Raw genomic sequence first — 144179 nt, 5'->3', positions numbered from 1 at the left:
CCCTGAAATCAGGGATGTGAGAGAATGAGAGAGGGTGGTGGGGAAATGAAAGGTGGAAAAGTTGCACAAGGGGGAGAGAGGGGAAGAGGCGAGAAAGGGAGGAGAGGGGGAGAGGCAAGAGAGGAAGGAAAGGGAGGAAAGGGGGAGGAGAGGGAGAGAGGCCAGAGAGGGAGGAGAGTGGGGAGAGGCAAGAGAGGGAGGAATGGGGAGAGGCAAGAGGGAGGAATGAGGAGAGGCAAGAGAGGATGGAGAGAGGGGAGGATGCATGTTTGGGAGAGAGAGGAGGGAAATGTTTGGGAGAGGGAGGGGAGAAAGGTGGAGAATGGAAGACAGAGGGGATGAAGGAGAGAAACCCAGGTACAGCTGGGAACCCCATCTATTAAAGTTTTATAACATCAGAAAGGGATGAGGGCAGGAAACGGCAATATATTGGAAGCCCAACCACTGGACCATAGATGATCAAATTCTGACTCTGCAAGAAGTGAGACCACTGATGTACCAACAGGTCTGTGGATGGTCAAACTGTTAATCAAATTACAGTGTAGTGATATTTACCTAATCATAGCCTGAGACATTTCTTCAAGCTGAGCCGGCATGGGTCTTCCCACTGGTGCGGGATCCGAGTCAAAGATGACCTGAGCGCATGGATATTTCCAGATATCAAAGTCTGGGTATATTGGTAGTTCTTCAACTGCAGTCACTCCAGGCTTGCTGTAGTGATTCTCAAGAGTAACTTTAACATCTTGGAAGGTTTTTTCAATGGCCTCAAGTTGGCTATCACGATCAGTGTAAACATCCTCCTCCTGGAATAGAGTTGGAACTATTAGTTATAACTACACAAAGTATTGCCTTTGAAAATGTAAAATGCTTTAAAGGACTAGACTTTGGATCATTAACGTTTAAGAAATATGTATATTAGAGTTTCTTAATTACTGTATTTAAACATGTACAATTACTGAAATACTGTTTGCATGTGTTAATGGCAGTTTACTTTAACACGTAAAATACTTATTCATTTAGCTTGGAAATAAAAAATCCAGCATTGAATGTAACAAACCCAGGAATGACATGGTAGTTACCCACTTACCCACCCTGACCTGGGCTGGTAAGTGGGAAGCTTTTTAGTTTAAAAAAGCTGAGCAGTTTTAAATAATTTTTCTCTAATACACTCCAATTTATCTATTTCTATTTCAATTTAAGTTTGAATGTTGTTTATCAATTAATCAAGTAGATAAAACTCAATCCACACACTACACACAGAGATCACACTAACGTGATGCATCAAATGAACAAATCCACAAGGGCCGTGACGAGGATTCGAACCTGCTTCCGGGAGCATCCCAGACACTGCCTTAATCGACTGAGCTACGACAGGGTAGTTGAAACCGAAGTTCTACTGAACTTACTGGATCCCGTAGCCTCTTCGAGGCACAAACCAGGATTTTACACAAAAATTTTTTGTACACAACATACAGGATTTTACATTTTGCACAGGGGGGAGTTGTGTAAAATCCTGGTTTGTGCCTCGGAGAGGCTACGGGATCCAGTAAGTTCAGTAGAACTTTGGTTTCAACTCTTTTACCTTGTCATAGCTCAGTCGATTAAGGCAGTGTCTGGGATACTCCCAGACACAGGTTCGAAACCTCATCACGGCCCTTGTGGATTTGTTCAATCCACACACACACACCGCATACCAAAATACTCACCGAAGCATTTTTCCTACGTGTGGCAAAGCCAACAGTGGCCTCAATTTTCTCATTAGTCTGAGGCTGGAAGCGTGTGGGCTCAGTTGAAATGTATTCAGTTCGACGTAGCCACGAAACATTGACATGATGATGCCTGGAACGTTTTGCATCCTGTAAAATCAAACATTCGTTAAACCTTTTATAGACTCGTCCTATTACTGCATCCTTACTTAATAATGCATTTATATAATATAAATGCATTATTTTTAATACCATTTACAAATAAAATAGGAATACTATGACTTTATGTGATGATCTGATAATCTGGATTTTCACATCAATCCCAAGTGGCATACAAATATTGTTGTTTAAAATACAAATTTCAAAGTGGAAATCTGGTGGGTGGGTATGATTTATTATTTAGAAGTCCATTATATAGAAGTCCAGATTTTCAATGATGCAACATTTGTAAATGTTACATAAGTAATATTTACTACATCATAGTGCAAGATGACCAAACCACACACTAGAAAATGAAGAGACAACGACGTTTCGGTCCATCCTGGACCATAATCAAATTTGCAATCGACTTAATAATGGACACAAACGGACCGAAATGGCGTCACCTCTTCATCTTCTGGTGTGTGGTTTGGTGACCATATCTTCAGCCACGTTATTGTGACTCATCATCTGAATACAACATAGTACAACATAATTATGTTGTACTATTTACTTAACAAACTAACTACATGAATTATCGTATTGTGCCAAACCTGTGGAGTGAGAATGTCATCTTCAAGCAATCTTTCATCTGTTGGATGCAGTTGTGCGCCTGGTACAGGTGTGTACGCCTCGGGATTAATAAGGTCAATGGTTACGCCCAAATCATGTTCTGTCAAAACCTCATATCGGTAGTTTTTCTCAAGAGAAGTCTGTTTGTAACGTACATACCTGAAAGTCAAACTGGCCTTAGTATACAAAAGTACAATATTGTATGAGAAAATAGCAAGGTTATATGATGGGATTACACCTGCGTTCCTCGACTTTCCAGGCCCGCCTGCACACGCACGCACACACACTCGCGCGCACACACACGCGCACACACACGCGCACGCACACACACACACACACACACACACACACACACACACACACACACACACACACACACACACACACACACACACACACACACACACACACAATAAATACTTGAAAGAATAATTAGGCTAAGACTTGTTGAGCACCTGGAGAGCATTGGGTTTGTAAACAAGCACCAACATGGGTTCTGGACAGGGAAATCATGCCTAACAAACCTTTTAGAATTCTATGATAAAGTAACAAGGATAAGGCAGGACAGAGAAGGCTGGGCAGACTGCATATTTCTTGACTGCCAAAAGGCCTTTGATACAGTACCGCACATGAGACTGCTATACAAACTTGAGAGGCAGGCAGGAGTTAGCGGAAAGGCCCTAGTATGGGTGAAGAACTACCTAACAGGAAGGAGCCAGAGGGTAATGGTAAGGGGCGAGAAGTCGGACTGGCGAACAGTAACAAGTGGAGTACCTCAAGGATCGGTGCTGGGACCAATCCTCTTTCTAATTTACGTAAATTATATGTTTACAGGAGTGGAATCATACATGTCAATGTTTGCGGATGACGCAAAATTAATGAGAAGAGTTGTGACAGACGAGGATTGTAGGATCCTCCAAGAGGACTTAAAACAGGTTGCAGAGATGGTCAGGGAAATGGCTACTGGAGTTTAACACCAGTAAATGTAAGGTCATGGAAATGGGATCAGGTGATAGGAGACCAAAGGGACAGTACACAATGAAGGGGAACAGCCTACCTGTAACGATTCGAGAATGAGACCTGGGAGTGGATGTGACACCTAATCTAACTCCTGAGGCACATATAAATAGGATAACGACAGCAGTGTACTCTACACTGGCGAAAATTAGAACTTCATTCAGAAACCTAAATGAGGAGGCTTTTAGGGCGCTTTACACTGCCTACGTGAGACCCGTCTTAGAGTATGCTGCGCCATCATGGCGCCCCCACCTGAAGAAACACAAAGAAACTGGAGAAGGTTCAGAGGTTTGCGACGAGGCTTGTCCCAGAGTTACGAGGGATGGGATATGAAGAGCGTCTACAGGAACTGAACCTTATGACACTAGAGAAAAGAAGGGAGAGAGGAGATATGATAGGGACATATAAAATACTCAGGGGAATTGACAAAGTGGAAATAGATGAAATGTTCACACGTAATAATAACAGAACGAGGGGACATGGGTGGAAACTGGAAACTCAGATGAGTCACAGAGATGTTAGGAAGTTTTCTTTTAGCGTGAGAGTAGTGGAAAAATGGAATGCACTTGGGGAACAAGTTGTGGAAGCAAATACTATTCATACTTTTAAAACTAGGTATGATAGGGAAATGGGACAGGAGTCATTGCTGTAAACAACCGATAGCTGGAAAGGCGGGATCCAAGAGTCAATGCTCGATCCTGCAAGCACAAATAGGTGAGTACAAATAGGTGAGTACACACACACACACACCAGGCACACAACTGCATCCAACAGATGAAAGATTGCTTGTAAGACATTCTTACAAGGCCAGTGGCTGTGTGGACAGCACGATTGACACAGTCAAGTGGACCGGGATTCGATTCCCGGGGACGGCAGAAACAAATGGGCAGCATTTCTTTCACCCTGATGTCCCTGTTACCTTGCAGTAAATGGGTACCTGGGAGTTAGACAGCTATTACGGGCTGCTTCCAGGGGTGTGTAGGAAAAAACAAAAACAAAAACATAGTTAGTAACAGTTGTTTGATTGACAGTTGAGAGGCTGGCCGAAAAAGCAGGACTCAACCCCCGCAAGCACAACTAGGTGAATACACACACACTACCTACTGGACCATGATGAGCTCATTAAGGTTCTGGTGGTAGTATGAGCCTGGAGTGTCCAGGCTCATACTACCTGGGTGATACTACCCAGGTATGAGCCTGGAGTGTCCAGGCTCATACTACCTGGGTGATACTACCCAGGTATGAGCCTAGAGTATCCAGGCTCATACTACCTGGGTGATACTACCCAGGTATGAGCCTGGAGTGTCCAGGCTCATACTACCTGGGTGATACTACCCAGGTATGAGCCTGGAGTGTCCAGGCTCATACTACCTGGGTGATACTACCCAGGTATGAGCCTGGGTGTGATACCATTGTTGAACAGAGTACATTATCTAATCAAAAGCTACAAACAAAAGTTTGTAAATTAAAACTTTTACAAGATTAATATAAACTTATACACAATGAAATCACAACAATGGAATGTGATATACTAGTATATCCATGAGAATCTTTGACTTTCAAGTGAAAAAAGCAAGCACTTACCTATTGGCATCAAAGGGATAGTTAATGAACTTGGGATCAAATGGAATATCTGGCAGCGTGTTGCAATACTTCACTCGGCTCACTAGGTCAGACCTATCATGCAAAAAAAAAATCAACGTTAACGTATATAAACATAAATACATAACACGTATTTTACGAAGAATCCCGTCATACCTTAAGGACAGTAGGCATTTACATTTAGAACATGGTAATACATGCACGGTACTGTAATACCTGATATTTTTATCAGTTCATATGGGAAAATAGGTTCTTCCCTATTTCCATGAATGCATTTTGGACATAAGAGTGATGCCAGTACCATGTCACAAATATCATAAAACCAATAAATCTAAATTCAAGGGAGAATGAAACAATACACAGTACCAGTACTGTGACTACTGATAGCCAGTTGAAAATAATTTAAACATCTACCAGAGATTATTGTTTACAGTTTGGCTTTGACATATACACAAGGCCAGTTTTATTTTACTTGGCCAATAAAAATAAGTTTGAGTAAGAAATGTGATAAGCTCCTTTGCTGTGTAATTCACTCAGTTGTTTCCCAAGGCAAGATCTGCTTTGCATGTAGGACAGAAAACCATTCAATGCCTGAGCCACCTCACATACTCCTTCATGCAAACCCTCAGCACAGAGAAACCTAAGGAACAAAGGATGGAGCAAAAGCAAATACCTGTACACTGATCTACTTAGATGCTTTTAATTTCCACCTAAATTTCCAAGCAGCCCTACATAAAGTACAAGATTTTCTTATCAACAATGTCATATCAGAAGTGTGGCAATGGGGCTTCTGAACAAGATTCACACTTGATAAAACACACTTCACTCATTCCGCAACCCGTTCTCACACTTGCTTATAGTCAATATTGGCTTATTTAATAAGTGTATATGTGACATACTAATTGATTGTGAATATTTTAGTTTACCTTGAAAAGCTTCATAGAAAACACCAACCTGCTTCATAGAAAACACCAACCTCACCTAACCTTCTTAGTATGTTAAGATAAGCATCTTATTGCTTCTTAATTACAATTATTACTTAACCTATACCATTGATAGGTTAAGTAATAATTGTAAATAAGAAGCAATAAGATGCTTATCTTAACATACAAAGAAGGTTAGGCGAGGTTGATGTTTTCTATGAAGCTTTTCAAGGTAAACTAAAATATTCACAATCAATTAGTATGTCACATATGCACTTATTAAATAGGCCAATATTGACCGTAAGCAAGTGCGAGAACGGGTTGCAACCCCTTGCTTGGGCCTTCAATGTGGAGCCTCGGCAACCTGTATCCACCGTGCTTCTTCCATGGTGGGTTACGCTATGGCTGTTTCCTCCAAAGTGGCCCGAGCCAGTGGCCATAACTTCTCCTTGTATCATTCTTCAATGACCACTGTAACACAGAGGAGTCTTTCCTAGTTTCTTTCATTTACCAGAATTTACCTGAATTTTACAGAGGTTAGGCCTTTTTTTCTATTTGAATGATTCCAGCTAATGAAGCTGGTACTGTACATTCCAAACAATGAACCATTTAAAAGCTGTACCATAGGCTCAGCTTGTGATAATTACATGAATTACTGCCAACATACATAACAGTTTCATTATTTTGTAATGCAAAACTAAAGCTCTCAGTCATGGCTTGAATTAGCAGTATCTGATGAAACAAATTTGCCCAAAGCATAAAATGTTAAGAATATTAGTACAGTAAATACTTGCCTTCGTATATGTATTTGTTCCTGAAGTGGAAGACTTGTAATAAAAAAAATAAAAAAGATTATCATTAATCAATAATCTTTCACTGATTTAGAGTGAAACTAAATCTGTGCAAACCCTCCATGCGAATAAAAGGACCCAGTCCATGGAACTCACTCCCTAATGAATTAAAAATTTGTCCAACCTATGCCAACCAATTCAAAAATAAACCCAAAAAGTACCTAATTTCATCCTCATAGTATCATACCATGCGCTTCAATCTCACACGGTATCTTGTGCTACCCACTTCCCCAGCATTAGTTCTTACGACATACATCTTCACTAGTGTAATCACCTCTGTCAATATATATTATGGTTATATGTTGATATAAAATTTTGCTACAATGTACCTTTTGATCTTACCTGATCTCTTAGATTAATTTCAGGGAGCAGGTGGCTGAGCGGACAGAACACTGGACGCATGATCCTGTGGTCCCGGGTTCGATCCCGGGCGCTGGTGAGAAACAATGGGCAGTTTCTTTCACCCTGATGCCCCTGTTACCTAGCAGTAAATAGGTACCTGGGAGTTAGTCAGCTGTCACGGGCTGCTTCCTGGAGGTGGAGGCCTGGTCGAGAACCGGGCCGCGGGGACACTAAGCCCAGAAATCATCTCAAGATGACCTCAAGATTAAGAACCTGCCTGAAATGCTATGCATGTTATTCGCTTTGCAAGAATGTAAAGATACCAATATTATTAAATCTCACAAACCACTGGACCTTCTAGTAAGTAAATAACTAAATAAATAAATAAATAAAAATAAATAAATAAATTGAACTAAAGACCCATCCTGCAACAAAACTAATCATTATTATTATTAGAGTGGTGCCAACCTCAACAAATTATATAACTGCTAAAATTTAATCTCTAATAATTGTCACAATTTGAATCAAATAACCATAAAAGAAGACAATATAATATTATAATAATAATATTGTAATAATAATTCATTTTGTCAGGAGACAGACAGCCACTGTATATACTGTATACATGTTATATACATACATGGTACATGTATGTACATGTTATATACATACATGGTACAGATAACACTCTCTAAGGATGGCCTTACACTGTCATCTGACTTAGAAATGGCGAATGAATTTAATAGCTTCTTTTCATCGGTTGGTGCTAACCTTGCAAGTAAAATCCCACAGACTCAGACACATATCAACACATATCTCTCAGGCAGCTATCCAAACTCTCTTCTCCTCTCACCAGTCAGCCCGTCAGATGTTGTGTCCATCATACACTCACTAAAAACCAAAGCTGGGAACATCAGTGAAATCCCATCCATTGTATACAAGAGCGCCTCCCATGCCCTTGCACCACCTATAGCTCTGCTGTTCAACAAATCCCTTGAGTGTCATACCTTCCCTGATATCCTTAAAAAAGCAAGAGTAACGCCAGTTCATAAAGGAGGTAATCCGTCAGACATAAACAACTATAGACCAATATCGAACCTACCCATACTATCAAAATTATTTGAAAAAATTATCTACACACAGCTCTACTCCTATCTCGTAAAATTCGACATTCTTAGCCCCTGTCGTTTGGATTCCGCTCTCAAAAGAGTACCAACGATGCAATTATAAGTCTCCTTGATATAATTTACTCAGCTCTTGACAAAAATGAGTTTCCAATTGGACTCTTCATTGACCTGAGAAAGGCCTTTGATACTGTTAATCACGATTACCTCTTAAGTAAACTCCATCATTATGGAATCCGAGGCCATGCACTGGACTATATCCAATCCTATCTTAGTGATAGACACCAATGTGTAGCCATCAATAATATAATCTCTCCCATTCAACCAATAACTGTTGGAGTGCCACAGGGCAGCATCTTGGGACCTCTTCTTTTTCTTATATACATTAATGATCTGCCTAATGTCTCTAACATTCTGAAACCTATTTTGTTTGCTGATGATACTACCCTCATCTACTCCAACCCCAACCCACATACACTAAATGGTGTTGTTAATAATGAACTAAAAAAAGTCCACTTATGGATGTCAACTAACAAGCTAACACTTAACATAGAAAAGACCTACTACATCCTATTCGGAAGCAAATCTACAAATGCAATTCAGCTTCAGATTGACAATGTAAACATTAGCAATAAAAATGATGGAAAGTTTCTTGGCATATTCCTAGACAAGAGACTCAACTTCAGTACCCACATACAACACATAACTAAGAAAGTCTCTTAAACAGTTGGTATACTCTCCAAAATCAGATATTATGTTCCTAACTCTGCTCTCATCTCTCTATATTATGCACTAATCTATCCCTATCTCAACTATGGTATCTGTGCATGGGGTTCAACCACTGCAAACCACCTCAAGTTCATCATCACCCAGCAAAAATCTGCTATCAGAATAATATCAAATTCTGCTTTCAGACAACACACAGCCCCCTTGTTTAACTCCCTAAACATGCTAAACATAATCTCACTCCACAAATTCTCTTGTGTCAACTACATTTACAAAACCCTGTTCTTAAATGCAAATCCTTGTCTGAAACTCTTCTTGGACAGATGTAATAGGACCCATTATCACCACACCAGAAATAAATATCTCTTTGATATCCCCAGAGTTAAACTTAATCTGTGTAAACACTCTATGCAAATAAAGGGACCCAGTTTATGGAACTCACTCCCTACTGAATTGAAAAGCTGTCCAACTTTTACATCATTCAAAACCAATACTAAAAAGTACCTAATTTCATCTTCATAGTTTTCACTTTTTGCCTTAAAATTGCACTGTATCAATTGCTACCCAATCTCCCAACCTTTATGTTCCCAATTTGAACATCTTTACCATTGTGATCATTGCTGTTTTCTTATATGTGCTGCCAATCTTTTTTTGTATGGTGTTTATAAATCTTGTTTATCAGTATCTTTTGCTACCCAGTCTCCCAATCTTATGTACCCAATCTGAACATCTTTACCATTGTGATCATTGGTGTCTTATATGTGCTGTCAATCTGCTGTATGGTGTCTATTAACCTTGTTTAAATTACTAATCAAGCTGTCAATGTAATCAGAGCTTTAATATAACAATGTGCTTTAATATACCTACTTATCTCTCTCATCTCATTTTTTCTCTTGTAATGTATCTTTATCATTTATCAATTCTGATTGAAATTACCTACTTAAAATTAGCTGCTAGACTAAGGACCTGCCCGAAACGCTGTGCGTACTAGTGGCTTTACAAGAATGTAATTACTGTACTATCCAATGTATTCTCACAAACCCAATGTACCTTCTTGTATATAAATAAATAAATAAATAAATAAATAAATGTTAGGCTTGTACTGAGGTCCCCGCAAGATCGAACTACTGACCCTACCCAAGATGCAACCGCACAGCAAGCCAAGTAACTCCTGTGTACCTATTTACTGCTGGGTGAACAGAGACATTAGTTAGCAGGAAGTGGGCCCAACCACTTCTGTCTCGCCTGGGATTCGAAATCAGAATACCTATACAGTATATAAAACACCAATGTGAGATATACTTCATTAGGAAAGGTTAAGACACTCTAGACCAGGATAGGTTACAATAGGAGAGGTTTGTTTCAAGATGATGTAGCATGAACACTCCTAGACCCATATTTAGAACCCTAATCAAGAAAATCAGAAATAGAACGTGTGGTTGAGCTAGGATTGTTTACAGGGTGCAGATGATATACCACGACTATTCTTGGGGCCGTGTTTTGAGCAGTGATGATGACCAATACAAGTACTGTACCAACAACAGAAGATACTGACCTCCTCTCACCGGTACGAGGCCGCTTGTCTCGGTCTACAGTGTGGGGCTGGTTCACGGTGGGCGGCATCTTGCCCGCTCCTTACTGCCTCCTACACCTCCTTCCTCGCCTCTTGTACACCTTCCACACAGTGTTTAGTGGGTTTTGATATTTATTTAGTAGTTTTGGTTACAGCAGTCGTAGACATTGAGATGGAGCTTGGAGCAGAGCAGAGAGCCGAGTGCGGCCGGAGTCGCGGAGCTTGATGCTGGCGGCTCGATGGGGAATGGTGAATGTCTAAACTCGATGAGGCTGAGAGCATTGGAGCTCGATGGGGAAAGAGAGCGTCAGAGCTCGATGCGGTTGGAGTCTACTGTCTGCTCTGTGTCAAAGCAGTAGCGTCTTGGGGTTGGTTCTGTACACGCCGAGAGCTACATTCACATTCTTGAGGTTGAAGAGATGTAGTAACTTCCAAGCATCTGTACTGAAGTTAACTGAATCACTGTGGAAATTATACTGGCAGTTACTTGCTAATAGATTACTTATATGATTGGAATACACCTCATCATCCTCCAATAGGTTGGAAGGATGGAAGGAATCTTAACTGTACTTAGGGAAAAGATTTGAGTTCAATAGTGCTAATGAGAAATTGGAGCGAGTATATTGTTTACTCGCTAAACCTTCTTCCTGGGCTCTTGTACACCTTCTTCCTGGGCTCTTGTACACCTTCTTCCTGGGCTCTTGTACACCTTCTTCCTGGGCTCTTGTACACCTTCTTCCTGGGCTCTTGTACACCTTCTTCCTGGGCTCTTGTACACCTTCTTCCTGGGCTCTTGTACACCTTCTTCCTGGGCTCTTGTACACCTTCTTCCTGGCCTCGTGTACACCTTCTTCCTGGCCTCGTGTACACTACCTTCCTGGCCTCGTGTACACTACCTTCCTGGCCTCGTGTACACTACCTTCCTGGCCTCGTGTACACTACCTTCCTGGCCTCGTGTACACTACCTTCCTGGCCTCGTGTACACTACCTTCCTGGCCTCGTGTACACCACTTTCCTGGCCTCGTGCACACCACTTTCCTGGCCTCGTGTACACCTCATACAGTCCGGGCCTCACCGCCTCCTACACTACACCTGGCCCACTACACTCGTCAACAATAACAAATGTTGTGTTGATTTAGGGGCGACGACGATCGTGGGATCGGGTGCGCCCCGGCTGCCCGATACCGGGAAATAGCGGAGGGATGGGGTCTCTATAGTCTCTTCAGGCCGTAGACCCTACAATCTCCTCAGGCCACGAATTTTAGTCTCTTCAGGCCACGAAGTTTACAGTCTCTTCAGGCCACGGACATGACGGATGAAGCGGAAGGTATGGCGAAGGATGTCATGACGGACGTCTTCGTCTCTCGCACCTGCCCCGTCAAGGAGAACGGGAACTGTGAGGCGGGGAATATTCAGCCTACGAACGGCACTCTGTAGTCTGACGCGAGCGCTATGAAATCGAGGGCAGTGAAGTAGAAGGTGCTCCACTGTATCCTCCTGGGTCGGACACCACTGGCAGTATGGGGAATCTACCAGCCGTAGACGATGGAGATGTGCGGCCAGGCAAGTGTGCCCAATTCGGAGACGAGTGATGGCAGTGTCGAGGAGTCGAGACTGATGACGAGTCCATGGACGCGGGGTGGAATCCTCCCGTAGACCCGCCAAAGAGGAGGACCTGAGTGCTGGCTCCATCATTGCCTCCCAACTCGCGAGGCAAGCCGCCCGGAGTTGCGGGAGAATTTCGGAAAGGTCTAGAGGCACATTTGTAGAGTCATGGAGAGCATGCGCCATCCCTGCTGCTGCGTCGGCCGCCTCATTGCCTTTAATACCGACATGTGACGGAACCCATTGGAGATAGATGGACCAACCTGGAGTACCAGAGTATGACAGCAGTTCTCCACGGATCTGTGACACAGTATGACGATGGACTCGTGGACGCCGAGATGATATCAGATGTAGGGCTGTAACTGAGTTCACGTAGAAAACCACTGCAGAGGGCCCTGAAACTTGTCGAAGGAGTCGTAAGGCTAGTAAGATTGCAAACAGTTCCCCGCCCATGCACGAATGAGCAGGGGAGAGTTTCCACGTCTGACAGAAAGAAAAAGGAGCAAAGTATGCTGCCGCAGATGTAGATGGTGGCTGATCTTTGCGGGACCCATCCATGTAAACCTCTAAGTATCCAGAGTATACGGAGGCTCGTAGGTCTGCAAAAATTAAAGGGGCCAAACCCTCTAAATCTCTCTTCCGACGAGGAGGCTTGGAAAAGTCGACAGAAACCCGAATGACCTCTTCTGCCCACGGAAGCACCGGTGAGATACAATACAATACAATTTTATTTAGGTAAGGTACATACATACAATAAATATTTACAAGGATTGTTTGACTTATAGGTATAGCTAGTACATACAATGCCTAAAGCCACTATTACGCAAAAGCGTTTCGGGCATGATAAACTTAAATGACAAGCTTAATACTAATTGAGCATAATGAGTAGAATGAAAACATAGATGAAAAAGCAGCACAAATACAATTATGTCGACAAACAGCGCTCTTTAAAGAAAAAAAACAGACATTGGTTGACAATAGAAGGGTAAGGTAGGTTACAGGGAATTTATTAGGTATAGCTTCGCTTTTAACTTAAACTGGTTGAGAGAGGTACAGTCTTTAACATGGTTGGGAAGGTCATTCCACATTTGCTCTGTACCTAGTGTTACCCAATCTCCTAATTTTTATGTAATTTCAAACAACCTTATCATTGTGTTCATTGCTGTCTTCTTTTATGTGCTAGCCATATGCTGTATTGTGACTACCAATTTTTGTCAACTACCATTCAAGCTGTCATTGCAACCAATCTTATATTGTTTCTGCTGTATTATGCCTACCAATTTTTTTGTCAACTACCATTCAAGCTGTCATTGCAATCAATCTTAGCTACCTATGTGCTTTAATATACTGTACCTACAATTTTCTCTCATCTTTTTTTTCATTTCATGTAATCTGTTATCATTTTTTGTCTATAATTTTGCAAGTATTTACCTCCTTAAAATTTTCTTAGATTAAGGACCTGCCCGAAACGCTGCGCATGCTAGTGGCTTTACAAGACTGTAATTACCATATTTGTATCCTCACATTCCTTATGTACATTCTTGTATATGCATAAATAAAATAAAAATAAATAATAAAATAAAATTCTGGGCCCCTTGATTTGTAGAGCATTTCTAGTTTGATTAAGTCGTACTCTAGGAATATCAAAACTGTATTTATTTCTGGTGTGATGCTCATGGGTTCTGATACAACCTTCTATGAAGCTTTTGAGATCAGGATTGGCATTATAGTTTAGCGTTTTACATATGTATAATACACATGAGAGAATGTGCAGTGACTTAATGTCTAACATATTCAGAGATTTAAGTAGGGGTACCGAGTGATGTCTGGGGCCAGAATTGGATATTGTCCTAATAGCAGCTTTGTGTTGAGTAATTAGAGGATGTAAGTGATTTTGGGTAGTAGAGCCCCAAGCACAAATACCATAGTTGAGATATGGATAGATAAGGGAGTAATAGAGAGTCACCAGGGCAGGGCGTGGTACATAATATCTGATCTTAGAAAGAATGCCCACAATTTTTGAAACTTTTTTTTATATGTTTAGAATGTGTCCCTGGAAATTAAGCTTGTGGTCAATGAGAATGCCAAGGAATTTGCCTTCTAATTTGTTACAAATTTGGGTATTTATTTTGAGATTTATTTGATTAGAGGATTTATTGCCAAACAGAATATAAAAGGTTTTGTCAATGTTAAGGGTGAGTTTGTTGGCAGTTAGCCACAGATGGACTTTATTTAGCTCAGTATTTACTGTGGCATTTAGAGCAAGGGGATCAGGACTGGAGTAAATGAAGGTTGTGTCGTCAGCAAATAGAATTGGTTTGAGATGTTGGGAGGCATTTGGAAGGTCATTAATGTAGATGAGAAAGAGGAGAGGGCCAAGTATGCTGCCCTGGGGAACACCAATGTTGATGGGTAGGGTGGGAGAAATTGTATTATTCACAGAAACATATTGGAGCCTGTCAGTAAGGTAGGATTTGAGGTATTGTAGGGAGTGTCCTCTGACTCCATAATGATGTAATTTAAGAAGAAGGTTTTGGTGGTTGACAGTGTCAAAAGCTTTACGCAGGTCCACAAACAACCCAACAGAGAACTCATTTTTATCAAGAGCTGTATGAATCGAGTTAAGCATACTAATAAGTGCATCGTTAGTGCTTTTTTTGGGTCTGAAGCCATATTGGCAAGGGCTAAGTATATTGAGTTTGGCTAGATATGAGTAAAGCTGCTTATAGATTAGTTTTTCAAAAATTTTTGACAAGTTTGGCAGGATAGATATAGGTCTGTAGTTGTTAACATCTGTGAGATTACCACATTTGTGGACAGGCGTTACTCTCGCTTTTTTTAGAATATCTGGGAAGGTTTGGAGTTCAAGTGACTTGTTGAAGAGCAAAGCAATAGCAGGGGCTAAAGATCTGGAGGCTTTTTTGTAAATTAAAGTAGGTATCTCCTCAAGGGCACCAGACTTGGTTTTAAGGGAAAGGATTATCTCATTGACGTCAGTGGAATTAATAGGCTTTAGGTACAGAGACTGTGGATCGGGTCAGGGGTGAGTACAAGGACGGGAAGGGAAAACTGTGAATATGCATCCAAGGCCCGGACGACGAAAGGCAACTGACGGCGTCTGGAATGTCCAGCCGGCACATTCCACCAGTTAGCCTCGAGCTGGAGGCGAGTAAGTGGATGGGTAGCAGGGAGACGCACTATCCGTTGAAGTTGGCGGCAGTGGGCGAGAAGACGTTGAAAGCTCAGGGGCCATAGCCCCGACTCGGCATGGAGAGAAAAAACTGGCGAGGAGGGCATAGCTCCTAACGCTGAGCGAAGGACACCATTTTGAATGGGATCCAGCCTTGCCAAGACAGATGCTGCTGCTGAGCCATAGACTTCACTCGCATACATGATCTTGCTACGAATGAAGGCCTTGTAGAGAGCTAGGAGCGACTCCCGTGAAGCCCCCCATGCCGCACCAGAGACCCGTTTCATGATGTTCACGCGACGAAGGCATGAGGCCCGAAGGTAGTCGACATGATGCCTCCACGTCAGCCGAGGGCTATCTAGAACGACCCCCAGCCACCTGTGTTCGGTAGCGATCGGGAGACGACAGCCCCCGAGGGTCACCACTGGCTGGTCTGGTAAGCGGGTCCAGGTGAAGCTCATGACGCAACTTTTCACAGGGTTAATGGAGAGCCCCTTCCCCAGCACAATTGCTGAGAACACAGTCACGGCATTTTGCAGGGAGCCGTGTGCCTCTAGGAGAGTGGCAGCATCCTCCACGAGGGTTACATCATCGGGGCTAAAACCTGGACCCCCCGGAATACAGGGAGATCAGACAGAAGAATAGAGAATAGTAGTGGGCTCAGAATCGCTCCCTGAGGGACACCACGCGAGACAGGGCGGGACGTAGAGACGACTCCACCAACCGCCACTTTGAATGAGCGGCCCTGTAGATAGTTTTGGAACCACCTTAACGCCGGACCCGAGAGACCTAGTCGAGCCAGACTCTGAAGGACAGCAGAATGAGAAGCACAGTCAAATGCACTCTTGATGTCGAAGAATGCTGCAAGGAGCACTCTTCTCCGGCGATAAGTGTCCATTATTCGATGTTCCAAGGAGAGGAGGCAGTCCATCGTGCTTCTTCCCGGCCGAAATCCACTGATACCCTCAGGTAGGAGACCTGAGGTTTCCACCACCCATTGTAGCCGGGTGTGAACAAGACGTTCCATCAGTTTCCCGAGACATGGAAGCAAACTTATGGGCCGATATGAACTCGGGACAGACGGATCCTTCCCTGACTTGGCCAATGGTAGAAGAATGGCGTGTTTCCACGGGGCAGGGAAGACACCAGAGGACCAGCAGGCGTTGTAGAAATAAAGGAGGTGGGACTGAAGGTTCTTGGGTGCCCTCCGAACAAATTCATATGGGACGTTGTCTATCCCTGGCATAGTGCCCGACCTAGAGAGTGACAGAGCGTCCTTCAGCTCAACAGATGTAAATGGGCGATCTAGGTCCTGAGCTAGTCCTATATCCTGTCGGGAGCCCCAACCTATGGAACTCACAGAGAGGAGCGGAGAACGGTAAACATCTTCAAAGTGGTCAGCCAAGAGTTCGGCTATTTGTACTTCCCCCAGGCCCCCATTACCACTGGGGTCTGAGTGGGATGGTAGGCCGGGAGTACCTACCTGTCATCTTACGAACAAAGGCCCAGGCTCCAGCAGAGGAGTCGAATCGGAGAGAGGCACAGTAATCAGCCCAGGCCTTGCGTTTGGCAAGGAGGACTGTTCGTCTACACCTGGCGTCCGCCCTGCGGAAGGTCTGCCGCTGCAGTGGAGTAGGGTGGCGCCGCCACGAATTCCACGTACGTCGCCGGTCCAGTACTGCCTGCCGACATTCAGGAGTCCACCACGGTGCCCCACGGCGGGAAGGATTGGTTGTCTGGCCACTAGTCCTCCTGAAATGCCGAGAGCCTACACTGAAGAGGGACTCGGAGAGAGCATCTGCTGACCCATGGAGATCTGCAGTAACTGGGGGAAGGGTCAACCAGTCATCCGCCTCATAGCCATGCCACCCCTCTTCCGAGAAGATCCATTTGGATCTACGGGAGGTCAGAGTAGGACGAACAGTGCCCCCGAAGGAGATGACGATGGGCAGGTGATCACTACCCAGGTACGGCCCGGTCCATATCTGCAGCATTTATGGTGCTACGTAATTTCCCCATCATGCTTTCTTTTGATATTCATAAGAAACATAAGAACATAAGAACAAAGGTAACTGCAGAAGGCCTATTGGCCCATACGAGGCAGCTCCTATTCTATAACCACCCAATCCCACTCATATACTTGTCCAACCCGTGCTTGAAACAATCGAGGGACCCCACCTCCACAATGTTACGCGGCAATTGGTTCCACAAATCAACAACCCTGTTACTGAACCAGTATTTACCCAAGTCTTTCCTAAATCTAAACTTATCCAATTTATATCCATTGTTTCGTGTTCTGTCCTGTGTTGATACTTTTAATACCCTATTAATATCCCCCCGGTTATGTCCATTCATCCACTTGTAAACCTCTATCATGTCACCCCTAACTCTTCGCCTTTCCAGTGAATGCAACTTAAGCTTTGTTAATCTTTCTTCATATGAAAGATTTCTAATTTGGGGAATTAACTTAGTCATCCTACGTTGGACACGTTCAAGTGAATTTATATCCATTCTATAATATGGCGACCAAAACTGAACTGCATAATCTAAATGGGGCCTAACTAGAGCAAGATATAGCTTGAGAACCACACCAGGTGTCTTGTTACTAACGCTGCGATTAATAAATCCAAGTGTCCGATTTGCCTTATTACGAACATTTATGCATTGATCCTTTTGTTTTAAATTCTTACTAATCATAACTCCCAGATCCCTTTCGCAATCACAACACCATCTAGCTCGTATCTTGTAACTCTATCATCATTACCTAACCTCAGAACTTTACATTTATCAGCATTAAACTGCATCTGCCAATCCTTTGACCATTTCAAAACCCTATCTAGATCAACTTGAAGTGATAGTGAGTCCTCCTCCGAATTAATTTCCCTACCGATTTTCGTATCATCGGCAAATTTGCAAATGTTGCTACTCAAACCTGAATCTAAATCATTTATATATATTATAAACAACAGAGGTCCCAGGACAGAGCCTTGAGGCACTCCACTTACAACATTTTCCCACTCTGACTTGATTCCATTTATACTAACTCTCTGTTTCCTTTGGTATAGCCATGCCCTAATCCAGCTTAATATAGCACCCCCAATACCATGAGACTCTATTTTTTTAATCAGTCTTTCATGTGGCACTGTATCAAAAGCTTTGCTAAAGTCAAGGTATACAACATCGCAATCCTTACCACTATCAACTGCCTCAACAATGCTAGAATAAAAAGATAACAAATTTGTTAAACATGAACGGCCATTTATAAAACCATGTTGCGACTCAATTATCAATTTATGTTTTTCAAGATGAAGACGAATTTTATTTGCTATTATAGATTCGAGTAACTTTCCCACAATAGACGTTAGGCTAATTGGTCGATAGTTAGACGCAAGTGATCTATCTCCTTTCTTAAAAACTGGTATCACATTAGCAACTTTCCAAAACTCTGGCACTCTGCCTGACTCTATTGATTTATTAAATATGGTTGACAGTGGGTCACAAAGCTCCTCTTTGCATTCTTTAAGCACCCTAGCAAACACTTCATCCGGCCCTGGGGATTTGTTTGGTTTGAGTTTTACTATTTGTTTAAGAACATCCTCCCTGGTAACTGCTAAACTCGTCAACCTGTCCTCGTCCCCACCCACATAGACTTGTTCGGCTGAAGGCATATTGTTAAGTTCCTCTTTAGTAAATACAGATACAAAATATTTATTAAAAATACTACTCATCTCTTCATCTCTATCTGTTATTTGACCTGTCTCAGTTTTTAATGGACCTATCCTTTCCCTAGTCTTAGTACGATATAACTGAAAAAACCCTTTAGGATTTGTCTTTGCTTGCCCTGCTATGCGAACTTCATAGTTTCTTTTTGCTTTCCTTATCTCTTTTTTAACATTTCTAACCAGTTGTACGAATTCCTGTTCTAAAGTGACCTCCCCATTTTTAATCCTTTTGTACCAAGCTCTCTTTTTACCTATAAGGTTCTTCAAATTCTTTGTTATCCACTTTGGGTCATTAGTATACGATCTATTCAATTTGTATGGTATACTACGTTCCTGTGCTTTGTTTAGAATATTCTTAAATAAGTTATATATTGAATCCACATCGAAATCCCCATTTAAGTCACCTATCGCTGGGTTCATGTCTCGCTCCAAGACCGGCCCACACCCCATACCCAAGCCTTTCCAATCAATTTGACCCAAAAAATTTCTTAGGCTATTAAAATCAGCTTTTCGAAAATCTGGCACTTTAACAGAATTTTCTCCTACTGGTCTATTCCATTCTATGCTAAATCTGATTTCTTTGTGATCACTGCTCCCTAGCTCACTCCCTATTTCGATGTCATTAATTTGCGTTTCCCTGTTAGTTAACACTAAATCTAAAATATTATTTTCCCGTGTTGGTTCCTTAATGTGTTGCGTAAGAAAGCAATCGTCAATTAATTCTAGAAAATCTTCTGCTTCACTATTCCCTGTTTTGTTCAACCAGTTTATTCCGCTAAAATTAAAGTCACCCATGACATAAATACTGTTAGATCTAGATGCTCTAGATATTTCATCCCATAGATGCTTTGCTTCCATTCTGTCTAAATTTGGTGGCCTATATATTACTCCTATTATAATATTATTAGCTTCTTGACTTTCTCCATTGCCTTTCTTTTTTACTTTTACTAATCTCTATTTTTTGTCTAATTTATATATCTTTGAAGAAACTTTTAATGTATAAATTGGTGAAGGCAGCACCAACACACCGGCTGATGCAAACACCTCTTCAACATGGGGGGTGAAGCTCAGGGTCCCCAATACATCAAACTCCATCCTTGCAACTCTCAACCAGGCCTTGTTGAGGCATGACAGTTCTCATTACGGTATTCAATAACACTCAGTTTTACATAAATATTTTAATGTATATTCTATCTACAATGCAATTCTTGGCCAATGTTTATTGTACATACAAACACTAAATCAAATGTTAAAATAAGTACAGTACCAATAGTTACCAAAAGTGACTTGTTAAACTTGATTTAAACAAAAGCTACTTTCCAAAAATTTATGGGTACTAATGTATTTTGAAACAATTTACTTTTATAATTCTTTAAGTAAAAGAAAGCTTTGATGAAGGTTCGATTGTAATCCGTATTATCAGTAGAGAAGAGTATAGTTTCATCTTAAAAACCATACAAATCATTAAGTATGGAAGTACAATACTGTTGACAAACATGTACAGTATTCTCAAAATATATTTATATACTATACTCTGTTCATACATTATAGTATTCAGTACTCAAAAAGCTAATCCGAGTCAGAGCCTGAACCTGAGTCCGAAGAATCCGAGTCAGATTCTGAGTCAGATCCAGAAGCATTGCCCGAATCTTTGCTATGTGCGGGGGATCCAGAGTGGCCCACGGAGCCATTGACAGCTGGAGAGCCCCTCCTGCTCCTGCGACTTGATTGTGCCGATCTGCTAGACGCTCCCGATTTAGCGGATCTATTAACAGAAAGTTACAGGTCATCATTATATATCAAAAAGACAGTATATAACATTAACTTGCCTCCTACAGTAAGTACAGCAGAGTGGTATTACAATTAGGGACCGATTTAATTGCTCACATAGCCAAGTTATATATATATGTTACTATAGTCAAACAAGAATGTACGAGATATATAAACAATGTCCTGTTACAGTTTAATGATTCCATGTAGAAGCTAAATTGGGGATTGAAAACTCACGAAGGAATAATATATAAAATAACATGGAAGGTAAAAATACCTCAACCCATACATGTGAAAGTGGCTATTGGTGGTGGTGATTGTGGGGTGAATGGTGGTACCTGGAGATTTACCCGAGAAGGCTCTGGGAAGTCTACTGGCCAAGCTTGGCTAGGGTCAGACCTGGGGTGATGTGTACTTGTCTATCAGTGATTAAAGGGAAGCAATGCCTAGTAATTTATGCCTCGCCCACTGGACTCAAATTGTTTACGTAATCTGGTCTTAAAGTTATGATAGTGACTTCCACAACTTCTTTCTGTGCATCCTACTTACTGACAATGCTGGGTGACGTAAATGTTGAACTATTTCTTGCCTACTTAATATGAAAAGCTGTATCTGGCCCCACCTCATAATTACTGCATTAATAATAATAATAATAATAATAATAATAATAATAAAAAATTCCTGTTGTCAGGGACAGAAAGCCTGTGTTGGCCACATGTATTTATTCTTGTATCGATTCCCCCCATAAGTGGAACTACCGACCCTCCTCAAGAAGCAACCCTACAACAGTTCCCTAACTCCCGACTACCTATTTACTGCTTGGTGAAAAAGGCATCAGATGAAAGGAAATGTGGTCAACCTCAGCTCAGGAACTACATACCTCCGGTACTGAGAGGGTAAGGATTAACTGGCTCTATGCATTCATTATGCCTTTATGCCCAGCTTCCTAGCCATTTATAGCAGGCATGGAGTGGTGGTGGTGATGATGATAGGCAAGTGGATAGATGTAAGTGGAAGGTAACTATTGTGGGAGGTGCTGGTTGTACTTATCTATCAGTACTCAAACATCCTCTTTATAAATACAAAATTATAATGCCAGCAAAACAACATTTTTCAAGATGAAGTGATTACATACCTTGACTTGCCGCGGGACCTACTATGAGACCTGCTCCGTGAGCCATTGTGAGAACGACTCCTTGAGCGAGAGCCTGATGGGCGGCGTGAACGAGAACCCGACCTGCTGCGGGCAGGTTCCTTACTTCCTGATCTTGAGCGAGATCTCTCACTGCCTTCACTATCGGATCCTTTGGCACTGTCTAAAAAAATAATAAAATTTTACCAAACAGGGATCAATAAACATAAGAATTAAAAAAGATATGCATTGACGATTGCAGTTTCTTATTTGAGAAACTTGTAACGAGGGGTCTTGATTGGTTGACTGCATGGGGCCAGTATGACAGTGGGGGACTGTCTCTATGCACCCTGACCTTGTAAGTGTATGGACGCCATCTATACATACATGGTACCATGTATGACGACCAAATCACACATCAGAAAGTAAAGAAACCACGACTTGATAATGGTCCGGACTGAAACTTTGTCGTTTCTTCATTTTCTGATGTGGGGTTTGGTCATCATATCTTCAAGCTTCATCATATCTGTTAATGTGTTAACATGTTTACACATGTTTATATCAATTGATGTTTCTCTCATTTCCTTTCCAGAGTACATTTTAAGAGCTGTAAGACAATCCCAATAATTTAGATGCTTTATGCTTTAGATGCTTTAGATGCTTTTAGATGTACGTCTGCGTGCCGTACACGCAGACGTACGGCACGCAGTACGTCTAAATATTCCTACTGTGGCTACTTTATATATTGATGAACAGTACCTTTTTCATTCTCCATCTCCTCTTCACCCGGAGGCTCAAGCATTTTTTCTCGGAAGCGTTGACTTTTGTGCTCCTGTGCAATAAGGGGCCGGTGACGGACAACCAGTCGAGAGTTATTAGGCTGCTGACCTTGTTTGAGACGAGGCTTGCTTAAACACACTCTGTTCAAAAAATGGAGTTCATGAATAAGTATTTGAAGCTATAATAACTAAGTCCCTCAACACCTCAGGCACAATATTCATTACGTTCATTGTACAGTGTATTTAATGTCACCTTGGTACAATACATGATAAGAATATTAGAGAAAGATGCAAACCTAGGGTATGGGTCTAATATCAATAGGAATATGATACATTTGATATCAAGTATGCGGACCGCCTTGTAGTGGTGGTCGTGATAACAATATTGTTATCACGACTACCACTAACATAATGATGTTATGATAACAATATATATAATCTTATAATATTTTTAAGGGAAAAAATACCTTTGAATATAAGATACTGCACCATTTTAAAAAGTAGAAATTACCAAGGTAATCTTAACCTTTATTAAAACTTTAGCATTACAATGCCAAAGTAAATGCTGATGATGCTCTTGGTGCCATTGGGATTTCAAGATGGATAATGCTAAAAGCAACATCCAACTTGAAATTCTCAAAAATCACTTTACTTTTAGTTTGTTTCGTTTTTTAGCATAATGTGAGAATAGCCCATCAGGGGACCATCCGGAGATCACCTCAACCAAACACCCATCGGATAAGTTTAGATTTAGGAAAGACTTGGGTAAATACTGGTTCAGTAACAGGGTTGTTGATTTGTGGAACTGGTAATTTACTATTTGTGTCTGCCGAACTGAGCTATTAGCTCTTAGACCCCACCTTTCTAACCTATCTATTTTCCTATTATATCTACTATATATATAGTTCTCTCTAACACAGATCCTCAGGAAGCAGCCCGTAGCAGCTGTCTAGCTCCCAGGTATCTATTTACTGCTAGGTGAACGAGTACATCAGGGATAAAAGAAACTTTGCCCATTTGTTTCTGCCTTTCCCGGGAACCGAACCGGGCCATTGGGAAAACTAAGACCACCAAGAGTAAGCGGAGTGGTTAGACAGTTTAAAACATTAAAGTGTTTCATATAATAGTTTCCATATTAAAATATGTAAATACTAATATTCCATATTAAATACTTGCAGTATTTACTTTCAAAAATTCGTATTTTAACAAATTTGAAAGACACTCACCTCGTCTCTAACTCATTATAGAAAACGCCATCATTACGTATAACCACAAAGTAGTTCTCTTCATAGCCTTTGGAGGCTTTATTCTTCACATTCCAGTTGTACTCGCGAGCCATTACATAATCGTACTCATCACCATCCATGTACTCGACTCCTTCGCCAACGTCGCGCTTCCTCTTCTTAAGTGTGTCGTCCGTGGGCAAGAAGTAGGCCGCAAACTGTTCCCCAGATTTATCCGCCACACCCCTAGAAAGACACAAGTTGTTTGTATTAAATGTATAACGATAAGCAATGTGGATACGGGCTCACCATAGCCCGTGCTACATGGACACTTCGTTCTGAGTAGCTAAATCTAGAACAACAACAACAGCAATGTGGAAATTTATCTCTACTTTAACTAAACTTACTAACTTACTTTAACTAAGTTACTGTACATCTCTTGTCTGTTTGTTTGACTTGCTGTTTGATTTTCCAAGATGAAACACGGGATATGTGAGTGCCATAATGCAGGCAGGGTCGGCTATAGTGCCACCCTTTAAGAAAGATTGGACTCTATGGTGACCTCCTGAAATCTGGGATGTGAGAGATGGAGAAAGGGAGGTGGGGAAACGAAAGGTGGGAGAGAGGAAGGAGAGGGGGAGAGGCAAGAGAGGGAGGAATGGGGAGAGGCAAGAGAGGGTGGAGAGAGGGGAGAATGCATGTTTGGGAGAGGGAGGGAAGAAAGGTGGAGAATGGAAGACAGAGGGTAGAGAAACCCAGATACAACTGGGAACTGGGATCCCCCATCTAATATAGTTTTATAACATTAGAAAGGGATGAGGGCAGGAAACGACGACATACTGGATGCCCAACCACTGAACCATAGGGGATCAAATACTGACCCTGCAAGAACTGAGACACCAGCGGTATCACTTCTTGTACCAACTGGTCTAAGTGGACGGCCAAATAGTTAATCAAATTACAGTTCGGTGATATTTACCTAATCATAGCCTGAGACATTTCTTCAAGCTGAGCCGGCATGGGTCTTCCCACTGGTGCGGGATCCGAGTCAAAGATGACCTGAGCGCATGGATACTTCCAAAGATCAAAGTCTGGGTATATTGGTAGTTCTTCAACTGCAGTCACTCCAGGCTTGATGTAGTGATTCTTAAGAGTAACCTTAACATCTTGGAAGGTTTTTTCAATGGCCTCAAGTTGGCTATCACGATCAGTGTAAACATTCTCCTCCTGGAATAGAGTTGGAACTATTAGTTATAACTACACAAAGTATTGCCTTTGAAAATGTAAAATGCTTTAAAGGATTAGACTTTGGATCGATCATTAACGTTTAAGAAATATGTATATTAGAGTTTCTTAATTACTGTATTTAAACATGTACAATTACTGAAATACTGTTTGTATTTGTAAACATATTAATGGCAGTTTACTTTAACACGTAAACTACTTATTCATTTAGCTTGGAAATAAAAATCCAGCATTGAATGTAACGAACCCAGGAATGACATGGTAGTTACCTACCCTGACCTGGGCTGGTAAGTGGGTAGCTTTTTAGTTTAAAAAAACTGAGCAGTTTTTCATACCTTTTCTCTCATACAGGCCAATTTAGTTACAATATTTCTATATAAATTTAAGTATGAATGCTGTTTATCAGTTAATCAACTAGATAAAATTCAACCCACGTAATTACGTACGTAGGTACGAACACACATACCAAAATACTCACCAAAGCCTTTTTCCTACGTGTGGCAAAGCCAATAGTGGCCTCCATTTTATTATTATTCTGAGGCTGGAAGCGTGTGGGCTCATTTGAAATGTATTCAGTTCGACGTAGCCACGAAGCATTGATATGTTGATGCCTGGAACGTTTGGCATCCTGGAAAATAAAACATTCGTTAAACCTTTTATAGACTCGTCCCATTACAGCATTCTTACTTAATGATACATTTATGTGATATAAGACGTTTATGTAATATAAATGCCTAATTATTAATAACTTTTACAAATAAAATAGAATAGTATGACTTTATGTGATGATCTGATAATCTGGATTTTTACATCAATTGCAAGTGACATATAAATATTGCTTTTTAAAAATCCAAATTTCAGAGTAGTGGGTAAGTACGATTTATTATTCAGATAATAATAATGATACATTATTATTTATATACAATGTCCAGATTTTCATGGATTTCATCTTGCATGATTTTAAACATGTAAGATGACCAAAACCACACACTGAATCGCACCTAAGCATCTTCTTAGGGCGCACTTAGGAACCTTCGTAGCAAACCCACTTACGAAGAAATACACAGAGCTTCCTGAATCTAGGTCCAGAAGATGGAGAGACGACGACGTCTCGGTCCATCCTGGACCATTATTAAATTGACAATAGACTTGATAATGGACACAGACGGACCGAAATGTCGTCACCTCTTCATCTTGTGGTGTGAGGTTTGGTCACCATATCTTCAGCCACGTTAATGTGACTTGTTAAATCAAAGGGTTTGTTAATGTTATGAACTACACATAATTCATTAATGTGTTATGAACTTATAACCATAAGTTCATAACTTATTACTTATGAACTATGTTCATAAGTTCTTATAAGTAATAAGTATCTTATTCTTATAAGTAATAAGTTCTGTGTGTAATGTTCATAACCTAAGACCACTTAGTAACGTTCTGATGTTCTCACGCTAACTACATGAATTATCGTAATGTGCCAAACCTGTAGAGTGAGAATGTCATCTTCAAGCAATCTTTCATCTGTTGGATGCAGCTGTGCGCCTGGGACAGGTGTGTACGCCTCTGGATTAATAAGATCAATGGTTACGCCTAAATCATGTTCTGTCAAAACCTCATATCGGTAATTTTTCTCAAGAGAAGTCTGCTTATAACGTACATACCTGAAAGTCAAACTGGCCTTAGTATACAGAAGTACAATATTGTATGAGAAAATAACGAGGTTATGCGATGGGATCACACATGCGTTCCTTGACTTTCCAGGCCCGCGCACACACACTACCTACTGGACCATGATGAGTGCAGGTGGTAGTGTGTGACTGGAGTCCAGGGATAAGGGTGTGATACCATTGTTGAACAGAGTACAGTATTTAATCAAAAATTTAAACTTAAAACTTTTTCAAGATATATATAAATTTATTTAATTTAATATAAATTTATACACAATGATACCACAACAATGGAATGTGATATACTAGTATATCCATGAGAATCTTTGACTTTCAAGTGAAAAAAGCAAGGACTTACCTCTTGGCATCAAAAGGATAGTTAATGAACTTAGGATCAAATGGAATATCTGGCAGCGTGTTGCAATATTTCACTCGGCTCACCAGGCCAGACCTATCATGCAAAAAAAAAAATCAATATTAATATATAAAAACGTAAATACATAACTTGTATTTTACGCACAATCCCGTCATACCTTAAGTAAATGAGTAAGCATTTACATATAGATCATGGTAATACATACACGGTACTGTAATAGCCGAGTTTCATCAGTTCATATGGGAAAACAAGTTCTTCCCTTTTTCTATGAATGTATTTTGGACATAAGAGTGATGCCAGTACCATGGCGCAAATATAATAAAACCAATAAATCTAAATTATAAGTTGATTGTATGGCTTAATTTTCAGACAATATATATGAAAGATGTAATTAATGATTTGGTGTACGAGCCATAGTTTGACGAGACACTTTACTAACATCATGAACTAACTCAGCAATTCTTTCCTTTGTTGACCAGACCACACACTAGAAGTTGAAGGGACGACGACGTTTCGTCCTTTCTTTCTTTCATTTCAATTCTTTCCTTTATTTTTTTCAGAAGCTTAAGAGGATATGCTATAATAATGGTGACGCTGACGGTGTAATAATGATGTAAGTAGGGTAACGGTGAGAGGTGTAGGGCAGGGTAACTAAAATATTATGTTATATTTTAACGTCTAAAATAAGACGTTAAGAACATTAGAATGAAGGTAACTGCAGAAGGCCTATTGGCCTTCTCGAGGCAGCTCCTATATATATCCATATATATAGGAGCTATATCCATATATATAAGAGGCAGCTCCTATATATATCCACCTAAACTCATTCCTACACATGTCTAACCAACGCTTGAAGTAATCAAGGTATCCAACTTCTATTGTTACTCGTTAAAGGGTTCCACAAATCAACAACTATTATTTAACCAGTATTTACCCTAGGTCTTTCCTATATCTAAACTTGTCCAAATTATACCCATTGTTTGTGTTGATCCTTTTATTACCCCTATTAATATCCTATTTTTTATGTCCATTCATTCACTTGTAAACCTCTATCCTGTAACTTCTAATTCTTTGCCTTTCTAGAGATTGTAAATTAAGCTTTGTCAATCTTTCTTCATATGAAAGGTTTCTAATTTGCAGGATTAACTATCTACAGGATTGCTATCCTACACTAGACGCGTTCTAGTGAATTTATATCCATTCCATAGTGTGGCGACCAAAACTTAACTGCATAATCTAAATGGGGCCTAACAAGAGCAAGATAAAAGAAATATCAGGTGAAGTGGGAAGTAGACCCGGTGATCACCAGTGACCACTATGCTACTGTCGCAACACTAAACATAGAACGACCTCCTACACCACCTAGCTGGAATTTAAGATAGACCAATTGGAATATATACCAAGAGGAACTTGAAAAATGGTATGCAACATACACACCACCTGAGGATTTGAACACAGACCAATCTGCAGGAAGCCATTGCAGCTGCTGCAAACAAAGCTATTCCAATCATTATCACAGGAAACACAAAACGAAAGAACTATTGGTTTTATAGTAATGAGGTTAAAGAACAGAACCACAGAGTCAACATCTTCAGAAAACATCTAAAGAGAAACCCCACACCAGAAGGAAGAACTCTGCTACGAGTGGTGATATCTGAAGCAAGACGAGTTTCTAGAGAAGTAAAGGAGGCAAGATGGTTTGAGTGGTGTCAAACTCTAAATGAACATAGTAGTCTTGGAAAGATATGGGGTCAGATTAAAACTATATCAGGTCGACCAGCCCGGCCACAGGCATGTATTCAACCATTGCAGGAGGCTGAGAGACTTGCTCTCCAATTTGCATAAAAAAACAGCTTCATATCAGCTTCCTGCAAAGGTCCGAAGGAAGCCCGAAACGCTTTGCGTAATAGTGACTTTAGGCATTGTATGTACTAGCTATACCTATAAGTTAAACAATCCTTGTAAATATTTATTGTATGTATGTACCTTACCTAAATAAATAAAAAATTGTAAGCAAGAACAATCGAAACAAGAAAGGTTGAAAGTCATTTATGAGAGCATAGCTACAAATGACGAATGTGACTATCCCTATCCCACATTTTATGTCCATTCAAACAAGAACTAATCAGAGCCCAAAAAAAGGTGTTAAGGACACTGCACCAGGTGCTGATAACATTACATACTCAATGATCGCACATGCAGGTCCTGCTGGAGAACAAGGAATATTGGACGTCATCAATGCATCTTGGCAGCAAGGCAAACTGCCGACCTCTTGGAAGAAAGCAGACATCATACCGATTCCTAAACCGAAAGAACCTGGCAATTATAGACCCATTTCATTAACATCATGCATTAGTAAAACTGCAGAACGGATGGTCTTAAATAGCCAACTGTGGAAGACTGGAGACCTTCATAAACACATATTTGGCTTCTTATTAGAGGAGTAGGTACTGCCAACTGCATAGCAACATTACTAGGAACAGTTAACTCAGGTCCAGCTATAGTGATCGTCCTTGATCTAGAAAAAGCATTCGAACTTGCAAGCCCGCAAGCAATTTTACACCTTAGTTAAAAAGGTGTAAAGGGAAATATGCTAGTAAGGATTCAAGATTACCTAAGTCACAGGTATGCCGGAGTAAAGTTGCAAGGACAAGTGTCGGACTACCACCTGCATGAGAATGGGACTCCACAAGGAGGAGTCCTCAGTCCTAGTCTTTTTTAACATCCTTATGGAAAACCTCGTTACCATGGCATTTGCAGAAGGGGTTACATTGCAAAGGTATGCTGATGATATAGCATTAGTAATTACAGGTCCTTCACTTCTAAATAAAGCACAAGGTGCATTAGATAAAGTAACATCTGAATGCAGCGTTTTAAGGCTAAAAATATCTGCACAGAAGTCTAAGGCAATGAGACTAGGCGGCAACACTCCAAACAGGCACCTACACATTCAAGACATTAACCTTCAGTGGGTTACACAATATCAATATCTCGGAATGTGGATAAATTCTAAAAATTGCATTCAACAAGCAAATTCAATATCTGAAGGAGAAAGCAAAATCACGACTAAATATAATGAGAGCAATCACAGGGCCCCGTCTAGGAGCGGGACACAAAGTGTTAAGAATGTTTTACATACACGCCGTTCGTTCCCTAGTTGATTATGCAGCGCCTGCCTTACTCACTCCTTCTCCTGGTCAGTGGGCAAACGTTGAGGTTATTCAAAACGATGCATTGCGAATCATAACAGGAGCTCCCAGGTGGACTAAACTAAAATACTGAACCTAAGGCTAGAAACTAAGGTAACGTCGATTGTGCATGCTGACCAAGATATTGACTTGGTCAGTTCACTTAAAGATATAATCACTGGAGCACTAACTCTGGACAGAAGAGCCTCCAATAGCAACAGGTGGACCCATTGTGCGATAAACACCATCAATACATTCGATATAACAAACACAGTCACTGACAAGGGTGTCGACGCAGACTTACAGAATACATGCAGACTTCGTTATGCAAGCCCCTTGGGAATCTCCGCCAGCAGACTTTATGATTATGGTTATTGAAGGAAAAAAAAAGAGACAAATCCTCATCTGCTACGTAATATTGCACAGATGCATATAGAAGCAAACATGGCATCCGACAGCTTCACATACTTCACAGATGGATCAGTAAACCAACAAGGACAAGAAACCGAAGCTGCAGTTAAAGCAGGAAACTGTAAATAGTTGGAGTCAAATGGGTGTTCGACTTTACAAACAGAGATGCTAGCGAGATTCAAAAGGCTTTGGAACATGCTCTTGCTCAACACATACATACAGATTCGAGAACCGCCATTGAAACATTGCAACAAGAACACATATGTGATATAAAATACATCTGATCACAAATGTCATATCATTAATGCAAACACTCAAACGACAAGGCCGACGGATACTTATCAACTGGGTGCCAAGTCATGTGGGAATAATAGGAAGTGACATTGCAGACGAAGCTGCAAAACTTGCAACTAAGAGAAATGTAGACATTTACATACCACAGAGTCTATCACAGATTAAGAAAGTCATTAGAAATAGAGCAATGCAAAAGATGTACAGTGACCACAACACAGCAGTTGCAACATCAGGATCTGCGGGTTGGTACAAGAATTCAACCAACTACGAACCACTTGGTTTGATGAAAGGGAAGAGTAGAGTAACAGAAGTACAGGCTTGGATACCCATGTGCATGGGAAATAGGCTTACAGGTTCCGGAAGATGAGAGGAATTGTCAGCACTGTGGAGAAATGCCCGACAGACCACTGGAACATTATCTAACACAGTGCAGAGTCACAGCCAAAACCGATCACTGGAACATCTAACACAGTGTACAGTTACAAACCCAATAAGATTTCAACTTCAAACACGTGGGACAAAATCTTACTGAAGCGACCATACGAGTCATAAATACTCCGCAAAGGTAAAACAGAAACAAGCAACAATTAGTGGGCCAGCCAGAGGCTTAGGGCCCGCATAGGAATATCGCTGCAAAAAAAATATAAGAACACAAGAATAAAGATAACTGCATAAGAACATGAAAATGAACGTAATTGCAGAAGGCTTATTAGCACAACTCCTATTTATATCAACCTAAATGTAAAAAATCATTGTTAAAACCTTCACTTTCTGACCTACTCAGGTCAGAAATGGACCATGGACCTCTGACGCTGGTTCGAGTCAGTATATGCTGTACTGACTTTCATGACACGATGCTACATGCAAGTCTGTATCAGTAATGAAGCACCACCTTCTTCACTATTAGTAATGAAACACCATCCTCGTCATACGCTCTGAATACACAGTTACCCAACATGACCACCAAGAGGTGACATCACACAAACCTGTCCCAGAATGAAGCCGCGTTCAACCCTACTGGTAGAGCCAGTAATGACCATATGCAGGCGATGAGTCACAATAACGTGGCTAAAGTAAGTTGACCAGACCACACACAATCGACTTGAGAATGGTCCAGGACGGACCGAAACGTCGTCGTCCCTTCATCTTCTAATGTGTGGTCTGGTCAACAGTTGATCACCTTAGGCTGGGGTGGGTCTAACTCAGGGAAAGCTTCGATCATCTCCACAATTACCAAATCATCCAAGTTCTGCGAAATAAATATGCCGTGTACTGAGTTTTCTAAGCCTCTTTGTCGAGTTACACACGTTGGAGTCAATAGAAAAATTAGCTCGGGGACGGGATCAAACGGGACACAAATGGGTTGAGGTGTTAACTAACCTATTGGGCTGCGAAAAAGAAGGTCTCCAAACAGGCTTTGGGATGTCCTTGATGACGTCAGTCTGTATACTGGTTGGGGGGTTGACCACATCTTGTTCACTCTCTACTCTGCTCCTGAACGCCTTCATAAGAGACGTCTTCATCCAATTATATTGTGGAACAGCTTCAGCTTTTTTCAACATTTTTGTTCAACAATGGTAATAGTTACTGATTGCTTGTGTTCGCGTGAATGAAGTGGGAAGGTGGATCAGCCTGAGTCAAATATATATGCAGAGGTCAGGTGGAAGGAACGCCTCCCACCTGATGTGATTATTTACTAATGGAATTGGTAAGGTGGAAACTCAGAAACATGAAACAAGAAAACTGTAGAAGGACTTTTGGCCTATACGAGGCAACTCAGATTTATATCTACCAACTAGCGAGAAACATAATAGAAGCAGGATCTTTGTCAATATCTCTTCATATGAAAGATTTCTAATTTGCGGATTAACTGTCATCCTTTGCTGGGCGCGTTCTAGTAAATTTATGTCCATTCTACAGTGTGGCGACCAAAACTGAGCTGTAAAATCTAAATGGGGGCTAACAAGAGCAAGATATAGCTGAAGAATAACACCAGGTGTTTTATAACTAACGATTTGAAAAATAAATCCCGGTGTTCAATTTGCTTTATTACGAAAATTTATGCATAGATTTTTGGGTTTTAAATTCTTACTAATCATAACTCCCAAATCCCTTTCGCAATCTCATAAGAACATTAGAATGAAGGTTACTGCAGAAGGCCATACGAGGCAGTTCCTATTTATAACTACCCAATCCCACTCATACACATGTCCAACCCACGTTTGAAACAATCGAGGGACCCCACCTCCACCACGTTACGCGGCAATTGGTTCCACAAATCAACAACCCTGTTACCGAACCAGTATTTACCCAAGTCTTTCCTAAATCTAAACTTATCCAATTTATACCCATTGTATCGTGTTCTGTCTTGTGTTGATACTTTTAATACCCTATTAATATCCCCTTTGTTATGTCCATTCATCCACTTGTAAACCTTTATCATGTCACCCCTAACTCTTCGCCTTTCCAGTGAATGCAACTTAAGCTTTGTTAATCTTTCCTCATATGAAAGATTTCTAATTTGTTGAATTAACTTAGTCATCCTACGCTGGACACGTTCAAGTGAATTTATATCCATTCTATAATACGGCGACCAAAACTGAACTGCATAATCTAAATGGGGCCTAACCAGAGCAAGATATAGCTGAAGAGCAACACCAAGTGTCTTGTTACTAACGCTTCGATTAATAAATCACAGTGTCCTATTTCACTTATTACGAACATTCATACATTGATCTTTTGGTTTTAAATGGATTAGGGCATGGCTATACCAAAGGAAACAGAGAGTTAGTATAAATGGAGTCAAGTCAGAGTGGGAAAATGTTGTAAGTGGAGTGCCTCAAGGCTCTGTCCTGGGACCTCTGTTGTTTATAATATATATAAATGATTTAGATTCAGGTTTGAGTAGCAACATTTGCAAATTTGCCGATGATACGAAAATCGGTAGGGAAATTAATTCGGAGGAGGACTCACTATCACTTCAAGTTGATCTAGATAGGGTTTTGAAATGGTCAAAGGATTGGCAGATGCAGTTTAATGCTGATAAATGTAAAGTTCTGAGGTTAGGTAATGATGATAGAGTTACAAGATACGAGCTAGATGGTGTTGAGATTGCGAAAGGGATCTGGGAGTTATGATTAGTAAGAATTTAAAACAAAAGGATCAATGCATAAATGTTCGTAATAAGGCAAATCGGACACTTGGATTTATTAATCGCAGCGTTAGTAACAAGACACCTGGTGTGGTTCTCAAGCTATATCTTGCTCTAGTTAGGCCCCATTTAGATTATGCAGTTCAGTTTTGGTCGCCATATTATAGAAAGGGTATAAATTCACTTGAATGTGTCCAGCGTAGGATGACTAAGTTAATTCCCAAAATTAGAAATCTTTCATATGAAGAAAGATTAACAAAACTTAAATTGCATTCACTGGAAAGGCGAAAAGTTAGGGGTGACATGATAGAGATTTACAAGTGGGTGAATGGACATAACAAAGGGGATATTAATAGGGTATTAAAAGTATCAACACAAGACAGAACACGCAACAATGGGTATAAATTTGATAAGTTTAGATTTAGGAAAGACTTGGGTAAATACTGGTTCGGTAACAGTGTTGTTGATTTGTGGAACCAATTACAGCGTAACGTGGTGGAGGTGGGGTCCCTCGATTGCTTCACGCGCGGGTTGGACATGTATATGAGTGGGATTGGGTGGGTATAGATAGGAGCTACCTCGTATGGGCCAATAGGCCTTCTGCAGTTACCTTTGTTCTTATGTTCTTATAACAAAGGGGGATATTAATAGGGTATTAAAAGTATCAACACAAGACAGAACACGAAACAATGGGTATAAATTGGATAAGTTTAGATTTAGGAAAGACTTGGATACTGGTTCAGTAACAGGGTTGTTGATTTGTGGAACCAATTGCCGCGTAACATTGTGGAGGTGGGGTCCCTCGCTTGTTTCAAGCGCGGGTTGGACATGTATATGAGTGGGATTGGGTGGTTATAGATAGGAGCTGCCTCGTATGGGCCAATAGGCCTTCTGCAGTTGCCTTTGTTCTTATGTTCTTATGTAACTATAAGGTGTGAAGGATTTTATTTTATTTTATTTTATTTATTTTATTTATATATATACAAGAAGGTACATTGGGTTTGTGAGAATACATTGGATAGTACAGTAATTACATTCTTGTAAAGCCACTAGTACGCACAGCGTTTCGGGCAGGTCCTTAATCTAGTAGATAATTTTAAGTAGGTAAGTTCAGTCAGAATTGATAAATGAAAGATACATTATAAGAGAAAAATGAGATGAGAGAGATAAGTAAGTATATTACAGCACATTGTTATATTAAAGCTCTGATTGATTACATTGACAGCTTGATTAGTAATTTAAACAAGATTAATAGACACCATACAGCAGATTGACAGCACATATAAGACAATGATCACAATGGTAAACATGTTCAGAATGGGTACATAAAGATTGGGAGACTGGGTAGCAAAAGACACAGATAAACAAGATTTATAAACACCATACATTTAGATGAAATTGTTTATGAAATAATCTAAGATGAGGTCTGATAAAGACCTTTTGTGCCCTCTGTAATGCTTTTGCGCTACCGCTCACAGGATGAGTATGGGTTATCTTGAGATGATTTCGGGGCTTTTAGTGTCCCCGCGGCCCGGTCCTCGACCAGGCCTCCACCCCCAGGAAGCAGCCTGTGACAGCTGACTAACATCCAGGTACCTATTTTACTGCTAGGTAACAGGGGCATAGGGTGAAAGAAACTCTGCCCATTGTTTCTCGCCGGCGCCCGGGATCGAACCCAGGACCACATGATCACAATTCCAGTGTGCTGTCCGCTCGGCCGACCGGCTCCCCTATGGGGTGTACAATAGATTTTCCTCTATTGTGTTGCCTTCTTCTATTTTCTTGCTGACTGTTGCTCTGATGTTGGATGCCTCGGTTCTGCCAGCTGTTGATACCTTTCCTGTGGTGGTCGTTACCTGTAAATAGGGATAGGATTATAGCTTGTGTAATTAATTATGCCATTAAGATGATGAGATAATGGAGCGAGTAAAGTTTACTCGCTACACACATGAGAGGATGTGCAGTGACTTAATATCTAACATATTCAGAGATTTGAGTAGGGGTACCAAGTGATGTCTGGGGCCAGAGTTGGATATTGTCCTAATAGCAGCTTTGTGTTGAGTAATTAGAGGATGTAAATGATTTTGGGTAGTAGAACCCCAAGCACAAATACCATAGTTAAGATATGGATAGATGAGGGAGTAATGGAGTGTCACCAGGGCATGGCGGAGTACATAATATCTGATCTTAGAAAGAATGCCAACAGTTTTTGAAACTTTTTTTGATATATTTAGAATGTGACCCTGGAAATTCAGCTTGTGGTCAATGAGAACGCCATGGAATTTGCCATCTAATTTGTTACAAATTTGGGTGTTGAGAGAGCCCAAGAGGCTTTGGAACCTGTACACCAGTTGATTGACGGTTGAGAGGCGGGACCAAAGAGCCAGAGCTTAACCCCCGCAAGCATAAATAGGTGAGTACATAAAATGGACTCTGTTACCATCTGTAATACTAATCCGTTTTTGTACTGCACGAAGTCACTAGTATCCGAACACGTCTTCTCTCAACAAGTGATACCAAACAAAGTTTCTTTTAAGCTTGTAACGTTTTTTATTTATGACATAAATAACAACTGATATATTACATTTGAACAAAAATAAATATTTTATTTTATTTATTTGCAATGTAAATTTAGTAATTAATGACCAAAAGCTTCTATATTAATTTAATTTATATAGGAAAATTTAGGCACAAGTAGGTGGCAATAGTGATTCAACATTTGTTTTTGTTGAGAGAGAAATACATTGACGAGTACAGTGGCCCAGGTGTAGTATACTGTAGGTGGTGTAGGTGATGAGGCTCGGACTGTAGGAGGTGTACAAGAGGCCAGGAGATTGTACAAGAAGCCAGGAAGGTGTACAAGAGGCCAGGAAGAAGGTGTACAAGAGGCCAGGAAGACGGTATAGAAGAGGCCAGGAAGAAGGTGTACAAGAAGCCAGGAAGAAGGTGTACAAGAGCCCAGGAAGATGGTATAGAAGAGGCCAGGAAGGTGTACAAGAGGCCAGGAAGTAAGTGTACAAGAGACAAGGGAGAAGGTGTACAAGAGGCCAGGGAGAAGGTGTACAAGAGGCTAGGAAGAAGGTGTACAAGAGGCCAGGAAGTAAGTGTACAAGAGGCAAGGAAGGTATAGAAGGTGGTAAGGAGCGGGCAAGATGCCGCCCACGGTGAACCAGCCCCACACTGTAGACCGAGACAAGCGGCCTCGCACCGGTGAGAGGAGGTCAGTACCATCTGTTATAGGTACTTGTATTGGTCATCATCACTGCTCAAAACACGGCCCCAAGATTTGTCGTGGTATGTCATCTGCACCCTGTAAACAATCCTAACCCAACCACACTTTTTATTTCTAATTTTCATGATTAGGGTTCTAAAAATGGGTCTAGGAGTATTCATGCTACATCATCTTGAAACAAACCTCTCCTATTCTAACCTATCCTGGTCTAGTGTCCTGGTCTAGAGTGTCCTATCCTATCTTATTATAACCTGTCCTAATGTAATATATCCCACATTTGTGTTTTTATATACTGTATAAGTACGCAGGCAATGAGTCACAATAATGTGGCTAAAGTATGTTGACCAGACCACACACTAGAAGGTGAAGGGACGACGATGTTTCAGTCCGTCCTGGACCATTCTCAAGTCGATTGTGATAGACTTAATTAAGAATGGTCCGGGATGGACCGAAACGTCGTCGTCCCTTCACCTTCTAGTGTGTGGTCTGGTCAAAATCTGTATAAGTACTCTACGCTGTGAGGTGTGTGAGATATTGTGGATGTCTTCGCCGAGCGTTCTGCGAGCGCTATGTCATGGGTTTGTATCCTGGCCGGGGAGGATTTACTGGGCTCAATTCCTTAACTGTAGCCTCTGTTTAACGCAACAGTAAAATGTGTACTTGGATGAAAAAACGATTCTTCGCGGCAGGGGATCGTATTCCAGGGACCTGCCCGAAACGCTACGCGTACTAGTGGCTGTACAAGAATGTAACAACTCTTGTATATATCTCAAAAAAAAAAAAAAAAAAAAAAAAAAAAAAAAAAAAAAAAAAAAAAATCTAATTGGATGTGACTGATAATGACAATCTTTTCTCTTATTATTTCTTAATTAAAATTTTATGACACTTATCAGGCAGATCTAAATTTTAGCAGTTATATAATTAGTTGTGGTTGGTGCCATCTTATACTGTACCTGGGTACTATGATCAAATTGTATATAAGATATTTTGACAAAGGGACGTTTTCAAGTTATCAATCCAGTGTATATTGTTAGGATAAGATGTATTAGCAAATAAGTTAGGTTGGATAATGTTAGATAAGTATAGAAAGTGTTGATGACCAGTCTTATGAAATGTGACTTGTATAGCCTTATAATTGGCCCAGGATGCTCTTCATGTTAGCTTTGTGTAAATGTACTATCTACACAGCAAAATTTGGGAAAACAAATAACCTGTTCTTTCTTCTTATTATTTAAACATTGTTAATCAATTTAGTGTTGATTTGTAGTTTTGCCCAGATTTTCCTTGGCTTGATTTCAGTTTCCGCAGTGCGAAGGATTTTTTGTTTGAATGATTTTTCCTGAGACTAGCACTAAGTTAATTGCATTCCTTGAACAGGAGAAGTTTAGGAAAAGAAATTCTACTCTTGATGGACCATAGACTGTAAAAACAAGATCAAATATGAAGAGCAATGCTGGAAGTGAGGTTGGTCTTCCGCCCTCTCCATTTACCCTCTATTGTCTCGATTTTTCAACTGTCTACTTCTTTGTTCTTGGCTAAGAATGAGATGTCTTCTGAAGGGGTCTTTTAGTCATTAACATTTAGATTATCTAGCCAGGGTGCATCATATTCTTTGTCCTCTGGCTATGGTAATTACCTAAGTGTAGTTACAGGATTACAGGATGAGAGCTATGCTCGTGGTGTCACGTCTTCCCAGTACTCTGTCATGTGATGCTGTGTAACAACTGACAGTTTTGGCCTCTACCACTTTCTCATTTAATTTGTTCGAAATGTCTATCACTCTGTTTTTAATAGTGATCTTTTTTATTTTTTGGCAGCTTTGTTTGCTTAGTTTGAACCAGTTTTCAGAAATTCTTTTATATTTATTTTGTCAATACCTGTTACTCTTTTGTAGGTAGTGATCATATCAGCTGTTATTCTTCTGTCTTCAAGCTTTGGTACTGTATATTTATTGGCTTTAATCTCGCCTTATAACTTTTGTGTTTCAGTTCCGGGAGCTATTTGGTTTTATGTCTTCGCACCTTTTCCAGTTTATTGATATGCTTCTTGAGATATGGCCACCATACAACTACTACATATTTCAACTTTAGTCTCACAAAGGTTGTGAACAATTTCTTTAATATTTTGCCATCCATGTACTGTACTTACAACACGCTCCTCGCCGTGTTCTTTATATGGTCCTCAGATGACAGCTTTCTATCCAGAACCACCCCTAGACCTCTTTATCAGAAAGATAAATGTGAAAAAGCTTTAAAGAATTCTTTAAAGCTTTTTTGCATAAGTTGTAGGTTGTGTGGGGCTTATTTTCTCCTATTCTACATTCCATAACATGACATTTATTAACATTAAATTCCATTTGTCAAGTAGTGCAGCACTCTTTGTGTACTACACACTGTTTGTACTCTTGAAGTCAAAACCCTATTTGTAAACCATGTGTTTAAAGTTCCATGTTGCATGGCCTACCTCTCCAGGTCATCTGCCTCATTTCTTTTGAGCAGTTGCTTGTTTTGTTGTGCTTATTCTTTTTTTTTTTTTATTTCTTCCCAGTTTTAGGGTTTAATCTCTGATCCCCTGCTTTCCTTGCATCATGTTAACGAGTCAGGTTGTGGTCCTGGGTTTGGTAGGTGACGGTAGGGGTCTCGGAGACCTGGCGTGTTGAGTCAAGTTCTGGTGAATCCAGAATTATGCTTGGGAGAGCTACCAGGGGGCACAATGTTAAAGGGTATAATTTCATTACATTCAGTGAAAGATTATTGATTATTGATGATCTTTTTCTTTTTTTATTACAAGTCTTCCACTTCAGGAACAAATACATATACGAAGGCAAGTATTTACTGTACTAATATTCTTAACATTTTATGCTTTGACTGAATTTGTTTCATCAGAGATTGATAACTCCAGCCATGATTGAGAGCTATAGGTTTGCATCTCAAAATAATGAAATTGTTATGTATGTTGACAGTAATTTATGCATACCCGACAGTGTTTTCATGAGTGTGTGAAATACAGAATAATTTCATAGCTTGGCAAACTAATTTTTGAAGATTTGTTGTGTGACACTCTTATGGCAGTAATAATGTTCACTAGTGAAGATGATCTCCTAATTGTATTAAAAGCAGAAAATGTGCCTGCACTGCATGATACCAATATCTTGTCAATTTCATCTCGGCAATTCCAAGATGACAGGACAGTCTTTGTTAAAAGATTTAGTCTCTTGATGGAAGACAAAATCTTATAATGCCATTATTGAGAATATAAGCCAAGTAAACTCAACGCTAACTGCAATCTTTGCATACAAGATTGCCAATGGAAAGAACCAGTGTCCCACACTCAAACTTACATTTGAGACTCCAGAGAACCTCAGGAAACAGAAGAATCGAATCCCTTGTGTAATGACTCAGCCTTGCCCCATATAGGGTAGTTAATTCAAGCAAGGACACACTGGCCTGTCTTCTAAACATAAATACATACTATACAGTACTTAAATTAGAATTTTAAGTGTGTAAATTACATCTGAGTTTTATATTTTATTCATTAATATTTATTTTTCTTAGGTCTGACCTGGTGAGCCGAGTGAAGTATTGCAACACACTGCCAGATATTCCATTTGATCCCAAGTTCATTAACTATCCTTTTGATTCCAATAGGTAAGTGTAAGCTTTTTTCATTGCACATAATTTCATAATTATCTATGATCTTTCAATTGGTTATGTATATTTATGAGAAAATCATTGGAGCAAAAGAGCGGGATGAAACCTGTGTCGTGGGTCACCTCGGAGTCATACCATACCCATGGACCATGGTGTGCTTAAAAGTTACACAACTTGTTAGTGTGTTGTGGTCAATGGGTATGGCATGCATTTGCGGTGACCCAAGGCGCTGGTTCAGTCCCACCGTCCTGCCCCAAAGACTTTCTCATGAATATACAGTACAGTATATCACATTCCAGAATTGTGATTTCATTGTGTAAAAGTTTATATTACTCTTGTAAAAGTTTTAATGTAATTATGAGTAGCTTTTGATTAAATAGTTTATTGTGCTCTACGATGGTATCACACACCTTTGGAATTCAAAAGGTGACACCACTAGTGTCAACACTTGCATCAGAGGAGCTCCAGCATATTTCAACAATCCTAAGTATTGTAGTACAGGTTAATGATAGTGGGTGGTGTCCCAAGGAACATAAAGGTATAGTGCTTTTGAAAAATTGGTGAGAAAACAGGAAAGTGCTAAGGGAAGTGAAAAAATTGGATGAGAAAAAGTTGCCCTAGTGTTTCCAGTGCAGAGAAGAACATTCAAGATGGCCGCCGGCAAGAAGAAAACAAAACAGCTTGATTTTGGGGGATTCAATGAAGAAAGCATTGATATAAGCAGTCTACACAACAAGTTGGCAAAATTAGATACTATAGTGAACTCTTATGTAAAAATAATTGGTAAATTGAAAGAAAGTAATGACCATTTGTATAGCAAAGTTTTAGGTCTTGAGGGTTTAGTGAAAGACTTGCGCAAGGATAAGAATCAATTGGAAACAAATTGCAAAGCCATGGAAGAAGAAAATAAACTCTTAAAAATAGCTTTGGAAGAAGTTAAAGTAAATTTAAACATAAATGACTACAATAGGTTAGGTAAGGAAATTCAACAGGAGAAACAGCTTTTGTCAGCACAGATGGAGGAAGTTACACAGGGAATAGAACAGTGCAAGAAAGATATGCAACTCACCTATGCACAAGTGGCCAAGGAGAAGGAAAAAATTGAAGAAGCAGTAAAGGAAGTCAAACACTGCAGCAACCAAGATAAAACAAACATTAGGCTGGAAGTGAGACAGGAATTGGCATCTAACCCGAAGTTGGTGCAAAACACAGTTGATCGGAGTAAGTCCCTGATAATTTTTGGTTGCAAAGAAAAAGAGATAACATCTAGGTCAGAAAGAGCTGTAGAAGAAGCGAAAGTAGTAGATAAAATTGTTGGCCTCGTAGAAGGTCTTGCCACCATAGAGAATGTGCGCGACTACAGGAGAATAGGCAGGTATGTAAAAGGGAAAAATCGACCTTTGAGGATCACCCTAAACGGTGCCAAACAGATGGAAGAAGTACTAAGGAATGCTCGAAAATTACAAACTGATGAGGTAAGGAAAGTATGGTCGTTAAGACGAGATCTTTCAAGAGAAGACAGAGAGAAGCTGAAGCTAAACCTTGTAGAGGCAAAATGTTTAAATGAGAGTAGAAATGAAGAAGAAATAAATTCTTTTCTGTGGGGAGCCCCTACGGCTCCCTGGAGCTTATCGGGCTAATGTATGTTATATTAGACCGGGACATAGCTAAGGAGTTCAGACCTACCAGGGACCAGCGCCAGAACCTGGCCCCTTCAGAGAGGTTTCAGGGAGCAATGGCACTGGAAAACCCTCTTGTGGTTGGGGTTTTCCTTATCTGCCATCGACCGGGATCAGGCACCCAGAAAGGTAGGCATAACAAAACAAACCCCACATGGTAAAAACTAAAACAAAAAAACGAACAGAGAGGTAGAAACTCCCTACAATCCCAAGGAAACAAGCAAACAAGCAAACATCACACTTTACTGCCGTGCCGATCGTCCGTGCAGCCCTCCCCGCCCCGAGAGGGGGAGGGAGGAGCCCCGGACCTACTGCGCCGGCTGCCAAGCTTCAGTTCATAAGCTAATGTCAACTGGGATAGACGCTTCTCTGGCCTCGGTTTCCTAGGCAGTGTTTGCCTTGTGTGGCGTTCACTGCCATTTGTTATGCTGTGCGGTGGCCAGGAGTACCTCATCAGTGCCGAGGCTGCATGCGCTTAGTGGCTAACTTCCCTAAGCGCCCTGTGAGTACTGCCCTTGCGTAACAGGGTTATCTTCCCTGGGGCGTTCGGGAACCATTCCCTTAGAGGTTCTTGCTGCTCGGCATTTGCCTCACCCTTGGGGTCAACTGGGGCTTGGGGCCCTTGTTTGGCCCTGGGTAGCAATTGGTATTGTGCTGGTTAGGGCATCAAGGTGTTGCACAGCCTGCCACCTAAGCGGCGACCGGTTCCTGTTGCCTCTGGAGACGGTGTACTTTTGCTGGGTTTTTCTTTTGTTTTTATTTTCAATTGCCTGGTGGAGGTCTGCCCAGTGTGGCTATAGTTCCACTGGTAGTGTTTGGCGGCCCTCTGCTAGGCCCCATTGATTGTACATGTTTCAGGGGTTTTCAGTGCTATCCCCAACCGGTTTAGCAACACCTTGCCCGGGCTTCCCGTAGCAGTCAGCCTACGGGCCCTGGAAACCCCTGTCTGGGCTCGGGGGACCATTGAATGTGTCTTCCGGGTTCCAACCCGTCTTGTACGGGATCGTTGGTTGCTGTGCCCTTGTTTCCGGGTGACAGTCGCCACTTTTACCTCCGTCATGCTGCCTGTTGGGTCACTGACACCTTGACCTGGAGTCTTGCGAGAGATTTTCTCTGCTTGTTCTCCAGTACTCTTCTGATGTTATTACTGTTCAAAGTACAGGCGGCATTCGTGTTGCAAGCTAGGTTAGGTTGCTGCAACATGCAAGGTTGGTTTCCCACTCGGATGCCCCGAGGCCGCCCCGTTTTGGTTAGGTGGTGTTCGCCCCTTTCCCTCCCTGTTCCCGGCTCCGGACTGTCTGCGGGTTTCGGGGTCGGGGCGGGGTTTAGTTGGGGCCGAGTCTCGGGCGGTTTTCGAGGGCTGTCCTGTTCGGGTTGGGGGACGGAGGTTTTCGAGCCGGTTCCTCCTGCCAAGGCTTCTAGGTCTTACCAGCGGCCCTTTCTTGCTGCCTTTCCCATGGACTTTTGCTTTTCTTTAAGGGCGGAGGGCTTGGAGAACGGCTCTGCCCCGGGGCCTCTGTTGTTGGTTCCCGGGGCTGTGGGGGATGCCTGCTAGCAGTTCTGGGGCGGTTTGCCCCTGCCTGGGTTTTCTGCTTTTGGGTGGCATTTTTTGCACATCCAGTCTGCTTGCTTCCCACTTTTGCTGGCGTGTTTTTGTATCTTAAGCGTCAGTCTCCGTGGTGTAGTGGTAAGACACTCGCCTGGCGTTCCACGAGCTCTTTGTCATGGGTTCGTATCCTGGCCGGGGAGGATTTACTGGGCGTATATCCTTAACTGTAGCCTCTGTTTAACGCAACAGTAAAATGTGTACTTGGTTGTAACAACGATTCTTCGCGGTGGGGATCATATTCCAGGGACCTGCCCGAAACGCTACGCGTACTAGTGGCTGTACAAGAATGCAACAACTCTTGTATATATCTCAAAAAAAAAAAAAATAAAAAAAGTCACGGCCCCTGTTCTGGCGGCCATTTTTGTCTGCTGGTTTCCAGGTGTGGCTATCAGGGCGGCGTTGCGGTTTGTTTACCTGTGACTGGGTGTGCGTGCGAGCTTCTTGGGTGAGTTTTCACCTTTTTTCAGGGGTTTTTATTCTCCTGTTGTCGTTTCTTTGCTTCTCTGGTGTTTTCTGCCCGTTGCCGTTTGAGTGTTTGATTTTACACTGGGTTTTCCATTTTGTCTGTTTTGGGTCTGGGCTCAGTGTCCTCTGGCTGTTATGCTTGGTCTCACAACCTTGCCCCTCGGTTTTCGGTCTGTTATGACCATTTTCCCAGGGGGGTTCTGTCTGGGGGCTGTGCTTTGCCTTTCTGTGGTGTTTCTCCGCCGGCAAAATGTGGTGGTTTGGCCTCCCCCTGGTTCGATTCCGGGTTCCTTTGGGTTCTTTGGTTTCGTTCTGGAGGTTTCTTCCTCTTGGGCCCCTTTGTGGGTTCTGGGGGCTTTGTTTCCTCGTGTGTGACCCGGTTTCTGCCTTCTGGAGTTCCGAGGTCTTCCTGGCTTGCAGACTGATCTTTTTGGGTCTTGGCATGTGTTATGGTCATGCTGGGACTTTGAGGTTTTGTCGAGGTGGGCCTTTTGATGCAGTTTTGTGCCTTCTTTGCCTGGCCGGCGGCTTGTAATTTTCTTTTCAAGTGTATGTGTGTGTGTACGCATGTACATGGGTACACTGTGTGTGTGCACATGTGTGTGTGCATACGCACGTGTGTGTCACATACCTTGTGTGTATGTGTATGTGTATATACATGATATGTATATATGTACTTTTTCTTTCGGACGGGACTCTGTTCCCTTCTCTGTTGACGGGGCACTGGGGGAGCAGCTTGCTCTGTTGACTCTCGTATGGTCCTGCTGTTGGTGGGCGCTTTTGGTTGTCTTCCGCCCTCTGGTGGCGGCGGTGGACGGCTTCTTCCCCTTTGGGAGGTTCAGAGCTGACGGGGTGGGCTTCTTCCCCTGTGCTTCGTCATGTTACCTTGGTGGGTGTGTTGGGCGTGGTCGATCCGCCCCATCCTTCTGGGATTCTCGTCTGCTTTTTGCAGACATGGGCCTTCGAATCTGCAGTTCTTCTGGACTTCTTCAGTCTGTGCCCTGGTTTCTATGCCCTCCTCGGAGGACTGTTGTCTCCTGTCCGGCTTCTGTTGGGGCCGTGTGCCTGGATGGTGGCCCTGGACCTCCAGGTCAATTATTGGCACTTGGTGTTTTTTTTTTCATCTTTACCGGATCTTGGTGCCCTGTCTGAGTCTGCTTGAGATTTGGTGTTTGGCCTACCTCGACAACTGGCTGGTGTGGGCTCCCAGTCGGTCCTCTTGTCTGCTCGCTAGGGGTGTGGTTCTTTCCAGATCGCTGGGTTTGGTTTCCTGGTGATCTGGAGGCCATTCCATCTGTTTCTGTCCCGGGTTCGGACCTGGGCCTTGATTAGGGCTATTGGGCCACTCCTTGTCTTTCCATCCAGAAGTGTTACTGCGGCTGTGGTCCCGCCTCCGGCTGTTCATGAGGGGGTCCCGGGTTGCTCGAGCGGTTGTGCGGGAGTCTGAACTTCGACGTGCTGGTCTGTCCGCGGGGTCGGGTTTGGCTTTGATGTCTGGCTGGTTCCTTCGGAGACTCCCCTTCCGCCTCTTGCAATCGTTGGGTTCGTTCCTCCGGGGATCTTGTGTTGGTGCTGCGTCACCAGCTTCCTCTTTGGGGTTTTTGGAGTTCCATGCCTTGGCACCTCCTGAGCCTTCGCTCGATGTGTTCATGGACGGGTCATCTCTCGGCTGGGGCTTTGTGACCAGTGCTCACCAGGTCGGCCGGGGATGGTGGAGTCTGTCCGTCCGTCGGGCTTACAGCACGGTTCGGGAGTTCATGGCTGTCTGGTTTGCGCTTCGGAGGGTTTGGGTCACTCAGTGCTCTGCCATTCAGCTCCATTCGGACTGTTCTCTGGCGGTTCTTGCCGGAACCACAGGGTTTCTCTTAGGTGTTGACCTTTGGGGTTGGTTCCTTAGAGTGGCTCGTTTGCTGGATTCTCGGGGTTTGGCTAACCGTGAGTTTCATGTCCAGGGTGTGTCCTGCGTCCTGGCAGAAAGCTGTCTCGGTTCATTGCTCTGTTCGCGGATTGGCCAGTCGTTGCCGACTCGTTTCGTTGCCGGACGTATGGTCTCCTGGCCATGGACGTTCTTCGAGTCAGCGTGGTCTAGGCGTTACCCCAGCGTGGTCTAGGCGTTCCTTAGCCTTCTGGGCTCTGTCTTCTTGTTTGCTTCTGTGAGTGGCGTCTGCCTCCTCCACATGGCATTTTGGTGCTTTTGGCTTCCTTTCCCTCTGCCATTAATCGGGTTCTTTTTCGTGTCTGTGGCTCCTTTTGGGTGCTCACTACCTCCTGTGTCCCCTTGTGCGTACCTGCATACGGACATAAGTACAATGGCCCTGCGGAGGGCCTCTTGGCCCGGGTGAGGCAGCTACTAATTTAAATTAAATTTTGCTCTGAGGGGCGAGTTTATTGGGCAGCGCCACTCATCTTGTGAGTGGACACACCGCCATAGCAGCATGTACAACACTCCCCAATAGGAGGAAAACCCGCTGGGTTGTTCATCCTGTCACTTGTACCCAGACACAGCTGGGACTTGCTTAACTGTCTCAAGTGAACAGCTACTCAAACAAGAAGATTAACATACATTCCTACTCGCTTACATGTCCAACCCGCCCTTGCATCAATAGTGGGGCCCCACCACCACGTTACGTGGTAATTGGTTCCGCACATCATCGGGCCTGTTACCGTGCCGGTCATTCCTCCGGTCTTTCCTGATTCTGAGCTTATCCCTTTTATGCCCATTGTTTTGTGCCCACAATGTGCCGCACGGGTGGCGTGTGCCACTATCCCAGTTTCTATTGTTTCGTGGAGATTGGTCAATTAACACAAACACTAAGGAACTACTTATCTTTTGTTGCATATACAGTAGTTGTGGGTGATCGTTGGCAGGCAATGGTGCGGGTTGGGCGCACTGAGTGTCGGTACGGTGTCTCAAATGTCTGTTCTAGACCACATTTGCCAGTAGACTAGTTATTATTCGCTACTCTGCTGGTTATATGCTTGGGCGCCGCCTCAGTTCCCCAGCCTCAGTTCCCCACAGGTTGGCAGGACTTTTTGTTTGACGTACGGAACGGTTTGAGTTCCACTTTGTAGAGCTTTGCTTCTCTAGTTAGGCTCATGCGTTTGGAGCGAGTATCTTCTTGGGATACTCTACTCCTTCCGCCACCCTTGTTCACTGTTCCATCCTTGTTTACTCTTCCCCGCTTGGTGGGATTGCGTCGATGGCTCCTGACTGGGGTGTTGGGTGTGGTGTTTGGTCACCTTGCATGTGTCTTTAGTGCCTTTTGTCCATCTTTTGTTCTTTGTTGTCCTGTGGGGCTCTGCCCCGCATTTGGTGCTTTTGTTTTCGTTGTAGACCCCTGGGTCTTTTCCCTGTCTGGACACTTTCCTTGCCTATTTTCAGCGCCTGACTGCACCCTCACATAGCCGAGGGAGAGATCTTCTCAAGAACCTCAAGATAACCCTGCTGTCCGTAAGGTCCCTCAGGTATGTACGCGCTCCTCTACACATTTTGTGGTTGGTCATGTGCGTTACTTCCCGGCCGCTCCTTGGGCCGTATTCGTGGTTTTCCTTACATAATTCAGTTTTTCCTTCCCCATGCTACACTTTTTGTGTATCTGAGTCAGTGCTTCTTGATTATCCTGTTTGGTGCTCCGGTGGACCTCTGTCCATGTTCCACGTCCTGCTTTTGGACTTCTCCGGTGTTCCGTTTTGGTACCGAGTTCCTGCGATTTCTGTGTGGTTTTCTGCAGGCTTCGGGTTGCGCTGTCTGTGGGGGGGGGGGTGTGGACTTTTCAGTCTGCCACTCCTGCCTTCCTGGTTCCTTTTCTTGGAACCGGGTTTGCTGGGTTCCGGTCCTGGTTTCAGTTTTTCTTTGTTCCTTTTCCGGACCGGGTGTGTTTGTTTTCCTGCGGTTCTCGTCCTCGGTGGTTTTCCTCTTGGATGCCTCGGGGATGCGTGTATCATTCTTCCCTGCTGGAGCTAGTTCTGTTGCTCCTTTGGGTTGCGGGGTCGCTGTTTTTAGATTCGCGTTTTGCGCTTTCGATCGTGGTGTTCGTTTCTCGTCGTTTGTGTCGGCACAGGTGGGTTTGTTATTGGTCTCCCACCTGCACGTTTCGTCTCGGGGGCAGTGACGTCATGCTAGTTTGATAATTTTGTTTGGGGAGTTCTGTCCACTCGTTCGGCTTTCGGTAGCAATAATTTCACCAGAATAGGGGTTTGTTTTGGGGAGCCTACCTTTCTGGGTGCCTGTCCCGGTCGATGGCAGACATAGAATGCTCCCAATCACAAGGGGGTTTCTATAGGCCATTGCTCCTCGTGCCTCTCTGAGGGGGCCAGGTTCTGGCTCGTGGTCCCCGGTAGGCAAGAACTCCAAGCACTTTGACTGATGCCAGAAAGTTATACATATCCATTCAGCCTGGATAGCTCCGGGAAGCCTCTGGGACTCGCCCAGTAAATGGCGTTTCATTACATTCAACGCTGGTTTTTTAGGTAGTGTAGTAGGTAATGTGGGTGTGTGCGCGCACGCCGGGGAAGCCAAGGAACGCAGGTGTGATCTCATCGTATAATGTCACTATTTTCTCTTACAATACAGTACTTTACTTCTGTATACTAAGGCCAGTTTGACTTTCAGGTATGTACGTTATAAGCAGACTTCTCTTGAGAAAAACTACCGATATGAGGTTTTGACAGAACATGATTTAGGCGTAACCATTGATCTTATTAATCCAGAGGCGTACACACCTGTCCCAGGCGCACAACTGCATCCAACAGATGAAAGATTGCTTGAAGATGACATTCTCACTCCACAGGTTTGGCACATTACGATAATTCGTGTAGTTAGCTTGTTAAGTAAATAGTACAATGACACTGCATCATTGAAAATCAGGACTTCTATATAATGGATCCTTCTAAATAACGAATCAAATCCACCCGTCAGATTTCCACTCTGAAATTTGGATTTTTAACAATGTGTAGATGCTAGTTGGGATTGCTATGAAAATCCAGATTACGGTTTCCCTAAAATTTTACTTCTTTGTTTAATTGTTTCTAATCTTCCTTTTTATTTGTAGATGTTACTCAAAATAGCGCTTTTATATTTAATAAGGGCTTTACTATGGTATAAACTTACTAACAGATTTGTTTATGTATGGGCACTTAAATTTTGATGCTTGTCAAATCATGAGAACAGGCAGCTGTGGTTCATCTGGGAAAACTTGTAAATTAAAAGAAATCCTGTTGAAAATAAAATAACATTTAGAATGATCCGTGCTAACAAAAAAATCTTAAACAAATTTCTTGGATGTTTATACTGTACAGTATTCCCATAGGAATGCATTATAGGTTTTAATAATAATTCTTCCAGGTAGGCCCCTTTGGTAGGGCTTATGAGCATACTGCACAATTGCCCAAGGGTACATGATTTTTATTTGTCTCTTTCTGGGGGGAGCCCCTTCGGCTCCCCATAGCTTACTTAGCTGATATGCTAATATCAGACTTTGGCATCAGTCATGTGTATAGAGTTTTATGGGCCTACCGGGGACCACGAGCCAGAACCTGGCCCCCTCAGAACAGGCAAGGGGAGCAATGGCCTATAGAAACCCCCGTGTGGTTGGAAGCATTCTATGTCTGCCATCGACCGGGTCAGGCACCCAGAAAGGTAAGAGTCCCAAAACTAACCCCTATTCTGGTGCAAATTGCTACCATAAACCGAACAAGTGGATAGAACTCCCATAAAAGAAACGAGCAAACGATCATGACGTCACACGTCGCCGCGCCGCTGTCTGCGCAGTTCCCCCCCCCCTCCCCGGGAGGGGAAAGGGGGAGGGGGGAGTGTGGTGTCTGTCTTCTAGGTGGTGCGTGAGCTGGTAGTGATTCTCCAGTACTCGCGCTGCATGCGCCTAGGGTTTCCTTCACTAGGTTCCCTGTAAGTACTGCCCTTCGTGTTGGAGCCATAGCCTCTGATCTCCTGGGGGGCTTGCTGGCATTGGGAAGTTTTTCTGTACGGCAGATGTTCCATCTCCTCCTTTGCCAGTTTGGGTTCCGGCTCTGCGGGCTTGGTGGTCGCACCCGAGATCTTCCAGCGGCTCCTCCTCTTCACAGGCTCGCTTGGTCCATGGTGGGGCTGATTTGGTTCTGCCTCGAGTCTCTCACCTTCTGTTGGTGTTTGGGTGGCTTCATTGAGGGTGTCTTACCTGTGTGCTTCTTCTTGGCGGCAGTGTGGTTTTTTTTTGGCGGTCCTTCCTTTTCCTTCTGTCTCTTCTTTGGTAGCTGCATTTTGTTGGCGTGGTCTTGTCCTTCTCTTGTGGTGGTTCGGGGTCATCAGCTTGCCACATACTGTCGCCTCGTATTGTGCGGCGCTGGCAGAGCTGCTTCAGTTTGCTTTCGGTATTGATGTTACATCTGCGCCGTTTCGCAAGCTGTCTCGTACGTTTTCACCTCCGGCATGCTCATGCACCACCTGAGCCGTCCTGGTCTTTGGACAGAGTGCTCTTTTTTTCTTTCTTCTCCTCGGTTTGTTGTGGCCCCTTCAGTTCGGGATTGTTTCTCAAAGGTTCTTTTCCTGTTGGCATTAGCCTCTGGGGGTTGGGTCGGTGCGCTTAATGCTTTCCTCCGGGGCAGGGATTTCTGCTCCTTCGGTCGTGGTGATAGGTTTGTTCGTTTGCAGTAAGTCTCCTTTTCCGGCACGGAATGAAGCTGCTGCTCTCCAGAGGGGTCCTTGGGTTGTTGATGCTTGGTTGGTTAGGCCGGTGGTTCATCATGTTTTATGTCCAGTTGCGGCCCTCTGCCGTTCTTTGCTCGCCGCGACCTCTGTGTCCGGGACGTGCTTTGGGTTGATCCGGTTTCCTTTCTTCCCTGTTTGCGGGTGCGGGTCTCCCAGGTTGTCCACAGAGTTCTTCAGGCTAGCCAGCCTGCGGCCCATCCCCATGCCCATGACGTTTGTACGTTCGCTGCTCATGCTGCCGTCTTTGGCACTGTGTCCTGGGCTGCCATTCGGGCACGGGGCTTTTGGTGGTCAAACAGGGTCCTGGCTGCTTGTTGCCTCATGCACGTTCCGAGGCCTCTTCAGACCTGTGTCATTTTGGGTCGGCGGTTGCAGCCAGTGGTCTCGACTTCGAGTTAAGGAGTGAGCTGCGACTGCCTCCCGGGTAAGTCCTTCTATTTTCCTCTGTGGGTAGTTAGCTCTGGGGAAGTCGAAGGGGCTTCCCCCTGAAAACCAGTGTTAAATGTAATGAAAAGCCATTTTCTGGGTGAGACCTGGAGGCTCCCCAGCATCCCTCCCTCCCTCCCTCCCTCCCTCCGGTCAATGTATTTTTGCATTTTTTTACATCCAGCCTCAGAACTGATGGTGGATAGCCGGTGCGGTGGATCTGGGGCTCCCCCTCCTGGGGGTGGGGGAGCTGCACAGGCAGCAGTGCGGCGACTTGTGACGTCATGATCGTTTGCTCGTTTGTTTTTAGGGGAGTTCTATCCATTTGTTCGGTTTGTGGTAGCAATTTTCACCAGAATTAGGGTTTGTTTTGGGACGCTTACCTTTCTGGGTGCCTGACCTGGTCGATGGGAGACATAGAATGCTTCTAACCACACGGGGGTTTCTATAGGCCATCGCTCCCCTTGCCTCTTCTGAGGGGGCCCAGATTCTGGCTCATGGTCCCTGGTAGGCCCATCGAACTCCATACACATGACTGATGCCAAAGTCTGACATTAGCATATTAGCCTAGTAAGCTCCGGGGAGCCTCCAGGTCTCACCCAGAAAATGGCGCTTCATTACATTCAACGCTGGTTTTTTGCCTAAAATATTATTTTCAAGTGAAGATGCAGTTATAGGACGAGTCTATAAAAGGTTTAATGATTGTTTTATTTTACAGGATGCAAAACGTTCCAGGCATCATCATGTCAATGTTTCGTGGTTACGTCGAACTGAATACATTTCAACTGAGCCCACACGCTTCCAGCCACAGACTAATGAGAAAATTGAGGCCACTGTTGGCTTTGCCACACGTAGGAAAAATGCTTCAGTGAGTATTTTAAAATTCAATACACGTGTATATATACAGTGCAGTATTGAATTTGGACAGACCGGAAAAGATTTTCTATTTATGTTGCAAAGACAAACAAACTTAACAGAACTTAACCTTCCTAGACCTAACACATGCTATCTGAGGCCTAATATAGTACATACGTATGTATACTATCCGGTCGGCCGGATAGTATAGGGAGCCGGTCGGCCGAGCGGACAGCACGCTGGACTTGTGATCCTGTGGTCCTGGGTTCGATCCCAGGCACCGGCGAGAAACAATGGGCAGAGTTTCTTTCACCCTATGCCCCTGTTACCTAGCAGTAAAATAGGTACCTGGGTGTTAGTCAGCTGTCACGGGCTGCTTCCTGGGGGTGGAGGCCTGGTCGAGGACCGGGCCGCGGGGACACTAAAAGCCCCGAAATCATCTCAAGATAACCTCAAGATACTCAAGATAACCTCAAGATATATGTACTATGCCTAGGAATATTTAAAATTGTTTTTTAGCTTCATTTTTTCAGACTCTATATAGTGAATTGTATAGAATTCTACTATCTAATTATTTGGTACATCAATGTTTGTATTATGGTGCACATAGTTTACTATATAAACAGGAGGACAGGTTGCCAGATTGTGTTTTGACCAAATGGCTAAATAGCATATACTGCCATTTTAGGGAATAAAGTACAGTACTGTATATATTCATTGGAATGGATTGGAATTTACCAGTGCAAGAGTGTGCAATGTCACAGTAATGTGAGTGAAAATAAATAACCCACCCCAGTTAAAGTGACAACATTTCGGTATGTCCTGGAGCCTAATCTATAGTGTTGAATCAAGCTACCTAGATGTGCACTGTGTGTAAGATGTTTATGGTTAAGCAATCTTTTCCTTTTCTGTTTTCCATCAGACATTATCACCTTGCATTTTTCTGTTAACCGTAATCGATTAAATTAATAGTCGTCAAGATAACTTTGTTGGTTTCTGTGAGTGCTATCTGCAGGTTTTAAAGGTGAAGGACAGCAATGCTGTGAAGCAGCTGATGCCTTCCTCTACTGATGCAAACAGAAATTGATTTTTTTTTTAAGAGTTCAATATTTTACAGAACAAAAATAAAATATGCAAAGTATTAATATTTTGGGACCAAAATATAGTGTCAAAAAATATTGTCATGATTGAGAAAATCAGTAGAAGCCGTCGTGGCGGATTCAAACCTTCATACTGGGTACTCCCAAGCATACGCCCTAAACAACTCTGCCACGACATGCTCAAAAGCAGCACAATCTGGGATTCGACTGAATTCTCTAGGGGTCCTGGATTTCCTATATTAGGTCATGTATTAGTATTTCCTCAAAAATATGGAAGAAATGATTCTCGACACTAGAAAATCCATCCAATGGTTGGGTCAAGTTACGACTAATTAAATCAAGGGAGACGTTACATATATATTTTGTATATTAAAATGTAGTGATAATGCCAAACACTTTACTCTTAATTACTGTTGTCTGTACTGAATTACCTATGGTGGTGTGTAATGTGACAATATGGATTATATTCTGGATGGAATTTATATTTTGTGAAATTATATACCCGGTATGTTAATTTGTGCAGTTGTGTTATGATGAGGGGAGAAATGTATTATATATTATATAATGTGTAATACATTCATAATACACTAATACCACTAATACACAATACATTAATATATTATATAAGAATGTATTATGTAAGTTCCTCGTAGATTTTGTCCAATTTAAAATAATTCCACGTAAGAATTTTTTCAAGATTAAATGACTTCAAATTTGATTACAGTATCATTTATTTTGACTTCTGGTAGGGGCTCCCAGCAGCCACTGAGGATACCCATCAGATGCGTTTCATTATGTTCGGTGCTGGGTTTTTATTCCCAAGCTAAAAGATGAAATGTCTTGAAGTAAATTGGTATTAATTTGTTTAAAAATATAAACAATATTTCAGTAATTGTACATGATTAAATAATTAAAAAACTGTGCTACACGTATCACTTAAATGTTGATGATGATAAGTGTAATCCTTTAAAGCATTTTACATTTTCAAAGGCAATACTTTGTGTAGTTATAACTAATAGTTCCAACTCTATTCCAGGAGGAGAATGTTTATACTGATCGTGATAGCCAACTTGAGGCCATTGAAAAAACCTTCCAAGATGTTAAGATTACTCTTGAGAATCACTACAGCAAGCCTGGAGTGACTGCAGTTGAAGAACTACCAATATACCCAGACTTTGATCTTTGGAAGTATCCATGCGCTCAGGTCATCTTTGACTCGGATCCCGCACCAGTGGGAAGACCCATGCCGGCTCAGCTTGAAGAAATGTCTCAGGCTATGATTAGGTAAATATCACCGAACTGTAATTTAATTAACTGTTTGGCCGTCAACTTAGACCAGTTGGTACATCAGCAGTCTTGCAGGGTCAGTATTTGATCCTCTATGGCCTAATGGTTGGGCGCTGTTCCTTCATTCTGTCATATCTCGGCTTTCTCTCCTCACGTCCCTTCCTAGTGCTATATAGCCGTATTTGGTCAGGGTACCCATCTTTGCCTGATGTCTCTTCCACCCCCTCCTCTTCCTTATTCCTTCTCTTCCCCTTTTACCTCCTCTCTCGAAATCTTCTCCTTGTTCCCTTTCTCTCCCATTCATCCCCTTTTAATCCCCTCTCATCTCTTTTCCTCTATCCTATCCTTCCTCATCTCTCTTCTCCTAGCATTGAAAAACTGTAAAAAACCTACAAAAAACACATCCTCTATTTAAGACTTGATGAAAATTGCAAGGGGTTGCTATAGATTCAGATAACATTTTTTCTGGGGGGAGCCCCATCGGTTCCCTGGAGCTATCCAAGCTGAATGGATATGTATAACTTTCTGGCATCAGTCAAAGTGCTTGGAGTTCTTGCCTACTGGGGACCTCGAGCCAGAACCTGGCCCCCTCAGAGAGGTACGAGGAGCAATGACCTATAGAAACCCCCCCCCCAACCCTGTGGTTGGGAGCATTCTATGTCTGCCATCGACCGGGATAGGCACCCAGAAAGGTAGGCGCCCCAAAACAAACCCCTATTTTGGTGAAAATATTGCTACTGAAAACCGAACGAGTGGACAGAACTCCCCAAACAAAATTATCAAACTAGCATGACGTCATCACGTCGCTGCCGTCTGCGCACCCCCCACCCCTCCTTGGGAGGGGGAAGGTGGAGCCCCAGACCATCCGCGCCAGCGATCCAACTGGCAGTTCTTGGCTGATGGAATTACTGGGCGGTCGAGTGCCTCTGGCTCTGGTTTTTGTCTCGGTTCTGTGCCTTGTGGTGTGGACTGTCTACCGGTGGGGTGTGAGCCAGGAGTGAGATTCCACGGTACTCAGGCTGCATGTGCCTAGGGCTCTCTTCCCTAGGTCCCCTGTAAATGCTGCCCTTGGGGCTTGGGGCCACCTTCCACAAGTCACCTTGGGTTCTACCTTTGCTGTCTCCTTTATTGCTCGGTACTGGGCCGCCCTTGGAGTCGGCTGGGGTATTGTTACCCTTGTTTGTCTCTGGGTAGGTGGGGGTAGGTGGTAGTTTTCGTCACTGGTAGGGGCGCGGGGTGCTGCACAGCTAGTTTTCACCAATAACAGCGGCAGGCTCTGTTCTGCCTGAGTACGTTGTCCTCTTGCGAGGTTTTTCTTTTAGTTTTGTTTTTGCCTGGTGAGGGGGGAGGTCTGCCTTTATGGTCCCCCTTTACTGTTCTAGGTGTTTTTATTTAGATATTTTCTGTTGGGTGGTCCTCCCCGCTTGGCCCCTGTGAGTGGACACATCCCGGGAGTTCAGCTTTTAGAAGTTTGGTAGACTTGGGCGCCGGTTCGCAGTACCCTGCCTGGGCTTCCCTTAGCGTGTAACCAAAGCTAATGGCCCTGGAAAACCCCATGGGGGCTCTGTGGTCCTATGGATGTGTCCCCCGAGTCCCCCCCTCGCACATTGCGAGTTTGACGATCTGTCCCCTTGTCTCAGGGTGACACTCACCAATTGTGCCTCTGCCATGCTGCCTGTTGGGTCATTGTTTCTTATGACCCGGAGGCGTGCGACTGGTGTTGTCTGTACGTGTTCTCGTTCACCCAGGCCACTGGTCATGATAAGGGGGTGCAGGCGGCTGCGGCGTTGCGTGCAAGGGTAGGTTGCTGCAAGCTCTTGGTTGGTTGCGGCCCCGGATGCCCCGAGGCTGCCCCGTTTTGGTTGTTGGGGTCCGGACTTGGGGTGGGGGTCACTTCAGTTCTGGCTCCTTCCGCTCCTCGTCCTTTCCCCCTCTGTTGTGCACACTTCCTCCCTTGCTTCCGGCTCCAAACCATAGGCGGGTTTCGAGGTTGGAGCAGAGTCTGGTTGGGTTGAGACTCGATCTTGGGGGGGTTTTCCTCTTCCGGGGTGGCGGCAGAGGTATTCGAGTCTGTTCCTCCAGCCATGCCGTGTGGGTCTGACCAGTGGGCTCCCTTCCTTAGTGTTTGTACGGCTGCCCCGGCTCTTCCTTGTGAAGCTGGGGCTTTGGGGGTGCGACTCGGCCCCAGGTCTTACCGTACTTAGAGTTCCCAGGGTTCGGGGAGGAGTTGCCTGGGTGGCCTCGGCCCCGTTTTGCCTTGCTTGGGTCTTTATACCCTCGGTGTGGGGCTGGCAGTGCCTCAGAGTGGGGTTGTTCCTTCCCCCTCTGCGTTTGTGTAGGTTTCGGGTCTACCCCTTCCTGGGTTCGGTTTCGTGTCCCTTCGGGTCCGTCGGTCCCGTCATTCCTGGGGGTGTATTTCGCCCCCGTTTTCCTCACCCTTTTCGCGCTTACGTCACGATACCGTTCCCTTCGTATCTGAGTACCTGTGTCTTCCTTGATCAGGGGTGTATTTTTGTCCATATGTACCTCAGGGCATTTGTGCTTGCTTGTCGTGGTTCTCGTTGGTTCGCGAACCTCTTCGTACCTTCCAATATTATTGGAAAGTTATTTGTTGCGTACGCCTTCCTGGTGTTTGTACGATATGTGTATACGTATGATACGTATACACATATACGATGTGTCTGTACGTTATGTGTGTGTACGATATGTGTATGTTCGCCTGGTGTATGAGCCGCACCGCCCAGTGGACGGGTGGTGTGGTTCGTACCTCGTGCGCTGGGGCCGGGGTGTTCGTTTTGTTTCTGGGCGGTATACTCGTGTGTTTCGCGTTTTTCATCACGGTTTTCTATGGCTTCTTGCTCGTTTTCTCTCTCCAGTCATAGCTCTCTAGATGCTGGGGGTGTTCTGGATTTTATATATGGGGTTTTTCACTTCATTGTTTTTCTCTGCTTCCGGGTGTGGGGTGGCTCAGCGTGGCGCCACTTCCACCTCTGTACTGCACCTCGTCTTCTACTGGGCGCGCACCTCTAGAAATGTTTCACCTTCGATTTCAACCTTTTATTCAGGTAACAGTACATACAATGCCTACAGCCTCTAGTACGCATGGCGTTTTGGGCAAACCACTAACGGTGCTCCTGGTATGTTACTCTGCTCGACTGTGTTGTGGCATGGTCGTGTCTCTGCTCTGCAGGTGAGGTTGTCCTGTCTGGCGACTCTGTCGGCCAGGTGCTGGTTCCCGACTTTCGGTGGGGTACTTGCCTAGTTGTGCTTGCAGGGGTCGAGCTCTGGCTCTTGGTCTCGCCCCTCTACTGTCGTTCGGTGGGTGTGCAGTTTCCAGAGCCTACTGGGCTCTATCTTCTCTACATTGCTCCTGTGTGTGGAGTCTGCTTCTTCCGCATCGCTTCCTAGTGCATTCCATTTCCTACCTCCTCTGACATTGCTCAGGTTCTCTTTAATGTCTGTGGGTCATTTGGGTACTCAGCTTCCTCCTGTGTCTCCTTGTGCATGTTCCACCTTTGGTCACTACACTATCCTTGTTTGCTCTGTCACTTCCCCGCTTGGCAGGGTTGCGTCGATGGCTCCTCATGGGGGTGTTGGGTGTTGTGTTTTGTTTGGACACTTTGCGTGTGTCTTCAGTGCCTTTCCTTTGTCCGTGTATCTTATTCTTCGTTGTCCTGTGGGGCAATGCCCCGCAATTTGGTGCCTTTTGTTTCGTTTTTCAGCACCTGGGTCTTATCCCTATGTGTGGACACTCCTTCGTTCCCTCGGTCCTTCTTTGTGTCCTCCTTCATTGCTTGGTCTCTGATCTCTGGACACTCATTCCTTGCTTATCTTCGGTGCCTGGCTGCACCCTGATATCCATGGTGGCCCTCAGTGTGTGTGTGCCCTCCACTACACACTTGGTGGTGGGTCGTGTACATTGTGTTGCCGGCTGCTACTTGGTCCAAATTCGGGGTTTTTCCTTGCCTATTTCCGTTTTTCCTTTTCTTATGCTACACTTGACTGTGTATCTGGGTCGGTGCTTATTGGCTATACTGATGTTGGGTTCTTGGGTGTGCCTCTGTCCATGTTCAGTTCCCTCCTTTTGGACTACCCCAGTGTTCTGTTTTGGTACTGAGTTTCTTCACGTTTTCTTTGTATCTCACTGCAGGCTTCTGTGTTACACTGTCTGTGGGGGTTGTGGCCTTTCGGTCCACCGCTCCTGCCTTACTGGTTCCTTTTCTTGGGACGGGTAGCTGAGATTCCTGTCCTGGCTCTGGCTTTTTTGTTCCTTTTCCGGAATGTGTGTTTTTGTTTTCTTGCGGTTCACATCCTGCGCAGTTCTCCTTCTGGACACCTTCGGGACGTGTGCATCGTTCTTCCCTGCTGGAGCTGGTCGTGCTGCTCCTTTTGATTGCGGGGTCACTGTTTTTTGCTTCGCATTTCGCGCTTTCGTTCGTGGTGCTCGTTTTTCCTCGTTGGCCTGTGCCTGGGCCCTGGCTCCTTGGTGTTTGACCTTGTTGGTCCTTCAGGGTTCCTGGGGGAGGGGTTCCTCCCGGATGGGACGTTTTCTGGTTGCCTGGGTTGGTTCCTTTTTGGCTCGCTGGGATTGGGTTCCTTATTTCCCTGGCGGCTGTTCCTTTTGGTTTTGCCTGCCTTGGCGAGACCTGCTGCTTTACTCGGTTCCGGTCCTGTGGGTTTTACCGTGGTTCTGCCTCTTTTTGTGGATCGGTCCAGCTCTGTACAGGGCTGGTTCGTTCTTCCCCTTGAGTTTTCGCGTCTCGGTTTTTTGTCTCTAGTTTCTTATCACTTGTGTGGGCACTGGAGGCTTCGTTGTTGGTTTCCCACCTGCATGCTTCGTCTCGGGGGCGGTGTGTTTTTTTTTTGGCAGTCCTTCCGGTTTTCCTATCACTGCGAAGGGTCCTTCGGTCTCTGATAGGGTTGGCTCGTCTTCCCTTCGGGGTTGTTCCAGGACCATCGTTTGGGTCCATGTACTGTCGCCTCGTCGTGGGTGGTGCTGACGGAGCCGCTCCAGCTTGCGTTCAGTGTTGCTGTTCCTTCTGCTCCGTTCAGCTTGCTGTCTTGGGCGTTGTTTCGCCTCCGCCCTGCTCTTGTGTTTCCGGTGCCATCCTGGTTGTTGGCCCGGGTGGTCTATTTTCTTTCTTCTCCTAGTTTTGGTCCTTGGGTTGCTGCTTGGTTGGTCAGGCAGGGGGGGTGCTTCCTTTGTTGTTCGGTTGTGGTTTTTTGCTGTTCTCTGCGCGTCTTGGACTCTGGGGTTGTGGACACGTTTTGTTAACTGCGTTCCTTTTCTTCCCTCATTCCTGTTCTGGGGTTTGGGTCTTCTGGGTCGTTGTTTTGTTGTGGTCTGGGTTTTTTAGGTTAGGGCGCGTGGCGTCCGCGTCCCAGATCATTCCCTATTTTCCTTATCTGTGGTGAGGTAGCTCCTGGGAGCTGACGGGGCTCCCCCCAGAAAACCAGCGTTGAATGTAATGAAACACAATTTTCTGGGCGAGTCCCAGAGGCTTCCCGGCATCCCTCCCTCTCTCCGGTCGGCGGTGTTTTTCGCTTATTTTGACATATAGAGTAAGAACTGTCAGTTGGATTGCCGGCGCAGATAGTCTGGGACTCTCTCTCTCTTCCCCCTCCCGGGAAGGGGGGGGGGGGGTTTGCACAGACATGATGACATCATGCTAGTTTGATAATTTTGTTTGGGGAGTTCTGTCCACTTGTTCAGTTTTCGGTAGCAATATTTTCAACAGAATAGGGGTTTGTTTTGGGGCGCCTACCTTTCTGGGTGCCTATCCCGGTCGATGGCAGACATAGAATGCTTCCAACCACATGGGGGGTTTCTATAGGCCATCATTGCTCCTCGTGCCTCTCTGAGGGGGGGCCAGGTTCTGGCTCGTGGTCCCCGGTAGGCAAGAACTCCAAGCACTTTGAGTGATGCCAGAAAGTTTTACATATCCATTCAGCCTGGATAGCTCCGGGAAGCCTCCGGGACTCGCCCAGAAAATGGCATTTCATTACATTCAATGCTGGTTTTTTAATGGGTGGCATTGTGACCTACCCCAACTCGCCTCTTTTTTTTTCTTCTTTTTTTTTTTCCTGCATGGGCCCTAACCCTCTGGCTGGCCCACTAAGTGTTGCTTGTTTCTGTTTTACTTAGGCAGAGTATGAGTATTTATGACTTGTATGGTCACTTCAGTAAGATTTTGCCCCATGTGTTTAACAAGTTTTTCTGCTCTGTTGAATCTAAGTTGAAATCTTATTAGGTTTGTAACTGTGCACTGTGTTAGATAATGATCCAGTGGTCTGTAAGGGCATTTCTCCACAGTGCTGACATTTTCTCACATCTTCTGGAACCTGTAAGCCTATGTCCCATGCACACGAGTATCCAAGCCTGATGCGATGTAAGTGTACTTCTGTTGTTCTACTGTTCCCTTTCATCAAGGTGGTTCAACTCGCACTTGACGCTCGCATACCCGCATGTGTTACCTTGTAAAAGTTGGATGAGACTGACCCCAAGCATTTGACTGCCTACTTTGGAAAAAGACAGACAGACATTATATTTTATAGATATAGAATGACTTAAAGCTTTCTCCTGATAAGTACATTGTCTTGCTGAACAATTTTATGCAGAAATTTTGTATCTGTTTCTCCTACTTGGTGAGCAAAGTGGTCAGTGATGTTACATTTTTTATTTATGTTCTGGAATATGCCTTCAAACTTTAATATCTTCTATTATGTTTTAGTCTGTTCTCTGTTGCTTTTTTGGTCTTTACTTTGTGTCAAATATACTTTCTGTTGAATAGATAATGACTTTCATTTTAGTCACACCCATTCTCATTATGTAATGTACTGTATGTTCATTAGTTAGAGTAGAGAATCTAGACTTTCCACACTACTGTTCATTATATATATGTTTAATACAATTAACTTGTGTCTTTCTAGGGGTGTGATGGATGAATCTGGGGAACAGTTTGTGGCATACTTCTTGCCCACGGACGATACACTTAAGAAGAGGAAGCGCGACGTTGATGAAGGAGTCGAGTACATGGATGACGATGAGTATGATTACGTAATGGCTCGTGAGTACAACTGGAATGTAAAGAATAAAGCCTCCAAAGGCTATGAAGAGAACTACTTTGTGGTTATACGTAATGATGGCGTTTTCTACAATGAGTTAGAGACGAGGTGAGTGTCTTACAAATTTGTTTAAATTCAAATTTTAGAAAGCAAACACTGGAAGTACTTGATAGATGTAAATACAGTATTAGAATGTGGAAATGGTATTGTAATTGACACACTGATGTCTTGACTTGTCTGAGTGTACCTGATCATAAACATTCCGGGCATCATAAGGTCCTGCTTTGTCAGGCTTAAAATGTTTGACGTTTTCTCAGTTTTTGAGTTATACAGTAACTATAAATCTGGTGTCGGAATGTTGGCAATTTAATGTTCTTGACTATAGATGCACAACTAAATGGGTATTGATGATTTGATAATGAATGATGTTACTAAATATACAAATGTTTATGAAAATCTCAACATTCCTCATTTATGTTTCAACAAAAATAAAGAATATATGGAAATGTGCACATGTGATTGGTTTATATCGCTGTGACAAGAAATATATATAACTGTCATACATTTCGGGCAGATAATTTGCAAAGCACAGTGAAAATATTCACCAGGAGAGCTATTACTGTCTTGTGTGATGGGTGTTGTTGTTGTGTTGATTTAGGGGCGACGACGATCGTGGGATCGGGTGCGCCACGGCTGCCCGATACCGGGAAATAGCGGAGGGATGGGGTCCCTATAGTCTCTTCAGGATTGTGTGATGGGTGGTTGGTTGAGGTGATCTCTGGATGGCCCCCTGATTCTTTTGTTGGTCTCCTGATAACCTATTTGTACACTGCATGGCAAAAAAAAAAAAAAAAAATTGAGAAATTTGAGACGGATGATGCATTTTAGCATCATCGGAGTGTTAGTGCTAGCAGAGGTTAACTTTAACAGAGGTTAACAAAGGTTAACCTGGCACTTTTTACCCTTTAAAATGGTATAGTATTTTACATTAAAACTTATTTTTTTTCTTGAGAATATTGCAGTATGGTACTGGTATCATAAGATAGGTAATTACAAAATTTCCAAGGATGTACCTTCCACTTTCACTGTGTCAAATTTACCATATTATTCCTAGAGATATTAGGCCCATACCCCTAGTTTTGCATCTTTCTCTAATATTCTTATCATGTACTGAACACCCAAGGTGACATTAAATACACTGCACAATAAACGTGAATGTGTGAATAAATATTGTGCCCGAGATGTTTATAGACGCAAGTTTGATTCCATTGTACTGCTCTGATGTTTATTCGTCAAATCCATTTATTTTTGAACAGAGTGCGTTTAAGCAAACGTCGCCTCAAGCAAGGTCAGCAGCCTAATAACTCTCGATTGGTTGTCCGTCACCGGCCCCTTATTGCACAGGAGCACAAAAGTCAACGCTTCCGAGAAAAAATGCTCGAGCCTCCGGGTGAAGAGGAAGAGGAGGAGGAGGAAGAGGAGGAAGAAGAGGAAGAGGAGGAGATGGAGAATGAAAAAGGTACTGTTCATCTATGTATTAGAAATCAACAGTAGGAATATTTTATGGTTTTGTTTATTGTTCTTTGCAAAAGGTGTCTGATCAATATTTCATTATATTTATGTGAAAACTACAACACTTAGTTATGATCTAAGAGCTAAAGTTTCTTTTGTTATTGGTAAATTTAGTCGAATGGCAACTATTGTTTATTTTATTGCTTCTTTTATCTGTAAAAATACCTTTATTTGTTCTACTTAGTCTTATTGTAAGTCTTTCCTCATGTTGCAAGTCATTTCCTCATACAAGTCTCTTTATTTACAAGAGTATGTGTGCGTTGAATAATTTGATAGATCACGTAATTAACATGTGATCATCTTTGCACCATCACGCAGATGATGAGTCACAATAACGTGGCTTGAAGATATGAGAACTAAACCACACACTAGAAGATGAGGAAACGACGATGAATCGGTCCATCCTTGACCAATATCAATTGATAATAAATCAAGTGATTATCAAGTCAAGACAATCAACTTGATAATGGTCCAGGACGGACCGAAACATCGTCGTCTCATCTTCTGGTGTGTGGGTTAGTTCTGATAACATAACACAGGATAATATTTCAATTGATGATTGGTTTATCAGGTATACCCCATTACAATCATAGAGAGTAGTGAAAAGGCTATCAACATAATATTCAACGGTGTTGGACTCTGGGCTAATTGTCACCATATAGGTGAGAGTATAGATTGCAAGAAAGGTGTCAGCCACCAATGTGGCACACACAATCCCTATGTACAAGAGTTCTACCTGATAGGTGGAAAAAAGCTAACATAGTTCCAATCTACAAAAGTGGCAGCAGGGAAGACCCCCCTCAATTATAGACCTGTATCATTGATAAGTGTAATAGTCAAAATATTCGAAAAATAATTAAAACTAAATGGGTGGAACACCTGGAGAGAAACGATATAATATCAGCTAGACAGTACGCTTTCTAACTTCAGAATTGCTTTTAAATTCACAGATGGCGAAATACTAAAGGAATTGTTCACAACTTTTGTTAGGCAAAAGCTAGTCAGGCACAGGGCGCCTGACAGCTGGGTGGACAGCACTTCGGATTCGTAGTCCTGAGGTTCCGGGTTCGATCCCCGGTGGAGGCGGAGATAAATGGGCAAAATGTTTCTTTCACCCTAATGCTCCTGTTACCTAGCAGTAAATAGGTACCTGGGAGTTAGACAGCTGCTACAGGCTGCTTCCTGGTGATGTGTAACAAAAAGGAGGCCTGGTCAAGGATCGGGCCGCAGGGACGCTAAGCCTCGAAATCATCTTAAGATAACCTTAAGATAACCTGAGACTAATCATTAGCCAAACCCCTACACCAGCACACAACCTAGGCCAGCTACTTGATACATTTCTGATGCTATATGTCCCCAGCACTTAGAGCCTGAGCTGAGTTGCTGATTTCTAGGATATGATGGCCAACAAACCTGAGGGTATAATAGCCTTACTTGACTTGATTTGCCTAGTAATGGACAAAGGTTTACTGAGACCACTCGACACCAAAGTTGGATATTCCTGTGGCCGCCTTTAGAAGCCTTCTGGAGACATGCACAAAGATGTCCTCTTTCACCACCCCCTGGGGAGACATGTGCACTCCAGTTAACAGAGTTCAGGGTATATCTTTACATTAACTGAATACCAAGGCATGGTAGGATGCGAGGCCAGCAGAGCTACCATGTCTGATGGTTTGTAGTGAGGTGCTCTAATCCCCATCAAGTGAGTGGCTCACAGTAACCCTCCTTCACTATGGTATATATTAAATATAATTCCTCATTCACCAAATCCTTCACCATCAGTGGAATATTCCCCACAGTTCTACTTGACTTTCAAGCTTCACAAATCCACTTAGAACATGAAATTAATACTAACAATGAAGTCCAACAATACACAGAACCCACTGCCTAACCACTCCACCAACATAAGTGGATTCTAATTTACTACAGTTGCACTTCTACTCCACCAGGTGTTTGTATGGCACTGTATATTCTTGCACGCTCTTGTTTTCACGGGAAAACACATTGCAAACTCTTACACCTCTCACCTCATAACTCTGTGGATGACTACTGTGGTGACAGTCCTACCTGGTTTCCAGAGGCATTGCCTTGCTGCCACCACCACTGACAGCTAGCTTGCTCTCCCAGGTCTCGATAACAAATCCATTTCAAGTCTACAGACCTTATACTGTATACAAAAATCTGCACCCATGCTATAATGGTATATGAACATGAATCTCAAGCCATTTTACCCCTACCAAACCCACGAGGTAGCTTCTTGGTTCAAGCCAGCCACACATAGCGACCCTTGTCTTGAAGGACTTGTCTGGACTCAAGTACCCATTAATTTTGACATGTCACAATATTAATGACATAGGAATTTCCTGTCCACACATCTACACCCAGAGTCCTCGCTGACTCCACTCTCTCATACCCTCAGTCATACCCTATACACTCATTCAAGATCCCTTGTTATACCTTGTATAGTGAGTTTCTCAAATAACTTAGGAATATTGAATCATAATAGTTTATATCATAAAATTTGCCAGCATAGGGGAGCTAAGGATGCCTTTCTCGAATGCCTGCAGCTAAAGCATATCTTGTTAATTCTTGTGTTTATTGATATCTGTCTAGTACTTGATAAATTTCTTCATTATTTTTTAGGCAGTGCCAAAGGATCCGATGATGAAGGCAGTGAGAGATCTCGATCTCGCTCAAGATCAGGAAGTAAGGAACCTGCCCGCAGCAGGTCAGGTTCTCGTTCACGCAGCCGATCGGGCTCTCGCTCAAGGAGTCATTCTCGCAGTGGCTCACGGAGCAGGTCTCATAGTAGGTCCCGCAGCAAGACCCGTAGTAAATCCCGCAGTAAATCTCGAAGCAGGTCACGCAGTAGGTCCAGCAATAAGTCTCGTAGCAAGTCCCGCAATAAGTCTCGGAGCAAGTCCCGCAATAAGTCCCGCAGCAAGTCTAAATCAAGGTATGTAATCACTTCATAAACACTGGGCGTCAGAAACCATAGTCAGTCGGGATAAATCTTATCTTTAGCTGGAATTACAATTTTGTATTTATGATATACAGATGATATTTGAGTTCAGATAGATAAGCAATACCATCACCACCACCTCCCACTATAGTTAACCTACCACTTCCATCCATTTAAATTGCCTACCACTACACTACAGTCCATTTCCAATTCTATTCCACCACTGAATTGCTACCATCACCTACCATGAGATGAGTACCAGAGATATACACTATGAGGATCTGAGGTTTGATTCCTGATTGAGACAGAAATGGTTGAGCATGTTTCCTTTAATCTGATAACTCTGGTCACCAAGCAGTTAAGAGGTAGCATAGTTTACAGATGAAATCCATGGAATGTTCAGAAATGCCGGCAAAAACTTAGAAAGACAGGATGTGGTTGATTGACTTGAATAAGATGCCAATGACCCAGGATATGGTGTGATGAGTAAAGACGAGATTCTCCAGTCTATTACTGGTGAGGTCGACGTAGAGATGGAGGATGAAGAAGGCAGTGAAGAACCAACACCAATGACCACATAATATACTGTACTCATGACCTATCTTGACGGATTAATAAATTTTTCATCCAATTGTGCTCATCCAGAAGTTGGAAACATGTATCAGTACCTGAAGTGAACAAAAGAGCTGATCATACAACTGGCCAGTGAACACAGAAGGCAAGCTACACTTGATTCTTATATGGTACGAAAATCAAGCAAAGTGCTTTTAAGTAGTGAGGCATTACAGGCAAGCCAAGCGCCTTCAACAAGTGAGGCTTCCGCAGCTGGTAGTCAAATCTAACCTTGCCTAATGAACTGTACTGTAATTTTAAGTGTTAATTTTAGTGTTGTGTTAGTATAGGTTACATAAATTGTCAAGAATTTTTAACTTCAAGATGTGTGGCATCAATCAAGAAGACGAACAACAACAAGATAATTTGAGGTTTCTAGTTGAATATTTAATAATTATATGTGGCAAGGCAATTCAAATTATGTTGTTTGCAGTATAAAAATAGTTGGAAATGGTTAGTTTTGGACTCGTAGGTGAAAAAGTACTATTATCCGGAACACGTGATTATCCGGCTATATTCCCATATAGTCCGGATAATCAAGTGGAGACAGTATTGTTATTGTTTCTTCTCTCTGTGATCTGTCTCGGCACTGCTCGTTATCTTTGCATGCTCCTAATCCGGGATGCCTGCTTGGGCTACTTGTAGCCCAATTGGGTTGCCGTTTGGGTTCGTTGTCTTCATTGAATAAGCCGGCTATGTATGTTACTGCTTACTACTTTTTGGCTCCTGTACCCATGAGCTGGATTGTTTCTTCTCCTGGGCAAATCACTCGGGTCACAGTCTGTTGGCTACTTTTCTTTTCTTCCTCTGTGGGTAGTTAGCTCCGAGAAGCCGACGGGGCTTCCCCCAGAAAACCAGCGTTAAATGTAATGAAATGACATTTTCTGGGTGAGACCTGGAGGCTCCCCGGCATCCCTCCCTCCCTCCCTCTGGTTGGCGTTTTTTTCACGTGTTTTGACATCCAGCCTCAAAACTGGGGTGTGGATAGCTGGCGCGGGGGGTCTGGGGCTCCCCCTTTCCCCTCCCTGGGAGGGGGGGAAGCTGCTCAGACAGCAGCGCGGCGACATGTGACATCATACAGTGTACTAGTTTGCTCGTTTTTGTTTGGGGGAGTTCTATCCACTAGTTCGACTTTTGGTAGCAATTTTAACCAGAATAGGGGTTTGTTTTGGGATGCTTAGCTTTCTGGGTGCCTAACTTGGTCGATGGCAGACATAGAATGCTTCCAACCACACGGGGGTTTCTATAGGCCATTGCTCCCCTTGCCTCTCTGAGGGGGCCAGGTTCTGGCTCGTTGTCCCTGGTAGGCCCATAGAACTCCATACACATGACTGATGCCAAAGTCTGACATTAGCATATCAGCCTGGATAAGCTCCGGGGAGCCTCCGGGTCTCACCCAGAAAATGGCGTTTCATTACATTCAACTGTGTTTTTTTTTTAAATATTTGTCTAAAATCAATTTCTGAAAATATTTTGATGAAAGTTTCATGATGCTGAGGGCAGTAAGTTGGAGATTTGTTTTAACATTTTTAAGTAATTTTTACATAATTCAAATATTTTTTGCTTCCCTGCCTCTTTTGCTGAGCAGTTTAAGGGTTAAAGTAGTTCCTCTCACACAAGGGCAGTGTCCCTCCGACCAAGTGGAGACAAGTAGCTACCTTGGTGGGACTTTTAACCCTTAAATGGCACATAGCCATATACCATTTGACACCCACAGGTGCATACCAAAAAAAAAAAAAAAAAAAAATTATTTTTCTTCCTAACCTGTTAATTTGTGTTCACTGATCACAGGAAAAATAATTAAAAAATTCTAAGTGGCATATATTGCTGGCTATAGTGCGGGGAATTCTGGCAAAAAATAGGCGCTGACTGAGCGTGCGTCCCAGGCGGTCTGTTGATCGCCAGCTGTCAGGCCGGAGTTGCCACGAAGAGATAATTACCTAATTATTTCAATGTCTCTGATTGATTTTTCGTAGTTTTTTTGCTGTAATATTATTCAATAGTGTGTAGTGTGATATATTTATATAATAAAATGAGTGAATCATCGCTGTACTCAAAAATATGGTGTGCATATTGTTGATTCAATTATGTTCATCAAACAGTGAACAAATACTTTGTTGGTTATTACACTATATACACAGATTATATATAAGTATCTGCATGTTTTGTTCACCATAACTGTACATCTAAGCTTGTATGGTGAGTAAAGGCACAAAGACGTAGGACCTCACACAGTCAGCTGATGGCTGCCGCCCTCAAGGCCAGACGCACTAATATTTCTCCTACAACAATACTGTTTGTGGTGCTATTATGCTATATACACACATTATATATAAATATCTACCTGTTTTATTCACCATACTTGTACAAGTAAACTGGTGTGGTGCCCAAAGACCATCGTGGTCATCAGTAAACAACATGGTAAGTCCTGCAGACGATGCTCCTCCCTCACCAAAATGGCGGCTCCCAACCTACTCCTCTCGCTGTTTATACCCTCTATACACACGTTATATATAAGTATCTACATTTGTGTTCACCATAGCGAACCACTAAGCTGGTATGGTGAGTGCAGTCAATAAAAGGTGGCCACACACAGTCAGAAGATAACGCCACTACCCTCCCCTCCCACAGCGTTACTCCTCCCTCCATGGCGCACAGCGCTAAATATCACCACAATCCTGTTATTATCAGAACCCTGGTCAGTTTTATCACAGTCAGGGGTCTTCTGTAATAATATCATCGCTACATAATAGCATGAACAAGAATTTTATGGCATTTTTAGGCGATACTGTGGTCACAAGCTGAACAGCAGTGCTGTGAGTTCATGCTGTGTGCGTCAGGCTTGGTTGCTCACTCAATACTGAGGCCAATAACACCCGGGAGTTTGGCCCACGATTTAAAAAAAAAAAGGGCGTCTGTTTACAAGAGCCCTGATGAAGGTGTGGTGAACCCCGTGTATCCGCGGGCCGTTTAAATCTTGCATAGTACTCCAAAGCATCACATGATGCGATGAGCAATTTACTGCAAGTCGGTCAAAGCATCATATGATGCGATGCGCAATTGAAGGGTTAAACTTGGTACATATATTCCCTGAAATGTTTGTACATGATTCACTTAGGAAACGCACTCTTCAGTATTAATCTTTTAGCATTCTAGCATTATTGAAATGGGAATGGGTCTTAAGTATTATTGAAAATGTCCCATCCTTACACTGATAGGCAAGTACCCATCATCACACCTTGCCTCTCCCCCCCCACCCCATCACAACACCACCCTTAACCCAGTCCCAGTCTCAGGTACCCCACTGTCAGGGGCGCCTGACAGCTGGGTGGACAGCGCTTCAGATTCGTAGTCCTGAGGTCCCGGGTTCGATCCCTGGTGGAGGCAGAGCCAAATGGGCAAAGTGTTTCTTTCAACTTGATGCCCCCTGTTATCTAGCAGTAAATAGGTACCTGGGAGCTAGACAGCTGCTACAGGCTGCTTCCTGGGGGGGGTGTAACAAAAAGGAGGCCTGGTCGAGGACCAGGCCGTGGGGACACTAAGTCCCGAAATCATCTCGAGTTAACCTCAAGATAACCATGATAACCCACTATCATCATTACTTATCACTACTCCCACTGTACCACTTATTAATATTGTCCTTTTCTCATTTTACCAGGTCTCGTTCCCGCTCTGCATCTGGTTCCCGGGCTTCGCGGTCACGCTCTCGTTCACCCATCAAATCAAGATCTGCCTCTCGTTCTCGTTCTCCAATTAAATCAAGATCTGGTTCTCGTTCTCGTTCTCCAATTAAATCAAGATCTGGCTCTCGTTCTCCATCAAGGAGCAGATCCCGAAGTGGCTCCCCAGCTAGATCAGAAAGGTTCGACTTGAGTTGAATGTTGTTACATTTTTCATTAACTTTGACTACTGCACTTTACTTTCCTGTATCAAAGTTGTTTATCTATTAACCAAGTACTGTTCACCTTTACACAGCATAAGTGAATATGTTACCATTCTATAATGAGCCTCCTTTCCACAAGCACTTATAACCTAAGTGGTACTATAGTTCAAGCATGTCAAATATGCGGGCCGCATGTTTGCAAGCACACCTGTGGCTTGCATTCTTCTCCACACCATTCACCTTTGATGTTTCCAAGGCAGAAGAAAACCTGCAGATAGAACTATTAGAAATGCAGTCGGATTCTACACTCGGAGCCCTTATGACAACACAAATGTGATCCATATGGCCCTGGGGGGGGGGAACCCTCAGTTTGACATGTCTGGTGTATAATCTACCTGCTAGTCAGTCTTTTTGCTGTTTGTGCCTTCTGTGCATAGAATAAGTCACAATAACTTGGGTGAAACTAATATCCCAATGCATACATATGATATTAAATGAAAGTGAGAGTGTTTTGGTTCATCCAGGCTCTTAGTAAGTTACCCACTCTTGTGTGTGTGTGGGGGGGGGGGGAGGGGTTGGGATTATAAGTGCTTGTGGTGGGGATTTTTTGTTTACCTTCCATGTTATTTTATGTTTAGATTCCCAGTTATTTGTATTTACTACTATTCTTTCCATATTCATGTGCCACGTGTCCAAATCCTTTTAATAGTCTTATTTACTTCATGAGAGATTTTCTTCTTAATACTTTATGTATTTTCTATGTCTTCAAGCCTTCTGTGTGTGTGTGTGTATTGAGTTCAAATTCACTTCTCTTCTTGTACTCTCATTGTAGTTACTGGAAATCCTCATTAGAAACGATTTGGAATTTTAGAAAACTTTAAATAACACAACATGCTTCTCCCTTGGTAGATTTCCTTAATATTTACAAGTTTCTAAGTGGTCCCCCTTCAATAGCTTTCTGAGCTAAACATGTATCCAGCAAAGCTCATTGAGTTGCACCAGGTTTCTGAGACTTCTCTGCAAGGTATGGGGGGAGTGGTCACAGATTAACCCAAAGCCAAGTAAATAAAAACCAGAAAAGAAAAGCACAACAAACCCGCAACTGCTTGAAAATTAGATACCCAAAGATAAAGAAGCAAAATCTTGTTGTCAATGGGTAAACACCCTAGCCGTAACTCACCTGAGCATATACTGTAGTATGGGCAGATTATGTAACCTGAGGCTCCAGACACTCCCACTCCCTCACTCATGTGGGCATAGAATCGAAGGCACAGAATATCTAATGGGGCCCCATCTTCAGTTTCACGCTAAATCTTCCCTGATAAGTTCTAAAAAGTACAGAAAGGAATTAAAAAAAAAAATATGCATCATGAACTGCCTGAAGGTAATATTAACCACCGTGCTGCGCTGAGTTTATTGTGAAATTCCGCCGGTGCGCATGAAATAAAGTGTTCCAAAAAAATTCTTTTTTCTTCATAAAGTGATAAATTCCCTTCCCTGAACATGTCTATGTAAAAATAAATACCAAATTTCACTTACTTTGGCTGTGGGGATGTGGACAAGGTGCGCTGTGACGTCATCAGGGCCTGGTCGCCCGTGCGTGAATCTCCCAGACACGGTCGCGTGGGCCATTCAAGCACCGGGTGTTGCCACAAATATATTTTCAATTATTTGTTTTATGTATTTACAATGCGGTTTTATTTGTTTTTTATCGTATATGATGCATATTTGTGTCCTTTACAATATGTATACAGTAGAACGTTCATAATGGTCCATGAAACTGTGATACATGTGTCAGTAATGTGTCCACAATAAATGTTTATTGTCGCAATATTACCTGTTAAAAATTCACTGAAATTACAATATGTACAGTTTCACACACTATTTATACAGTAACACACTGTATTACGCACTCAGTACTTCGGAAGTGAGTAACAATCAACGAAGCAGTCCATGGTACACAGCGTGACTTCGCTCTCAGTGCACCAGGTACAGATAAATTTTCGCTTCCTGTTTCTTCATTCTGTGTGCTTGCAAATAACGCACTCACGTACACCCTTGGCTTTAGCACTTGTAGGTTGTATGTAGCCAAGCTTGTAAATGATAAGGTAGTATTGAAAAGATTATAGGAAAAGATCAATTTGTAAGGTAGTCTTGAAAAGATCGCTTTGTATGGTCCCACACAGGAAGAGATTCAGCTTGCCTCAAAGAGTATCCGTCAGTCAGAAAGAGATTCAGCTAGCCTCAAAGAGTGTGTCAGTCAGTCAGGAAGAGATTCAGGTATTCTTGAAAATATCTATGGGAAACACCACTATGGAAGCTGCTAACACTGTTCATCTATGCTACTTGTATCAGATACATCATCACTGAATGCAGAAACGATTTATCTATGTATCATCTAAATAAATTGGAGATAGCATAGGATTGCAAGGGTGATGCTCAGAGCTACAACTGGATACGCTCGCTGTATCGTCCTCATAGGTGCTGTGTCACTTGCATCTGACCTTTGTGTTAGGTCCTTATTGCGCCTAACTTCACCAATATTATGACCCTTATGTTCTTCAAACAATAAGGTTTGAATTTCACCGACAGAGCATTATCTTTCAACACCGCGTCAGACAGGCGTTTGGGAGCCAGAGGTGCATGTGCTCCCCTATAGTTGCTCCTTCAGTACTAACTCAGTCAGCAGCCCTAGGGCATTCTGGGAATTTTTTCCAAGATGGCTGCCTCTCACTGGAGGTCCTAAGAGTACATTTCGTACACAACCAACCTCGTACACATTTAGAATTGGCACCGAAAAATCAAAAAGAGTTTTCTTAGTTGGCGCAGTTTCCCGCCGACCGAGAATACTCGGTTGGCGCAGTGAAGTGGTTAAACAATAGAGAAGCTATATAAAAAATTTCCACCTTCAGTAAATCATCGTTCCAACAGTTCTGGTCAGGAGGCTCAAACCCATGAGTTATCAAGCTGTAATAGGATTTTGTTTGTTTATATGCATTTCATTCATTCTAGTTTGACTATAGTAACTTGTATATATGTGTGCAAGTATATATATCTTGGATATGTGAGCAATTAAATTGGTCCCTAATTGTAATACCACTCTGCTGTACTTACTGTAGGAGGCAAGTTAATGTTATATACTCTCTTCTTGATATATAGTGATGACCTGCTAATTTCTCTCAATAGATCCGCTAAGTCAGGAGCTTCCAGCAGATCGGCAAAATCGGCACGATCAAGTCGCAGGAGCAGAAGCGGCTCTCCAGCTGTCAATGGTTCCGTGGGCCAGTCTGGATCCCCTGCACATAGCAAGGCTTCAGGCGATGCTTCTGGATCTGATTCAGGATCTGACTCGGATTCTTCTGGCTCAGGTTCTGGCTCTGATTCAGATTAGCTTTTTGTGTACAGAATACTATTATGTATGAACAGAGTACAGTACAGTATATAAATATAATGTACTATACATGTTTATCAACAGTACTGTGCTGGTACTGATATATACTGAATACAGTACAGTACTGTATTACAAGTAAGTCTGGGATGTTTTTTAAATTTTTGCTGTATATCTGCTGTATGGATATGATTATCCAGTAATAATTATTTGACGACACTACGGATGGCAAATTGAAAGTGACCGGTGAGCCCAAGTGACCAGTGAGCCCACATTCTGTGTCATGTATTATTTTTTATTTTTTTATCATTTGCAAGGTTATGTATTCATACAGTATTATGCTAATTTATGAATCAAGGGTTTCATAAAGTTTTAGAGAACAGATGTACTGTAACCCAGTCACAAGTTGAGTCTGGCCTCAGGACTCCCAGAACCCTCTCCAGGTATGCTCATGTGAAAGGAAGTGATGACATTTTGGTCCATCATGAACTCATAGCAAGTTACATCTGAGAAATACAGGGAGAGTCTTGCCATTACAAGACAAAAGAAGTGGTAAGGTTTAAGTTGAAAAAATAAAGCATGAAATCCATGCTGAAGGAGAGACTTAACCAATAAGAAATGAACAGTAAACAAATCTTTCTTCAACCTGTATTTCTTGGTTTTGATTTGATATGGATCGAGGATAGATTGAAATATTGTTGCTTTCCCATTATTTCATGTGTGGGTTGGGTTATTTGTTTTTAATCAAGTTACTGCCTGCATCTACTCAATAAAACATCTAAATTATTAGAACCGCTTAAAATTTTTGTATCAGTATTCCCTAGAGAGTAAGTGAGAGAAAAATACACAATAAAGAGATACTTAATAATTTACACTTGGAAAATGTTAGAGGGACTGGTTCCAAATCTGCACGCAGAAATAACTCTGCATGAGACCAAACAGTATGGCAGAAAGTGCAAAAAACCAGTGTTGAATGTAATGAAACGCCATTTTCTGGGTGAGTCCTGGAGGCTCCCCGGAGCTATTCAGGCTGAATGGGTTACCTTGAGGTTACCTTGAGGTGCTTCTGGGGCTTAGCGTCCCCGCGGCCCGGTCGTCGACCAGGCCTCCTGGTTGCTGGACTGATCAACCAGGCTGTTAGACGCGGCTGCTCGCAGCCTGACGTATGAGTCACAGCCTGGTTGATCAGGTATCCTATAATATGTATATGTATGTATAACTATGTATGTGTATATATGTATGGTATGTATAACTTTCAGGCATCAGTCAATGTGCGTGGAGTTCTTGCCTACTGGGACCACGAGCCAGAACCTGGCCTTCCCTCAGAGATGCACGAGGAGCAATGGCCCTATAGAAACCTCCCCCTGTGGTTGGGAGCATTCTATGTCTGCCATCGACCGGGTCTGACACCCAGAAACGTAGGCGTCCCAAAACAAACCCCTATTCCGGTGAAACTATTGTTACCAAAAGCTAAACGAGTGGACAGAACTCCCCAAATGAAAATTAGACAACTAGTATATCTTAACATGCTAAGGAAACCCCAGGCAGGGTACTGCGAACCCGGCGTCCAAGTCTACCAAACGAACTTCTAAAAGCTGAACCCCCAGGATATGTCCACTCATGGGGCCTAGCGGGGAACACCACCAACACACACAATAAAACACACACCGACCCCCAACAACAGAGAGGGGGAAAACAAGGCAGATCTCCCCACCAGGCAGAAACAGACAAAAACAAAAGAAAACCCTGCAAGAGGACAACGTACCCAGGCGGAACAGAGCCGGCCGCTATAATAGGTGATAACTAGCTGTGCAGTTCCCCACGCAACCCGTTCTCGCACTTTCATATAGTCAATATTGACTTATTAAATACGTGCATATATGACATACTAATTTATTGTGAATATTTTAGTTTACCTTGAAAAGCTTCATAGAAAACACCGACCTTACCTAATCTTCTTAGTATGTTAAGATAAGCATCTTATTGCTTCGTAATTACAATTATTACTTAACCTATACCTATAATAGGTATAGGTTAAATTACAATTATTACTTAACCTATACCTATAATAGGTAAAGTAATAATTGTAATTACGAAGCAATAAGATGCTTATCTTAACATACTAAGAAGATTAGGTAAGGTTGGTGTTTTCTATGAAGCTTTTCAAGGTAAACTAAAATATTCACAATAAATTAGAATGTTACATATGCACTTATTTAATAAGTCAATATTGACTTAAAGAAAGTGCGAGAATGGGTTGCCCCGCGCCCCTACCAGTGACGAAAACTACCCCCTACCCAGAGACAAACAAGGGCTACAAAACCCCAGCTGACCCCAAGGCGGCCAAGTACCAAGCAGTAAAAGACACAGCGCAGGTAGATCCCAAGGTGACTTGGGGCCTCCTTCTACAAGTCCCAAGGGCAGTACTTACAGGGCACCTAGGAAAGGAAACCCTAGGCACATGCACCCCAAGTACCGTGGAATATTTCTCCTGGCTCACACACCACCTGTAGAGACAGCCCACACCACAAGGCACAGAGCTGAGACAAAACAGTAGCCAGAGGCACACAACCTCTCCAGAATCACATCAGCCAAGAACTGATAGTTTGATTGCTGGAGCGGGGGTCTGGGGCATTCCCTTCACCCTCCCGGGGAGGGGGGGGGGAATGCGCAGACAGCAGCACGGCAACGTGATGACGTCATGCTAGTGTGCTAATTTTTGTTTGGGGAGTTCTGTCCACTCGTTCGGCTTTCGGTAGCAATAGTTACCCCAAAATAGGGGTTTGTTTTGGGACGCCTACCTTCTTGGAGTGTCAGACCCAGTTGATGGCAGACATAGAATGCTCCCAACCACATATGGGGGTTTCTATAGGTCATTGCTCCCTTGCGCCTCTCTGAGGGACGCCAGCTTCTGGTTCGTGGTCCCCGGTAGGCAAGAACTCCATGCACATTGATTGATGCCAGAAAGTTATACATATCCATTCAGCCCGGATAGCTCCAGGAAGCCGACGGGGGTTCCCCCTAGAATAGCCCCTTTGAAGCAGAGGTGCAATACACTAAAAGACAATTGTATCAATATGAAGGGCCCAAGACTGTTCAGCACTCTCTCATGACCAACTTCTCATGGTGTTCGAGAGAAGTTGATAGATACCTGCAAAGGATACCAGGTCAACCAAACTCTGATTCACACGGAAGAGTGTGAGAGCAGGTACGTTTACACAAGCTGGTGTGTTGGTGCTGCCTGCAGTGTGGTGCATGGCATGGAACTAGATAAGATACGATATTTATTCAGTTAAAGTTACATATATAGAATATGAGTTAGTCATAATGTCGAATTAATAGATAGAGCTAGTTCATACAATGCCTCAAGCCACTAATACGCACAACATTTCGGGCATTGTGTGGGGGAAAAAACGTTGACTAAAACTTAATACTAATTGAAATCAAAAGCATAAATTTAATTGTTAATGGGGAAAAAAGAAAAAGACAATGATAATAATTACATGATGGATAGAACAGCAGAAAATGCAACAGAACAGCAGAAGGAATTTTAACTAAATAAACACAAGATTGCAATTTTCTTTAAGTTTATACGTGACAGATATCAGCAGTTAAACAAATTGGTCAATAATCAATAATGTTAGAAAATAGCAAGACATGGGTTGATATTTATTTAGGAGATAAGGTAGGTTACATGGAGTTTATTAGGTAGTACTTAGTTTTTCCCTTAAACTGATTGGGAGAGGTACAGCCTTTGATGTGATTGGAAGGTCATTCCACATTCTGGGTCCCTTGATTTGCAGATCATATCTAGTTTGGTTAAGGCGCACTCTTGGAATATCAAATAGGTATTTGTTTCTGGTGTGATGCCCATGGGTTCTGTTACAACCTTCTAGGAAGCATTTAAGGCCAGGATTGGCATTACAGTTCAGAATTTTATATACAGTATAGTGTACCCCTTGAGAGGATGTGCAGTGATTTATTTCATGTTAATCACGGTTTACAGGAGTAGTAATACAGTTAATTTTTGGGGCATATTAAAAGTGGACATTGGTTAAAACTGAAGGATTTTTGTATAAGAAGTTGCATCTTTTAGTTCATAAAGGAGTTTGAAATGTAATTTTTCTACTAAACTTTTCTAATGTTAATAAAACATGACTGCTAATGCCAGTAAAAGATGAAAGGGTCATAGAGGGGTAAAAAGATCTTCAATGATACCCAACTTTGCTCACTGTAGCCCCTTGCATGTTAGCATAAGGGGTAACTAACGTCCAGAGTTACCCCATTAGCTAGGTGGTGGGGCCCTAAAAACCCAGATTTCATACTGTAGGGTGAAAAGCAGGCACCAAAACCATGTCACTATTTCAGCCTTTACTTAGACTAAGATTATTCCATAAATAAATGCGTTTCCATTTATTTCTTCTTTGCAAGACACTTTTATCCAGTCATGTTTTAAATTTCTAGTCCTGTGTTTACATGCACAAAGAGTTTGGTGCATGTAATGCACATTTGGTTTTTTCTAGGGGGGGGACCCCTTGTGGCTCCCTGAAGCTCCTGTGCTGATATAGTTCCAAACTACTAGGTGCCATCAGTCGTGGAGTTCTTTTAGGCCTACCGGGGACCATGAGCCAAAACCTGGCTCCTTCTAATGAGGCAGGGAGAGCAGTGGCACTATGATAAAATTGTCAGTGAATTTTAATCATGTCCCCCACCTCCGGGGAAGCACCCACAAAGTCGCCAAAACAAAACAGACCACTGCTGGTTATAAAAATATTATTATGACCTCAAAATCACAAAAAAAAAACACTCCCAAAATGTAAACAAATGATTGAAAAGTCATGAAACTAGCACTAGCTCGTTCACCCCCACCTCCTCCTCGTTTGGGGGGGAGGAGGGAGGCCGAAAGGGTCCTGGCAGCCAGCTACAGTACTGTATCTTGTTATTGTTTCTCCTCCTTGTTGGCCTTGTGTGGCCTTGGGTCGTGTGTTGTGGCCCGTGTTATCTTATTTGTTGTGATACTTTTGGTGCTCCCTCCTTCCTGGTAGGATCTGTTTTTTTGTGTGGGTAGGTAGCTTCAGGGAGCCACAAGGGGCTCCTTATTCAGGGTTGAATACCCTGCAAACCAGTGTTGAATGTAATGAGATGTTAATTTCTGGGCAAGCTCCAGTGGGTCCCACGCTTACTTTCCCATGGAGTTGGGGAACAGTTTTTCCCATCATAGAACTGAGGGTGGAGTAGTCAGCTTACCCGGTCTGCCTCCCTCCTCTTCCCATACAAGGGGGGTGGGTGAATGAGCTAGCATTATTTTCATGAATTTTTTATTGTTTATTTACATTTTGGGAGAGTTATTTTAGTTATTTTGAGGTCTTAATATTTGTTATAACCAACAGTGTTCTGTTGTGTTTTGCTGACTTTGTAGGTGCTTCCCGAGTGGTGGCATACATGATTAAAATTCATTGACAGTTTTATCATAGTGCTATTGCTCTCTCTGCCTCGTTAGAGGGAGCCAGGTTCTGGCTTATGGTCCTTGGTAGGCCTAAAGAACTCCACAACTGATGGCATCTAGTAGTTTGGCATTATATCAGCACTGTAGCTTCAGGGATCATACATCAATGGTTTTATGTACGTTATTATTTCTCAATTTTCTCATTCGTAGAATTTTCCCTTTTGTAAATATTTTTTTTTCTTTAACAGATCTTTAACATAAGTTATTTATCTATCATTTAAAACTCTTTAGAAGCTTAATGAAATTCTATTCTTTTTATATAATCTCCAACACTTGGGTCACTTTAATATGTTATCTTGATTGGTCTCTTGAATATTGTTCTTTAAAATATGTTAATCACCTAGTTTGTGTACAATCATGCCTTGAAGGGTTCCTCAAGGTACTCTATATAAATTGGACAAAAATATAGTGGAACCTCGAGTGACGAGCGGCTCCAGTTACGAGCATTTCGAGTAACGAGCAAGCCACTCGCAGAAAATATGTCTCGACTGACGAGCTTTCCTTCTATTAACGAGTGTTCCTGCTGGTTCTCAGACACTTCCAACGACAGTTTTGTTGTTGTTTCACAAGACGAGTTTTCCACATGACGAGCTTGCTGCCAGAACGGATTAAACTCGTTAATCGACAAAGTTCAACCTACAATGGTGTACATTTACAGTCTCCGTGGTGTAGTGGTAAGACACTCGCCTGGCGTTCCGCGAGCGCTATGTCATGGGTTCGTATCCTGGCCGGGGAGGATTTACTGGGCGCAAATCCTTAACTGTAGCCTCTGTTTAACGCAACAGTAAAATGTGTATTTGGATGAAAAAACGATTCTTCGCAGCAGGGGATCGTATTCCAGGGACCATAGGATTAAGGACTTGCCCGAAACGCTACGCGTACTAGTTGTACTGTACTGGCTGTACAAGAATGTAACAACTCTTGTATATATCTCAAAAAAAAAAAAAAAAAAAAAAAAAAAAAAAAAAAAAAAAAAAAATGGTGCCAGACGTACGACTGATTAATATCATGCAAGCTCCTGGTTAGTTTTAAGAGATGTTGTGAACAAATTTAGTAAATTAGCCAGAAAGTTACATCATATATTGAGACTTGCATCTCAGTGGCTAATACCAAGCTGTTGAGTTTTAAGTCTCGTTCCAACTATATACTCTGACCTTGATAAAAGTACTCGGGAGAGTGCAAAAGACTTGGTGTAAATCTTTACATAAAATACACAAATACGTAAGTGTGGGTTTTTTTCCAATGTTAATATGGTTAAAAGTGATTAATTAATACATCGTAAGAAAGTGCCAGGCTGTGAGAGAATGGTCTCTCTCAAGATTTTTCCACAGCCGACTTGAACGGCTTATTGCAGTGCACAAGGCCCATCTCTTTTTACCCCTGGATAGAAAACTGTCATGTTGGGTGTCCTTAGAATGCCCACATACCCAGGAATACATGGATCATGCGGAGGCTGCCATATGCCAAAGGAGAAGTTAGATAAGAAGAATTAAGTATTTATGCAGTAGCAACGAGTCAGGAAGTACACAGGTTGGAAAAGGGGACGCCAGCGAGGCGGGAAGAGATAAGCATGACCTTTGGGGTCGACCTCATCCATCGTGATGGGGAACCGTGACATGGTCATGACGTCACTCCTCTACCCATCATGTAAGGGACAATATCATTGGATACTGTACTTATGCTGCAACGTCATTGGTTAGTTTGTAGGCCTGGTGGTTGTGCCCAAGAAAGCTCTTGCACTGGCATTCTTGTGAGGATGCCGGTGTACGTGGTTGGCATGTCGTTCTATCAGCCAATAGACAGAACACACCGTTCGTTCCTTATCGTCAAGTTATTCTCTGCATCTCTTTCAATATACCAGCGCTCGCGACTGACTATATTGTTTAGAAGCCTTTGAGAGTGACAAAAGTCTGTGAATCACCAGAACGAAACAGACTGGTATCAGGTAACATCTGGTGGCAAAGTGAGATCAAGATCATCTGTGAGTGACTCGGTGACCTAAGCAAAGTGCCACCGCATAAGTATGCTACTGTGTGTGATTTTATACACAGGCACCTGCATGGTGTAATATAGCTTAGCCACCGCCACTCAACGTCCTGGGCGCAATTGTAGCCGCCACCCATCCCACACTCACTGTACTACATGATGTCACTGCCTGCCCACCCCTTAACACGCACGCCAGTGCGATTTTGGGGCATCTGTGTCTTTTACCTGCAGGTGTCAATATAAGATAGCAGATGTGGTCAGTGTAAAAACACAGCATGCCTACTGGGAGTACCCTGCTGTGTTGGAAATGTCCGTCATTCTATGGTACTCTCACTTGCACAAGCGAGACCAGCTATCAGGCCACCTACAAGGATGCTTGTATGAATGATTGTGAGTGAATGGTGAGGGGCTAGCCTACCTGTAAGTACAAGATCTTGTTTTCTTATTAAAGTGTTTGTGTTGATCCAAGTCATCAACCAGAGTTCTCGCCTTCCCAGCACCCAAAACAGTATACAGTAGATGGAAACAAAGACACCCAACAGTGTATACGTGTATATCTGTGTGGTATCATAACATTACACTTATCAGTGAATGTGAGCTTCACATATACCATGCATGTTGACACTGGCTTTCTGTCTCTCCAGGACCGCCATGATCGCTACTGTCTTCACTATCTTGCGTGGTCCAACATCCTTCCTCTCGCCTCTGTCGTGCTTTAACTTTTACCCCTCCTGCGATTCCTGTTCCTCTTCACCACCTCCCTCTTTCTGTCCGGTTATCTCGTTTACAGGATTCTCTTTCCGTTCGTATTTCTAATGTTTCTCCTCGTGTTGTTCCTTCTTTGCCCCCGTGGAGAGTCCCCCTTCCGCAGTTTTGTACATCCTTGACTCGCATCACTAAAGCTTTTACCCCTCCCATGGTTCTAAAACGCCTTTTCCTTGAGCACTTTTCTTCTCACTCCCACTCCGTTTCTGTCTTCACCGATGGGTCTAAGTCTGTGGATGGTGTTGACTACTCAGTTGTTTTTCCTGATCGCACTTATGTGTGTCGCTTACCTCCTGAGACTAGCATCTTCACAGCGCATCTTTATGCTATTCTCTAAGCTCTTCGTCTCCTGCTTTCTCGTTGTCAGTCTTCCTTTGTAGTTGTTGTTGACTCTTGTAGTGCCCTCATGGCTCTCGGGTCCTTTAATCCGGTTCATCCAGTAGTTGTCGAGATCCAGCATTGGCTGTTTCTTGTTCACAGTAAATTTAAGTTGGTTGAGTTTTGTTGGGTTCCCAGCCATATTGGTGTGTCTTTAAATGAGCGTGCGGATGCTGCCGCCATGGAAGCTGTCCGCTCTTGTCCCATCTCTCGTAAAGGTATTCCATATTCCAACTTTTATCCGGTTATCCATTCCTCCATCCTTACCTGTTGGCAGGCTTCTTGGTCGTCTGTTACCAGTAACAAACTACATACTCTTAAATGTTGTGTTTCCTCGTGGTTGTCCTCCTACCACCATAACCGGTGATGGGAAACGGCTCTGGCGAGGTTGCGTATTGGCCATACTCGCTTAACCCATGGTCACTTGATGGAGCACTGCCCTGCTCCTTATTGTCCTAATTGCATTGTCCCTCTTACGGTCGTGCATGTCCTTCTTGAATGTCCTGACTTCCAGGACGAGCGTGTCTTTTGCTTTCCGACCGCGGTCACCTGTCCCTCAATAGAATTCTTGGTGACTGATACTTTTGATATTGTTCGCTTTATGCGTTTTTGTTCTTGTATTGGCATCCTTGGTGATATTTAGCACCCTCCGATTATTCCGCACATTTGATGGTGCTACATAGCCTTCCCGGTTTGGTGCCTTCTTTTGATAATTACTTACTTCACATACACCGCACATTGTTATTGTGCACTGTACCATAATTATTGTGCAGGAGTACTGCCTGTCCCATTGTTGATTTATTGTGCATGATCATTGCCAGAGTATCCTGTTTGGAACTCCTGTGACCCTTTGCACACCAGCACTGTTTGGTATGCCGTGTTAGTGATTGGCTGTCAATCATGTAAAGTTAGGTTTGTCCACGAGTAGTTCAGAATCTATTAGCTATAGTCTCTCGCCAATGAGATAATAGCCTTGTCGATGCCAATCTAGAGTAAATCGAGCACCCATTATATTAGTGGTCAAGAGTAAATAAACTAAAATTAAGCATTATGCAGTGTTTCCATTGAACCACTTCTGAATACTGTCATTACTCGTACTTGAGCCTTCAGCCCCAGGTGTCTTCAATACAGAGTTGCCTATTAATCACTAAACTATAAATGTGATGAGGACCCTAAGAGTCCCTTAAATTGCTTCAATTGCATTGAGGAGATTCCCACGATGAATGTGATCAGGACCCTGTGAAGCAAGTCTGAGTGGAAACTATCCAGGACTTACTCGATCATGCTCCCAGGCCCTGTACACTTGGTCTCGTATTTGCTGGATTTCAACGGCTATGTGAAGCGTTTGCCAAATGCTCATTGGTGACGTTGCACGCAATTGCAGTCAGGATAAAGTAAAAACCCTACACACGCCTGCAAGACTATATAAGCATCAACTGTATTACAGGATACACACAAGTTCCAAAACATCATTCAGGATGCCAATACAAGCGCAAACAGGCCCCAAGATTGTCAAAGGCATCACATTCATTATGGTTAAAAGAAAAAGCTGGATACCAGTTTTTTTTATTTTGTTACACAAAAGACATCATTATAGGAGAGTATTTTCTTTATACAAAATATCTTCCAAATTAATACCATTCAAAACAATGTCATGCATGCAACACCTATACACAACAGAATTTACAAATAATACTCCTGGTGCTATTGGCCTGTCGGTAGATATCAACACAATGCGTGCAGAGCTTCCACTAACACACCCTACCAAGAAGGGTGCATGGCAAGCAGCAGCAGTGACCGACGCCTCATAACCAAATGTAAAGCAGTAGGTGAGCTTGTTTTTGTGTTAGCCAATTTAAAAAATATATTGATTTGGTTGTCTTCTTTTATTATGAACTTTTTTTTATTTTTTTTTTAATAAACAATTCTCTCCTCTGATTTTTGTCTTGTATAGTTACCAACCTTCACCTACTTAAGCCAAATCTTCCTGCTGGCATGGAGAAGCAGAAGGTATTTTATAACTGCTTTCCCAGCAAGAATGTTTATCTCAGTCTTTCAGGAACCATACGAGCTGGTGGAGCCAACTTGGCAAACATCGGAAGACGATGAAAGTTTGGCTTCTAGAAAAGTTTGCCAGGTGTGCTAAAGTGTGTGTTTGCTTGTGCAATTCTAAAAATGCTCTGCTGCTTTAATAATTAAATTCAGGTCACTATCTAATCACAGAATTTGTTATATGAAATTAACACCCTGGATTTATATAAAATATAATTGTGCACAGATCTCTACAAAATTTGTATGAAACTAGAGGCCAACTGTTTGAAACTTAAATTGTTATAATAGAATGAACAAATACATTGCACCAATGTGGATAGTCATTGTCGTGGTCAGATATGCTAGCGACCCTCATTTTCATCCTCGGCTTAACATTTGTTCTTTGTGTTATTACAGGAAGGAAAAGATATCCACAATATGACACCTGAGAATGTTACAACTTCTGATAATTTCTGTGAGCACTTTCACAATACTAATAAATATTAACAGGAAATATTCAAGGCTTATGATTTCTCAAAAAATTTAACTACCTTCACTGAAAAAATATTTTAGCAGTACAATGAAACTGAACCCACATCCCTGAAATCCTCGGGACACAGATGTGATCACTAGCACAGCTAACCACGGTGACTTCTCTACGAGGCATTGAGCCTTTAACAAGTGGGAATTCAATAATTAAAATTTCTCAAAATTCAACCCAAAAAATATTAGCAAAGTATTTTAAAACAAAATATCTAAATTTCAACACACAGCCAGGAAGTAGTACAAAACAATATACCTTAGTGCCTGTCAAATATAACATAAGGCTTACAGCATATAAAGTATATATATACAAAAAAAAAAAAAAAAACAGCACTTCATTGAAATGTTAACAATAATACAAGTAATTACACTGAAAACAGTATATATTGGCTATCACTTAGATCTTGATTCTTAACCTAGAGTAGTGAGATCAGACAGACCCTTCTTTTGACGGCATCTTGCATGCGACAACACCAGACCTGTTCATACACTACCCGTGAACATCACAACACTGGAGCAATGGTGAAAACTACGGTGTAGCTATGCTTGTGGCCAAATTGAGCAGCAACATTAAGTGTGTCTGTTTATATGAACAGGAGGCAAGTCAAATGTTGTAAATGGCTTACACGCTGGCTATGAGCAACATAAAACGTGCTTGCTCTTATCCAGCTTTGGTGCCGTCATCCAAAAGTTAACCTGGGACGAGAGTAATAATTCTCCGCTAACTGAGGCTGGGTGTCAGTTTGAGGGATAAGGTTCCTTATAGCTTATGGACATAAAAATTAACACCACAATACTCCTCGTATCCCAGGTCACAATCACACTAAAATCACAATGATAAAAATATAGTTATCTTTACATTGTGTGATTGTCAAGACTTAAACAAATATTAACCACATTATAAAATGTGTTTTATGTTTACAAAAACATACTTCAATTGATTATATCAAACATTTAAAGCATACCATATAGCTATGACAAATTCAGACGAGGCATTAAACACATTCAACAGATAAAAGCAATTTCTTTCCATTTACATAGTGGGAAGTTTGACACTACCTAAACACAATTTAATTAGTAGTAAGCCTCGGCTATAATCTGCCATGATATAATATATAACAATTAATCCTTGCTACTGCAGCAACAGTGACAGGATTGACGCCCTCTACACTGAGATCACGGGAACTACACTAGTAAGGGTATTCTCACTGTGCCATAGACCGCACCCCCTCTTAACCCTTACACTGCTACAGTTGCTATCTGTGATTTCCTCCTGTGCTCAAATCTCCTTATGAGATTGATCCTTACGGGCTTTTAACACTATTTGTCCATATGCACCTGGATGTAGGACTTTTAAATAGCTTAGCAGTCTAAGGGTTAATATACTGTCATGCAAATGCCAGATTTGTTGTCTCATACTTTAAAACAAAGTGAATAAATGGGACGTCTGATTTCCGGTAATCACTAAATGAAGGACGGGGCATCGAATTCCGGTGCCATAGAAAATTGCACAAACATTTGTGCAGTAGCTGGTGAGAATACCTTTGCTACTTTCCAATTAAATATAACTAACTTGTTTCTGAAACAGATACATAGCTGATTGGTGAAATGCCTCTCTTAATGGAATTTCTGCCAATGAGAATGAAGTAATTAAAAAGACAGCTATTTTATTGATAAAAAAATTGGCTTCACTTTTCTGGTCTTCCTGACGGGTTTGAGGACAGATGAAAGACACGACTGCGTCTGCTGAGATCACCTCAGAATTGGCAGGATAATAATGTGATACGAGCTCTTTAAGTCAAGCTTAACATTACTTAACAGACTACTACTTTGTGAGCAAATTTAAACTTCTTAACCTATCACTTAAAAAATTTCTTTCCAATAAAAAACATAATATGATTCTCTATATATCTGCTACAATATGTAACAGCGATAAATTTCCGGAAGAGACCTGGTTTATAACAGTTGTAATTTACAATCAATATAGATGCAGGAAATAGGGAAGATTCAGGGTAAGAGTAGAAAAATAGTTATCAATATATATTTAGGTTATGAACAAAAACTAAGTTTGTTCTATACACATTATTTGTGCTTTTGAAAGACTTACAACACACGAGCACAAGGCAGCAGGTAAGGAGTTCTCTCGCTTAAGCTACCCAAACGCCCTACTCCTCCTGCCTCCACTTTGAGCTTACTTGGTACTAAACCACAACTATGCAAGGACAAAATGTTTGTACAGTTCATTGCTAAAATTAGTTAAAATATGCCATAATACCAAAATGGCTGCCCACTTAAACCTGAAGATGCCAGAAACTTCAATATCTATATCACACTATACTTTTTTTTTTTGCCAGATTTCCATGTGGCATGCAAATAATATTCTTTGAATATTCTTGCTTTTGATCATTTGTTACACATGTAAACATAGTTACAGTGAAATCTTTAGAATAAAATCTACGCCTTGATATGGTACACCTGTTCCGTAACTATTAAATTTAAAGATGATTCAGTGTATGCATATAATACTCTACCAATAAGTACATAATATAAAGAATATCAGACAATTTTTGATACAGTATGAATTTTTTTTACAAATAATTTACAATTTCATTATACTGTACTGCATATAATAGCTTAATTAAATAAAACTGTCACACAGATATAAATTTGACACTAGAGACAAAGTTCAAGTGATCAATGCAATAAAATACCTCAGAGTCGACCAGCTAGAAGCTTAAAGCCCTTACACGAATATCCTTAGAAGTGGGGAAATTTTGTTCAGTATTTATGCTAAAGATTGGAAGTACTCGAGAACTTCCTTTTAAATATCCAAGCTCGTCTGACCTTTGTTACTATGGTAAATACTGACCTTATTAAAAATCTATTACTTTTTACTAAAAACATAATGGATATATGGACAAATGGTAGTAAAAATATTTCTGAATTTTAATGCAGAAAAACATTCAGATTACTGAATTGGATAATTAACTGCATACAGATTACACTGGGTAAATTGAAATTCTCTTGCTATAAGAGTTTAATTAGTGCATGATATTTCAGGCAACCACTGTTATAGACTAAGCTTTACAGTGTAACAGCCCTGAATTGAAAAATTAAAGCTCTAAACAGATAATGATTACGGGGAGCAATGTGCTAAGCTTTGTCACATTACAAACCCTCCAAATTTGATTCTTTAACTGTTGCAGTTTGGTTGTGTGTGTAAATGCAAAGGTGCATTCAAGGATAAGACTTTTTGCATGAGAGTGCAAACATACAATCATTACTTTTTTTGCATGTTTGAGTTTTTAGTGTTGGGCTTAAGACCTATCAACCACCACATTAAGGCCACCACAATAGTTTACAGACCAATCACCAAGAATGTTAGTCCTGAACAAAGTTTTCTTTACTCGTGAACAGAGTATATGCAACAAAAAGTGGGATACACCTCTAGGTGCATAGCCTCTGGGGGGTTTTCATGTGCATTCATGGCTGCATTTGCATACTGTAATTAAGTGGCCAATTGTGTTTATCACTAAACTGCAGAAACCATGCGAAATGTGAGGTAAAATCTGACTACCGCAAAGTTTAAATCCACGGGTTTATTACCGAGGACGTTGAGACAAGCATTTAAGCATCTTAACTACGAGATGATTAGAATACATGTGTGAAAATATGATTGGTCCTATGTAGGTGTTCAAAACATTTCTCTTAACGTTTGCAACTTATTGCTCTGCTGCTTCACAGGTATCAGTGTATATGTGTCTCCAGTGGAGTTAAATAAGACAGCAATACTGAAAATTATTGAATGAATTGTCTGTACAAGCATTTTATCTTCAACAGAATTGGTTTTTGCAGGAGGATACTTTTCAAGGGAAATCAAAAGCCATATCAACAGCCTACCAAATTACACGCATAATTTGGAGAGTGACGGCACGTTATGTAATGAAGATAAAGCATACCAGCTATCACAAGTAAAGGATAATCTTAACTTTTAAATTCATAGTTAGAACTTCAAGACAAATTACTCTAAGATTGAAACCTAGGCAAATTCAACTTACTTTTCAAGTAATGCAGAATAGCCAATCAGTATGTGAACAAAGTCAAAGGCAATGTGTGTGTACCATACACATCCAGCTTAAGTTTGATGCAAGTCCCAATCAATATTTGCCTTGGTACTGTACCTGTCTTAAAAGATCCCGACTTTTCTAATATCACATTCAAGTAAGGCATATATCCTAATATAACTGATTCTTTGTGTGTTTGAGAGCTGTCATTCAATATATTGAAAGATGCAAAACTACATCAGAAAAGGAATGAAGAGCTTCCTAGGATGGTAGGTAAGTGATAAAAATATAAGCTACAATTTAAACTGAGCAGTTACCGGGACTTACAAGGAAGCACGGTCAAATATCATGATTAACTGAGAAAGCAATTCATTCTAGGATAAAGGTTTGTGTCGCTTGGGACGGAATCCCCAAGACAATCGGTTAATCTGAACACAATGTTTTAATTACCACAAAACTAATACTGTGAGGAGATATCTTTCAGACATTGCTTCGTTACCAAGTAATTACCTAACCATTGGCTGAGCAATCCCACGGGCAAATCTGGGCAAACAATGTTGATGTAACGATGAATCAATGCTGATTAAACGTTACCCAAGCATCCCCCAGGCAAATCTGGGCAAATAAATTTGATGTAACATTGAAAGAAATGTTGATAACGCAGATTAAACATTTACCCGAGCATCTCCTGGGAAAATATTGACAAATGACGATGCAACAATTAATCTATGATGAAAATGTTGATCCACCAGTGATTAAATGTAACCTGAGCACATTTTGCCCGCTGGGAAATCACATTCAAGTAACAAATGTTCAAAACAATCTTGTACAAAATTATAAAATACTGTATTTGAAATGGTCAATACTTGATGTTGGGAAATTACAGCATAATAAAATGAAATAAATACAATAGGTATAGACTGCTATTAACCCCTGGAAAGTGTAATACAGAGATCAGTTACCACTGTATCAGGAGAATACTTAAAAACCTTATTAACTAAATATAAATATGGTGATAATACTTGTTCCTTGATATTTCAGTTGCAGCATCACTTTTAAATACAATAAAACTAGCATATCTGAAGTTGAACAACTCCAAAATACTTTTTTGCACATTGCTTAAGAAAATATGCAATCTGGCCAAGGCAACACCATATACAAGCCAGGAACCACCTGACCTACAAGAAGCCAGGCTCATGAACATGTCTGGGACTGCCCAACAAGTGCTTCTTCCAATTTCTAAACGCTGAAGCACTAACTTATTAGTCGGACACACAAATTTTTTTCTGGAACGGTACGTCTTCAGTCTTTCTGTAAAAGATGGAAAATGTATAGCCGGACAATTGATAAACAATGAGCAGTTGCTTGAAGCAATTAACTCTGTATGTACGACCCCCGTGACACATTGAGCTGGGTACATCCAAGCATGCCATGACACATTGAACCAGGTATGCCCATGCATGCCTTGATGCACTCAACTGGGTACACAAGCTTGCCACAATTCAAGCCATGCCCAGGATAAAATACAAATTTGGTAAATATCTTTGCTCCTAGTATATCTTGTAACCCCTAGAAAACAAATTATATTGTCAAAGTGAAATTTCTTCTTTTTACAAAGCCTAACACAATTTAATTTTTAACTGGTTGAGTGAGACCGTTTTCTCTTCCAGCAATCGGGATCAATCCGTTTGCGTTCCTCGGCTTGAGCTCGAGCTTCGGCATTAAATGTTTCTCTGTCTTCTTCTGGTAGAGATTTCCACATGGCACCCAGGAGAACTGAAATAGCCCTGGAAATAAGATAATGAGTTAACATTTCACATAAAACAATGAATTCTGAACGTGTTTATCTGAGAAAATATTGAAGCCGTATGACAGAATTGAACGCACATCCCTAAATATCTAAACTCCATTAGTAGTTTGTGTGACCTGAGGAGTTCAGTTATAAAGGTTCACTCCCATTATACAATTTTTAAATATTTTCTAGTTTCACAAAGCATTGCAAGTCACACACATTTTAAGAAATTACATCAATGACAATAACATAAGATAACACAAACCATGACAAAAACATAATTGAGCAAAATAGTTTTTTGATTGCAGCCAAGTGAGAAAGTTAGCTTTTGGTCCTCGATCTCAGGCATATGTTACAATACTGTACACACATATAGTATTCTTAACCTTACACTAGTACCTTGGGTAGCCATCCACACTTCCCTAATACCCCAGGACACGATTCATCAAGCATTTACACAGCCACTTACAAAACTACCTAGCATGGAAGACTAATCATAAACACATCTGATGCCCCCCAAAAATTAAACCACATTGAGGACATACAACTTAAATACAGTAATGGATCAGAAAAGCTTTCCACAGATGTCGTCACTACCACCAGGTGGATGGGAAGGGGGGGGGGGGAAGAACAACTATGCCTTATCACAAAAAAAAAAAAAAAGGAACAATGACCTCATGTGGAAGAGGGACAAACAGTAGTGCCATGCTGCAAGCCACAAGTCTCTCATGGAACAGTTGGCAACCACAACAACAATCAAGTTGTCCTACCCAACATGGGGAGTGCTCAATACTAACATCCAAGATAAGAATCCACACAAACCATAAAAAAAACAGCGCTGAATGTAATGAAAACACCATTTTCAAAGTGATCCCTGGGGCTCCCTGAAGTTATCCGAAATGATATGTGCTATATTAGTTTGGGGTCATCAGTCACAGGAGTTCTTATGCCTACCGGGAACCACAAGCCAGAACCTGGTCCCCTCAGAGAGGCACAGAGAGCAATGGCCTGTGAGCACTTAACATTTAATGTCATAATTGCTATCGACCGAGGGAAAGACCCAGAAGAGTAGTGAATAAAAACAAACCACTGTCTGGTTAACCTGTGCAACCTACATCCCAAAAGATCAAAATAACTCCCCTTCAAAGAAACTACACAAGCAACCCTTCATGCGACTAGCTCTTCTGCTTGTTAGCACCGAGGGGAAAGGGGGAGCCGGCAGCCCACCACTCCAGTTTTTGAACGATGAAAAGCCGCCGACCCGAGGAAAGGAGGGTGTCAGGGAGCCTCCAGGGCTCACCCAGAAAATGGCATTTCATTACATTCAATGCAAATATTCTGTGGGAAGCTAATTACCCAAAGATAAGTAAAAGTAGGGACTTACCCAAGAAGCAGCAGTACCGCAGGTCTCAAGATGATGAAGAGACAGATGGCTGCAACAGGCACCCCAAAGCCACACACACGGCCGGGAGGGAACCGGAATGTTCACTAGGTACCTGGCGGCCCTAGGACCCTGTTCAACCTCCAAAACCACTGTGCCCAAATGTCCACCCAAAACATGTTGCTAAAAACCGCTGCAAGAGCAACATACTTCTGAACTGCATGGGCACGAGGGTCTAACGTGCCAAGAAGTATAACATCCAAGAAGGTCATTAATGACCACGAAGAAGGTCTAACGACCAAGAAGGCTCAGGCAGTGCATGCTGGAGGTGAAAAAATGCACATGAAAGATTGCAGAACAGAGCAGAAGCAACATCCACCCCGAACGCAAGCTGGAGTGGCTCTATCAATGCCGTGCGATAAGAAGAGAGTATTAGGCATGAGATGCCGATCCAGAAAAAGCCAAGAGAGAGGACAAAACAACCTGGTCTGAAATCAACGAAAACTTTCAAAGAGAAAGAAAGTGACGGAAAGACTGCCATGAAAAAACGTACTGTCGCTAGGAAGAAGACCGCAGGTGGAACACCATCACAGAAGCCACTTGATTACCATATTAATGGCGATACACATGCATTAAAACAGACACAGTGCAGAGCAGTAAGGAGAACCAGCGAGGTACCTCACTGGCCTGATCTACTGGTAAAAGCAGAGCAGCAGAAAAACTCCTGGGTTCGGACACCGAGCAAGCAGTACCTGAATCCAATGCTGGGCCGGCCACCATGGAGCCGGAGAAAACCCTCCCTCAATAGGATTCCAAGCAAGCTAGGACCTAGGCAACAGCTGGACTGGGGGAAAGAGGTACAGGAACCCCCACCTCGATCAGTCCTGCTGAAAAACATCTACCGCAACGACCTTGCCATCAGGGAGCAGCGCCATATACAGTGGAAGATGCAGTGAACACGCCGGTACGAAGAGCAAAGGAAGGAGGCAGCATCGGCTGTCCATTCCATTGAAAGAGGAATGAAGTGTGACAGGACATATACCAGAACGTTGGACACTCTTGAGTGTGAACAGTGGAGAGCTAAACCCTGAGAACTTAGCAGAAGAGTCACCCGAAACAACCAGCCCCAGAGAGTCACGGACCAAAGCGACACTACCATCCCCTGCACGGCTGAGACAATGAACTACGGGGAGCAGTTTGAGTGGAGCCGAATCACCGAACCCCAAGGAAGCAGAATCCAGTGCAGCACTTTCTGCACCGGTGCAAACACCTGCACTGTGCTGTGAGCCTGGCGTAAGGACAACCCCCAATGATCCTGGCCGGACTGGTGAGCACTGGTCACAAAGCCCTAACCAAGAGACAAGACAGACGTGAACATATCGAGCGAGGGAAGAGAGACACCATGGCATCGAACTCCGAAAACCCGAAGAGGAAGCTAGCTATGCAGCAACTGAAGCATGGACACTTGGGAACGAACACAGCTATCGCAAGACGGCAACAACCCAACCGAAACTAGCCTAGGCCTAATATAGCATATTAAGGTACTAAATTAGATTTATGGCATATACAAGACCTATGACTGAGTATTAATGATTAAGACAGGTTAGGTTGTATAGTTACTTTTCCAGATTTTTGCATGACATTTAGAGTATTCCAGGCATACAAAGATCTAAATTTTTGGACACAACAGTCCATTTTTGTACGTTACAACAAGAGTTGCAATAAGTACTATCATTTTCGGATGATAGGATTTATTTCTATATTTTCCACTGTAAAATATATCCAACTTAAATCTGTACAATTTACCTATTATCCTTGCCAGGGTACTGTTGAATAAGCTTCAGCCTATGGTGCTTAGCGAACAGCATGAAACCATTCATCGGTCTTCGAGCACGGTTCCCACCACCTTCTACTCCTCCGACGGCTCCTCCACCCCCACGCCCATCTCTATTTTTCTTCGATGGTGACGCAGGAGGGGAAAGGAAGACGGTGCGTTGGGTATGAGGTGGGAAAGTAGCACTGGGTGGTGCAGAGTACGCGCCTGGACCTCCGTCCACTGGATCATCGTTGAAGTCAAACCTGATGATAAAATGAGTTTTACCCATCATTAAATATCATATGAATGGAGAAAATATCAAATGCTCATATACACATGGGAGAAATATAAACATAACTGAGCAACAGGGTGACTATGCAAAGTGTTACTAAATAAAAAAAAAATCAAATGAATATCCTCCATGAAAGATTCAATATCCAAGCAATTTACAAAATACTGTACAGTACAATACTGTAGCTATACATTGCATCTTTTAATTTTGGTAAACTTCATAATTACTGTTCCAGGATCTAGAACCTCTTAACACTTTCGCGCTATCTGGACGCGCCGGCGCGTTCGGTTTCGTCTAACGTAAACGCATAGTGGACATAAAGTTATGTCTACTTTTAAAATATTTGTATAAAATTCAATTTTTATCCGATTTACTTTGGGTTTGTTTCAAACTGCGCGCTATGAGGCTCTCTTTCTCACCACTAGGCTGCATGGTACAATAAGTTCATGAAAGGTGTGGATAACTTCGATCAAATGGTATTTTGTCCCAAACGGGTTGCAGGTGGGTGACTTTAGCCGTTTATACTGGTAATTCTTCCCCCATATCATGTATTATATGCATATGTCTGTTTAGGGAATTTTATTCCGATCAATATACAACCAAAAATAACTGTGTGCAACAAGTATAATCTTGACAAACATAACAAAAGTAAAAATATTTCGTGTGTGTTTGACGCTCACTGATATGTTCCAGCGTTGTTTTATATTTGTCGCTATTCTAACTTACGCTTTGTTGATATTTTTTACCTATGGGCACATAGAACATTCTATTGCGAACACATTGACATAAAAATAAATGACGTACATAGAAAATTAATGTCATGAGAGTGAAACAAGTATAAACTTTCAAAGCGCCGTGCGTCGTCCCGTCACCGATACCGGGTAACAATTTCACCACTTCCCACACTCTTGCGGGCGGGCTGCATCATTATTCTACGCTTATATTCATATCACCGTGTTGGGAATTTCATTGCGAGTCCATTGATACCAAAATTAACGCTGTAGAACAAGTGTGGAGGTGATTACAATCCCAAGAGTAAAAACATTTTGTTGCTGATGGGCGCTCACGGCGAGTCATCTACGTAGTTATTTATTTGGTGCTGGTATCCCTATATGTTTCGTGACTTATTTTACTAATGTTCTTCTAGAGAATTTTATTGCGAACACGTTGGTACCAAAATGAAATACGTAGCATGAGAACTAAGGTCAGAAGAGTAAAAAGAGTATACACATTTTTGTTTTTACGCTTAAGCGATAAAAACGCAGCGCGCACATTCGGTTGGCTGAGTGACCTTTGCGGAGAGCGCGAAAGTGTTAATTAGAACTATAAAGCAAGGCCAGGATTCATTAAGCATTTACGTACAACTTAAGAAACCTGTACATCTTTCTGCGGTCATGGCAGCTTTGTTTACATTTAACACTTTACAAGCTTCAACATTTTAAAATCAAAGATTATTATTGTTATAAACAACTTGGTAGTGGTTCAGAACTCAAACTGTCATCCAAACAAACTCATACAAGCGTCTGCCTCTAATATCAAGTGAACCATAGCTAAGGTGGTTATGCAGAAGATTGGACAGGGAATGAAGCTGTTCAAACCAAACAGATCGAGGATGTACAGTAGGTCTGCTGAGTCCGGCAGCAACCAGGACATCCACCAAAGGGACAAGGTCATCTTGACCATGCCAGTCCAGCGAAACCACAATGACCTGACACAGTTCCAGGTAGAAACCCTGATATAAAAGCCCCAACACCAGGACAGACGGAGAGACTGACAAATTCCACTGCAAGCCGAGAGAGACGACTCAAAAAATTAATTAATCATGAGACCTGGACTAGGCAAAGATGAGCCAGATGCCCCACCATGACAGCATCAGAGGGGCAAACCACAGTAAACAAGTAGGGGCACAGAGTAAACAGAGGGGCAAACCACAGTAAACAAGTAGGGGCACAGAGTAAACAGAGGGGCAAACCACAGTAAACCACAAGTTGAATCACCCTTTTCTGACACAGTTGTGATGTCAAGCAGAAGAGGAACTCGCTGCAGGAAATACAATGGCCCATGAAACAGACTTCCCCGAGGTCCTACCAAGACCAACAGCAGGCGAGGCCCTGGCTCTACCAGATCCCCATCCAAGAAGCAGGAACAAAACCCTGGAAACACAACAACTAATCAGTAGGATGACAAGAAAAGGCCACAGCCAACAAAACCTGGGAGACAGTATCCTCAGGAAAGAGGAGCAGAAAGAAAGGGAAAGAGGACAAAAGGGTAATGGACCAAGCCGAACCTAAAGACAGAGCCAAAACGGCCTGTCGACACACACAAGGCAAGTCGAGTAAAATGGTGCCACCACCTCCAGAAGTAAAGAAGTGAGCAGCTTGAGCAAGGCCACCAAGGCTGGAACCACAGGCCCCAAGGTTTCCACACCCAGGGTGAAACAAAGCAAAGAGAGCGCCTTAACAAGAACCAAACATGTAAGACCTCAGCTAAGTGTGTACATACCTGGTGGTCCTCTACAATAAGATTCCCAGAAAACACAGGGTGGACATGGAACTGCCACAAGCTCATATCCTTGAGGAGCGCCGGGGCAAATAGATGACCCAGAGCAGAGCATAAGAAGTGCCGCCCCAGGAACACCTGAAAGACGGAACTTGTCTCTACCCAATCAAGCATGCAGATGTCACAAAACCTCTGCCAAGCTCTCAAGGAAGAGAGAAAATTGTCAGCCAACCAGGAGGAACCTGGAACCTCACACCACAGCCAATAAGCAGATACAGACCTATATTCAAAAGAGGCCTTGTCCATCAATGAAATGTGGTCAGAATTCTGCAGGAGGTACCAAAACAGGTCTGCATGAGCCATCAAATGTAAAATACAGAAGATGGAACTCCAGAAATACAATGACTTTCAATGGTCCATTCGAGGCATCGAATGGACCCCGGAACTGAACCTGAGGGGGAGCAGTTAAGTGATCATACTCATATATAGAGGGAAGCCGACAAGAAAAATTCTCTCCCCTGATAAAAGGTCTTCCACAGTGGAAAACAGAGCCTACAAAGGATGAAAAGATACCCATGGACACTCCTAGGCCGAACACATGAGAAAGAAAAGCATCTTTACAAGAAGAGGGGTTTGGAATAGGCAGGAGGTTGTGAAGGTGAAACCCCTGAACCCCCAGCGGGATCAGACGGCTCAACTGCCTCTGCCGTCGAAGTGGACAAGGACACCTCCAAAGAAAGCAGAGCTACACCCTGAGCTAAACCTTGACCTGACTGAGAAGCCTCACTTCTGAGCCAGAACCACAGAGGAAAGAGGAGGAAGAGGGGGAAAGGAAGACCAGACGCAAGGGAAACCACACCTTCAAAGGAAGGAAGAGGAGGCATGGACTTAGACCAGGTGGAGGCCACCAACACCTCCAATTCTAAATCCCTCAAACTCTGGGGTATCCAAACACTCACAATGCACCAAACACCTAAGCCAAGCAAACCTAGCTCATAAATGTATTACTGTATCCAAGCATGGAGATCTCATCTTCAGAAGGACATTGCTGCTCTGGAGAAATTGCAACACTTGGCAACAAAAATAATTCCAGAGCTAAGTCAACTCTCATATCAGGAACAGTTAAGGGCCACATGGCCAACAACACTGCAAACCAGGCATGACAGGTCAGATATCATTGAAACTTAAAATACTGCACAATTTGGAGGATGTTGATCTGGACAATTTCTTCAGGTCAGATGTAACACATACAAGGAGCAATGATTTCAAGCTCAACAAGCCACAAGGTAGGACTGAGAACAGATGCTTTTTCTTCCACAGGGTTATAAACCCATGGAACTCCCTACCTGCCGAAGCCATGTCAAAACTGTTAAATTCCAACTGGAAAAGATCATCAAGGCAAATGGGGGGGTGGTGCACTTCAACAAGCTGCCGGCTTCCTGTCTTCATCGAGGCCACTAGTGTTATTGGTCCTCAGGTAAATTCAGGTAAATTGGCACCCACTTGATAAGTTTCTAAACATAAACTGAATTAATCAATGCAAGTGAATTGATCAACCAGTGAAAGCAAACCTCACAGGACTCGGGGTTGTCAGTGGTACCAACCCAGCAGTCGGCATGATGGGGGGAGAAAGAATGACCATCTTCTGCTAACAATGGCAATGATTCCCCCTTGAAGCTTGCATATAGTGAGCATGGGCTTGACAAGGCGACCCATAATAAATAACGCTAGAGACCCGCTGGGGGGATTACCAGGGCCTGAAGGAAACTGGCCAAACAGGACAACCAGTCATTGGGGCCTCTCGCCGAAAGATCAGATCCTAAATACAGCCAATACCCTAGAGGACTGCAATGTGCCATATAAACAAGTGCAAGAGTTCCAGCCCACTCCAACAACCAACAGAAGGACCCCACTCAAGGTCTCAAATAGAGGCGTCAACAACTCGTAAACAGCCCAAGGCGAGGCTCTCCACCCTGGTGGTCTGGCCTCTCACAGCAAACTCCCGAACACACCAGGGAAGTAACTGTCAGTACAAGAGCTGCATTAGTGAACATCTATGGAAGAAAACTCTGAGGATATGCAGCTTGAAGTGCACCAGAAGCCAAGCCCACGTAGTGAGCCGAAGAGAAAATATGCACATTAAATTAATGCTAAAATCAAAGAACAACAAACAAGCAAATGTTCCCCCCCCCCCCTGCAGGAAGAATGAAGTTTAAGGATGGCTGGCACTTAACTTGAGGCAGAGGAAGTTGCCACACCTGATGGACCAGAGTACTACAGGTAGTATTAACCATCACATCAGAAATAGAACTGACTAGAGGAGCTGGCTGTGGGCTGGGCCGCCTGGTGGCAGCTATCGATACCAGCATGTTCGAGTCACTTTTGAGTGGATTTCTTATTTTGTTTGAATCTTTGTAGAATTATTTGGCAGTGTCAAGGCTTCATTTTCTGTGAACCTTTCAGTTGTTCACAGAAAGCTTTCTGACTTTCTGGATGTTTTCCTGGTGGGGGGACAAAATGTCACTTGCTCTCTGCACCCCTGTGAGGTTCTGGCTCCGGTCCCTGGTAGGCCAAACACAACTTTTGCAACCGACTGCTCCATTCGATGGAGCAATCTCCCTGAGATAATTGCAGGGAACCACCAGGGGGTTCCCCCTCCCCAGAAAAAAGGAGTTGAGGAACGATGTAGGCATAAAACTAACAAACCACGATACATAATACAATGTAAAAATGCAAGGATGTGTGCAACATGGATTTACAAAATGTTCCCAGGGTAATAACAGCTAACAATCATGTCTGAACAAACCTCTTCATAGCATCTGCAAGATCCGGTGTAACAACAGGAATGGGAGTCTGCGTGGTTTCTGGATGATACGGTGGGAGGCAGACGTCTCCTTCCTGGAGCTGTTGGCAGGGAAGGCTGTACCTCTCTGTTGCTCGCTCGGGAAACACACTGCACCAACCTATAATTAAAAACACAGTGTTGAATGTAATGAAATGCCATTTTCTGGGTGAGTCCCGGAGGCTCCCCAGCGCTATCCAGGCTGATATGTATCTCTTTAGAATTTGGCATCAGTTGATGTGGGAGGAGTTCTAGGACTACCAGGGACCATGAGCCAAAAGCTGCCCCCCTCCTCCCTCAGAGAGGCACGAGGAGTAATGGACTATAGAAATGCACATGTGATTTGGAGCATTCTATATCTGCCGTTGACCAGGACAGGCACCCAGAAAGGTAAGGGCCCCAAAACAAACCCCTATTCTGGTTAAAAACTACAAAAATAGAGAAACAAGTGGACAGAACTCCCCAAATGAAAACAAGTAAACAAGCACGACATCATACAGGCTGCGCCTCATGTCTGTGCAGCTCCCCTCTCCCCGGGAGGGGGAAAAGGGAGCCCCAGACCCCTACGCCAGCGATCCACACCTCAGTTCTGAGGCTGGATATCAAAATACTGTACGCGAAAACTGCCGACCGAAGGGGAGGGAGGGTTGCCAAGGAGCCTCCGGGACTCACCCAGAAAATGGTGTTTCATAACATTTAATGCTAGTTTTCTGTGGGAAGCCCCTTCGGCTTCCAGGAACTGGAAGTCACCGGCCTGGTGACTGCCAGGAAATGACTAAAAATGAAAGGGGACTTACCCAGGAGGCAGTCAGTGCTCACATCTCAACTCAAATTCAGGACAATAGGCTGCAACCTTCGACCCAAAGCGAGACAGGCCCGACTAGGCCCAGGAACATTAACAAGGTAGCATGCAGCCAGGACTCTGTTCGACCACCAAAAACCCAGTGCCCGAATGTCAGCCCAGGACATGTTACTAAAGATGGCAGCAAGCGCAGCAAACTTACGAACGTCGTGGGCACGGGGAAAGACCGCAGGCCGGTTAGACATAATAACCCTGCGGACGACCTGGGAGACCCCACCCAAGAACAGGGAAGAAGGGATACCTGATCAACCCAAAGTGCGTCCCTGGTCACAGAAGCCGTGGCACGCAAATAATGGCAGAGAGCCGCAACCAGACAACACATGATGTATCCCGGACTGACCAACCAAGCATCAACATCCCAACAACCCCCTCCGGAAAGCAGCAGTCTCATTCTTCGCCAGAAAAAAAGGAGACGGCTGCAAACGAACAAACTTATCACCACGACCAAAAGAGCAGAAACCCCTGCACCAGAGAAGAGCATGAAGCTCTGCAACCTGACCACCAGAGGCCAATGCCAACAAGAAAAGAGCCTTAGAAAAACAATCCTGAACCAAAGGGGGCCCACAACAAACCAAGGAGAAGAGAGATAGGAGAGCACTCTGTTAAAAGACCAGGACGGCTCAGGCGGCACATGAGCAGGCCTGAGGTGAAACAATGCACGAGACAGATTGCGAAACGCTGCAGAAGTAACATCTATACCAAAAGCAAGCTGCTGCGGCTTCGCCAACGCCGCACGATAGAAGGCGACAGTATTCGGCATAAGACGACGGTCCTGAAACACCCACGAGAGGTATGACAAAAGAACTTTAACCGAAAGCAAAGTATAACAATGAAGAGTCAAAAAGAAATGGAAGGACTACCAGGAAACTTCATACTGCCACCGAGACAAAGCCAGCAGGTGGGACACTTATCAAAGAAGCCACCTGATCACCATATAGAAGGTGATAGAATGGTGATGGTCGCTTCGGGGACGGGCCAATCGACTGTGGATCGGGGAAGGGCCCCACATATACTGTAAGACGCCTCGACCATGCCGAAGCAAAGAGGCCCACCTCCAGGCGTCCGGACGTCTAGCTGAGCCAACTGAATGAGTCGGCATCAACCATCCATTCTGTGGACAGGAGAATGAACCGGGACAGGCATGAACTGCCAGGAGAGCCAAACCCCAAGAAGTCGGCAAACGAGTCACCCGAAGCGACCAGCCCCAAAGAGCCAAGGAACTCCCTCAGTTCAGACTATGAACCACCGGGGAGTAGTCCAAATTGAGCAGGATCGTTGATCCACGGGAGACCCGAACCCTCCAAAGAGCAAACCACACCGCCGCGAATTCCCACACCGTGCTGTGGGCTCGACGGAAGGATGGACCCCACAGCCCCTGGCCGGCCTGGTGAGCACTGGTCACAGACCCCCAGCTGAGAGACGACGCATCTGTGAACACATCGAGCAAAGGCTCGGGTAGGCGCCAAGGTACTGAACCCCGAAAAATCTGAAGAGGAAGCCTGCGACGCAGCAGCCAACGTAAGGCCCCCGGAGGCTGAACCCAGCGACTGCAAGAAGGCACCAGAACAGCCAACAAAGCCACAGCGACCCGGCGGGTAGACCATCATCACAAAGTTTACGCTCCCGCACAGACCCTCCACCAACTGCCGGGTGACTTGGGAGCCCCCTAGAAACAAGCACATGCAGGATCGCAGCCTAAGGAGAGACTCCGGAGGGAGAGACAAGGAAGCAGTCCGAGAGTCCCACACAAGACCCAGCCAGGTCCGAACCTGGGAGGGAACCAGATCGGACTTCCACTAGTTCACCAGGAACCTGAACTGGGAAAGCTGGGAAAGCACCAAACTCCTGACGAGCAGACACGTGGACTGACTGGGAGCCCAAACCAGCCAGTCGTCAAGGTAAGCCAACACCCGAACACCTAACAGATGCAGACAGACCACAACGACCTGGGTAAGGTGTGTGAACACGCGAGGTGCCAGGTTCAACCCGAACGGGAGACAACGAAAGCGGTAACCCTGACGCCCCACGACAAAACTGAGCCAGTCCCTGAACCCCGGATGAATCAAGACGTACCAATAAGTAAAATAAGACACCATCCAAGCGCCCGGCTCCAACAGAAGCTGGACCTGGGACAGAGTGGTCATCCGAAAGGAGGGGCAAGAAACCCAGGGGTTCAGACAGGACAAGTCCAGAATGAACTGCAGGAACTGCAGTTGTCCCCTGAACTTGTCCTTCACTCAACAGAAGTCCTGTTTCGGAACTGGAAACAGGCAGGAAACGCACCTGAGAGACGTGGTTGTTTTGACCACGCCCAAGTGCACCCACTCCAAGACAACCTGACAGAGCAGGATAAGAGGCTTGCCCCGCCATCCCCAAATCCCCTGAAGGAGGACGTCACCCAACACCACCACAGGCCGCGAGAAACGACCCGAAAAGCCCACGAATCGTGAGACCGGGCATGAGCGAACAGAGCAAGCCGCCCCGTCAATGGGGCGAACCCCGAAAGGGCCGATGCCCTTATGAGAACCCGACCTGCACACACAAGGAGCACCGCGCCGACCAGATGCAGACAATTCTGAAGGTGGAACGGGCTCCGAAACTGGCACCTGTGGCCTACCCCAACAAGCGGAACTGTGAGCCCTCGCACGACACCTCCGGGAAGAACCCACCCGGGACCCCCGGAGAACCAACAAGTCGGACATCGGACAGCAGCTGGAAGAAGCAGCGTGCATGTACTGCTCCACCGCAGAGGCTGCAAACAGCAAAGGACAAAAGGGCGAAGACAACCCAAGAGCTTGGGCCTAAGCAGATTTCAAGGAGCAAGCCAGCACCATCTTTCGATATGCGAGACACGCAGCAAAAAACCGCAACAACTCGTCCCGCAGGATCGGCGTAAACAACTTCAAAAGTGCAGACGACGCATGAGCAGCAGAGACCAAGGCGCCAGACCCAGGAATGGCCCCAAGCTCCTCAACATCCTCCGCAAGCTAATCCAAAGACAGCTCCAGGAGGGAAAAAAACAGGACCGAAGCCAGCAAGCCACGCGTGCGCAAGTCCTCAGCCACAAGAGCAGCCGACAGGGAAGGAACCTGCACGTGAAGCTGAATCGCGCCAACATCTCGCAGAAGGGCAGGAGCGAAAAAGACACTCATTAAGGTACTCAAAGTTGCCCCCCCCCCCACCCCCAGGTAAACCTAGACCACAGTCAATGTCTCGTGCCACTCAAACATGCGGGTACGACAGAAGGGGTTCCAATCATCCAACGAAAACTACGGGCAGTCCGCAAGCCAGAATGACTCCGGAACCTCATAACAAACCCAGTATGGAGACGAAGATCCAAACCTGAAGATCCCCCTCCCGGGGAGTGGGTAGCTGTGCAGACATGCAGCGCAGCTCGTGTAAAGTCATGCTTGTTTTCATTTGGGGAGTTCTGTCCACTCGTTTGTCTATTTTCATCATTTTTAACCAAAATGGGGGTTTGTTTTGGGGCCCTTACCTTTCTGGGTGTCTGCCCCGGTCGATGGCAGATATGCCATCGACCGGGACAGGCCAAACGCTCCAAATCACATGTGCATTTCTATAGGCCATTGCTTCTCGTGCCTCTCTGAGGGAGTCAGGTTCTGGCTCATGGTCCCCGGTAGGCCTAAAACTCCCACACTGACTGATGCCAAATTCTAAAGAGATACATATCAGCCTGGATAGCTCTGGGGAGCCGAAGGGGCTTCCCCCAGAAAATATATTATATATATATATATATATATATATATATATATATATATATATATATATATATATATATATATATATATATATATATATATATATTAGTATATTTTGGTAGCAGTCTTTCTTATAAGCATATGTTGTTAAATATATATACATGCCAACTTCATAGGGATCTAGCATGGAACATATCATCATCACTTTCATTTACAGGTACTTTCAAATATGTAGGTTGAATTATTTGTTTCAGTCACATTATTGTGACTTGTTCTCTACTTATGTATGTAAAGTATTATTATTATTATACCTTTGACTGATAATTATCATCATATTAATATCCAATGGCCATTTTGTTTGCATTTTCCTTTTGAAACAACTGACAAGTGATATGAATACAGTATATTATAAACCAGCAAAGATTTTAGATGCAGGTAATCAACTAACCTTTGCCATGTACGTAGAATGGATGATCGGGAGGTGTAACCACCATGATATCTTCCTGTTGTACCATAACTGGTCGAAAGTAAAGCTGGCAATAACTTGGTCCAGACATGTGTGAAGACGAGCTCTCGCGTAGAATTCGCATCAGATGTAAGCCGTGAGGTGCATACCGCTGTTGATGAGTGCGTTCCAACTGGCCCAGCTCTTCACTTAGTCTTGCTCCTGTTACCTGACCACCAACACCCAATACAAAATGAACACGAACTCCAGACATGAAGACAGACCAAACATTAGTAGGCCATTGATGTCCTGATGTTGGCTGAGGAGAGATCGATGAAGGGCACGGTGAAGAACCTGTTCCCAGTCGGTCTGTATGTCCATGGCCACCAAGACCTTGTGGTCCCATAGGGCCTCCCTGAAGATGAGGAGACGGCAAGTGTGGCGACACATGATGTGGAGAGGGCATGTGTGGTGATGGCACATGGGAATAAGACACATGATATTCTGCTATCATTCCTTCATTCTCTAACTCTTCTCTAGAAGAGTTTAGGGATGATGTGGATGGATGTGATGGGGCTGGAGACAATAAAGAGGAAGGTAAGCCCCCTATAGCCGCTGTAGATAAATTTAAGGGGCCCTGTGATCCACCAGACATATCTCCAGTACCATAAGATGAGCCATTAGAATTTCCCTCACTGAAGGGAAACCTGCTAGTAATTACTGGAATTGCTGAATGAGGATGCGGAGTATGAGGTGTATGCGGTGTGGGCAATCCAGGAATCCTTAGAGATGAAGACGAGGATGAAGACGACGAAGAGGGTATCCCTGTGGACTGTTCTCGCACCTCAGCTGTAGATCTGATTACACCTGGTGTTGCTGTTGCTGGTAGTTGGAGACCCTGGGCCTCTAATTGAAAGGACCAACTGTGGGCTCTGTAAAGATACATATGATTAGAAGCAAAATAAACCACCAAAATGCAGTATTAAACAACAAAAATATTATTTAAAAGCCTTGCAAATTAATTCAGATTTACACCTGTTTAGTACAGCCATTATTTTAGCACTCTGTATAAGTTGTTATGAATAAAAATTTCTAATTCTAAAACATGGCTTGGAAATCAAACTATACTTAATTCCCATTGTCGGGGACAGGAAACCTGTATAGTATTGTTTACTGTACAGGTTTATCGAGGTCCCCTTTGGTCAACTACCGACCAAAAGGTGCAACCCACAACAGCTGCTCAACTGTTGGCTACCCATTTACTGCAAAATGAACAGAAGCGTCATGTGAGAGTAAAAGTGCCAAAAGATGATTTGGGATCTGGTTGGGTCTTGCCTGCGGATCAAACTCAAGATTCTCTATTGTGAGTTGAAGATGTAGACCACTGTACTACAGGATGTAGACCACTGTACTGCATGTGTTTTTCACAAAGGCATTTAATGATAGGGAATCCTTTCCCCACCTGATGGTGGGGAGGGATCAAGGGGGGCTAATTTTGTCATCAGGAATGGGTACAAATTGTATGGGTAAATGGGAGGTGGTCCTGTAGTACAGTGATCGGTGCAGTCAGATACACAGATGTTGAGTCACAATAACATGGCTGAAGATATGATGACCAAACATCAGAAGATGAAGAAACGGCGATGTTTCGGTCTATCCTGGACCATTATCAAGTTGTATGTGATGATATACAGTACTTTACATACAACTTGATAGTGGTTCAGGACGGACCAAAACGTCGTCATTTCTTCATTCAATGTGTGGCTTTGGTCATCAGCCAGATATATTTGGTAAATACATGTACTGTACTGTCCTGTACAGTACCATAACCCAGGGTAGCAGAATAGGGTTAACAAGACCAGTCTGTGCTACAGAAAGTATATAAAAAAAATTCTGTACATTTACACATGACATGCATTTGTAGTATTTACAGTATATACCACCAAAATCATTGCTTATATAGTGTGTATAAATGTACATAAACATATATGTTAGTATTTGCTATAAGCAAAACAAGGACAATTTGGTGATAAAATTGGGATTGGGTCCAACCAATATTATTTGGATTTCCGAGGGAGCTCCACACTGCACTTCCAACTGTTTGTATAATTCAAATAATTCACTGTGTCGAGGGACAGGCAGCCAGAGTGTATTTGTACAAGTTAGGCTTATATCGAGGGGGACCCCCAAGGTCAAATTACTGACCCTACCCAGGATGCAACCCCACAACAAGCTGGCTAACTCCTGGGCACCTACCTGCTGCTAGGTGAACAGGGGCACTAGGTGATAATAAAAGTGCCCAACCATTTCTGTCCCGTCTGGGATTCGAACCTGGAATTCCTGATTGAGAGTCGAGAACGAACCCGACTGTACTACCGGGACCCCGTAGTACAATAGTATTTATCACATATATATTTATCACATGATAAATACAGCAGCATTTATCACATATATGCATAACTGAATGCAAACTATGCCTATTCATCAAGTATATACACAACTGAATACAAAACTAAGCACTGTATACAGTACAAATACAAATATATACATATTTGGCAAATATACACAACTGAATACAAACTGTGCCTATTTATGATGTATATCCAAGGGAACTGAATACAGTCTAAAAGAATGGGGGAAAATCAGTGCAAGTGAAAGGAGGAATTAACAATCAGGACCAGACTGAGGTAGCGTAGCCCTATTTGCCAAGTGTTAACAGAGACTAAGACTGCATAGTAATTAATTGGGTCTAATTTGTTAATATTAATTGTTGTTAATTAGATTAAATCATTACTTAAATATTAGTTATAATAAAACTAATGAATGGAAAAAAATTCCGAGATTTTGAGAGGACCCGTCATATTGATAGGCCTAAAGCTGTAGTCAGTTTAGCTTATGCCTAAATCCAGTCCTGTTGATGGTGTTTCAACCTTAAATAACAAATAATCAAAGTAAATACATATAACAGACAAATGGGGATGAATCCTACCTCTTTCTAAGGGGCAAGTTCTTCTGAGTAAGAGGTGACTTTGGGCTGGTGGTGGTGATGGCTGCAAACTCGGGAATCATCGCTTCGGGCTCCAAATTCCGCTTGCTTAGGTCCAGCGGGGGAGGCACTGGACGCATCTATGAAAGTCAAAAATAACTTGAAATGAGAGCCAGGAAATTTATGGAGAGTAACTGATGTAGTCAACAACCTGTTGAATAAAGAATCATTCCGAGTAAATAATATTTAAACGTCATACCTATCAATGTTTTCTGTAAGCATATTTTGTACCCTCAGTACATTCATCAACTTTAACATTAAAAACTCGTAAAGAAATTATTCGTAGAAGTAAAATGAGATCACGAGAATGTGATATACAGTATATATGAGAAAATATTGAAGCCATACGATTGGGTTGAACCTGCATTTCTGGCCTTCTAAGGCACATACACTACTGACTGGACCACGAAGTTAAAAGTATTTCGACCGAATTAGTGGCTTTATTAGTGGCTTTAGGTATTGTATGTACAGCTCTATCTATAAATCCAACATTATGTTCATAACTCATCTTCTATATATGTACTTTTACCTGAATAAACATTTTGAATTTTTTAATTTGAATTTTTTACAACTTGTGTGGTGTTCAGAAGGCACTGCACGGTACCACAATCCAAGTTTTACGAGTACTAGTACAGTGGTGTGTGAGCCCGAGGAACTTAGGGATGCGAGTTTGGATCCCATCGTACACCTGCAATATTTTTTGTTTATGAAAGCGATACTAAGACCATTGTCCCTTTGATCTATAATATCAAGATGCATCAACAAAGCACCAGAACCAAATGGTTGAAGCATCGAACCTGAAAACCCTTTCCCGGTTTATAACTTTCAGTATCAGATTTAAATAGGCAGGTCATGACATTATCTAATTTCTCATGACATTGTCTAATTTCTGGAAATGAAGCCTATAATGCTGTGTGTTCCTCATCAATGGGCCCAAAGTGTAAAATAAATATCTGACACTGTTAGGAAATAAGGAGGCTAGAGAAGACTGACTGTGTAGCGGAAGAAGGCCACAACCCTCAGAGCCAGCTTAGGTGGGGTATAGGGGAATGCAAACTGATTCCAGGGGAGGCAACCCTGGCCTTGATCAGAGCAAAATCAAATGCTAGAACACACACAAAATATAAATAAAGCAATGGCTTCACGAGAAAATCATGTTCCAAGGAAACCAGCACTACTTAAGTAACAATCAAACAGCAGGCAAGAGGGTCAAACGTTACGGATGTTTGGCAGTATCACAATGCAGAAGTGAGGTGGCATGCCAGGCGAGAGCTTAAGACAACGCTGTCTGGTGGTGGTCAGGTGCACCTCGGTCAGGATATTCCTCCCCCCCCCTCCTCCATGGCAATGATTGCTTGCCTTATTTACCTAGGGGTGCCTAATTTCTTTCAGGCAGTCACTTGATTTCTTGGGTCAAACACTTCATGATGGTTTTTCGTTAGTTTTGTGACTGATCTTTGACCCTATGCTTCCATGGCTTCATAGAATGAGCCAGACTCTGGTCCTGGCTTCCTGTAGGCTAGTATGGGCCCTGGAGACCTAGTGTGTTGGACGAAGGTGTGATGCAACCAGAGTAAGGCTCAAGTCACTAGTCTCTCCCAGAATTATGTACAAAAAATTTCCCCCACATCTTTGGGGAGGTGCAGATATAGGCTATGCAATGAGGCATAACTAATTCCCTCGCCCCCAAAAAAAAATCTTAAAAATAAGAATTGTGTGTTAATGGAATCCCAACTTACTGCCAAGAATGTGATAGATCTGAGGATTAGCAAAGATTTGTGCTGTGTTCATTTGTGCAACTCACTCACCAATTTGCCTAACTTCAAAATTCACTTGTGAATTGGGAAACTGGGTACAAAAATGCATATCTGCATAACTTCAAATCTATGTAATGCAGTTTTGTGCAAACCAAGGGGACCTGTAATGTTCAGGGGCTGGGAGCTTCAAAATATTCGTCCAAATATGAAAACCGTATAGTATAAAATGTTAAATCTCACATTATTTGGCATCAGCGCCTTGAAAATTTTGTCCCAATATGTTAAGAAATGGATTTTATACGAATTAAAAAAAAAAAAAAAAAAAAAAAAAATCCACAACCAGTACTGATGATAACAATAACACCTAGTTAGTGAACTCATGGATAATGCAGGGAGAAAGAGATGCAAGCACCTGTCCGATGCAAAAAGAAGAAAAGTAGTAGTAAGGAGGGTCCACAAAGTGGATATGCAGCTGGTGCCTTCTAGGATATGCAGTCCCCATGGCGTAGTATGACACGCGCCTGGCGTTTTGAGAACGCTTTATCCTGGGTTCATATCCTGGCCAGGATACGAACATGTCATGTCATAAATTCAAACTCCTATATTCCTTATCAAGAAATTAAACTTAACTTTTCTGCATGAACAGGATTTTCATCTTTGAGACAACATACAAACTTCAGTTTCAGAGCGACTCTCACCATTTTTACATATGTGCAACGTTCTTAGTTCTAAGGTTTCATTGCTTGTTTATTCATAAACCCATAACTTTGAGAGTTAAAAATGTTTGCCTTTTAATTTTGGCATATTTTGAAGGCCACATTGACCCTTTTTTTTTTTTTTTTTACAGTAAACTATACTCAAACAATATTTAAAACAATGAAAATGAATGTTATATGTCATTTTGAACCCCTTAATGCATTATATATATGTATTGTACATATTTATTAATCTGTTGTCAGAGACTGGATGCCTATACTCAAGCCTGTTTGTCACTTTTCACCCATAAGTAATCGGGGACCTGATTGTTAAATAATTGAGGGGTCATATTTCTGGGAAACTATTAAGAATAAAGCTTACCAAAAGCTACTGGAAGGGAAAGCTCTCAATCTGCTAACAGGAGTCAGCAGTCGTCTGCTCCTGTACCCACCTGTGTGTAAAACTAGTAGGGTAAGGCTTACCCTGAGCTATGGGAAGGGAAAGCGCTCGGCCAGCTAATAGGAGTCGCAAGTTGTCTACCCCTGTATCCACCTGAGCGTAATACAAAATGACCCATTCACTGGGACTGTCATGGAATTTTAACAGCACCCAAGAAAAGAATTTGTCTTCTGAGGATATTGACATACACTACTTAATTTATTTCATGCATACATATGCAAGTGCTCAGGTATATGGCTACATCCTGTAGCTTATACTATACAATATATATATATATATAAATACAGTACAGTATAGCCAAGTTGTGACAAATACATGTTTTAATAAAATGCCATACCTTCCGTTTAATGCTGAGGTCACGGGGCTCCTCAGGAGATGGGGAGTGTGATGACTGATGGGAATCCATGATGCCCATTAGATCAGGAGACATGCGCTCTTCCTCTGCCATGCTGACGTTCATCATCTTGCACGCGTGCTTTAAATACAATGATATATTAATATAAATCTGTATATAAATGAATATGTAATGTTTTAATTATTAGGGGCCTGAAACTGAGAAGATAAATTATATTTTCTTTAACCCAACTGATTTGACAAAGTGGGAACAACACAATACTGTAAGAGCTCACTAATCTGGATCACAGTAACCCAGACCTTTGGTTAATCCGACCACAATTGAGTCTGGGTTCTTGATTATAGTACTGGAACTAATATAATTTGGACAGAAATCCAGACTACTGGGTTTCGGGTCTTACACTTGTGTTAGCGAGTGACATGTGGCTACATGTGTTCATAATACAAATTACATTAAAACAATGCATTGTTTTCCATCTGGTGGGCTATGTATTGTGTCGTGAGGAAACCTGCTGGCACCCTGTGAACCTGCCCATCATTGTCTTCACCCCTCGTGTGAGTCTACATAATGCCATTCCATTACTGAAGGATTTCCTTTTCTAACTTTTTCTTGAATACTGTACACTTTAATAGTTTTTTGTTAAGCCCATGTCTGGTAGCAGCAGCAATCACTATGGAGGTGTTAGCAAATTACGCCATATATTAAAAATAAGCTACAAGTGGCCGAGCTTACTGAAAATGGCTGTTGTGCAGTGTTACAAAGGATTCTAGGATAGCCACAAGTATCTGCGATATAAGGAGGTATAATTTGAAGGGGAAGGGCAGATATCAGGAGAAATCTCTAAGTCATTGCGACTATATAGCACTTGGAAGGGAATGGAGAGGGTTGGGGGGGTGAAGGAAAGGTATGGTGCCCAACCACTTGGATGGTCGGGGATTGAACGCCAACCTGCATGAAGCGAGATCATCACCCCTACCATCCAGCCAAAGTGGCTGGTGTGATATAAGGAAACGTAAAGAACAATTTATGTAATACTTGACTATTAGTGAGAGTGAGGGAATAGGGACTAGTAGAAACTGTAACAGAAAAACTGTGAAGCATGCACAGTTATGAGGCTGTGTATAAATGGTTCCCACAGCACTGCACAGTGGATATATGACAATCTGTTGTGAGGAATAAAGGGCAAAGAGCCGATTATAAGAGAGACAAATGAAAATAAGGAGGCAAGCTAGAATCGATCCTAGCTTGCCTCCTTGGTTGTTAAGATAAGTGTTAAAGACCTTCAACCAGCAAAGCCTCAGCAGCCAAGAACTTGTACAGTAATTTTAGGGTTAGATAGGCTGTGTCTAAGCTAGGCTATCTTCTTGAGGTTATCTTGAGATGATTTCGGAGCTCAGCATACCCGCGGCCCAGTCCTTGACCAGGCCTCCTTTTTGTTACACACCCCCAGGAAGCAGCTGGAGGTGTTCGATCTCCTCCGGGGATCGAACCCGGAACCTTAAGACTACAAATCCCAAGCGCTATCCACTCAGCTGTCAGGCCCCTAGGCTAGGTTAGGGGAATTAGACAATCAAAATCCTTCATCAATCAAGCAGACATTGACACCAAAAAGCTAAGTTGAAATTTGTTATCATTCACATTTATTACATGAAGAACCTCCCTTAACCATGTAAATTTATGTTTATTGAATGTGGAAATACAAATTATGTTGTGTAACAAAAACAGGCAAATTTGTAATTTGTATTTTTTACATTCTTTGTAAGAAAGTTGGCTAATTTGGACATACTGTATGTGTGATTCGGATTGGGGTTGTCCCCCATATGATTCAGATTAGTGGGCGTAGACAGTGTTTACAGTATTGCACAGTATAATTCCCGTTGTCGGGGCCAGAAGGCCTGTTAAGCTTATCGAGGTCCTCCCTAGGCCAATTTTTCCAAGATGGAACTCATAACAGTCACCTAACTCCCAGATACTTATTTACTGCTAGGGGGGAACAGAGACATCAGGTGAAAGGAAACATGTCCAATCATTTCAGTCTTGCTCAGGGACAAAAATGACCCCCGGATCCTCAATTGTGAGTTGAGGATGTAGACCAATCATTTCAGTCTTGCTCAGGGACAGAAATGACCCCCGGATCCTCAATTGTGAGTTGAGGATGTAGACCACTGTCCTACAGGACCCCCAATGAAATCTTTAAAATCTAGTTTGACATACGAGTAATAAATAGCATAAATATGATACTTTTTGTTATCAATCCTATTCTACATTGCTATACTTTTAATTTTGAGTCAATAAAGAATACAAAATTATCTTTTAAACACAAAAAACAATGTCTGGAATAAAAAAAAAAAACATTATGCCTGAAACTAAACAAAAATAATGCCTGAAAATGTAATCAGAAGACGTAAACCTAGTACAGTATTTTAGCTTAGCAGTTAATATGTACAAATATAAAGTAATCCTAGAGAATGCTTCGGCCATTAACCACATTACTTGGATGCAAAAGATAAATATGGTTTTATACTGTTGGGACGGAAGGAAAACAGAAGCATTGCAAGCAAGTCACCCACACTTAACTTGAAGTGGTAGGTGACTTGAAATGTTGTGGTATACACACACTAGTATACCTGTGGAATACACACACTGTGGTACACCTGTGGTATACCACAACATTTCCACATATACCTGTGGTATACTTTATTTACATACAAATTTCATACATTTAAAAGCCATTTAGAAAGTCAGATTAACATTATGCTACCATTTGTTAAAATATAAGCCAAATAAAAGTAAATTAAAAATACAACACAGCACTGTGCCCATAATGCATTTTCACATTCAACATGCAAGGCACAAAATGACTAACGCACTCCGTTCTCTTAATTTGCAGTCTTCGTAGAAAATACATCTTTTTTTTTTTTTGCCTAACCCGAACATAACAAACCCACGCAACCCATCTAACCTATAGAGGTCAATACACAGAAAATGTCAATATTTGCAGGATTTTTTTTTCACTAACTTGGAAGGTTACATTTTAAACAGATTGGTCAGATCCATAAAAATGCAACATGCAGGCGAGAGGACAGATTGAATTACTGGCAACACACACACACACACACACACACACACAAGTATGCAATGCGTTATAAGCTGGAAGAAAATAAGGAGGTTGAAGCAGTTGAAAAACCAGACTTCAGGAGAGGACATTATGGTGACCTTAGAAATTTTTTTAGTGAGTATAATTGGACAGACTTGATGCTAGGCAAGGAAGTGAATGAGATGTATGGCAAGTTTTGTGAAATATATGATAAAGGCACAAAAAAATTTATACCAAAACAGAGATGCAGGACCAGAAAACAGGATTGGTTCGACAGAAATTGTGAGAGGGCAAGAGACCAAAAGACACAAAAATGGAATCAGTATAGGAAGAGGCCAAACCCCCAAACATACCAGCGATACAAAGATGCGAGAAACAATTATACAGCAGTAAGGAGAGAGGCAGAAAGAAATTTTGAAAAAGGGATAGCAGATAAATGTAAAACAGAACCGGGCCTATTCTACAAATTCATAAACAACAAATTGCAGGTAAAGGATAATATCCAGAGGTTGGAAATGGGAAACAGATTCACGGAAAATGAAAAGGAAATGTGTGAAACATTAAATGAAAAGTTCCAAAGTGTGTTTGTACAAAATGAAATCTTCAGAGAACCAGACACAATAAGAATTCCAGAGAACAACATAGAGCGGATAGAGGTGTCTAGAGATGAAGTGGAAAATATGCTAAAGGAGCTCGGGAGGAACAAAGCAGCTGGCCCAGATGGCGTTTCACCATGGGTTCTGAGAGAATGTGCATCTGAGCTCAGCATTCCACTTCACCTGATTTTTCAGGCATCCCTGTGTACAGGAATCGTAGCAGACGTGTGGAAACAGGCTAACATAGTTCCAATCTACAAAAGTGGCAGCAGGGAAGACCCCCTCAATTATAGACCTGTATCATTGACAAGTGTAATAGTGAAAGTATTGGAAAAGCTAATCAAAACTAAATGGGTAGAACACCTGGAGAGAAATGATATAATATCAGACAGACAGTATGGTTTTCGATCAGGAAGATCCTGTGTATCGAATTTACTCAGTTTCTATGATCGGGCCACAGAGGTATTACAGGAAAGAGATGGCTGGGTTGACTGCATCTATCTGGACCTAAAAAAGGCTTTCGACAGAGTTCCACATAAGAGGTTGTTCTGGAAACTGGAAAATATTGGAGGGGTGACAGGTAAGCTTCTATCATGGATGAAAAATTTTCTGACTGATAGAAAAATGAGGGCAGTAATCAGAGGTAATGTATCGGAATGGAGAAATGTCACAAGTGGAGTACCACAGGGTTCAGTTCTTGCACCAGTGATGTTTATTGTGTACATAAATGATCTACCAGTTGGTATACAGAATTATATGAACATGTTTGCTGATGATGCTAAGATAATAGGAAGGATAAGAAATTTAGATGATTGTCATGCCCTTCAAGAAGACCTGGACAAAATAAGTATATGGAGCACCACTTGGCAAATGGAATTTAATGTTAATAAATGTCATGTTATGGAATGTGGAATAGGAGAACATAGACCCCACACAACCTATATATTATGTGAGAAATCTTTAAAGAATTCTGATAAAGAAAGAGATCTAGGAGTGGTTCTAGATAGAAAACTATCACCTGAGGACCACATTAAGAATATTGTGCAAGGAGCCTATGCAATGCTTTCTAACTTCAGAATTGCATTTAAATACATGGATGGCGATATACTAAAGAAATTGTTCATGACTTTTGTTAGGCCAAAGCTAGAATATGCAGCTGTTGTGTGGTGCCCATATCTTAAGAAGCACATCAACAAACTGGAAAAGGTGCAAAGACATGCTACTAAGTGGCTCCCAGAACTGAAGGGCAAGAGCTACGAGGAGAGGTTAGAAGCATTAAATATGCCAAAACTAGAAGACAGAAGAAAAAGAGGTGATATGATCACTACGTACAAAATAGTAACAGGAATTGATAAAATCGACAGGGAAGACTTCCTGAGACCTGGAACTTCAAGAACAAGAGGCCATAGATTTAAACTAGCTAAACACAGATGCCGAAGAAATATAAGAAAATTCACCTTCGCAAATAGAGTGGTAGACGGTTGGAACAAGTTAAGTGAGAAGGTGGTGGAGGCCAAGACCGTCAGTAGTTTCAAAGCGTTATATGACAAAGAGTGCTGGGAAGACGGGACACCACGAGCGTAGCTCTCATCCTGTAACTACACTTAGGTAATTACACTTAGGTAATTACACACACACACACACACACTTCAAAAGGTGATTCAAAAGGTGACACCCCTAGGGTCAACACTTGCAGCAGAGGAGCTCCAGCATATTTCAACAATCCTAAGTATTGTAGTACAGGTTGATGGTAGTGAGTGGTGTCCCAGAGAACATAAAGGTATAGTGCTCTTGAAAAATAGGTGAGATAACAGGAAAGTGCTAAGGGAAGTGAAAAATCGGATGAGAAAAAGTTGCCCTAGTGTTTACAGTGCAGAGAAGAACATTCAAGATGGCCACTGGCAAGGGGAAAAACAAAACAGAGCTTGATTTTGAGGGATTCAATGAAGAAAGCATTGATATTAGTAGTCTACATAACAAGTTGGTAAATTTAGATACTATAGTGAACTCTCATGTAGAAATAATTAGTAAATTGAAAGAAAGTAATGACCATTTGAATAGCAAAGTTTTATGTCTTGAGGGTTTAGTGAAAGACTTGCGCAAGGATAAGAATCAATTGGAAACAAATTGCAAAGCCATGGAAGAAGAAAATAAACTCTTAAAAATAGCTTTGGAAGAAGTTAAAGTAAATTTAAACATAAATGACTACAATAGGTTAGGCAAGGAAATTCAACAGGAGAAACAGCTTTTGTCAGCACAGATGGAGGAAGTTACACAGGGAATAGAACAGTGCAAGAAAGATATGCAACTCACTTATGCACAAGTGGCCAAGGAGAAGGAAAAAATAGAAGAAGCAGTAAAGGAAGTCAAACACTGCAGCAACCAAGATAAAACAAACATTAGGCTAGAAGTGAGGAAAGAATTGGCATCTAACCCGAAGTTGGTGCAAAACACAGTTGATCGGAGTAAGTCCCTGATCATTTTTGGCTGCAAAGAAAAGGCGATAACATCTAGGTCAGAAAGAGCTGTAGAAGAAGCTAAAGTAGTAGATAAAATTGTTGGCCTCGTGGAAGGTCTTACAAACAGAGAGAATGTGTGCGACTACAGGAGAATAGGCAGGTACGTAAAAGGGAAAGATCGACCTTTGAGGATCACCCTAAACGGTGCCAAACAGATGGAAGAAGTACTAAGGAATGCTAGAAAATTGCAAAGGGATGAGGATGGGAAAGGGTGGTCATTAAGACGAGATCTTTCAAAAGAAGATAGAGAGAAGCTGAAACTGAACCTCGCCGAGGCAAAACATTTAAATGAGAGCAGGAATGAAGAAGAAATAAATTCTTTTTTCTACAAAGTGATAGGGGTAGGCAAACCAGTAAAGTGGTACATAAAGGCAAACCAACAAAATCAATAGAGAGAGGGGGAGTGAAGAATAAGGAGAGGGGGAACAAGTTCCTGAAGATTGCATACACCAACATAGATGGAGTGAGATCGAAGATACTGGAGTTAAGTGATGTAATACAGCTGCAGACACCAGACATTGTTGCACTCACGGAGACAAAACTTGAAGATGTAATTTTAAATGAGGTCATATTCCCAAGGGGCTACTCAATTTGGAGACGGGACAGAAAAATTAGGAAAGGCGGTGGCGTTGCTGTGCTGGTAAAAGAACACCTAAAGGTGAAGGAAATAATGACTGCCAATCCACAAGAAGTTGACATAATAGCACTAGAGATCTGCTATGAGGATGATAAACTAATGATGATAAATGCATATAGTCCACCGCCAAGCAGCACATGGTCAAAGGAGGAGCTAGATAGTAAACGTGAAGGTCTTATAACAATAATGAGAGAGATTATAGCGAGAGCGGATAACGATAGATCACGACTGTTGATAGTCGGTGACTTCAACTTGAAATCCATAGACTGGGAAGCATATGAAGCTAAAACAGAAGATTTTTGGACCTGTAAATTTGTAGACCTCATCCTGGAAACATTCTTGTATCAACATGTTAAACAAGCTACGAGGATGAGGGAAGGGGACGTTCCCTCCATGCTAGATTTGATATTTACCAGGAAGGAGGAAGAGATATTTGACATTCAGTACCTTCCTCCCTTGGGTAAAAGTGACCATGTCTTTTTGGGAATAAAGTATGCAATGCGTTATAAGCTGGAAGAAAATAAGGAGGTTGAAGCAGTTGAAAAACCAGACTTCAGGAGAGGACATTATGGTGACCTTAGAAATTTTTTTAGCGAGTATAATTGGACAGACTTGATGCTAGGCAAGGAAGTGAATGAGATGTATGGCAAGTTTTGTGAAATATATGATAAAGGCACAAAAAAATTTATACCAAAACAGAGATGCAGAACTAGGAAACAGGATTGGTTCAATAGAAATTGCGAGAGGGCTAGAGACCGAAAGACACAAAAATGGAATCAATACAGGAAGAGGCCGAACCCCCAAACATACCAGCGATACAAAGATGCGAGAAACAACTACACGGCAGTGAGGAGAGAGGCAGAAAGAAATTTTGAAAAAGGGATTGCGGACAAATGTAAAACAGAACCAGGTCTATTCTATAAATTCATAAACAACAAATTGCAGGTAAAGGATAATATTCAGAGGTTGAAAATGGGAAATAGATTCACGGAAGATGAAAAGGAAATGTGTGAAACACTAAACGAAAAGTTCCAAAGTGTGTTTGTACAAAATGAAATCTTTAGGGAACCAGATACAATAAGAATTCCAGAGAACAACATAGAACACATAGAGGTGTCTAGAGACGAAGTGGAAAAAATGCTCAAGGAGCTCGGTAAGAACAAAGCAGCTGGCCCAGATGGCGTTTCACCATGGGTTCTGAGAGAATGTGCATCTGAGCTCAGCATTCCACTTCACCTGATCTTTCAGGCATCCCTGTGTACAGGAATCGTAGCAGACGGGTGGAAACAGGCTAACATAGTTCCAATCTACAAAAGTGGCAGCAGGGAAGACCCCCTCAATTATAGACCTGTATCATTAACAAGTGTAATAGTGAAAGTATTGGAAAAACTAATCAAAACTAAATGGGTAGAACACCTAGAGAGAAATGATATAATATCAGACAGACAGTATGGTTTTCGATCTGGAAGATCCTGTGTATCGAATTTACTCAGTTTCTATGATCGAGCCACAGAGATATTACAGGAAAGAGATGGTTGGGTTGACTGCATCTATCTGGACCTAAAAAAGGCTTTCGACAGAGTTCCACATAAGAGGTTGTTCTGGAAACTGGAAAATATTGGAGGGGTGACAGGTAAGCTTCTATCATGGATGAAAAATTTTCTGACTGATAGAAAAATGAGGGCAGTAATCAGAGGCAATGTATCAGAATGGAGAAATGTCACAAGTGGAGTACCACAGGGTTCAGTTCTTGCACCAGTGATGTTTATTGTGTACATAAATGATCTACCAGTTGGTATACAGAATTATATGAACATGTTTGCTGATGATGCTAAGATAATAGGAAGGATAAGAAATTTAGATGACTGTCATGCCCTTCAAAAAGACCTGGACAAAATAAGTATATGGAGCACCACTTGGCAAATGGAATTTAATGTTAATAAATGTCATGTTATGGAATGTGGAATAGGAGAACATAGACCCCACACAACCTATATATTATGTGAGAAATCTTTAAAGAATTCTGATAAAGAAAGAGATCTAGGAGTGGTTCTAGATAGAAAACTATCACCTGAGGACCACATAAAGAATATTGTGCAAGGAGCCTATGCTATGCTTTCTAACTTCAGAATTGCATTTAAATACATGGATGGCGATATACTAAAGAAATTGTTCATGACTTTTGTTAGGCCAAAGCTAGAATATGCAGCTGTTGTGTGGTGCCCATATCTTAAGAAGCACATCAACAAACTGGAAAAGGTGCAAAGACATGCTACTAAGTGGCTCCCAGAACTGAAGGGCAAGAGCTACGAGGAGAGGTTAGAAGCATTAAATATGCCAAAACTAGAAGACAGAAGAAAAAGAGGTGATATGATCACTACATACAAAATAGTAACAGGAATTGACAAAATCGACAGGGAAGACTTCCTGAGACCTGGAACTTCAAGAACAAGAGGTCATAGATTTAAACTAGCTAAACACAGATGCCGAAGAAATATAAGAAAATTCACCTTCGCAAATAGAGTGGTAGACGGTTGGAACAAGTTAAGTGAGAAGGTGGTGGAGGCCAAGACCGTCAGTAGTTTCAAAGCGTTATATGACAAAGAGTGCTGGGAAGACGGGACACCACGAGCGTAGCTCTCATCCTGTAACTACACTTAGGTAATTACACTTAGGTAATTACACACACACACACACACACACACACACACATGCCTATCCATATTCAGAACAAATAATAATGCCCAGCTTTAATATCTAAACAATGGGATGTAACAAACTAACAAAAACTAAACACTGGGGAATGACACTTCACCTAAAATTAGAAACACTGTACCAGGTACCGAACACATTCATTGTTAACTGCTCTACCTGATTCAACTGTAAGGGCTGGGGTATTGTACGAAATACACCATAATTATATTTTATTTGGCTTAGGAATAAGTACAGTAAATCTTAAAGTACCTTGGGGGTACCTTGGGGTAAAGTGACGGTTAACTGTGCCTGCTTAACTCTCCTTTTCCAGGTGACACCACAGAAGCTACGATATAATGCCAGAATTTTTTGCATATCAGCAATGTCATACAATATACAATTTATGTACAGTACTTACTAATAACCACTGTAACATGTTCTAATCTTTATTGCATCAATTTAAATGATTTTATTATCATCATCATCATCATATACTGTAATTAGGGAAGTGACATTTTAAGATGAGAACTACGAGCAAGATGATTCATTTTCCCTATAACCTTTGTCAGATGACATGTTGGAACCCTAGACTGATGCCACTCCACTCCATGGAAGTGGGAGATGGGGTAGTGAAATGAATGCAGCATCCTCACCCAAACCTGTGCAATATGCACACTGCAATTGTAAAGCTGCAGCAGGACCACAACTTGGGGAAAAAATATGTTGAGAGAGAAATGTCACCCATCAAGCAAACATTGTTCAAATATTGTAAGGGGCATGACAGTCGATGCCAAAATAAATATTAACTGACAAAGAAAAAACACATCAATTTCAAATTATTCCGAACATCTACATATTCAATGAACACTGTACATACTGCATGCAGTTTATTTCACTATTCACAAAGGAATTATCACTACATATTAGTAGGTGGCCTGTGGTGCTTACATTTACAGACTTAAGTTAAACTCATCACTAATCAAACTAACCTAAAATATCCTAGCTATAAACTAACTAAACATTCCTCAATAGCATTGTTGAGTTTGCAATAAGCTAATCTTTCCTAATGTAGAATGGAATTTATCCAGAAAATCAAAATGTAACTGGACAAGTCAGGTTGGTAAAGGTGAACATGTTATTATGACACTATGAGACTGCACATCATTTGAGTAAACTATCCATCCAGTGGGATGTGTGCACTATGTGGTGGCATGCACACACTATGTGGTGGCCTGCGCCCACTATGTGGTGGCATGCATGCACTATGTGGTGGCCTCCACGCACTATGTGGTGGCATGCACGCACTATGTGGTGGCCTGCACGCACTATGTGGTGGCCTGCACGCACTATGTGGTGGCCTGCGCCCACTATGTGGTGGCATGCACGCACTATGTGGTGGCCTGCACGCACTATGTGGTGGCATGCATGCACTATGTGGTGGCATGCACGCACTATGTGGTGGCATGCACACACTATGTGGTGGCCTGCGCGCACAATGTGGTGGCATGCGCGCACTATGTGGTGGCATGCGCGCACTATGTGGTGGCCTGCGCGCACTATGTGGTGGCATGCGCGCACTATGTGGTGGCCTGCACGCACTATGTGGTGGCATGCGCGCACTATGTGGTGGCCTGCACGCACTATGTGGTGGCATGCGCGCACTATGTGGTGGCCTGCGCGCACTATGTGGTGGCATGCGCGCACTATGTGGTGGCATGCGCGCACTATGTGGTGGCATGCGCGCACTATGTGGTGGCATGCGCGCACTATGTGGTGGCATGCGCGCACTATGTGGTGGCCTGCGCGCACTATGTGGTGGCCTGCGCGCACTATGTGGTGGCCTGCGCGCACTATGTGGTGGCATGCGCGCACTATGTGGTGACATGCGCGCACTATGTGGTGGCCTGCGCGCACTATGTGGTGGCATGCACGCACTATGTGGTGGCCTGCGCCCACTATGTGGTGGCATGCACGCACTATGTGGTGGCCTGCGCCCACTATGTGGTGGCCTGCGCGCACAATGTGGTGGCCTGCGCGCACAATGTGGTGGCATGCGCCCACTATGTGGTGGCATGCGCCCACTATGTGGTGGCATGCGCGCACTATGTGGTGGCATGCGCGCACTATGTGGTGGCCTGCGCCCACTATGTGGTGGCATGCGCCCACTATGTGGTGGCATGCGCCCACTATGTGGTGGCCTGCGCGCACTATGTGGTGGCCTGCGCGCACTATGTGGTGGCATGCACGCACTATGTGGTGGCATGCGCCCACTATGTGGTGGCCTGCGCCCACTATGTGGTGGCATGCACGCACTATGTGGTGGCCTGCGCCCACTATGTGGTGGCCTGCGCCCACTATGTGGTGGCCTGCGCCCACTATGTGGTGGCCTGCGCCCACTATGTGGTGGCCTGCGCCCACTATGTGGTGGCCTGCGCCCACTATGTGGTGGCCTGCGCCCACTATGTGGTGGCCTGCGCCCACTATGTGGTGGCCTGCGCCCACTATGTGGTGGCCTGCGCCCACTATGTGGTGGCCTGCGCCCACTATGTGGTGGCATGCGCCCACTATGTGGTGGCCTGCGCCCACTATGTGGTGGCCTGCGCCCACTATGTGGTGGCCTGCGCCCACTATGTGGTGGCCTGCGCCCACTATGTGGTGGCATGCGCGCACTCTGTGGTGGCACGCGCCCACTATGTGGTGGCCTGCGCCCACTATGTGGTGGCCTGCGCCCACTATGTGGTGGCCTGCGCCCACTATGTGGTGGCATGCACGCACTATGTGGTGGCCTGCGCCCACTATGTGGTGGCCTGCGCCCACTATGTGGTGGCCTGCGCCCACTATGTGGTGGCCTGCGCGCACTCTGTGGTGGCATGCGCCCACTATGTGGTGGGATGCGCGCACTATGTGGTGGGATGCGCGCACTATGTGGTGGGATGCGCGCACTATGTGGTGGGATGCGCGCACTATGTGGTGGGATGCGCGCACTATGTGGTGGGATGCGCGCACTATGTGGTGGGATGCGCGCACTATGTGGTGGGATGCGCGCACTATGTGGTGGGATGCGCGCACTATGTGGTGGGATGCGCGCACTATGTGGTGGGATGCGCGCACTATGTGGTGGGATGCGCGCACTATGTGGTGGGATGCGCGCACTATGTGGTGGGATGCGCGCACTATGTGGTGGGATGCGCGCACTATGTGGTGGCATGCGCGCACTATGTGGTGGCATGCGCGCACTATGTGGTGGCATGCGCGCACTATGTGGTGGCATGCGCGCACTATGTGGTGGCCTGCGCGCACTCTGTGGTGGCATGCGCCCACTATGTGGTGGCATGCGCGCACTATGTGGTGGCATGCGCGCACTATGTGGTGGCATGCGCGCACTATGTGGTGGCATGCGCGCACTATGTGGTGGCATGCGCGCACTATGTGGTGGCATGCGCGCACTATGTGGTGGCATGCGCGCACTATGTGGTGGCATGCGCGCACTATGTGGTGGCATGCGCGCACTATGTGGTGGCATGCGCGCACTATGTAAAGGCATGCATTCAACCACAAAATGTCATGCACACTATTTTCAAAAGCCATCCAGCACTAAGTAATAGCACGCATGCAGTATGTACATATATGCCATGCACGCAACTATGAAACGACATGCACACACTATGTAATGCTGTAGTGCACTGTCAAACAAGAGGCCAGCATATGGCTTACAGTTCTAAAACCCTCCACACTTCAATCTCCAACCCCCCCCCCCCCCAACTCACAAAAAATTATTTTACCTATCAAATCCCAATAAGTTGTTGACAGCAATAAACAGATGCTGGGACCCATATATGAACTACCACTAAAACCACCAGAAAATGCTAAATATTGGCCAGTGTGAAAATTGGCAATTCAATTACATACAAGATACTGCTAAAGATTTAGTGGTAATATTTGCATTGACAAAAACTAATTTACTAATAATATAACTGTAGATAATACTGTAGTAATTTGTTATTACTGTACCTATAATGTGTTCCTGTACCATCAAAGCATATACAGTAGAAGCTTTAAGATATATCTAATTTTCTGATTGTCTAAACCATATTATATATATATATATATATATATATATATATATATATATATATATATATATATATATACAGTATATATTTTGCTAGGTTAGGATGTATTTGTTCAGTGTTAGGTGTTAGGCTTGGTTGGGTTAGGTTGGGGAAGGTTAGGTAAGGTAGAATTTATAATCCATTCATGAATCAACTGGTGTACAATGTGATTTGCATCCCATGTGTTTGTATTCCATGTGTTTGCATCCCATGTGTTTGTATTCCATGTGTTTGCACCCCATGTGTTTGCACCCCATGTGTTTGCATCCCATGTGTTTGCATCCCATGTGTTTGCATCCCATGTGTTTGCATCCCATGTGTTTGCATCCCATGTGTTTGCATCCCAAGTGTTTGCACCCCAAGTGTTTGCATCCCAAGAGTTTGCATCCCAAGAGTTTGCATCCCAAGAGTTTGCATCCCAAGTGTTTGCATCCCAAGTGTTTGCATCCCATGTGTTTGCAGCCCATGTGTTTGCATCCCATGTGTTTGCATCCCATGTGTTTGCATCCCATGTGTTTGCATCCCATGTGTTTGCATCCCATGTGTTTGCATCCCATGTGTTTGCATCCTAATTATTATTATTATTATCATCATTATTTCTGAGGATTAAATGTAATTTGGAGTTATGGATACTGTACTTCTGTAGAAAATTGATACCGTTTATTAAACAAAGCCATACACAAATTTTAATAGTCAAACAAGTATGTAAAATTGAAAATTAAATTATGCGGATCAAAAATTTAAATTAGACCAAAACTGTGTTACCAGTATGGTACATTTGCCAACTTTCTCAAAATAATAATAGCAAGACTAATTATGGCAACAATAATAACTAGAGATTATCTAGTAAAATGCAACAATTCAGAAGAAAAACAATTAAAAACACTGGTAAACCCACTTTATAATAAGTTTCACAGCCTATAATTATGAAAGCGTTTCCTGCCTGAAACATTGTGTGTGTGTTTTAGTGCCTTTGCATGAATGTAAAAATAACAGTCCAATGTAATCTCACCAACCTATTGTTCCTTCTTGCAAATAAAAATTATTATTATCATAAAGAAGTACATAGTACTGTCTTGAATTACAATTCCATTACAGTATTTCTCAACTCCATAGCAATAATATACGCAAGAATTACATCCATACCGAGTAACAAACATTCACTTCAGTTTGGAACAGCCAGCCCATATATCGATGATAATATATCCCATTTGAAATTGGATCCCAATTACAAAATATAATACAAATTTCAATACTGTCCTAATGTATTTTTATGAAACAAGTATTCTGGTAATTTAAGCTACCCGATGACAAGGAAGTCTGAATTCCATTAATTCATTGTAAATGTCAAGAGCAAAATGCCAAGGAGAGTTTTGACAGTTGTGTATCAGGTTTGTGGAGAAGTGACAGACGATGCAGCGGGAAGAGTTACGGGTGTGTTAACAGCCGGGAAGGAAGGAGAGTGATCTTATGATTACTGCAAAAAAATATAGTGTGATCTTATGATTATGTTAAATGGCATGCATGTAGTGAAGAGTGATCTTACAGTTCTGTTAATGTGGGAGGAGTATAGAGAGAAGAGTGATCTTACAGGTGTGTAAGGGAAAGGAAAGTGATCTCACTGGTGAGTTATCAGTGTGGAGGGAAGGAGTGTGATCTTACAGGTGTATAAGGGAAAGGAAAGTGATCTCACTGGTGAGTTATCAGTGTGGAGGGAAGGAGTGTGATCTTACAGGTGTGTAGGGGAAAGGAAAGTGATCTCACTGGTAAGTTATCAGTGTGGAGGGAAGGAGAGTGATCTTACAGGTGTGAGAAAGTGATCTCACTGGTGAGTTATCAGTGGAAGAAAGATGAGTGATCTTACAGGTGTGTAAGGGAAAGGAAAGTGATCTCACTGGCGAGTTATCAGTGTGGAAGAAAGGAGAGTGATCTTACAGGTGTGTTAGAGAAAGGAAAATGATCTTGCTGTTATGAGTTATTGGTATGGAGGGCACACATAGACTCGCTGTTATCTTAACACTAAGACTGAACCTACTCTCATATTAACATTGTTAAAGGTATGAGGATGGACTCACTATTTTAACACAACAGTGAGTCTATCACCACACTATTTACACAATTGTGAGTCCATCCTCACATTACTAACACTAGTGTGTGGATGGACTTACTGTTGTGTTAATGGTGTGAGGATGGACTTACTGTTGTGTTAATGGTGTGAGGATGGACTTACTGTTGTGTTAATGGTGTGAGGATGGACTTACTGTTGTGTTAACGGTGTGTGGATGGACTTACTGTTGTGTTAACGGTGTGAGGATGGACTTACTGTTGTGTTAATGGTGTGAGGATGGACTTACTGTTGTGTTAATAGTGTGAGGATAGACTTACTGTTGTGTTAACGGTGTGTGGATGGACTTACTGTTGTGTTAACGGTGCTAACGGCAAGAGACTGGACCTAGTGTTGTGTTGACAGCACAAGAGAGAGAGAACTTAGAGTTGCGTTAACAGCGTGAGGACGGACTTACTGTGACAATACCGGTGAGTGTGTGGCGAGAGAGAGCAGCAGCAGCAGGTCGTGGAGTGTGTAGCGGCGGCTGCCCCGACGACGACGACGACGACGACGACGACGACAAGGACTCGCAGACCACAATCAACAAGTGCACATCTTTGCCCCCCCGTCTTTCAAGAAGAAGAATAAGAAGTAGAAAAAAAAATAGTCCAGTGCGGGCCACCACTTCACTACTGGCTGCTCATGGCGGCTCCTGCGCCCATTTCTAGTGGCAAGCCGACGTCGCTAGGGCTCCGTGAAAGTGTCAGCGAGGTGCGGGCGCCATGGCACGGAGTTTGACGCGGAGGGGAAAGGCACTTACCAAGAGAGACCCTTCGCTACTGCCCTCGCCAAAACAAAACACCGCTAATCAACAAGGTTCCAATACTCTTCCGCGGGAAATAACCCCTCGGGCGCGCGACATTTCAGGCTTATGGGCGACCATGGCCTCATGGAACTCGTAATTTCAAGTCGCTTCGAGGTGGAATTATCGAGCCAGGGACGGAGGAGGGTTAGATCCGCTCGGCACGAGGTGCGAGTAAGTTTTAAGAGACTTGGCGGCCCGAGCGCACTTTTTACTCCATGTTCCGTGACCATGACCTCAGAGTTGGCCGACGTTGCCACATCAATCCTTACGGATACTCATATATTAAACCAATAAATTACACACTATTTTTAACCCTTTTCTAACCCATAATAATAAATATAATTATCATTTTAATTGATAAAGGGTAGAGTTGTGATTAGAAGAGGATTAACGAATATATGCAAATAAGTTACTTGGCAGGACAAGGACGTTAGAGGCTACAGCAGGTGGATTGAAGGCAGGTAAGCATGGGCGTCATCTGCTCCCACCACCCAAACTCCTCACATATTTACACTTTCCAACCCACTCCGCTATCCAAGCAACGTATCCATAAGAAAATAATATCCTAAACTCCATTCAAACGGCAAATAAAGCATGAAAGTGGATATCAAAAGCCAGATTATCCTGGATTAAAGAGATGCATAATACGACATGGCCACTTCTCCAAAGAAGGTCCTACCCCTAGCTTTGGTCAGAGTTGCTCATCCAACCTGCGCCCCGTCCATTTCTGTCTGTTGACTTGGCTTTCCGTCCTTAAACATATTTTATACTTCTCCAAAGGGCTCGGAAGGCAAGATAATTTATGTCACCTTTGGCATTTTGGCGTAGCAAAGGGTACATATTAGGTAGAGTCAGTGCTGATATTTATTATTTGTTCACTGTTACACAAAATAATGCAATAACGTGCAATTTAGTGATCAATTTACAAAAGAAAGACACATTCTCTTGTTCAATATGTGATTAAAGGATATTCGCATTCAGGCTACATGAATGAATCCAAAGTTCAATACATCAAATTTAAATTCTAATTTCCCCAATCGGTGTAACTCACATTAATATAATATTCGCTATGAACAGATACCGCTCTATCGTAATCTTACAGTGTACCCGCAATACTACTACCCATATTATATATGACTTCTGCATAAATAATTATTATTATGCAGTTACTGACACACAAAGGCCAGAGAGCACGAGTATAAAGAGCTATGACATGTTTAGATCTAATAATTATATGTACGGGCAACATAAAACATCCACTAGACAGTGTGACATTGTAATTGCCAGAATTAGGCTGTTATGCTGGGATATCGATATCTATGGCAGGTGGCTGTAGGTAATGAACCCCCCAATGGTGAACATTCCAATTGTAAACAATGTGAACAAGAGCTGGGACATACTCTCCAACACTATATCTGTGATTGCCCTGTTAGAAGTGACTTCAGACCAAATAGTATAAGGTGCTTTACGCTCTGTAATTACTTCATACATTCAGGAATATTGGAAGATATTCTTGTGCTGTACCCAGAGTGTACAAGTGGAGGCTAATAGATCAATCAACCTAACATTTCCTGTGCTCCCGTGATTCCATGTATGACTAACCTCCTGTGAGATAGAGTAAACTTATAGCTAGTTTCTGCTCCAGACTCTCTAGTCCTTCACAAGGGCAGCAGCACATTTAAAACAAAATGACAAACTAAGCGTTGCCTAAGGGTTCAAAGCTGTGAGGACAGTCGGGTTCGTTCCCGACTCACAATTGGGAATCCCGGGCTCGAACCCCGGGTGGGACAGAAAATGGTAAGCCTAACGAATATGTACAAAGGGTCCTTGACCCGAGATCATATATATATATATATATATATATATATATATATATATATATATATATATATATATATATATATATATATATATATATATATATATATATATATATATATATATTAGTATATTTTGGTAGCAGTCTTTCCTGTAGACATATATTATTAAATATGACCGAAAAAGTAAGATTAATAATTCTAACACGAATTTTCTCAATCTTTCGTACATTACGCTTCACTGTTGGAGGTAAATCAAAAATCACTTCTCCAAAATTCATTTTTATTTCTAGTCTGACGCGACACGGGCGCGTTTCGTAAAACTTATTACATTTTCAAAGACTTCACAAATACACAACTGATTAGAACTTGCGTTTCCCTGATTTTGAGTGAGGTGGGAAGGGTGATGTGGCATTACATTTGAGTGAGGTGGGAAGGGTGATGTGGCATTAACACAAGACAGAACACTAGGGGATATTAATAGGGTATTAAAAGTATCAACACAAGACAGAACAGAAACAATGGGTATTGAATAGAAGTGTTCGTAGAAAGCCTATTGGTCCATATTTCTTGATGCTTCTATATTGGAGCGGAGTCTTGAGGTGGGTAGAATATAGTTGTGCAATAATTGGCTGTTGATTGCTGGTGTTGACTTCTTGATGTGTAGTGCCTCGCAAACGTCAAGCCGCCTGCTATCGCTGTATCTATCGATGATTTCTGTGTTGTTTACTAGGATTTCTCTGGCGATGGTTTGGTTATGGGAAGAGATTATATGTTCCTTAATGGAGCCCTGTTGTTTATGCATCGTTAAACGCCTAGAAAGAGATGTTGTTGTCTTGCCTATATACTGGGTTTTTTGGAGCTTACAGTCCCCAAGTGGGCATTTGAAGGCATAGACGACGTTAGTCTCTTTTAAAGCGTTCTGTTTTGTGTCTGGAGAGTTTCTCATGAGTAGGCTGGCCGTTTTTCTGGTTTTATAGTAAATCGTCAGTTGTATCCTCTGATTTTTGTCTGTAGGGATAACGTTTCTATTAACAATATCTTTCAGGACCCTTTCCTCTGTTTTATGAGCTGTGGAAAAGAAGTTCCTGTAAAATAGTCTAATAGGGGGTATAGGTGTTGTGTTAGTTGTCTCTTCGGAGGTTTACCTCCGAAGAGACAACTAACGACATATATATATATATATATATATATATGTCGACAACTACGACATATATATATATATATATATATATATATATATATATATATATATATATATATATATATATATATATATATATATATATATATGTCGTACCTAGTAGTTTAGTTTATTATGTACCCCATACCCATATCCTGTGAGTGGCAGTGGACCCCATACCCATCCTGTGGGTAGTAGTGGACCCCATACCCATCCTGTGGGTAGTAGTGGACCCCATACCCATCCTGTGGGTAGTAGTGGACCCCATACCCATCCTGTGGGTAGTAGTGGACCCCATACCCATCCTGTGGGTAGTAGTGGACCCCATACCCATCCTGTGGGTAGTAGTGGACCCCATACTCATCCTGTGGGTGGTAGTGGACCCCATACCCATCCTGTGGGTGGTAGTGGACCCCATACCCATCCTGTGGGTGGTAGTGGACCCCATACTCATCCTGTGGGTGGTAGTGGACCCCATACCCATCGTGTGAGTGACAGTGAGATCTCAGGAACTAACATTGTACAGGAACACCTCAGAGAGTTGGCGAGACCTCTCGACCGGCGTGTACCAACTGCCCTCTGTGAAGACCAACTTCAGATTAAAATCCTGCAGGGGGACTTGATATAAACCTAACCTTGCAGGGGGACTTGATATAAACCTAACCTTGCAGGGGGACTTGATATAAACCTAACCTTGCAGGAGGACTTGATATAAACCTAACCTTGCAGGGGGACTTGATATAAACCTAACCTTGCAGGAGGACTTGATATAAACCTAACCTTGCAGGGGGACTTGATATAAACCTAACCTTGCAGGGGGACTTGATATAAACCTAACCTTGCAGGGGGACTTGATATAAACCTAACCTTGCAGGGGGACTTGATATAAACCTAACCTTGCAGGGGGACTTGATATAAACCTTGCCTTGCAGGGGGACTTGATATAAACCTAACCTTGCAGGGGGACTTGATATAAACCTAACCTTGCAGGGGGACTTGATATAAACCTTACCTTGCAAGGAGACTTCATATAAACCTAACCTTGCAAGGAGACTTCATATAAACCTTACCTTGCAAGGAGACTTCATATAAACCTAACCTTGCAGGGGGACTTCATATAAACCTAACCTTGCAAGGAGACTTCATATAAACCTAACCTTGCAAGGAGACTTCATATAAACCTAACCTTGCAAGGAGACTTCATATAAACCTAACCTTGCAAGGAGACTTCATATAAACCTAACCTTGCAAGGAGACTTCATATAAACCTAACCTTGCAAGGAGACTTCATATAAACCTTACCTTGCAAGGAGACTTCATATAAACCTAACCTTGCAAGGAGACTTCATATAAACCTTACCTTGCAAGGAGACTTCATATAAACCTAACCTTGCAAGGAGACTTCATATAAACCTTACCTTGCAAGGAGACTTCATATAAACCTAACCTTGCAGGGGGACTTCATATAAACCTAACCTTGCAAGGAGACTTCATATAAACCTAACCTTGCAAGGAGACTTCATATAAACCTAACCTTGCAAGGAGACTTCATATAAACCTAACCTTGCAAGGAGACTTCATATAAACCTTACCTTGCAAGGAGACTTCATATAAACCTAACCTTGCAAGGAGACTTCATATAAACCTTACCTTGCAAGGAGACTTCATATAAACCTAACCTTGCAAGGAGACTTCATATAAACACACATTCGTGCAACTCCTCACGTTTACAATCACTGCTTCACTCTGACGATAAAATAACTCATTTGGAGGGTCGTAGTAGCTAGTAAATTTGCATGTGAACACTGAGAGAGAGGATGAGTTCCATGGGGGATTGATCGCCGGCCCTGCAAGCAGGGAACCTGATGATGTTCTGGCATGAGTTTCGGATCTCAGGATCCGAATTGCTTGACCATTTTTCTCCGGAGCAAGTAACTTGTTTTACAACGGAAACAGTTGAAAAACTTTATATATATATATATATATATATATATATATATATATATATATATATATATATATATATATATATATATATATATATATATACAGGCAAGATCAGTCCTAAATGATGCTCCTCGCACGAGTGGGCCGAGCACAGCGCTGCCCTGCACCACCTGACCTGCTCGGCCGACCTGCGCCGTTATCCAGCTGGCTGACCTGCTCGGCCGACCTGCGCCGTTATCCAGCTGGCTGACCTGCTCGGCCGACCTGCGCCGTTATCCAGCTGGCTGACCTGCTCGGCCGACCTGCGCCGTTATCCAGCTGGCTGACCTGCTCGGCCGACCTGCACCGTTATCCAGCCGGCTGACCTGCTCGGCCGACCTGCGCCGTTATCCAGCTGATGACCTGCTCGGCCGACCTGTGCCGTTATCCAGCTGATGACCTGCTCGGCCGACCTGCGCCGTTATCCAGCTGGCTGACCTGCTCGGCCGACCTGCGCCGTTATCCAGCTGGCTGACCTGCTCGGCCGACCTGCGCCGTTATCCAGCTGATGACCTGCTCGGCCGACCTGCGCCGTTATCCAGCTGATGACCTGCTCGGCCGACCTGCGCCGTTATCCAGCTGATGACCTGCTCGGCCGACCTGCGCCGTTATCCAGCTGGCTGACCTGCTCGGCCGACCTGTGCCGTTATCCAGTTGATGACCTGCTCGGCCGACCTGCGCCGTTATCCAGCTGGCTGACCTGCTCGGCCGACCTGCGCCGTTATCGAGCTGGCTGACCTGCTCGGCCGACCTGCGCCGTTATCCAGCTGGCTGACCTGCTCGGCCGACCTGTGCCGTTATCGAGCTGGCTGACCTGCTCGGCCGACCTGCGCCGTTATCTAGGGATTCAGCAGCAGGTTATATAGGATATAAGCGAGCGCGCGTGTGCGCACACACAAACACGCTGCTAATCACCTTTCAGACGTCCTGAGAATAATAACAAAAGCTTGACGTATAGACCAATACAGAACAAAGTGGAGCCCCAGATGTGTTTATCATTGGTCTCCTGAAGGCACGGGTCAACCACCTTACATGCTCTGTAAACTACCGCCCCATGGGAATGGCCTCGTTACTGTACGCCAGTATAAACCGGTTCAGGGGTCCCGGTACGACAGTTTGGGTTCGTTCGCGACACACAATCCAGAATACCGGGTTCGAATCCCTGGCGGGATAGACATGGCCTGAAGCCTGCCTGGTGGGGGGAGGGGGGACCTCGATTTAAGACAAATGTGTATGACTATATATACACTCTGGCTTCCTGTCCCCCCGACACAATGAATTATTATTATTGTAAGTGATTAGTTAATACACAATTTTAGATTTATTATACATTTGTAGATGGGATATCCTGCGGTGCCCGGGTCTCTCCGGCGCCCTGGTTTGCCCACACACCCTCCCTATCTTCCCTTACACACACCTTCCCTGCCCCCACACACACACACACCTTCCCTGCCCACACACACACACACACACACACACCTTCCCTGCCCACACACACACACACACACACACACACACCTTCCCTGCCCACACACACACACACACACACCTTCCCTGCCCACACACACACACACACCTTCCCTGCCCACACACACACACACCTTCCCTGCCCACACACACACACACACACACACCTTCCCTGCCCACACACACACACACCTTCCCTGCCCACACACACACACACACACCTTCCCTGCCCACACACACACACACCTTCCCTGCCCACACACACACACACACACCTTCCCTGCCCACACACACACACACACACCTTCCCTGCCCACACACACACACCTTCCCTGCCCACACACACACACCTTCCCTGCCCACACACACACACACACACCTTCCCTGCCCACACACACACACACACACCTTCCCTGCTCACACACACACGCACATTCCCTGCCCACACACACACACACACACCTTCCCTGCCCACACACACACCTTCCCTGCCCACACACACACACACACCTTCCCTGCCCCCACACACACGCACCTTCCCTGCCCACACACACATACACACACCTTCCCTGCCCACACACACACACCTTCCCTGCCCACACACACACACACACACCTTCCCTGCCCACACACACACACCTTCCCTGCCCACACACACACGCACCTTCCCTGCCACACACACACACACACCTTCCCTGCCCACACACACACACACACACACCTTCCCTGCCCACACACACACACACCTTCCCTGCCCACACACACACATACACACCTTCCCTGCCCACACACACACACACACACCTTCCCTGCCCACACACACACACACCTTCCCTGCCCACACACACACACACACACACCTTCCCTGCCCACACACACACACACCTTCCCTGCCCACACACACACACACACCTTCCCTGCCCACACACACACACCTTCCCTGCCCACACACACACACCTTCCCTGCCCCACACACACACACACACACACCTTCCCTGCACACACACACACACACCTTCCCTGCCCACACACACACACCTTCCCTGCCCACACACACACACACACACCTCCCCTGCCCCACACACACACACACCTTCCCTGCCCACACACACACACACACCTTCCCTGCCCCACACACACACACACACCTTCCCTGCCCACACACTCACACACACACACACACACACACACACACACCTTCCCTGCCCACACACACACACACACACCTTCCCTGCCCACACACACACACACACCTTCCCTGCCCACACACACACACACACCTTCCCTGCCCACACACACACACACCTTCCCTGCCCACACACACACACACACACATTCCCTGCCCACACACACACACACACCTTCCCTGCCCACACACACACACACCTTCCCTGCCCACACACACACACACACACACACACACCTTCCCTGCCCACACACACACACACACCTTCCCTGCCCACACACACACACACACCTTCCCTGCCCACACACACACACACACCTTCCCTGCCCACACACACACACACACCTTCCCTGCCCACACACACACACACACCTTCCCTGCCCACACACACACACACCTTCCCTGCCCACACACACACACACCTTCCCTGCCCACACACACACACACCTTCCCTGCCCACACACACACACACACCTTCCCTGCCCACACACACACACACACACCTTCCCTGCCCACACACACACACACACCTTCCCTGCCCACACACACACACACACCTTCCCTGCCCACACACACACACCTTCCCTGCCCACACACACACACACACACCTTCCCTGCCCACACACACACACACACCTTCCCTGCCCCCACACACACACACACCTTCCCTGCCCACACACACACACACACACACCTTCCCTGCCCACACACACACACACACCTTCCCTGCCCACACACACACACACACCTTCCCTGCCCACACACACACACACACCTTCCCTGCCCACACACACACACACACCTTCCCTGCCCACACACACACACACACCTTCCCTGCCCACACACACACACACCTTCCCTGCCCCACACACACACACACCTTCCCTGCCCCACACACACACACACCTTCCCTGCCCCACACACACACACACCTTCCCTGCCCCACACACACACACACACACCTTCCCTGCCCACACACACACACACACACCTTCCCTGCCCCCCACACACACACACCTTCCCTGCCCCACACACACACACACACACCTTCCCTGCCCACACACACACACACACCTTCCCTGCCCCACACACACACACCTTCCCTGCCCCCCCCCCACACACACACACCTTCCCTGCCCACACACACACACACACACCTTCCCTGCCCCACACACACACACACCTTCCCTGCCCCACACACACACACACACACCTTCCCTGCCCACACACACACACACACACACACACACACACACCTTCCCTGCCCCACACACACACACACCTTCCCTGCCCACACACACACACCTTCCCTGCCCACACACACACCTTCCCTGCCCACACACACACACACACCTTCCCTGCCCACACACACACACACACCTTCCCTGCCCACACACACACACCTTCCCTGCCCACACACACACACACACCTTCCCTGCCCCACACACACACACCTTCCCTGCCCACACACACACACACACCTTCCCTGCCCCACACACACACACCTTCCCTGCCCCCCACACACACACACACCTTCCCTGCCCCCCACACACACACACACCTTCCCTGCCCACACACACACACACCTTCCCTGCCCCCCCCACACACACACACCTTCCCTGCCCACACACACACACACACACACCTTCCCTGCCCCCCCCACACACACACACCTTCCCTGCCCACACACACCTTCCCTGCCCACACACACACACACGCCTTCCCTGCCCACACACACACACACACACCTTCCCTGCCCACACACACACACACCTTCCCTGCCCACACACACACACACCTTCCCTGCCCACACACACACACACACGCCTTCCCTGCCCACACACACACACGCCTTCCCTGCCCACACACACACACACCTTCCCTGCCCACACACACACACACACCTTCCCCCCATCACATCTCACCCTTCTCATATATGCCTTCTCCCATCAGTGTAACCCAAATATTGCGCCCAGAAGGTCAGTCTCTCATCTGAACATACATTTAGAAGATAAATATCTCAATTCACGATTATTTAAACAAACAGTAAAGCTACGGACTCGACGCTGTATATTTCAGATTCACAGACTTGGTGAAGGAGATCTTTCAGGTGGTAAACATGTCCCTGAGGGCATCCCCGGGAGAGGACACGAAAGGTGGGGGGAGGGGGGAGTGACACTTAGATGACAAATTTAACACAAGTTTATTAAGACAAAGTCATGATATTCACCAAACTCTTAAGTCAGTACTCTGATCCTGGCAACTGTTAAGACATCCTACATGGACTAATGTCTTAAAATTAACGTGATATACAAAAATTAACATGATATACATGATATACATAATATACATGATATACATGATATATATGATATACATGATATACATGATATACATGATATACATGATATACATGATATATATGATATACATGATATACATGATATACATGATATATATGATATACATGATATACATGATATACATGATGTAGATGATATATATGATATACATGATATACATGATGTAGATGATATACATGATATACATGATATACATGATATACATGATATACATGATATATATGATATACATGATATACATGATATATATGATATACATGATATACATGATATACATGATGTAGATGATATATATGATATACATGATATACATGATATACATGATATACATGATATACATGATATACATGATATACATGATACACATGATATATATGTTATGCATGATATACATGATATACATGATATACATGATATACATGATATACATGATATACATGATATATATGATATACATGATATACATGATATACATGATATATATGATATACATGATATACATGATACACATGATATATATGTTATACATGATATACATGATATACATGATATACATGATATACATGATATACATGATATATATGATATACATGATACACATGATATATATGTTATACATGATATACATGATATACATGATATACATGATATACATGATATACATGATATATATGATATACATGATATACATGATACACATGATATATATGTTATACATGATATACATGATATACATGATATACATGATATACATGATATATGTGATATACATGATATACATGATACACATGATATATATGTTATACATGATATACATGATATACATGATATACATGATATACATGATATATATGATATACATGATACACATGATATATATGTTATACATGATATACATGATATACATGATATACATGATATACATGATATACATGATATATATGATATACATGATATACATGATATACATGATATACATGATATACATGATATACATGATATACATGATACACATGATATACATGATATACATGATATACATGATACACATGATATACATGATATACATGATATACATGATATACATAATATACATGATATACATGATATACATGATACACATGATATACATGATATACATGATATACATGATATACATAATATACATGATATACATGATGTAGATGATATACACATTGTTACTCTAACAGTAAAATACAATTAACTAAAAATACTCATAAGGTTAACAATACACCTGAGGTGGATTGGTGCATCAGGTGAAAGAAACTCCGCCTATTTATTTCTGCCTCGGCCGGGAATCGAACCCGCGCTCTTAGGACTACAACCCCCGAGCGCTGTCCACTCAGCCTTCGAGGCCCCACAAAGTCCCTGTATTTACTATTTGTGTCTGAAGAATTGAGATATTAGCTCTTGGACCCCGCCTTTCTAACCAATCTATTTTTCCTCTATTATATCTACTACATATATTTCTCTCAAACACACACACACACACACACACACACACACACACACACACACACACACACACACACACACACACACACACACACACACACACACACACGCACACACAGGTGGAAACTGAGTGCCCAAATGAGCCACAGAGATATTAGAAAGAACTTTTTTAGTGTCAGAGTAGTTAACAAATGGAATGCATTAGGCAGTGATGTGGTGGAGGCTGACTCCATACACAGTTTCAAGTGTAGATATGATAGAGCCCAATAGGTTCAGGAATCTGTACACCTGTTGATTGACGGTTGAGAGGCGGGACCAAAGAGCCAGAACTCAACCCCCGCAAGCACAATTAGGTGAGTACACAACCCACAAGAATGGGGGGAAACGATGAACCAGTGAGACTTGAACTAGTCTTCACTCTGAACGACTCTGACATAAGGGATATCGGTTTCGAGGCCCCGGTAGGAATGAGCGACCACAGTGTACTGGTGTTTGAGTATCTGGTCGAAGAAAGGTTATTGAACTCGAGGAGAGGAATTGAAAACAAAACGTTGGCATTCCGTAAGGGAAACTATGAGGAGATAAGGAAATTCCTAACAGATATAACATGGGAAACAGAGCTCAGAGGAAAGACGGCCCAAGATATGATGGACTACATCACGCAGAAGTGCAAGGACGCAGCAGACAAGTTTGTCCCAGTCCAAAAGGAAAACAACGAAATGAAGATGAGAAACCCATGGTTTAATCAGAGATGTAGGCTAGCTAAGCAGCAAAGTAAAAGGGCATGGAGAAGCTATAGGAATAACAGGACACTTGAGAGCAGAGAAAGATACCAGAGTGCCAGGAATGACTATGTCAGGGTGAAAAAAGAGGCAGAAGGGCAATACGAAAATGACATCGCAAGCAAGGCAAACATTCAATCTAAATTGCTGCACAACCACATCAGGAGAAAACAACAGTAAAAGAACAGGTTATGAAATTAAGGTTAGGGGCAGATTCACTACAAACGACCAGAAAGTGTGCGAGGAACTGAATATGAAATTCCAGGAAGTCTTCACTCTAGAACAAGGAGAAGTTCCAAAGATTAGAGAGGGAATTATTAACCAGGTACTATTAGAAGAGTTTGAGATTACCAGTGAGGAAGTAAGGAAGCTTTTACTAGAGTTAGATGTGACAAAGGCTATAGGCCCAGATGGAATCTCACCTTGGATACTAAAGGAAGGAGCAGGAGCACTGTGCCTGCCACTCTCCATAGTGTATAACAAGTCACTGGCAACTGGAAGAACTGCCAAGAATTTGGAAGACGGCTAATGTAGTCGCGATATACAAGAAAGGGGATAGACAGGAGGCACTGAACTACAGGCCAGTGTCCCTAACCTGCATACCATCCAAGCTGACGGAGAAGATTGTGCGAAGAAAGCTAGTGGAACACCTGGAGCGAAAGAACTTTGTAGCACAGCATCAACATGGGTTCAGGGATGGCAGGTCCTGCCTCACAGGGTTAATTGAATTCTACGACCAGGCAACAAAAATCAGGCAAGAAAGAGAGGGGTGGGCAGACTGCATATTTTTGGATTGCTAGAAAGCCTTTGATACAGTACCACACAAGAGGCTTGTGAAAAAGCTGGAGATGCAGGCTGGAGTGAAAGGGAAGGTACTCCATTGAATAAGGGAGTACCACACCTTCCCACATTGGATAAGGGAGTACCTAAGCAACAGAAGACAGCGAGTCACTGTGAGGGGTGAGGTCTCAGATTGGCGAGACGTCACAAGTGGAGTCCCGCAGGGGTCAGTCCTTGGACCTATACTGTTTCTGATATATGTAAATGATCTCCCAGAGGGTATAGACTCGTCCCTCTCACTGTTTGCTGATGATGCAAAAATTATGAGGCGGATTAAAACAGAGGATGATAGTAGGGGGCTAGAAGATGATCTAGACAGACTGAATGAATGGTCCAACAAATGGCTGCTAAAGTTCAACCCGAGTAAATGCAAAGTAATGAAAATTGGCAGTGGAAACAGGAGGCCAGACTCAGGATACAGAATGGGAGATGAAGTACTTAATGAAACGGACAGAGAGAAAGATCTAGGAGTTGATATCACACCAAACCTGTCTCCTGAAGCCATCATCAATAGAATAACATCTGCGGCATACGCGAAACTAGCTGATATCAGAACAGCCTTCAGAAACCTATGTAAGGAATCTTTCAGAACCTTGTATAACACATATGTAAGACCACTGCTGGAGTATGCGGCCCCAGCATGGAGCCCGTACCTTGTCAAACACAAGACGAAGCTGGATAAAGTTCAGAAGTATGCCATTAGGCTAGTCCCAGAACAAAGGAGCTTCAGTTATGAGGAAAGTCTGCGTGAACTGCACCTCCCGTTGCTGGAAGACAGAAGAGCTCGGGGAGACATGATCACCACATACAAAATTCTCAAGGGGAACTAAAGAAGTTTCAGTTTCAAATGTAGATATGATAAAGCCCAGTAGGTTCAGGAACCGCCCTGCCCCGCCCCGCCCTACCTCGCCCCGCCCCGCGCTGCCTCGCCCCGCTCTGCCTCACCCTACCTCGCCTCGCCCCGCCCCGCCCCGCCCCGCGCTGCCTCGCCCCGCGCTGCCCCGCCCTACCTCGCCCTACCTCGCCCCGCCCCGCGCTGCCTTGCCCCGCTCTGCCCCGCCCTACCTCGCCCCGCCAAGTGTCTAATTACAGCTCGAAATGGCGATAAATGTTTATTTTTTTCTTGGTACAAAACGGTGGGAACTAAAAATAAACAATTTGTTTTGACGGGGGACAGGAAGCCTATGTTTATATATGTATTTTACACATGAACCAAGGTCCCTCTACACCATCGAACCCGGGGATCCCGATTGCGAGGCGAGAACGCAACCAACTGGGCCGCAAGCCTCCTAAATATCTCACTTGAGACCGCTCACATGGAAGCCTGAGAGAGAGGATGCCTCACTCTGAGCTGAGAGAACGCATCATTACCTACTTCGTGGAAGAGATGTTTGTCACAGAGTAGTGAGGGGATGATGAGGGGGGGGGGGAATGAGAGGTGAGTGAGCCTCACGGGCCGTAACGAGGATGAGTGATGAGTCAGAGAGAGGGGCCCCTATGATTCACATATTAAAGAGTGACACACTACACCTACACCCCCACGCTCTCAAGGGTGTCGAGGCTCGCATATACCCACTAATCTCCTGATTATAGTGACTCGGGGCTATATTTTGTCCCCGTGGAGTGCCTCAGGGCTATATTTTGTCCCCGTGGAGTGCCTCAGGGCTATATTTTGTCTCCGTGGAGTGCCTCAGGGCTATATTTTGTCCCCGTGGAGTGCCTCGGGGCTATATTTTGTCCCGTGGAGTGCCTCAGGGCTATATTTTGTCCCCGTGGAGTGCCTCAGGGCTATATTTTGTCCCCGTGGAGTGCCTCGGGGCTATATTTTGTCCCCGTGGAGTGCCTCAGGGCTATATTTTGTCCCCGTGGAGTGCCTCGGGGCTATATTTTGTCCCGTGGAGTGCCTCGGGGCTATATTTTGTCCCCGTGTAGTGCCCCAGGGCTATATTTTGTCCCGTGGAGTGCCTCGGGGCTATATTTTGTCCCCGTGGAGTGCCTCAGGGCTATATTTTGTCCCCGTGGAGTGCCTCGGGGCTATATTTTGTCCCGTGGAGTGCCTCAGGGCTATATTTTGTCCCCGTGGAGTGCCTCAGGGCTATATTTTGTCCCCGTGGAGTGCCTCGGGGCTATATTTTGTCCCCGTGGAGTGCCTCAAGGCTATATTTTGTCCCCGTGGAGTGCCTCAGGGCTATATTTTGTCCCCGTGGAGTGCCTCAGGGCTATATTTTGTCCCCGTGGAGTGCCTCAGGGCTATATTTTGTCCCCGTGGAGTGCCTCAGGGCTATATTTTGTCCCGTGGAGTGCCTCAGGGCTATATTTTGTCCCCGTGGAGTGCCTCAGGGCTATATTTTGTCCCGTGGAGTGCCTCAGGGCTATATTTTGTCCCGTGGAGTGCCTCGGGG

General features: G+C 43.2%; 3 protein-coding genes across 9 annotated transcripts in view; 1 reads left to right on the top strand and 2 right to left on the bottom strand.

Annotated features, from left to right (window-relative positions):
• Window positions 1–12047, bottom strand: part of atms (RNA polymerase II-associated factor 1-like protein antimeros) — a 17405-nt gene extending 5358 nt beyond the window's left edge. Inside the window, exons 1-7 of one of the 5 annotated variants that reach the window (XM_069327268.1) lie at window positions 11532–11922; window positions 10618–11459; window positions 6814–6846; window positions 5079–5171; window positions 2459–2636; window positions 1707–1856; window positions 556–803 (exon numbers count right to left, since the gene is read on the bottom strand). In XM_069327268.1, the coding sequence (XP_069183369.1) occupies window positions 556–803; window positions 1707–1856; window positions 2459–2636; window positions 5079–5171; window positions 6814–6846; window positions 10618–10685 (770 nt within the window). In that variant the 5' untranslated portion in view covers window positions 10686–11459; window positions 11532–11922. Of the gene's footprint in view, window positions 1–555; window positions 804–1706; window positions 1857–2458; window positions 2637–5078; window positions 5172–6813; window positions 6847–10617 lie in introns of all 5 variants that reach the window. The other 4 variants (XM_069327269.1, XM_069327266.1, XM_069327270.1 and 1 more) reach the window with 4 other exon arrangements.
• Window positions 12048–37087: 25040 nt separating this feature from the next.
• On the top strand, window positions 37088–75678 carry LOC123757461 (RNA polymerase II-associated factor 1 homolog). Of its 3 annotated transcripts, XM_069327264.1 has the most exons (12): window positions 37294–37434; window positions 37504–37608; window positions 40411–40443; window positions 41175–41267; window positions 49636–49813; window positions 52871–53020; window positions 55144–55391; window positions 62325–62567; window positions 63776–63978; window positions 66675–66987; window positions 71264–71467; window positions 74675–75678. In XM_069327264.1, the coding sequence occupies exons 2-12, from the start codon at window positions 37541–37543 to the stop codon at window positions 74877–74879; spliced, it is 1938 nt and encodes a 645-aa protein (XP_069183365.1). In that variant the 5' UTR covers window positions 37294–37434; window positions 37504–37540; the 3' UTR covers window positions 74880–75678. The 3 variants fall into 3 exon arrangements, with proteins under 3 accessions (XP_045597055.2, XP_069183365.1, XP_069183366.1); XM_069327265.1 differs by lacking the exon at window positions 40411–40443; XM_045741099.2 differs by lacking the exon at window positions 40411–40443 and having other exon boundaries at window positions 37088–37608.
• Window positions 75679–85654: 9976 nt separating this feature from the next.
• LOC123757460 (HMG box-containing protein 1) lies at window positions 85655–128685 on the bottom strand. The gene is made up of 7 exons (XM_045741096.2): window positions 128288–128685; window positions 112093–112230; window positions 108787–108923; window positions 105801–106729; window positions 100736–100892; window positions 95129–95401; window positions 85655–91936 (listed from the first exon to the last, which is right to left on the bottom strand). The coding sequence occupies exons 2-7, from the start codon at window positions 112216–112218 to the stop codon at window positions 91786–91788; spliced, it is 1773 nt and encodes a 590-aa protein (XP_045597052.1). The 5' UTR covers window positions 112219–112230; window positions 128288–128685; the 3' UTR covers window positions 85655–91785.
• Between the last annotated feature and the right edge of the window lie 15494 nt (window positions 128686–144179).

Source organism: Procambarus clarkii, chromosome 19 (assembly GCF_040958095.1).
Source record: "Procambarus clarkii isolate CNS0578487 chromosome 19, FALCON_Pclarkii_2.0, whole genome shotgun sequence".
Classification (NCBI taxonomy): domain Eukaryota; kingdom Metazoa; phylum Arthropoda; class Malacostraca; order Decapoda; family Cambaridae; genus Procambarus; species Procambarus clarkii.
The sequence above is the reverse complement of the archived record's forward strand: the minus strand, read 5'-3'. Positions and strand labels throughout refer to the sequence as shown.

Coding starts and splice junctions, on each gene's coding strand:
- LOC123757460 (XM_045741096.2), bottom strand. CDS start 112,218: ATGATGAACGTCAGCATGGCAGAGGAAGAGCGCATGTCTCCTGATCTA. Junction 108,924..112,092: donor ACCTCAGCATTAAACGGAAG/GTATGGCATTTT, acceptor TGACTTTCATAG/ATGCGTCCAGTGCCTCCCCC. Junction 100,893..105,800: donor ATTCTACGTACATGGCAAAG/GTTAGTTGATTA, acceptor TTTTAATTATAG/GTTGGTGCAGTGTGTTTCCC.
- LOC123757461 (XM_069327264.1), top strand. CDS start 37,541: ATGCCGCCCACGGTGAACCAGCCCCACACTGTAGACCGAGACAAGCGG. Junction 37,609..40,410: donor CCTCGCACCGGTGAGAGGAG/GTCAGTACCATC, acceptor TTTTATTACAAG/TCTTCCACTTCAGGAACAAA. Junction 53,021..55,143: donor CACGTAGGAAAAATGCTTCA/GTGAGTATTTTA, acceptor ACTCTATTCCAG/GAGGAGAATGTTTATACTGA.